This window comes from Canis lupus, chromosome X, assembly GCF_011100685.1.
Source record: "Canis lupus familiaris isolate Mischka breed German Shepherd chromosome X, alternate assembly UU_Cfam_GSD_1.0, whole genome shotgun sequence".
Lineage (NCBI taxonomy): Eukaryota > Metazoa > Chordata > Mammalia > Carnivora > Canidae > Canis > Canis lupus.
The window spans coordinates 107,630,228-107,774,406 of NC_049260.1; the positions used below are offsets into that span (position 1 = coordinate 107,630,228).

A 144,179-nucleotide genomic window follows, 5' to 3' on the forward strand; every position below is an offset into this window, starting at 1 on the left:
TGTTGACATCATGAAAGTCAAGGTAAGTTCGAGAAATACTTCCAGATTAAAGGAGACCAAAAAATAATGACAGCTAAAAGAATTTATCATCCTTGATTGCTCTTGCATCAGAAGGGAAGACTGTAATAGATGGCATTAGTGAGACAGTCAGCTAAATGTTAATATGGACCATAGAAGAGATAGGATTACATCAAGGTAAATTGCCCAATTTTGGTAATTATACTCTGGTTATGTAAGAAGCTCTTTTTGTTCTCAGGAAAATGCCAACTGAGGTGTTCAGGGTAAAGGGGCACCATAACTCTAAATTACTCTGAAGTGTTTCTTTTTTTTTAAAGATTTTATTTTCAAGTCATCTCCACCCCCAGCGTGGGGCTCAAATTCATGACCCCAAGATCAAGCGTCCCACGCTCTACCGAATGAGCCAGCCAGGTGTCCCTGCTCTTAAGTGTTTCAAAAATAAATATAAAGAGAGATGATCAGGCAAATGTGGCAAAATGTTAACAATTGCATTTTTCTTACAACTCTTCTGCAAGTTTGATGTCATTTCGAAGTCACAAGTTTTGAAAAATTCTGTAATTCTCCAGAGTACAGCCAAAGTTCTGAAAACGGCCCACCAGAGCCTGTGTGACTTGGCTTTCCAGTATGTCTCTTATTTCTCTCCCTATTGTCCCCTTAGCATGCTCTGCTCCTGGCAGACTGGCCTCAGCACTCTTTCTAGAACATCCAAACATAAATTTTATGAGGAGAGAGAGTTATATGTTTTGTTTACTGCTGACTCCCCAGCAGCATAGAATCATCAAGTGTTCCTGACTAAATGACTACTGTTGACCTTGAAAAATAAATTTATTAGGTACCATGCAGTGTTCTAAGTGCTTTACATATATTATCTCATTTATACCATAAAATAACACTAGACGTGGATACTATCATTATCCTCATCATCCTCATTCTGTAGTTGAAGAAGCTAAGGCAGTGAGATAGAAGAGAGTCTGGTTTCGGAGTCTTTTTTTACTAAATACTCTGTTGAGCTGCCTCTCTTGTAGTATAGTGTCTTTTATGGCATGTTTAAAAGCATGTACATTTATGTGATGTCTAAAACAATGTTGATAAAGCATGCCCACATATGTAGCAACTGTATGAAGTTATGATGGGAATGACAACCAGCAGGGACTCAGTTGGATGGTAGTGTTTAAGGTGGTAGGCAGACCTAATCAAAATTGCCCTTGAAAATTTCTTAGCAAGTCCTCAACACAGATGATTTTTCCCCCAGCATTGGACCCTTTCATTATTTCTATGGTTGAGACCCAAACTCAATAGCTGATTTGTGGTTGGGGGCCATGTGTATGGAAATTGTCAGAGTTTCAATTGGGCTGGTGGGATGCTCACACCGGGAAGGGAAAATGGAATGATGACAGCATGGACCTTCACCAGATTAAAGGTCTCTTGTAGTGTCAGAAACAGAGACAAAGTCTCAATATACTTAGCCATCTCTCTGTGGGAGGACAAGTAAACAAGCAGAGCCATAGGAGTTCTCTATACCTTCAAGTTTCTAGGATGGGTCATCACATCCTGTGACAATTTTTTTTCTGGTGTTTATCAACTCCTATCAGCAGTAATGACTTATTCATGTTTAACTCACATCTCCCACTACAATTTCATCCCATTTCCTATTACTCTGTAGATACAGAGAACAGATGGTCAACTTTCTCCTTCTTACCTTCCAGAGAATGGAAAATACCCATTGAAGCCCTCCCTTCTCAGGTGACATTTTTTTCCTGGCCCCAAACTTTCAGCTTCTTCATTTTTTTTGCACGTTTCATTTTTCAGTCAGTTATTTCATTTGCACTGCATTGGATTTTTTTTAAGTGAGCTCTACTCCCAATGTAGGGCTTGAACTCATGACCTCGAGATCAAGAGTCACAGGCTCCACCAACTGAGCCAGCCAGGTGCTCTGCACTACATTGGATTTTTTAAAAAAATAAACATAGTGGGTTTTTTTGTTTTTGTTTTTAAAAGTAACATATGCAAATAACGAAGATTCTAACATAACAAAAGCATATGAAGAGAAAGGTAAATTTCCCTCCCATCCAAACCCTTCTCAGTCTCCTTTTCTAGAATCAGCTTTTCTCACCAGGGTCTCTTCCCACAGAATTTTCCTAACATATCCAAGTACATATAAATATATTCTCTTCGAAATTCTTTTTCAATTCAACAAATATGCATAAAGCAGCTACTATGTGCCAGGCACTGTGCCAACTCCTGGGGCAGGGCATGAGGAGAACAAAGATGTGTTTCCCTGTCCTCAGTAAGTGCACACTTTGGTAGGGGGGAAAATGCATAGTCATGTATTCATTTATTTATCAGATATTCAGTGAGCACTCTCTATGTGCCAGGCATTGTGTGAGCCACTGAATAACATGGAGTTCCTGTCCCTCTGGAGCTCAAGTATTATGGGGATGGGGGAGGCAGACCAGTGAGTAGACTTGATGTGAAACAGAAGCCAATGTCAAGGAAATGCTAAGATGATCCTTGGCAATTGCCTCATACCCTCTTGTAAGGTGTGTGGACCATGTGGGGAGGTCACAAAAGGTCCTTGCACACAGTGGGAAGACAAAGTAGTGGTGTTCTAGCAGGAGCAGTGGCATTGGGAGTCTGAGCCAGGCTCTGGGCTAAGCCCTTTACACCTGCTGTCTCCTGTAATCTTCACAGGGACATGAGGTGAGTGCCACTAGCCACATTTTACAAATGAGGACACTGGGGAGTTCTGGAGATGTTAAGGAACTGGCCCTATGTCATACAACTGAGAACCAAAGTGTAGTCCACCCTTCTGGAAAGCCTGGGCTCTCATTCACCACACCAATAACAGTTTCTAGGCTTGGAGCTGAGTAATGGATAATTCTGAAGCATCTTCTTCCCCTTTCCCCCATGGAGAACCACTGGCCTACCTATAAGAGGTTAACTCCATTCATTATTACACTTGATCTTAGCCAAGAGGCCAAGAAGCGATACTCCGTTATTAGACTGAATTTTTCCATTTAAGGTATGAGATGGAGAGGAAAAAGCATTGGCCTGGGAACCAGGAGCTCTCAATCCTAACTTCTGGTCTGCCTCTCATAATCTCTGTGACCTTGAGCAAGTCACTGTACCCTCTGAACTCAGGGTCCTGACCTTGGAAATTCGGAGGCTGGTAGGGATCATCCCTGGATGCTTGTTGGGATTTGGTGATATTCCCATAATTCCAAAGGGCTATAATGGTGCCTTCCATGGCAAAAAATACATCCTTCCCTTGAGAATGACCCAAAACCAGTTCTATAAATCTATTTTCAAAGCAATTTGAGGAATGGACCAGCAGTGAGGGTAAATAGCTGGCTCTACCTCACTAATGGTGTGAGACGTGAACATGTTAATACTTCCTTGGCCTCTGATTTCTGCTTAAAGCTCTGAATACTATCCCCCATCCCCATTTTCTCAGTAAAGTGAAATGAGCCTTAGTTAAGTGAGCAAGTGCCGGTTTAATATATCCAATTTAATTAAAGTGATAATCAACTAGCAACTGCAGATAATCCTTAGTGAACACTGGGAAAGAGCCCTCAAATTAGTGGGTTATTGCAGATATGTAATAACCGGAGAACTTTGCTCAGGCTGATTTCATGCTCGGGAGAGCCAGCTCCATGACGTATGGCAAGCCACAGAAAGAGGATCTGCCCTAGTCAATAAGCCCCATAAAGCTAAGAGCAGAGAGGCTGGGTTGATCCAGAAAAAAAAGTGACTGAGGCATGGCCAGCAGATAATGAGCCTTCCTGCATTTTGCTCGTTCCATTTCACATCAAACATAGGGATTTGGAGACCAGATCTGGTCATTCATAAAGCAAATTCTTCTAGACCCCATGGTGACACTGGGTGGAAAGTTAAAGGAATCCAGCTCCTAGGTAAGTGTCTTTCTTCCTCCCTTCCACACTCCTTTCTACCCTACGTCTCTATTTCCTTCCTTCTCTCCTTCCTTTCTTCCTGCCTTTAACTTTTTTTAAATGATGAAAAAATATATTCATCACAAAAGAACCAAATTGCATATGATTGTAGGAGGTATAAAACAAAGGTCCTTAATCTCTACCCTTTCTTTCTCTCTTTCTCTTTTTTCCTCCTCTTCTTTCTTCTATTTTGCAAAAAAACAATTATTTATTTTTATATTTTTTAAAGATTTAATTTATTTATTCATGAGAGACACAGAGAGAGAGGCAGAGACACAGGCAGAGGAAGAAGCAGGCTCCATGCCGGGAGCCTGATGTGAGACTCTATCTCAGGACCCCAGGATCACACCCTGAGCTGAAGGCAGATAGATGCTCAACTGCTGAGCCATCCAGGTATCCCTATTTTGTAAAAATTTTAAAAGTAATGCACTTTCAGTATAAAATACTCAAACAGTACAGAATGGTATTAGCCATAGAGAAAACCTATTTAGTATGCATTCTTCCTTCTTATCTTGTCCTCTTCCTCTCTTCCTCCCTCCCTTCCTGTCTCCTTTACTTCAGTTTTAAAAATTACATAGGTAATGGATGTAATCATAAAAGAACCAAGCAGTACAGAACTGTATGGTATATAAAGGAAAGTCCTCAGTGCCCATCCCCCTTCCCCACTCACTTTTTTCATACCTGACAGGCATATAGACTTACCTAATTCCTTTTAATGGCTGCATAGTATTCTGTAGTGTGTCCTATGAGTTATTTATTGGGCACCAGGTAAGTTTCTGAAACATACATTGGAATTATTATAAAAGTTTAGGGGAAATGCAAGACAGATATAAATTGGATTGTTTGCTACTGAAAATTCCATTTTATAGATAGCAATCATATCCATTTCTATAACACTTTAGACTTTGAAAATTGCCTTTGAAATATCACCTCATTTGATCCTCTTCCATAGCAGCTCTGGGAAATAAGCAGATTATTATCTCCATTTTTACAGATAAGGAAACTGAGGCCCAGGGAAATGAAGGAACAGAAATACGGTCTCACAGCTAGTTATGGATTCTCAGTCTGGTCCTCCTACAGCACTGTAAATTTAAGCTGAATTTCATCTTGCAAGTCATAAAAGATTTAGACATCCCCGACTTCTAAGCTTATAGTTTAGAAAATCCATCCAAGTCATACAAATTCTGTTATTATTCTAATGAGAATGGCAGTAGACCACTTGGTAAATATGAAGAGCTGTATTAATGGCTGGCACTCATAGCAAGCCCAAGATTCATTTGATTTCCTAATTGGTTCTGTTACTTTAAATGTAAAGTGAGTCTATTCACTCCAAGTCGCACTTAGAAGTGGTAAGAAATACAATATGTTGCATTATCCTATAGGAAAAGAAATGTTTAAATCAGTAGTAAATCATTCAGAAGTATATTTTATTTAAAATCAGAAAAGGCTCATCAGCACCCTACTGCCAAGCTTCTGTAATACAGTTCTGTAAGATTTGTAGTTTTAACACTGTTTTGCCTGGAGAAAAGGGGATTTCCAGTGTATTTCCCAAATAAGCAGCTTTAATTACACTTTCAAAAAACTCACTTTTTTTTTTTTAGAGAGAGTGGAGGGAGGGGCAGTGGGAAAGAATCTCAGACAGACTCTCTGCTGAGTATGCAGCCTGACATGGGGCTTGATCTCACAACCCTGAGGTGAAACCAAGAGTTGGATGCTTAACCGACTGAGCCACCCAGGTGCCCCTAATTATACTTTTTATTTTATTTATAAATATTTTATTCATTTATTTGAGAGAGAGCACGAGCAGGGAAGAGGGGGAGAGGGAGAAGCAGACTTCGTGCTGAGCAGGGAGCCGGATGCAGGGCTTGATTCCAAGACCCTGAAATCATGACCTGAGCAGAAGGCAGACACTTAACCGACTGAGCCACCTAGGCACTCCCCTAATTACACTTTTTAAAGGAGAGGAGCTGGGTAAATGTAAAGCGATGATCAGGTTTCTCTAAACAGATCTGCTTTAAAAATAGAAATGATTTGATGGATTACTTTTACCAGTAAAGTCTTCTTGCATGGTGCTTTCTTCAAAATGTTTAGGATTGTTGGGGAATATAAAAAATAGTGAAAGAGAATAAAGGGGAAAGGAGAGAAAATGAGTGGGAAATATCAGTGAGGGTGACAACAAGAGAGACACCTAGCTCTGGGAAATGAACAAGGGATGGTGGAAAGGGAAGTGGGCAGGGAGTTGGGGTGACTGGGTGACAGGCACTGAGTGGGGCATTTGATGGGATGAGCACTGGGTGTTATGCTATATGTTGGCAAATTGAACTCCAATAAAAAATATATGAAAATCAATCAATCAAGGAAAGAAGTTTTAAAAAAAAGGAAAAAAATGTTTAGGATTGTTAAATTTGCAAGTTGTTGAGTAGAAGTTGTGTGCATTAAGGTTGAATTCATCCCACTTTGTAATTATGCCTGCATTCAATGTCTGTCTTCCCCTCTGGGCTAACTTGTCTCCCCAGCACTGTACTCCCAGTGTGTAACACAGGGTCTGGCACATGTAGGCACTCAGCAAAGTTTGGTTGGAAGGATATGCAAATAAATCAATCAGTGAGGTTTCAGCAAGGCTGCATAACTCAGGCAAGCTTCAATATTGTGGCCGGCGGACATGGCTTTAAGCAATTGGAAAATGCCTTGCGTTGGATGGGAAGAAGTGTGGTCACATACACTTAAAAATTGTTCTGATTCTCAGCTGGGCGTATTTCTGACTTTTGAACACAGGTTTACACAATGAAAGAATACATCAGATGTCAGAGGCTTTATGGATTGATTCTCATGTTGAGCTTTATCTTTCTCTCAGGTAAGAAAATGGATTCTTACGCTTTTTTTCAATGTCTCATATGCCATAGTTAGAAATAAACCATTTGAAAGGTTGTGAGGCTGTCTCTCTACAGCTTCCTTTTGATCATCAATATGACTGTAGGACAGGTTGAAACTTTAGTCAGTGAATCCATTCACTCAGGATTGTGTTAAGTCTTTTATTTATTTATTTATTTATTTATTTATTTATTTATCATTTATTTATTTATTTATTCATGAGGGACACAGAGAGAGAGAGAGAGAGAGAGGCAGAGACACAGGCAGAGGGAGAAGCAGGCTCCATGCAGGGAGTCTGATGCGGGACTCCATCCTGGGACTTCAGGATCACGCCCTGGGCCGAAGGCAGGCGCCAAACCGCTGAGCCACCCAGGGATCCCCAGGATTGTTGAAGTTTGATAGAAAATTGGCCTCAAGTAAACAGTAGTTTGGACTATTGTCTTTGACATTTGTTTGTTTCTTTTTTAAAAAAGATTTATTTATTCATAAGAGACACACAGAGAGAGGCAGAGACATAGGCAGAGGGAGAAGCAGGCTCCTCACTGGGAGCCTGATGCAGGACTTGATCCCGAATCCTGGGATCACGCACTGAGCCAAAGGCAGACGCTCAACTGCTGAAACACCCAGGTGTCCCTCTTTCTTTCTTTCTTTCTTTCTTTCTTTCTTTCTTTCTTTCTTTCTTTCTTTCTTTCTTTCTTCTTTCTTCTTTTTAAAACTAAGTAGACTCCACATCCAACATGGGGCTTGAACTCAGAACTGTGAGATCAAGAGTTGCATGCTCCACTAACTGACCTAGCCAAGCTCTGTTCTTAACATTTCTTTTTCTTTTTTAAGATTTTATTTATTTATTTATTTATTTATTTATTTATTTATTTATGATTTTATTTATTCATGAGAGGCACACACACACAGAGGCAGAGACACAGGCAGAGGGAGAAACAGGCTCACCGTGGGAAGCCCAATGTGGAACTCGATCCCAAGACACTGGGATCACAACCTGAGCTGAAGGCAGATGCTCAACCACTGAGCCACCCAGGTGCCCCTGTCCTTGACATTTCTTTCTTTCTTTCTTTCTTTCTTTCTTTCTTTCTTTCTTTCTTTCTTTCTTTCTTTCTTTCTTCTTTCTTTCTTTCTTTCTTTTTCTTTCTTTCTTCTTTCTTTTTAAAGATTTTATTTATTTATGAGAGACACAGAGAGCAGAGACATAGGCAAAGGGAGAGGGAGAGGCAGGCTCCTCCCAGGGATCCCAATATGGCACTCGATCCCAGGACTCTGGGATCACGCCCTGAGCCAAAGGCAGACACTCAACTGCTAAGCCACTCAGGCGTCCCGTCCTTGACATTTCTTAATGCAACTCTGAAATGTTATTTGGTAGACAATGCACACTTAATAAAAGTTTTGAGTTTTCTTTTGGGCTAGTTTCTCTCATGCAAATGCTTTATTTATTTCTTTATGAAAAATTGTATTTATTTATTTGAGAGTGAGGGAGTGCAAGCACAAGTTGGGGGGCGCAGAGGGAGAGGGACAAGCAGACTCCCTGCTGAGGAGGGAGCCTCCTGACATAGGACTTGATTCCAGGATCCTGGGATCATGACCTGAGCTGAAAGCACTTAACTGACTGAGCCACCCAGGTACTTGTCATGAAAATTCTTTATTTAAACCTCCCTGGAGGGGCACCTGCATGGCTCAATTGGTAAGCTTCAGACTCTTGATTTCAGCTCAGGTCATGATCTCAGGGTCCTGAGACCCAACCCCACATTGGGCTCTATACTCAGCAGGGAGTCACTTGAGATTCTCCCTCCCCCTTTCCCTCTACCCCTTTCCGTGCTTACAAGAGTATGCACTATCTCTCCCTCAAATAACTAAATAAATCTTTTAAAAAATAACGCTTACCAGAACATGATAATATCATCTTTCTTTTCTTTCAAGATACATATTTAATTTCATTTTTAAAAGATTTATTTATTCATAGGAGACACAGAGAGAGGCAGAGACATAGGCAGAGGGAGAAGCAGGCTCCTCAAGGGGAGCCTGATGTGGGACTTGATCCTTGATCTTGGGATCATGTCTTGAGCTGCGGGTAGACGCTCGACTGGTGAGGCACCCAGGCATCCCCATATTTTATTTTTTAAAAAAGGATTGATTTATTTATTTTGAGAGAGTGAGCACAGTGGCAGGGAGGGGCAGAGGGAGAAGGAGAGAGAAAGAATCTCAAGCAAACTCTGTGCTGAGCAGGGAGCCAGTTGCAGTGCTCAATCCCACGACCCTGAGATCACAACCTGAGCCAAAACCAAGAGTCAGATGCTCCATCAACTGTGCCATCTGGGCACCCCTAAAATATATTTTTTAAATCTAATAATTATTTTATTGTGTTACGTGGTCATTATTATTTTCTTGTGTTTGACTTTATTTTATTATGGTATCATATTGCTATATATGTATATAGCAACAGTCATAAAATAGAGATGGGGAAACTGAGGTATGCCAAAAGCTGATCACTGATTCACAGGGGCAAACAGGCATCTGTTCTTCAATGGCCCAGACCTTGTCTAGGCTCTGAGACAAGAATGAAGATAGATTCTGTCTTTGTTTCGATTCTGCAGTGAATAGATGATTAAGATAGTTCAACTGAAGTAGCTGATAATTTGGAGACTTAAGGAAAAGGTTGCCTTGGAAAACTGCAATCTCATCCATATCAAGTAAATTCAGTTGATAACATTGTTCATTTAGCACATCAGTCTTTAGCTAAAAGGTCATACATGCCAGTGAATGACAATCCCTGATGAAATAGACCTGGGATTTAATTTGAATAGCCCTCAGATTGAGAGCTAATCTTCTAGAAAAATACCAAATCATCATCACCATCAACAACAAACACTGACTGGCTTCTTGTTGTGTGCAGGGCCTGATGGGAAACCATGTTTCTCACAATAAAGCTTGAAATGGGACCTATGGGGCACAGTGGCAACTCTGTCACCTGGCCTTGACTACCTGCTAAGATGTTGATTTATCTTTCCCCTGTTTGCTTCCTCAAATGCAAGAAACTGTTTTCTTCATTTCTTTATCCAAACATCCAGCACAAGTCTTGACACACAGATTAGGCATTCAGTACACATTTGCTGATTTAATAGATTTGTTTTATTTAATAAATTGATGCAATTTAAAATTACAAATAAAAATAAATTGATGCAATTTAAAATTATAAATAAAAACTTTGAACACCTGTATGGTATCAGTATATGTGACACAGACTCTAAGTGGGTTTTTTTGAGAGCTCATGGGGCATGAAATAGAGGGATCTAAGAACAGAAGGATCTAGAAGTGTAGTGTAGTCATGAAAGAAAAAGTGGAAAAGTGTGTTATACTGGAAAATTAGAATGAGTTTGTGAGGAATGTCATTGGTCAATGGAAATTATGATAGATGTGCAGATTTGAATCCTGAAGAGTTCACTTTAAAACAGTCACAAGGTTTTACAGACTAAGTCTCAAAGCCATGGGTCAAAACAATGATTTTTCTAGGTTATCAGACAAATAATTCTAATTGTTCTTCACTCATCATTTTCTTCTAAAGGGGTGGGGAAGATTCTGTCCTTGAAACAATGGTATAACTAAGGTTTAGTCTCCTTCAGGCTTCAGATAAGTCACCAGCTTCCCAACTGTGAGAGTCGTTGTGGGATAGAGGGCTAGGGTCAACACTAGATCAGGCAGAGGGTGACTCAGATGCTCTAACTGGATGGAGCCAGAATGTGGAGCAAAACCATGTGCTTGGAAGAATATCAAGGGTCAAGAAGAAACCCAACTCTGTCGTAAGGTCTAAGAATTGAGAACAGAGCCAGCAAGAAGGGATGAGGACAGGTCAGGAAGTGAATAGGTGCAGAAGGGAGCAGGAGGTAAGGATTTTTTTAGGACTTTATTTATTCATGAGAGCCACAGAGAGAGAGAGGCATATACATAGAGGGAGAAACAGGTTCCATGCAAGGAATCTGATATGGGACTCATCCCGGGAGCCCAGGATTACGTCCTCCGCCTAAGGCAGGCACTAAACCACTAAGCCACCCAGGCATCCCAGGAGATAAGGATTGAAGCTCAAATAGCCTTCTCACTGGCCTCCCTGCCTCCACTCTTGCTCTGCTATAGCCCATTCTCAACATAGCGGCCAGAGCAATCCTTTCATGTGTCAAGTCAGATCATGTCACTCTTCTACTCAAAACCTGCTGATAAATTTCCATGACAATTAGAATACAATCCAAACTCTTTAATAAGACCTAAAAAGCAGGGGCACCTGAGTGGCTCCATGGTTGAGCATCTGCCTTTGGCTCTGGTCATTGTCCAGAGTCCTAGGATCGAGTCCTGCATTGGACTCTCAGTAGGGAGCCTACTTCTCCCTCTGCCTAGGTCTCTGCCTCTCTCTGTGGCTTTTATTAATAAATAAATAAAATCTTTAAAAAAAGACCTAAAAAGTACTGCATGATCTGGTCTTCCACTACTTCTTGAGACTCATTTCCTTTCATCCTATTCTCACTCCACTCCAGACACACTGGCTTCCTTCTTATTCCTTGTATATGCCAAGCACAGTCCTACTTTAAGGCCTTTACGTATGCTTTCATATGCTACTACTCATGTCTGGGTCACTCTTACTCCTTATCTTTGTAACTCTAGTTGTTTCTGTCTCCTAGAACTAAGTGCAAAGGACCCTCTCTCAGAGAGGTCTTCCTTAACTATCCTATCTAATATAGATATTCCCATTTACCTCATCCCTTCCATCCCATTAGGTAACTCATCAGCATATTAATTTCCTTCAGAGGGCTTTTCATAATTTTAAATTATTTTAATTCATTCATTAAAAAATATTTTATTTATTTATTTATTTGACAGAGAGATAGAGCCAGAGAGTACAAGTGAGGAGGGCCTGAGGAATGGCAGAGAGGGAGAAGCTCAGCAGGGAGCCTGATGTGGGGCTCAATCCCAGGCCCCTGAGATCATGACCTGAGCTGAAGGCAGGGGCTTAACCGACTGAGCCACCCAGGAGTCCCAGTTACTTTATTTTTTAAGGTTTTATTTTTATTTTTTTATTTTTTTATTTTATTATTTTTAAAGATTTTATTTATTTATTCATGAGAGACAGACAGAGAGAGAGAGAGAGAGAGAGAGAGAGGCAGAGACACAGGCAGAGGGAGAAGCAGGTTCCATGCAGGAAGCCAGACGTGGGACTCTATCCTGGGTCTCCAGGATCACACCCTGGGCTGAAACGGCGCTAAACCACTGAGACACCTGGGCTGCCCAGGTTTTGTTTTGTTTTGTCTTGTTTTATTTTATTTTATTTTAAAGATTTTATTTATTTATTCATGAAAGACACACAGAAAGAGAGAGAGAGGCAGAGACACAGGCAGAGGGAGAAGCAGGCTCCATGCAGGGAGCCCGATGTGGGACTTGATCCTAGGTCTCCAGGATCACGCCCTAAACCACTGAGCCACCCGGGCTGCCCAGGTTTTATTTTTAAGTCATCTCTACACTCAATGTGGAGCTCAAACTCACAACTCCAAGATCAAGAGTCCCATGCTCTACTAATTGAGCCAGCCAGGTGCCCCACAATTTGTAATTTTTATATTTACTTGTTTATTGACTACCTTTCTCTCTGGAATGTAAAGCTGACTAAGGCCAAGGACCTGGTATGAACATGAGTTTACTCTATTGCTGGACTCTAGCACTGACACATAGTTGGTGCTCAATGACCATCATTGTGGAGTAAATAAATTTTCCAGGGTGCTTCTGCTTTTATGAGTAAAGACATCCATTTTTTTTGAATGGACATGGGCCTTGGACCCAAAATTTGAAGGAACAATCACGTTACCTATGTGGAGATAATTCTTCTGCTTCCTATTCTGAGAAGAATGCCTGGCAAGCTACATATGTGGTCAATTGCCTGGGTCTTGAAGGAGGGGATGTAGTGGATAACTCAGTGACCAGTGAGACAGAAATGAAGCTCAAAGATGGATGCTTTTATAGATGCCAGATCTGGTTTATCTAAAATCATATTAGTTGGTTACTCACAAGACCAGTGGGAACTGTAGGCAGTAGGTGGCAGACAGTAACTCCAGTTCTCTGTGGCTATTCACATGATGACCACGGTGTTGTGGGTAATGGAGTTTCCCAGTATCAATCACCTATCCATTATATGACCTCAGATGGCCATGGATCTGCTAGACCAGGACTGGGTCTACAAAATTTTTCAAAGCTCCTGATCATTCATTTGCAAGGATTTGTGATATTAAGAGCCAGAAGACCCCTTGTGCAGGTATGGGTTTTGTGTACTATGGAAATGAGTGTCTGCCCACTGCCCCCCTTTTTAAAAAATATTTTATTTATGAGAGAGAGAGCAAGCATGAGTGGGGGGCAGGGGAAGAGGAAGAAGCAGAGTCTCCACTCAGCAGGGAGCCCAAAGTGGGGCTCGATCCCAGGACGCTGAGATCATGACCAAGCCAAAATCAAGATTTGGACATTTAACTGACTGAGCCACCCAGGTGCCCCTGCCCATTCCCCTTTTATGAGTGAGTGGTGACATTTCCCAGTTGAGGCAGGCATGTTGAGGTGTACCCTTGGCAGAATGCCCATCCTCAGAATGACCAGATTCTTGACAGTATAAATGTAGCCAATGCCTCTGGTGGGTCCCTTCCCTAAAACTTGCTCTGTCTTATCTCCCTCTTTTTTTTTTTTTTAGATTTTATTTATTTATTTTTAAGATTTTATTTATTCATGATAGTCGCACAGAGAGAGAGAGAGAGAGAGAGAGAGAGGCAAAGACACAGGCAGAGGGAGAAGCAGGCTCCATGCAGGGAGCCCGACGTGGAATTCGATCCCGGGTCTCCTGGATCATGCCCCAGGCCAAAGGCAGGCGCCAAACCGCTGCGCCACCCAGGGATCCCCTTATTTATTTATTCATGAGAGACACACAGAGAGAGGCAGAGACACAGGCAGAAGGACAAGCAGGCTCCATGCAGTGAGCCCAATGCCGGACTTGATCCAGGGTCCCCAGGATCACACCCTGGACTGAAGGCAGATGCTTAACCACTGAGCCACCCAGGCGTCCCTTATCTCCCTCTTCTAATAGGAGGTATTTCCAGGTGTTTAGCTGGGCCTTGAGCCTTATGCAGCATTATGAGTTGAATTGTGTCCCCCCAGATTCATCTGTGGAAGTCCTCTCCCTCAGCACCTCAGAAGGTAATCACATTTGGAAATGGGGTCATTACAAGTGTAAGTAGTTAAGGAAAGATGAGGTCAAGGTGGAATAGTGTGACCTGTAACCTGACATGACTGGTGTCCTTATAAAAGGTGAAAATGTGGACATAGCATACAAGGAGAAAGCCTTGTAGAGATAAAGGCTGAGAATGGGGAGATTCAACAGAAGCCTCAGAACACCAAATATTGCCAGTGAACCAGAAACTAGGAGAGAGGCATGGAACACATCTTTCCTTTAGAGCCCTTCGAAGGAAAAGACCCTGCCGACACTTTAATCTCAGTTCGTATATTCCAGAACTGTGGGACAATATTTGTCTGTTGTTTAACCCAACCAGTCTGGGGTACTTCATGACAGTACCTAAGCAATGAATATATGCAGACACCCCTGCTCGGTCAGGCTTTCTGAATCAGAAATCTTGAGTAAAATAGAGGAAAGCAGGTGACCTCTGGGGGGAGAAACAGTGACCAGGTCACGCCTACATTGTCCAACCATTATGAACTTCATTTGTCTGCTCTTCCTGAGATTGTTCAGGGCAGCAAATGCAGAATCTTGGTCCCCTAACCTTTGAAACACTTTAACATTGCAAGGAGAAACTTGACAGAGAGGACAGAGAAACAAATGCAGAATATATCTGATGATTACTCAGTGCTGTCTTCAGAAAATTAGAGACTTTGCTGGAAAAAAAAAAAAAAACGACATCATTTGGATTGCCTATCTCTTAGGGTTCCAAACCTTTTCCTCACTGACTTTTAAAATGAATGTATTAGGACACCTAGGAGGCTCAGTGCTTAAGCATCTGCCTTTTGCTCAGATCATGATCCTGGGGTTCTGGGATCAAGCCACACATCTGGCTCCCTGCCCAGCAGGCAGCCTGCTTTGCCTTCTCCCACTCCCCCTGCTTGTGTTCACTCTCTCTCTCTTTCTGTGTCAAATAAAGAAAAATTTTTTTTAAAAATAAAATGAATGTATTTATTACTTTTGGGGTCTGAAAGGAAGAGGAAACTTTCCCCCATTCTATGCCCAATGCTTCACTCACTCCAGAAAATAGTTATAAAGGACCCATTATGTGCCAACCATTATGCTAGGCACTGGAAACTGGCAGTAGGGGGGCCAAGACTCTGGTTAAACCACTGCCCTGAAAAATCAGAGAATATAAAAGTTGAAGCATTCTGGGAAAAACTGGCACTGTTGAATGCTCAATGAATTCAGTTCTGCTTAAAATTGTGTAAACATGGCATCACCAGGCAAAGCAGCTTGGGAACTTGGCAAAAGGCAAAATAAAATTACATATTGAGTAACCACTGTGGCAAGAGTTTTATTTTCCTATTCCCCAGGCTCTGCCAGAGATAGACCTGGAGCACAATGTTTTGCTATAGCAATCTGCTAGAGAGTTAAAAAATGTTAACTGGCAGACATAGACATCACAAGAAAAGAAATCTGCACACCAATATCCCTTATGAATATAGATGCAAAATTCTTTTTCCTTGAGGATTTAAAAATTTTTTTTTGATTTTTAAAATTTTTAAGTAATCTCTGCACTCAACATGGGACTTGAACCCACAACCCTGAGATCTAGAGTCATATGCTCCCCCAACTAAGCCTGCCAGGTGCCCCCCCAAATTTCTTTTTTTAAGTAAGCTAATATGACCAACATGGGGCTTGAACTCACAACCCTGAGATTAAGAGTTTCATGCTCGACCGACTGAGCCACTAGATGCAAAAATTATTTTTTTGATTGTTAGTTTTATTTATTTTTTAAAAATTTAAAGATTTTATTTATTTATTCATGAGAGACACAGAGAAAAGCATAGACATAGGCAGAGGGAGAAGCAGGCTCCTTGCGGGGACTCTGATGTGGGACTTGATCCCAGGACCCCAGGATCACGACCTGAGCCAAAGGCAGATGCTCAACCACTGAGCCACCCAGGTGCCCCTAGATGCAAAAATTCTTAACAAAATACTGGCAGACTGAATCCAGAAATATATTTAGAGGATTATATACTTTGAACAAGTAGAATTTATTCCACAAATGAATGCAAAGGTGGTTCAACATGTAAAAATTGATCAATTAATGTACTACATCACATTTATAGACCGAAGGGGGAAAAACCACATGATCATCTCAATTGGTGAGGGAGAAGAGTATGACAAACTTCAACATCCTTTCATGATAAAAACACTTGACACAGTAGAAATGGAAGGGAGGGCCTGGATGGCTCAGCAGTTTAGCGCTGCCTTCAGCCCAGGGCCTGATCCTGGAGACCTGAGATCGAGTCCCACGTCAGGCTTCCTGCATGGAGCCTGCTTCTCCCTCTGCCTGTGTCTCTGCCTCTTTGTGTGTGTCTCTCATGAATGAATAAATTTAAAAAAATTTTTTAAAAAGAAATGGAAGGGACCTTCTTCAGTCTGGTAAGAGCATCTATGAAAAACCCACAGTAAACATCATTCTTAATGGTGAAAAACTGAAAGCTTTCCCCTAAGATCAGGCATGAGACCAGAACACCCATATTCACCACTTGCATTCAACATTATATTGGAAGTTCTAGCCAGAGTGCTTGGGCAAAAAGAAGATATAAAAGGCATCCAAACTAGAAAGAAAAAGTATACTATCTCTATTTGTAGATGATATGATCTTACATATAGAACATCCTAAAGAATCCCCTTGATAAAGATATTTAAGTTAATAAATACATTTGGCAAAGTTGTAAGATACAAGATCAATACAACAATTAGTGGCATTTCTATGCACTGGCAACAAACAATCTGAAATAAAGTTAAGAAAACAATTTCATTTACAATAACCTTTAAAAGAATAAAATACCTAGGAATAAATTTAACCAAGTAGTTGAAAGACGTCTACACTCAAATTACCAACATTGCTGACAGAAATTAAAGAAGACCTAAGTAAATGGAAAAGATCCTGTGTTCACGGGTTTAATAAAAGATAACAATTTTAATATTAAAATGTCAATATTCCTCCAAAGAGATCTACAGATTCAAATGCAAACCATATCAAAATCCAATGGCTTTCTTTACAGATATGGAAAGGGTGATGTGCAATTCATATGGAATTGCAAGGGTCCCTGAATAGCCAAAATAATCTTGAAAAAGAACAAAGTTGGAGAAATCACATGTCTAGATTTCAAAGCTTACTACAAAGCTATAATAATCAAAACTGTGTTATTGGCATAGGGATAGATGTAGATTAATGGGACAGAATTGAGAGTCCAGAAAGAAACTCATGCATATATGTATGGCCAATTAATTTTCCACAAGGGTGCCAAGAACGTTCCATGGGAAGAAATAGTCTCTTCAACAAATGGTGCTGGCCCAACTGGACGTGTAAATACATATCCATGTACACATGTATACATGCATATACATGTAAACACATAAAAAGAATGAAGTTGGACTCCCTCTTTATACCACGTACAAAAATTAAGTAAAAATCAATGAAATATAAAGAACTAAATATAAGAACTACATCTATAGAAATGAGAAGAAAGCACAGACACATGCTAACTCTGGGAAACGAACTAGGGGTGGTAGGGGAGGAGGGCGGGGGGTGGGAGTGATTGGGTGACGGGCACTGGGGGTTATTCTGTATGTTGGTAAATTGAACACCAATAAAAAAATTAAAAAAAATAAAAAATAAAAAATAAAAATAAAAATAAAAGAATAAGCAGCAAAAGAACAAATAGATCAATTGGGTTTTATCAAAATTAAAGATGTGTGCATCAAAAGACACCATCAAGACAGTGAAAAAGCAGCCTAGAGAATGGGAGAAAGTATTTTCAGTTCACATGTCTTATAAGGTCCTAGTATCTAGAATATATAAAGAGTGTTTACAACTCAACAACAAAAACATGAACAACACTATTTATTTATTTATTTATTTATTTATTTATTTATTTATTTATTTTTTAAAAGATTTTATTTATTTATTCATGAGAGACACACAGAGAGAGTCAGAGACAGAGACAGAGGGAGAAGCAGGCTCCTCACAGGGAGCCCAATGTGGGACTTGATTCCCAGACCCAGGATGACACCCTGAGCCAAAGGCAGACGCTCAGGCATCCTGAGCAACACAATTTAGAAATAGGCAAAGGACTTGCTTGAATAGACATTTCTTCAAAGGAGATATGCAGATGGCCAACACGCACATGAAAAGATGTTCAATGTCATTAGTCATTAGGGAAATTCAAATCAAAACCATGATGCCATACCACTCGACACCCTCTATGATGGTTATAATAATAAGTTAACAAATGGAATACAACTGTTGGTGAAGAGATAGAGAAATTAGAATCCTTATAAACTGTTGGTGGGAATATTGAATGGCTCCTATGGAAAACAGTGGCTGTTACTCAGTAAGTGAAATACAGAATTACTAAATGACCTGTCCTAGATATATACCCCAAAGAAGTGAAAGTATGTTCAAACAAAACAAATAGCACAAATGTCCACAGCAGCACTGTTTGTAATAGCCAAAAGGTAGAGAAAAACTAAATGTCCATTAACAGATCAGTCAGTAAACAAAATATAGTCTATCCACACAATGGAATATCATCCAGCCATTAAAAATAATGATGTACTGGGGTGGCTGGATGGCTCAGTTGGTAAAGCATGCAACTCTTGATCTCAAGGTTGTTAGTTTGAGTCCCATGTTGGTTATAGAGGTTACTTAAAAATAAGATCTTAAAAAAATAATGTACTGATGCGTGCTAAAACATGGATGAATTTGGAAACATTATGTGAAGTGAATGAAACTAGAAACAAAAGGTTACTTGTAAGTTTCCATTTATATGAAATGTCTAGAATACTCAAATCCATACAGACAGAAAGTAGATTAGTGGTTGCCGGTGGGAGGGTGGGGGGAAGGGCCGCTGCTGCTTAATGAATATGGTGCTTCCTTTTGGGATGATGAAAATGTTTTGGAACTAGATAATGGTGATGGTCATACACCATCATGAATCTACTAAATTCCACTGAATTGTATACCTTAAAATGATTAAAATGGTGAATTTTGTGTTATGTGAACTTTCTCAGTGCAAATCAAATGGTGCCTGGCACTCTGAGGGCTGTAGCATAGCCATTTGAATGAGGCTTATAAGTTTTTCCTAACATAGAAAACACTTATGTCATCACGTTAAGTGATTAAAGCAGGGTACCAAATTTTCCATACAATATGGTCTCAGCCACATAGAAACAAACAAAACCCATGCCCGGAAGAAAAGAAACGCCAAAGGAAATTTACCAAAATTTTGTCTATGGGTGGTAGGACTCTGGCTGACTTTGTTCTCATCTTTTTACTTTTCCAATATTTTCCTTTTTTAAAAAAATCATGTACAGTATCACTTTTATAATGGAAGAAACACTTTTTTTTAAAGCGAGGACAACAATAAATGTAATTTAAAATAAAAGGAAGCAGGATAGAGGCAAGGAGACACAGAGGAGCCAAATCAAGAGAGAACACGCTTCAGGGGAGCAATCATGCAATTTGGACTTGAAAATTGCCAGGAAACAGATGGCAACGTCCAAGGAGACATCTGCAATGGATAGTTAAATCATATGCAAAGACACAAGTGGCCTTTGAAGCAGGCCCTTGAGAGGCCCAGCAGAGAACGCTGCTTGCCTGGCCAAACAGAAGGGCAAAGCCCTTGTCCTGCCTTGTCACAGCCTGGCCCCCTCTGAGCCCTGCTGGGGGCCCCCGAGGGCTGCAGCAGAGCTCAATGCAGATGTGCTTGGCTGTGTAAGGGTACAAAAGAGGTTGTGGGAGAAGAAAGAGACTTCTAATCGTGATAGTGAACATGCCAGCTGACATTTACCTGGGGCTTCACAGTTTATAAATGTTTCACATACATAACATAAATGGCAGTTGTATTACAGCCTCATCTTTCATGATGGCCCCGCCAGGAAGGTAATTAGTATTCCTATCTTAGCATGGAGGAACGAGACACAGAGAAGTGACGTGGGTTTATTTTTCATACAGTGCTCACTAAATGCCACTGTCCTAGAAGCTTTCTTGTGCACTAATTGCCCATGTTGATGCAGCTAGTAAGCTGCAGAACCAGGACTCAAAGGCAGCTTTTTGGATTCCACTACCTCACACTTCTGCTCACATCTATGTAGAAATTAGCTCTGCCCACAGAATCTCATATATGGCCACAAGTGGTTCTATCCATCCATCCATCCTTATTTTTCTGATTATAAATTTAACACAGGATTGTACAAAAAGTGCAAATATTACTGAAATAATATAGAAAGCAAAAGTCCCCCTAAATCTCACATCTAAGGATACTCATTCTTAACTGCCTGATATGTGTTCTTCTAGATTTTTTCTATGCATGCTAATGCACATATTTTTCTCTATTGATAAAAAGCAGGATAATACTATATCTACACTTATGTAACTCCCATTTCATGTAGCATCAAGCCTTGGAAATCTCTTCATGACTATATAGATCTACCTTATATGTTTTAATTGTCCATTATATAGAGGTAAGGATTGCTTAACTAGTCACTTATGGATGGACATACAGATCTTCTTCCTTTTGCTCAATTACAAACAATACTGCAATGAATATCCTTGTACTTGCATCTTTGTATACATGTAGATTTGTCTAGAATAAATTGATAAGGAATAGAATTGCTAAGTCAAAAGCATATACACAGGGCAGCCCAGGTGGCTCAATGGTTTAGTGCCGCCTTCAGCCCAGGGCGAGAACCTGGAGACCCGGGATCAAGTCCCACGTCGGGCTCCCTGCATGGAACCTGCTTCTCCCTCTGCCTGTGTCTCTGCTTCTCTCTGTGTGTCTCTCATGAATAAATAAATAAAATATTTTTTTTAAAAAAAGCATATACACAGCCATACACAATGAAAATGTTTCATAGACACTGACAGATTGCCCTTCAGAAAAAAGACTACTGGGGTGCCTGGCTGGTGCAGTCGGTGAAGCACGTGACTCTTGATCTCAGGGGTCTGAGCCCCACATTGGGTGTGGAGAAGACTAAAAAGTAAATAAATAAGGTTTTAAAAAAGAGACTGTACTAATTGGTCTTCCCACAGTGTATTAAAATGACTTGTTTCCTCACAAGCTTGTCCATGCTGGGTATTCTCCGTCTAAAATGCTATAATTTCAAAACGTAAAAATAGTATCTCATTGTAACTTGTGTTTTAAAAATAGCAAGAGGCCATCTTTTTGTATTTCTCATTTAGTAAGCTGCTTGTTTGTGTCCTTTGGCAACTGGCTTTATATTAGTGTATTACAGAGAGGAGAAACCCAGTAGACAACATGGGATTATGATACATTCTCTTTTAAGGGACAAATAAGCCCTGGAGATTGATGCTCACCATAAAACTTGTTCTTAAACGTTGTATTTTATGCTCACCATGAATCTTGCTCTTAAACATTGTATTTGACGTCATTTTGGAGGGCTGAACAGAAAAGCAGTTAGCCAACCATGATCGATATTGGGTTTCTTAGTGATTATCACCTTGTGGGGTTACCTTTTGATTTATTAGCCACATGAAAGATGATAAGATAATATAATCACATAAGCCAGGGACAGAAATAAACATTTGCTCATCTACCATGGACAGTTCAGAAATAGCTCCCTGGCAGGTGGATGGTAAGGGCTCCAGCACATGGGGGGGGGGGTTGTGCATGCACACGCATGCGTGTGTGTGGGCAGGCATGTACTTGCTTGCCTTTGAAAGATATTCAGTGGAGGAATGAGGGAGAGAATATTGTAGGGCTAGAGAATATCTAGAAGCTTGCACCTGGGGATATCTCTCAGAAGCAGGGAAGTGGTCACTTCCTGCCGGCCTTTGTAGCGTGCTGTCTGGCTATCAGTTTTATAGTGGTGGTCCCAATGTCACACCCCTAATTTAGAGGGAGGTTGGAATTCCGTTCCGTCATAAAGCTCTTTTTGGTTTGTCTTGGGTTGAACTGGCGCTGGAATTAGGCTGATGTTCAGCAGTTCTCAGATATTTGCCTAGGGGCCTTGAGTGAGGTTTGTCATGATGATTGTATCACTATTCACCAATAGCTTCCTATTTAAACAAAGGGTGTACTCAATTTAAATTTTCTTTTTTTTTAAGATTTTATTTATTCATGAGAGAGACACACACACACACACACAGAGAGGCAGAGACACAGGCAGAGGGAGAAGCAGGCCCCATGCGGGTAGCCGGATGTGGGACTCGATCCCAGGTCTCCAGGATCACGTCCTGGGCCGAAGGTGGCGCTAAACCGCTGAGCCACCCGGGCTGCCCCAATTTAAATTTTCATAGATATTGCCAAATTGCCCACCAAATGACTGTACTGATGGGCATGTTCTTCAGCAACGTTTGAGAGGGTTTTGCATGCATCATCTCACTTATTTTTCAAACAGTCTTGTATGATCAGTAGATAGGGCTATTATCTGGTATAAATTATAATATAAATAGTGATCCTCTGAGTTGTGTGTGCATACTGAAGCAGACGTTGAGGCATGGGGAGATTAAGCTACTTGATCAAAGTTACACAGCTGACGAATGTCAGAGCTGAGGTTTCAACGCAGGCTCTTTGACTTCAGAGCTGGTTACCACTGGGTCCATGGCCACCGGAATCTTTTTTTTTTATTTCAGAGAGAGAGAGAGAGAGAGAGAGAGCATGAGCAGGGGGAGGGGCAAATGGAGGGGAAACAAACCGATTCCCCGCTGGGTGGGAAGCCGATGTGGGGCTCAATCTCAGGACCCTGAGATCACGCGACCTGAACCAAAGTCAAGAGTCAGATGTTCAATCAGCTGAGCCACCCAGAAACCTGCCACCTAGAAACTCTTAAAGACATACAGCTCCCTTAGTAAGGCGTTGGAAGGAAGGAATCGGGTACACTCAGGGCAGTGCCATTCCTCCTGTTCCTTTTTTTTTTTTTTTCCATTCCTCCCGTTCCTGAGTGCAAACAGAAGCCTTGCAGCTTCACTATTGTCCAACTGGTCATCCCCCAGGTCCCTGTTGGTGCCTTCAGTGAGAAGCAGTCTCCAGAGACAGAATAAATCAAGTAATTTGGCTCAGGAAAAGGCATTGGAGAAATAAATTGCTGTTGCACCATGAATATAATAAGGCAGTTAGGTGGATGGAAATAGCTATCTTTTGATTACACAAGTGAAGATTATGTGCAGCAGATTTTAAGTCCAAGCTGCCTTTTCCTTGGCCTCCTCCCTGCCAACTAGCTACACACTTCTAACTGCCTCCCCAAACTGTCCAGCTGGTGTGTGCTCTGGGAACACTAATCTGACTTTTAATATTAGCCCAGGCAAAATATAATTAGGAAGAAACTCTTCTGCCAGAAAATGTCACATGCCAATGTCAAATAGAGATGATTTGTGTATATCCAGTATTTGGGCTTTTTTTTGTTTTGCACCAGTATTGACTCATGATAGCATTGTGTAATCCGGAATTGACTATGTGGCTAAAGAAGATGATATAAAATTGAATTTTTGTTACTGAAATTTCATTTGCTTTCTCTTTCCCCTTCTCCAAATTTGGACAGATGCACTTTCGCTAAAAGGAAAAAGACTGGATTTTTATGGAAGAGCTGACATGTACGTGAGCCTGACCAACACGATTCCTGAACTCACTCGATTCACAGCATGCATTGACCTGGTATTCGTGGATGACAAATCAAGTAATTGGATGGCCTTCTCCTATATTACCAATAATGCCTTCCTGGGCAGAGAAGACATAAACCTTGGACTTGGAGGAGACCATCAGCAGCTAATACTGCACAACTTGGGCAAGACCTTTTATATCCGTTACCACCTGACTCCGTTTCAATGGTATACAGTCTGTTTGATGTGGGATGGTGTGAAGGGCAGATTAGAGCTCTTCCTGAATACAGAAAGGATACTTGTAATGATGGATCAACCACAAAACCTGACACCTAATGGGACTCTGATTCTAGGACATTCTTTTATGAACTGGGACAGCCAGGTTGAAAGTGCACTGCCTGGCTTCACTGGCAGCTTGTACTACTTTCAACTTTGGGACCACATCGTGGAAAATGAGGAGTTTATGAAGTGTTTGGGTGGAAATGTTGTTAGTTGGGAAGAAGATGTTTGGCTCATCAACAAGATCATTCCAACTGTTGACATGAGACTGCGCTGCTGTGAGTAACTTCTGAATTGTCCTCCTTGGCAAGGGTTGTCCCTGATGTGGTCTTCTGCTCTCTACTCTGGATAACTCATTGTGGTCCAAGGCTCTGTCTTCCTCAGAGGGGCCCAAGGTTGCCAGTTTTGTCATCTGCTTTTTAATGTAGAGCAAATACCATTTTCTTTTTCTTTTCTTTCTTTTATTTTGATATGATGTAAAATTTGCAGAAAAATTACAACAGGACAAGGAACTTCTACATGTTTTTACCTGGGTTCACCGACTGTTACATTTTCCCTGCATTTTAGTAGTCTTCCTCTCTCTCTCTTTCCTCCTCCCTACACACACAGACACACACACACACACACACACACACACACACACACACACACACATATATATAGAGTAAGTTGTGGGCATAATGTCTCGTTACCCCTACATATCTCAGTGAGTATTTCCTTAGAATAAGGACATTCTCTTACTGTAGTATAATCCCGGGGTCCTGGGATCAAGTCCCGCATCGGGCTCCCTGTTCAGCAGGGAGTCTGCTTCTCCCTCTTCCTTTACACCCCCCCATCATGCTCTCTATCTCTCACTCTTTATCTAAAATAAATAAATAAAATCTTAAAAAATAACGAATTTCTGGGAAGGAGTGCATGGGGGAGCTCAGTCGATTAAGCGTCCTACTCTTGGTTTCAGATCAGGTCATGATCTCATGAGTCATGGGACTGTGCTCTGTGTTGAGCTCTGTGCTCATCCAGGAGTTTGCAGGAGGATTCTCTCCCTCTGCCCCTCCCCATTCACTTTCTTTCTCTTTTTCCTAGATAAATGAATCAATATTTAGAAAAGAACTAATTTCTGGGGAGGTATTTGGAAGCTATGTAAATACCCTGTTGTTATCAAACTTTCACCCAGAAGTTTTTCATCTATTGATGATACTTGCCTCAATGGCTTACACAATGGTCACAAAATGTTGATTTAAAAAAAAAAACTCCATCAGTTTTCAGCATTTATTAGTTAGTATTCTATTGCAAGGAAGAGTGTTTTCTTCTTCCACATTTACTTCTATATTCCTTCAGTTGTTTATGTGTTTATACCAGCATGAACTCATGGAGTCCTACCTTATTCCATGGGTTACAATATGTTGCTATCATTTATTCTGATGTTCAAATTGGCCCAGTTTGGGCCAGTGGGAGTCCTTCCAACTGGCTCTAGTGTCCTTTTGACACATTCACATCATTTTTTGAGTACCCCCTTACTTTTAGCATAAGATGTTATAGGTTCATCTTGTACTTTTTCTTCTTGGCACAAGAATCAACAATTTTACCAGAGAGTTCTGGTTCCTTTTAGCAAGGAATGGGATTTATAAACCAATTCATTTTTCTTTCATGAGCAATGATGATGTTAGGAACTGTTTGGGATGGAGTTCTTATAAGAAAACTGGCTCTTTGGAATGACACATGTATTTTTCTCCTTCTTTCCAATTTCAACAGGAAAATATAGGATTGGTTTTCTCTGTACAACCCTGTTCTGTCCTCAAATCCAATCTTTTCCACCCTCAGCATCAGCAGTCCTGAGCATGGGTAAAGTCAGTGATAATATCATCAAGATGGGATTTTTTTTCTCATTTCCTGAAATGTTCACTCATTCTTAGGTTTTATGGATTTGGGGGGTGGTTATCGAAAAAATGAGGGCTAGATCCATGCCTAATAGGCTCCCACAGACTATGGAGATACATTTTCACCAGCAGTCTGGGTGATGTTTGAATTAATGGCAAAGGTAGATTCCAGGGGGTTTCTGTGTTTCTTTGAGATCAGACTAATGCAAAGGAACAAGAAAGCTATTCCTTTGAGCAACTACCTAAAGGCATTTGGTTTTTCTCTTTTCTGAAGCCTTGAAAATAAAAGAGAATAGTCCTAGCTGGCTCTGATTACAAAACGGAGCTAGGGACTAGTAGGCTAAGCCTGAAAAGCTCACCCAAAGCAGTTTAAAGTAACTTTATCTTTGATCTAAAGAACCGGAAGCATGGCTCTATTAAATCCACATGCTTAGCAGTGGTCTTTGAAAACCTAATCTGGCCAGTGAATTGCCTTGGCCTTTCCTACTACTTTGCTGGTAACTAACTGATGTGTTAAAGTGCTAGACAACCCTCATTTACTTTGCTCTTTTGTACACTCTTTAAATGTACAATGTATCCTCTTGGTCTGATTGGGACCCGGTAGGCATAACACACAAATAATCCAACATGGCAAAAAGGAAAAGAAAACACAACCTAAAATGACAACCAGCAAAAGGAGTAGAAAATATTATTTTTACTGTTCAGGTTTCTTCATATGTTCGTTCTAAACCGTAGACCAGGGGTTTCTAACCTTTGGTCCAGAATGGCCTTGATCGGTGTTCAAAGCCCTTGAAATTGCATGCAACATACTAAAAATGCAAGATGGATTCTTTTCTCTGAGGACAGCGTCTACAGTTTCCATCATATTCAAAAATAATATGGTAATTGCTACCTTTTATGAAGTTCTCGCTGCATGCCAGGCATTTTATAGATGAGGAAAGAAAGGCTCCACAAGGTTAAGTAAATTGCTTAATGTCACCTATTAAATAAGCAGTGGAGCTAGGATTTGAGCAAAGATTTGTCCAGTTGCAAAGCTCATGTTCTTTGAACCCCCACACCATGCAGGACTACCTCTAGGGATCTGTGGCCCCCAAAAGATTATGACCACTGTTTTAGAAGCTTCCTTTGAAGGGATTTGCTGGTGCTAATAACCCACCTGGGGAAATTAGGCTACCAGCTGCAGTCACTGCTTGCTCACAACTGAAGGAGCTGTAACACCACAGAATTTCTTCTATCACAGTCCTAGCCTAGCCTTGTGACATCTGGGGAAAAGGGGGCAATTACATAAATAAATAGGAGTGATTACAACATGTCTAGCTTCAGCTTTTGCCTAATAAATTGGTATTTATGGTCCATAGAAGGATTATGACCTTTAAAAATAAATTTTAATGAGCACATTGCTAGGTTACAAATCTCAATAAAACTATTTACACGTAAATTATATATGTATATATTTATATATTCATGAGAACAAGGCTTTTGGGGAACATTTGCTGAAAACCATGAACCCTACCTGGATTTAATAAACAAGTATTCACTATAGTTGGAGATGTCTCAGGAATATTTAAGCAACACAGTGATAAATAATAACAACAGCAAAGTTACCAGTCATTAGTAATTTAGTTTTGGAGTTGTTTTTAAGCATCTTTTCTTTATTTTTACAACTTACAAATGCAGGGGGTGCCTGGCTGGCTCAGTCAGTGGAGCATGTGACTCTTGATCTCAGGGTTGTAAATTTGGTGTACGCATTGGGTGTGGAGATTACTTGAAGACAAAATCTTTAGGGCCTCCTGGCTAGCTCAGTCAGTGGAGCATGTGACTCTTGATTTCAGGGTCATGTATTCAATCCTTAAGTTGGGTGTAGAGCCTACCTAAAAGAAAAAAAATCTTTTAAAATATATTTTATTTACTTATTTGAGATAGAGAGTGCTCACCACTTTGGGGAGGGGCACAGGGAGCTTGAGAAGGACAAGCAAACTCCCTGCTGAATGGGGAGACCTATATAGGGCTCTATCCCAGGATCCTGAGATCATGACCTGGGCCAAACACAGATGCTTAACCAACTGAGCCACCCAGGTGCCCCTTCAAAAAATAAAATCTTGGGGATCCCTGGGTGGCTCAGCGGTTTAGCGCCTGCCTTTGGCCCAGGGCACGATCCTGGAGTCCCGGGATTGAGTCCCACGTTGGGCTCCCGGCATGGAGCCTGCTTCTCCCTCCTCCTGTGTCTCTGTCTCTCTCTCTCTCTCATGAATCAATCAATCAATCAATCAATCAATCTTAAAAAAAATCTTAAAAAAATTCCAAGTGCAATACATCATGGTTGTTTATTATACAGAGTTTACTAGAATATAAAATCAAGGGCACCCCGGGTGGCTCGGCGGTTTAGCGCCACCTTCAGCCCAGGGTGATCCTGGAGACCTGGAATCGAGTCCCGTGTCGGGCTCCCTGCATGGAGCCTGCTTCTCCCTCTGCCTGTGCCTCTGCCTCTCTGCCTCTCTCTCTCTGTGTCTCTCATGACTAAATAAAATCTTAAAAAAATAAATTGATTTATCATTTTTGTTATTTTGTTACTCTATTCATTAAAATGGATTTTTTAAAGTAAAAATAATAGATATGCTGGTAAAAATTCAAGCAATGCTTAAAGATATAAATTAAAAGTAAAAGCCTCCTTTCTCATCCAATCTCTTACCCTAAGCACCTCTCCATAAAAGTGATGATTGTTAACAATTTCTTATGTATCGTTGCAGGAACAATTTAAAACTTGGGTTTACGTGAAAATAGTCTTTGTTTTTCTTTTTCAAAGTTGGGATCATCATTACACACAAAGTCTTTTTTTTATTCATCTAATAATATATTTTTGAGGCATTCTCATATCAGAAAGTACAGAAAATAGAACTTCCTGATTATTATTTATTATAATCTTATAATTTATTCAGTGAGCTCCCTTTGAAGGATATTTAAGTTGTTTCCAGGTTTTAGCTGCATCAAAAGTCTACAGTATTTTGAAAATAAATGAATGGTGACAAGAATTTCTTGAAGTGACCATTAGGGACTGATCAATCACAAGCTAAAATTCCTCTCTAGGTATGTTGAGCATAATTGCCTAATCTTAGCTCAGACACATGATCCAACAAAGGATTTGTTCTGACTTATGGATATATGAAGACGAAGTCTTCCTAAAGATATGCAGGTGAAATGACTCCTAGTTATGCATTTGAGAAATCCCCTTTGGAAAGAATGAAATGACATGAACTGAGTCCATCCTGGGAAATCTGCACTGTATCAAAACCCAGGTCCCTGTATCTGTGGAGCTATTGATTTGCTAAGATTTATTAATTGATCTCATGCTCCAGCTGCTTTGGATTACTTTATGAACTAACCATTCTTCAAATATGGAGAGATTGATTATATAGTTTATGCACTTTCTAAGGCCTTTGTTTGGCCCACTAGGAAGCCCTCCAAGCAATTATCAGCTCTGATAGGAAAGGTTCCATAACGATGAGCTCTACTAGGTAAAAGGTAATTTGGTTTGGCCCTTGTATGTAATTCTCTGTGCTATCCTCGTTTTTTTATCACAAAAGATAAGCAGGAGCAGTTTGTAGTTTGCTCGAACCTCCTTATTTGTATTCCTCTGCATGGGGTGACATTCTCCTATAGATTCAGAGATGGAAGCTCTAGCCTGTCTCTCTTCCTATCTCAGAATTCATTTTTCATGTCCTTGCCTGGAAACAGAATACAGACACCATTTTGAAAAATATATATATTTTTTCTCATCATCTTAAAGATACTCATTTCATATTTTTTCTGCCCCACAGGCAAATCTGTCTGTAGCAGTTTCTGGTCACTATTATCTCTAACAAATCTAATAAACACACTCTGTTATATTTCCAAAGGTCGTGATTGAGAGAAAAAAACAGATGCAATATGTAGGCTAGGAAAACACAAAGATTTAATATGAGGTGATATACCCAAATCACAGGCAGAATTTGGTACCTTAGCAAATGTTCTACTTAATATTCTGTTGGCAGGTACATCTGAAACAAAATGCCTCATAAATATTCAGCTACTCTATACCTCTGTTCTCCAGCTCCCAATGATTACAATAATACAATTTTGTCTAGAGTGAAGGAGCAAATGGCAATTAAGCCCACAGGCCCCTGTGAATTAGCATGGATTATCCCCACTTTAAAATACAGAGATAGCAAAGCTCATGCAAATCATTTGTGCAAATGATCACGTGTTCACAAATGGGAACAGAATGAATGTGGCAAAACATGTTTGCAAGTCCTTCAAAGATGGAGGCCAGACTCTATAGTTTCTGTGGTCCCTCCAGTAGGGATGGACATTCAGTTATCACTCAACTACTTTCATGATGTGGGCTTTTGCACTTGCCTATTTTTTAATTGAGATCATTGTAGATTCACATGTGGCTAGAGATCCCTGTACAATTTGTCCAGTTTCCTCCAAGACTAACATTTCACAAAACTATAGTATAGCTATCAGAATATTGATATTGATACAACTCACCAATCTTATTCAGATTTACTTGTACTTATTTGTATGTGTGTATTAAATTCTATATAATTCTATCACCTGTATATAATTCTATATACCTGTATATATAATTCTATCACCTATATATAATTCTATCACCTGTATCGATTTGTGCATCTACCTCCACAGTCAAGGAAGTGAACACTTTCAATACTTTTCCCTCCTGGGGATCCCTGGGTGGCGCAGCGGTTTAGCGCCTGCCTGTGGCCCAGGGCGCGATCCTGGAGACCCAGGATCGAATCCCATGTCGGGCTCCCGGTGCATGGAGCCTGCTTCTCCATCTGCCTGTGTCTCTGCCTCTCTCTCTCTCTCTCTCACTGTGTGCCTATCATAAATAAATAAAATTAAAAAAAAATACTTTTCCCTCCTGTTGCCCTTTATAAACACAAGCACCTCCCCCTGCTCTTTCTCTCCACTTCCCTTTGCTCCCCACATCTCTAACTCTTGACGACCACTAATCTGTCTGCCATTTCTAAAAGTCTGTTATTTCAAAAATGTTAGTAAATGGAATTAGATGGTATGTAATCTTTTGGCATTGACTTTTTTTCTTTTCACTCAGCATCATTCCCTTAAGATTCATCCAAGTTGTATGTATCCATAGTTTGTCCTTTTCCATTGCTGAGTAGGGTTCCATGGTATGGATGAACCACAGTTTGTTTAGACATTCACTTGTCAAAGGACATTTGGATTGATTCCAATTTGGGGCTATATCCACTCCCTCTCCCTAAAAGAAACCCACATTATGTTATGAATCTTTGTGTATAGGTTTTGGTATAGACAGAAATCTTCATTTCTCTGGGATAAAGACCCAGGAATGCAATTGCTGAGCTGTATGGTAGTTGCATTTAGTTTTATATGAAACTGTCAGGCTGTGGTTGTACCTTCTTATATTCCCATTAGCAACAGATGAGTGATCCAGTTTCTCTCCATCCTTGCCAGCATTTTATGTTGCCACTACTTTTTATTTTAGTCTTTCTGGTAAGTATGTAGTGCTGTTTCATTATGGTTTTCATTTGCATTTCCTTGGTGCCTAATGACATTGAACATCTTTTTCGTTCTTTTTTTTAAGATTTTATTTATTTGACAGAGAGAGAGATGGAACACAAGTAGGCAGAGTGGCAGGCTGAGGGAGAGGGAGAAGCAGACTCCCCATGGAGAAGGGAGCCCAATGTAGGGCTCGATCCCAGGACCCTGTGATCATGACCTAAGCTGAAAGCAGATGTTTAATGGATTGAGCCACCCAGGTGCCCCTGAATATCTTTTCCTATGATTATTTTGCCATCTGTACATCGTCTTCAGTAAACTGTCTATTCATGTTTTTGCCCTCTTTTTTTTTTAATTGCATTTGTTTTACTGTTGAGTCTTGAGAGCTCTTTATATATTCTAGTCCTTAGTTGGATATATGTTTTGCAAATATTTTCTCCTAGTCTCTAGATTGCTTTTTAAAATCCTTTTCAGGGATCCCTGGGTGGCGCAGCGGTTTGGCGCCTGCCTTTGGCCCAGGGCGCGATCCTGGAGACCCGGGATCGAATCCCACGTCAGGCTCCCGGTGCATGGAGCCTGCTTCTCCCTCTGCCTGTGTCTCTGCCTCTCTCTCTCTCTCTCTGTGACTATCATAAATAAATAAAAATTAAAAAAAATAAAAAAAAATAAAATCCTTTTCAGGGATCCCTGGGTGGCGCAGCGGTTTGGCGCTTGCCTTTGGCCCAGTGTGCGATCCTGGAGACCCGGATCGAGTCCCACGTCGGGCTCCCGGTGCATGGAGCCTGCTTCTCCCTCTGCATGTGTCTCTCCTCTCTCTCTCTCTCTCTCTGTGAGACTATCATAAATAAATAAAAATAAAAAAAAATAAAAATAAAAAAATAAAAAAAATAAAATCCTTTTCACATGGGCTTTCATGGAACAAAATCTTTTAGTTTTGGTAAAGTCCAATTTATCAGTTTTTCTTTTTGTGGATCATGCTTTTGGTGTCAAGTCGAAGAACTCTTTGTTTAGTGCTAATTTTGTACCCTCTAACCATATTGAACTCACTTTTAAGTTTCAAGAGGTTGGTTTTTTTTAGATTACTTGGGATTTTCTACATGGACAATCATGTAATCTGCAATGATTTGAAGAATTTTTTTTATTAAGTAAACTCTACCCCCAATGTGGGACTTGAATTCACAACCCTGAAATCAAGAGTTCCACTCTCTATTGACTGAGCCAGCCTGGCGCCCTTCCAATGACTTTTATTTCTTTTCCTTTCCTGCTGGAATGCCTCTAACTTCCAGTACTATGTTGACTAAAAGTGGTGAGAGTGGGCATTCTTGCCTTGTTCCCGGTCTTGGAAGGAAGACATTCAGTCTTTACCATTATGGTTGATTTTTTTGCTCTTTTTAAAAGATTTAGTTATTTATTTGAGAGAGAGAGGGAGAGCAAAAGGGGGAGGGGCAGAGAGAGAGGGAGAGAGAGAATCTTAAGTAGACTTCCCACTGAGTGCAGAGCTTAACTCACGGCTTGAACTCACAACCCTGAGATCATGACCTGAGCTGAAATCGAGTCATTTAACCGACTGAGCCACACAGGCATCCCTGGTTGATTTTAAACGTAGGTTTCTTGGTGATGATCTTTATAAATTGACATAAATATCCCATGTTCCTAACTTGCTAAGGGATTTTATCATGGATGTACATGGGATTTTTTTAAAAAAAGATTTTATTTATTTATTCATGAGAGACAGAGAAAGAGAGGCAACATAGACAGAGGGAGAAGCAGGCCCCTCACAGGGAGCCTGATGTGGGACTCCATCCTGGATCCCAGAATCATGCCCTGAGCTGAAGGCAGATGCTCAATGGCTGAGCCACCCAGGCATCCCTGTACTTGGGATTTTTGTCAAGTGCTTTTTCTGTATCAGTTGAACGTGTTTCCTAACCCATGTAATTAATTGCCAGGCTTGGGGTTTGAAAAAAATCTTCAATTCCTATAAATCTTGGTTAAAAAGATACAGACACTTAATTGGGTTGGCTTCATTTGAGATATGAATGATTCTTCAAGGCAGATATTGTTTTAGTGTATGGCTGTAATTTGGGATCCTCATTGGGTTTCGATGCCTAGGCTTGCAAGAGCACCTTCACATTTTGGTTTATCACCGTGATACTCTCCTCTAGGGTTTATGTCTCATTATGTTGGATGATTACTTATTCTTGAGCTGTTCAGCACTTGCAGAACTTGGCTTTTATTATCTAAGTTTGTCTTTCCTTGTTTTTTTAGGTAGAGTCTCTTCTTTCTCCTAGGTTTTTGGTGGTTCTGTGTAAATTGAGGGCATGCACTTATGGGTACTAGATAATTAAAACACTGGCACAGACAGAACATGAGAGACTCTTTGGGAAACAAACAAGGGGTGGTGGAAAGGGAGGTGGGTGGGGGGTGGGGGTGACTGGGTGACGGGCACTGAGGGGGGCACTTGATGGGATGAGCACTGGGCGTTATGCTATATGTTGGCAAATTGAACTCTAATTTAAAAATGAATAAAAATAAAAACAAAATTAAAAAATCAAAAATAAAACACTGGCACACACTGTCTTATGTCTCTACATGTTTTATCTTTGGAAATCTCATCCTGTCAACACTGTACCTCTCTGGGCCTAGTCTCTAAATGAAAGGATTGAATACAATCTCCAAAACTTAGTTCTATGATTCTGTGATTTTGACTAAAAAAACGTGAGTCTTTATTAATAAAGATGTTAGAGGAAAAACTTGGTACAGTAATCCCTCTGGAAAAAACCTCTCATCTGAAAGATTCAAAGGGAGGTTTGCTGAAGTAGAGAAATCCAAGCTTTGGGTTAAAGTGAGGCAATGTAAGTTGCATTATTTTCTAAGAAATACTTGGTACTTAAAATACTACCTGCTTGGCAATTTTGTTCAACTCATTTATTTTTCCTTTTCTAAGCTTTTAAAAAAGATTTTATTTGGGATCCCTGGGTGGCGCAGCGGTTTAGCGCCTGCCTTTGGCCCAGGGCGCGATCCTGGAGACCCGGGATCGAATCCCACGTCAGGCTCCCGGTGCATGGAGCCTGCTTCTCCCTCTGCCTGTGTCTCTGCCTCTCTCTCTCTCTCACTGTGTGCCTATCATAAATAAATAAAAATTAAAAAAAAAGATTTATTTATTTATTTATTTATTTATTATTTATTTATTTATTTATTTTACAGAGAGAGAGAGAGAGAATGGGAGGAGGGACAGAGGGGGGAGAAGGAGAGAATCTCAAGCAAACTGTCTTGAGTGTGGAGCCTGATGAGAGGCTGGATCTCATGACCCTGAAATCATGACTTGAGCTGAAACCAAGAGTCAAATGTTTAACCAACTGAGCCACCCAGGCACCCCTTAAGATTTTATTTCATTTTTTAATATTTTTTTTATTTACTCATGAGAGACACAGAGAGAGACAGAGGCAGAGACACAGGCAGAGGGAGAAGCAGGCTCCATGCAGGGAGCCCTATGTAGGACTCAATCCTGGGACTCCAGGATCATGCCCTGGGCCGAAGGCAGTTGCCAAACTGCTGAGCCACCCAGAGATCCCAAGATTTTATTTTTAAGTAATCTCTACACCTAATGTGGGGCTTGAACTCAGAACCCTGAAATCAAGAGTCCCGCACTTCCCTAAGACAGCCATGTGTCCCTCCTTTCCTAAGTTTTATGCTTCTTTTTGAGATGGTTACTGGAAATGTTAATAACAATTAACATCCACAACTCAGCCATCTTTAGATACAAATACCATACCTAACTCCCAACCTCTGTGTTCTGAATTTCCAGTTACTCATTAGGACTCCTGTAATAGTGCTCTTTGAATATTGTATTAAATAAAATAACTTGGACTTTTATGGCACTTGGTATTTTATTGTTTTCCAAAAATTAAGTGCAGTTCCATCATGAATCTTTTGTAAAGGAGTGGGAATTATTGTATTCTTGGAGAGTGATTTAGGCTCTGGGATGCCATACTCCTCAAATGTGGCATAAGTGACCCTTTAACAGGTTTGCTAAGCCAGTTGGCTGTGTAAAGCCATCTGTAAAAATGGAAACTAAAATCCTGACAATTCTCCCTCTACTTGTAGTTTTGAAGGTAGAAAGCTTGAAACAAATTTTGTGCTGCAGAAATATAGCAGTTTCTTGATAAGGCCTAACAGAATGTGAACCTCTGTTGACACTATATTGTAAAATTCAGTGGAGGAGTACTTCTTATATAACTTTGACTTTTCCCCTTACACACATGTGTTGTGACTTTATGCATGTGTGACTTTCATTAACTCTATCTGTACAGTCAGTTGCAGGCTTCTGGGTGTCATTAATCCCACTTGCTAATGGCTGCAAAATCCTAAAGAACATCCTACATACATCTCAGAATTTCTATATATGCAAATTAAAAGTAATTCTAATGCTCACGACAGTGAAACAAGTTAGTAGATTGTCTACCACCATAATTATTTTTACATCTTAAGTAATAGGCTTCTCGGGTGGATAAATTCAAAATGTTAATTTCCCAGTGGTAAATATGCATGATTTCATTCTGGGTGATCTGCCCTGGAGAAAAACTATGACTCAGTCTTGAATTTTACTCTGCACAATTTTCACTTGGATGTTCTATCACCCCAAATTCCACTTATCCAAGTCAGAAGTGCATGTTTTTCTCCTGAGAGAGGCCACCTTCCTAATTTTCCTATTTCCTATGAGTATCACTGCTATTCTTCCAGTCGTCCAAGAGCAAAATTTGAGTCTTCTGAGATTTCTCTGTCTTCTTCATCTTGTAAGCTTCTTTGTTATCATAACCTGTCAATTCTTCCTTTAGGAATCCCCACACTACTCTTATTTCATTCCAAGCTCTCATCATCCACTTATTCAGTCAGCCTGCACATATTTACTGGACATATACTGTGTGCCAGGCCCTATGCTAGGCACTAAGGATACACTGGTTATCAAAGAAAGGTGGGATCCCTGTGCATCCGGCATAGTGGGGAAGACAGACAGTAATAAACATACACCAATGTAAACCTGCAGCTGTGACAACTACTATGAAGAAGAGGTATGGGGTGTCCAAAGAGCCTAGAATACATTGGTTTTGCCCAATCATGGAAGCTAAGGAAGGTAGCAGGCTTCTCTGAGGAAGCAATCCATGAGCTGAGATCTAAAGGATGAGGAGAAGTTAATCAGATGAAAAGGGACAGGAAGAACATTCCAAGTACAGGTAACAGTGTAGGTAGTGGTCTTGTGGTAAGAAAGTGAATGCCAAGTACTAGAGGACTGAAATGAGGATGGAGGGCTGAAGCCCAAAAAACAAGGCAGAAACCTCACACAAAGTGAGGCCTGACAGATGGGTAGGGACCAAACAGTTCATAGCTTTATAAGCTCTACTAAGAAACACATACTTTTTTATCCTGGAGTAATGGAAGGCCACTAAAGGGAGCTAAGTTTGTGTGTGTGTGTGTGTGTGTGTGCGCGCGCGCGTGTGTGTGACATGATCAAATTTGCATTTTGAAAAGATCATCCTGATTGAATTGTGGAACAGATTGGAAGAGGAGCCAAGAGCAGAGGCAGAGAGTTCAGTTGGGAGGCTAACGCAGAGTCCAGGTAAGAAACTGATGATGATTTGGTGAGGGCGGTAAGTGATCAAGATGGAGAGAAACAGATGCAGTCAAGAGCTGTTTGGGAGATAAGAGTCATAGGACAAAATTATGGGTTGGCTATGGCGGGTGAGACAGAAAAGGAAGGAGGTTGAGGGAGAGGGTTTTGGCTTGCATAATTGAATGTGTGATGATGCCATTCACTGAGTGAGAGCACTGAAAGAGTACCCAGTTTGGAGAGAAGACAATGAGTTCAAATTGGGGCATATTGAGTTTGAGGAGTTAATGAGATATCCAAGAGATGTCAAGTAAGCAATTGTGGAACTCAGAATAAGAGATCTGATCTAGAGATGTAACTTTGACATTCATCTGCATACAGGTGTAACTCAAATATGGAGGGGTGTGCAGGAACCATAGGGTAAGAAGAGAAGAGGTTCTGGGACCAAGCATTGAGGAACTCTAATATTTAATGACTGGGTTAAACAGGATGGGTCTGCAAAGAGGAAAAAAAAGAGTGGCCAGAGGAGTAGGAGTAGGAGAAAGCCCAAGAGTGGGCTATGTCGTGGAAATCAATGGAAAGAGTTATTTTAAGAAGGATGGAGTGGTCAACATTGTCAAAGCCTGTTGAGAGGTCAAGTAAGACAAAGACTGAAAAAGTATCCATAGTATATGTCCTCATGGAGGCCATTGGTGACATTAGTGGGTGCTGTGCAGTGGAATGATGACAAAACCCAGACTAGTGTGGATTTAAGAATGGGGCTGAGGAAGGTGGAGACAGTGGATGTGATGGGAAGGAGGGAGATAGGGCGTGCCTGAAGAGATGTGGGACTCTTATTTTTTATTGTAAGAGACTGGAAGATGTTTAAATCAGGAAGGAAAGGCCCTTAGGGAAAAGAGAGATAATTATTGGTGAGGGATAACTGAGGTGGTAGCACAGCTAAGTTTCTGATAACTTCAATTGTTTTTTCCTGTGAAGTAAGGGGCACAATTCCTTAATAAACATGTGGGGGCAGAGTTCGATAATGAGAAGGTTTTAAATAGTTACTGCAGAGAGTAGTAGCAAAAATTGACCAGAGAAAAGTAGTGTGATGGCTGGGCAGTATGAAAGGCTTATTTGGGGTTGGGGATCACGAATTTATAGACATATGTGTGACTGTGTCCAGCAGTGCTTGACTGCTCAAGTGCAGGTGTGGAGGTGATGGAAAGTTGGGTTGGCACAGAGTTGGTGGGAGGGAGGTGAGGAGGAGGAGTCTACCGGCCTCCTAAAAAATCTTCTTGATCTGAGTGTCTTCCCATTCCTACCCATCCTGTACACAAAATTCATTTTTTTTTCCGAGAGAGAGAGAGAAAGCATGCGAGTGGGGTTGGAAAGGGCATAGGAGAGAGAGAGGGAGAGAGAGAGAGAGAGATAATCCTAAGCAAGCTTCATGCCCAGTGTAGAGCCCAATGTGGGGCTTAATCTCATGATTCAGAGCATGAGTGGAGCCAAAATCAGGAGTTGGACACTTAACCAACTGAGCCACGCAGGCACCCCTGAAATGGATGTCCTTCTATTTGTTACATAATGAGGGCATTTTGAGAACCATATTGAGATTTTAGAAAGTAGAAAATCATCTTAAGAAAAACCAAGTAATCAAGTGGCTTGATTATATCTGATACTTATCACCTCTTAAAAACATGAGAAAAAATTATAGAGCTCTTTCTAACAGAATTGTCTCTGATTTCTAAAGCCAAATCCAAAGTAACACATACTTTCTAATTTTCCAGTTGTTTCTGAAAATATAACAATTCAAGAAATGAGTACAACTCTTTCACAACAAATAGATTTGACAACTCCATCCCAAGTTACTGGACTAAAACCACAAGAAACTATAAACTCTTCTACAGTGTTTAAAAGCATGCCTGTATTTGCAGCTGATTATACAGCCATATCATATTCCAACACAACATCTCCACCTCTGGAAGCAATAACTGCACCGAAATTTTTAAAAACACCTGTAACTGAGACAACCAGATTCACAGCAGACATTTTGTCTACTTCAGCAGCCATCACTCTGCCTACCAAAAGTACCTCCATAGGCACTACTACCAATTCCATGAAAGTAACTAAACCTCCATCTTCAGACAGCACAAGAACGACAAAAATGGCTGAAGCCATTGCTACTGAGACCTTGCATCCGACTACAGCTGCTAATTTTCTATACACATCTGGACTTAGCAAGAATTCAATTATATCCAAAACTTCAGTGACTGAGTCTCAGTCGACCATTATGAAGACATCTTTATTCTCATCTGCTGAGTTGACATCCATATCTCCAACATCTTGGCTCAAACACAAATCCACAGGTATTGAGGCACTTTCTATCTCCACAGCTAGACAGGAGTTTCTTGCCTCTACAGCTGCTGGAACATTACCTTGGTCCACAGTGGAACATACTTCAGCTACAACCACTCATGTTGGGACTGCATTAGCATTCATACCTGAGTCTGTGCACATCTCCACAGTTGCTCCAGAAGGTTCAGTATTTCCTAGAAATCAGACAGCATCCACGTTGGCAACAACCAACATGGAAATAGCATCTCCAGTTCATTCAAAAACGCTCCCAACCAGGCCTATTGAGATGATGCCTGTGCTAAGAACAACTGAAACAAAATTGACATCTACAAATTTCCAAGAAGTCTCTTCACCCAGGATGGAGGATACAGTATCTACCTCCATACCAAAAAAGGCCTCTTCTGTGGCCCTTTCTTTCAGGACATCAACCCCATTCACTGGAACTCTGAGTTTACAGCCAGTTATTGATGCTGAGACTACACATACAGCCTTGACTCTTGGGGTCACACTTGCCCCCATGGCAACTGACACTCTGCTTCCCCCCATAATACCTAGGCCCATATATACCCAGAATACACCCACAGGTGGTGGAAACATGCTTCCTTTGAATTCCACTAGATCAGCTTCCACATTCAAGGCCTCTGAGTCTGGTCCCACATCAATAACTGATGATGGTACTCATCTGTTCTCCACCATTGAAACTACACAGACTTCCAGGCCAGATCAGACCCTGTTGACATCAGCATTCCATGCTTCTAATACAGGACATTCATCCACTACTAGCACTCCTATTATCCCACCAGAAGCCCCCTCAGAAAGCAAGGCTACCACTATCACTGGTGCTAGTATTACTGCTGGCACTACTACAGACAGATACGCAAAACCTGCATCCAAATTGACTACTTTGTGGTATGCTAATTTCTCCACAATTTTGGGAACCACATCTATAACCCAACAGCCTGAGTTTAAACTTACCACTTTACAACTAAAACCTACCCCTCTGTCCATAGCAGCTGAAAGTGAACTTCCTTCAACGCTAAGGGAGACGTTTGTTCCACCAGTAGGTGTAATATCTACCCTTGCTAACATTGAACCAAATGTTTCTACTGAAGAGAGTGCTTCTGAGACCACAGTAATAGAGACAAATGGCACAGTTGCATTTGGAGAGACAATAGCCCCTGTCCCAGAGTCCGCAACAACACAAAGGTGCAGTCATCCTGTGATAAGGATAGAAACAACTTCCCATTACCTTGAGGGAAAATCAACTATAGCGGTGACAACTGAGCTTTCCCCATTTGCAACAATGCTGGAAGCAACAGATGAATCTGCGCAAATGGTAACAGCTTCTGTCACCGCTTCCCCTTTTCCTGACATTGAAAAGTTGACCACCCTGTTGGATAATAAAACTACAACTACTGAGGTGAGAGGAAGTTGGCTTTCTACAAAATTGATGACAACCACATCTAAGAACTCCTACGATGGAACCACAGAAATCTTTAATTCCACTCACACCCACACAGCACATTGGACTTCAGAGGCTCCACCTGTGGGAGATCCAACTCCATCTCCCATTTTTGGGAGCACACAGACATTCCCTGAACTCCTGGGAACTTCTACCACAAGGATATTGGGGACCAGTTTTGCCACTGTCCTTACAGACATGATAGCCATGTCCTTGTCTGCTGGTGTCTCACCTCCACAGCCTACAGCTACCCATTCCTCAGCAACCCCTGCACCATCAGCTACAGTGACCACAACATCGGTGTCACCGTTGGATCAGACTGCTTCCACAACCAGGAATACCGTGCCTACCCACAGACACTCGATTCACACCACTTCAGAAGCCACAGTGTTCTCTGTCAGGATGACACCCACAACAGTTCCTTCTCTGACAGATACTCCGGTCCTCTCGTGGAGACCTCCCACTCCTGTGGCAACTATGGCTGAGACCACCTTTCTCTTCCCTTCGGCTGACACAGTAACCCCATTTACACCCACTCTTGTCTGCTCTAAATCTCTCCCCGACAGCATTCCTGTTGTGTCCTCCACCCATGTGACCTCAACTATGTTTACACCAGTAGCAACCCAACCCATGTCTCAAAGGGAGGAGACTTCTACCCATGCTCTTAGCCTTCCATACACTCTCAACAGCAGTGGAGATATTGTTAGCTTGGCTACTAGCACCATAGAAACTTCTGTTGTTGATGAAACCATGCCCTCACATACCTCTACCAATAAGCTTACAGTAGATGGTCACATTTCTCAATCTTCAACACGTCTTGGAAACATACTGGTCCCCACTCTATTAGTGACTGATGTTTCTACCTTATCTTCTGACAAAGAGCAGATGACCATATCCTTGGGAAACACCTCTAGAACTGTGGAGGTGACAGAAATGTCCCCATCAGAGAATCCTTTTATTTCAGACTCCCAGAGTATTTCATCCTTGGAAATGACACATTCAGGATTTGCTGAGACCACAACAATTTCCAGTCGCCAAACACATTCACCTTCAGAGTTTCCACTTGCCACTTCACCTGACAGGATTTCAGCTTCATCTCCCATTTCTGGAACCACACAGACTATACCTACCTCTATCTTAAGTCACTCAGTAAATGCTCACAATCCAGAAATGTCTACCAGTCTTGGGAAAACAGCCCTCCCTTCACAAGCTCTGACAATCACCACACTTTTGTCTCCTGAAAAAGAAAGCATCGGTACACTTTCAGTATATACTCCCAGAACTGAGAAAATGATAGTAAGTGCCACCTCTGTGACTCACCTTTTCTCATACCACCAGGATACCTCATTTGTAGACACTGTAACTTCCAGGACAACCAGAATATCCAATCCTGTAAATGTCAACACAACTCTTTCATACTTGCTTTCCCCAAAAACTCAAACTAAGATTTCAGTTGCCTCTTCCATTTCTGAAAGTATGCAGACCTCCCCTGAGTCCTTGTCTCTTTCCACAACTGGACAGTCTCATGCCGATTTTACAATTGTCTTTACTGATGGGATCACTATAGTCCTTTCTACTCCAAATGCACCTACAGCACTTCTTGAGAAAACCCCTGTGGCAACACACACTCTTATTGACCAGGTGTCCTCACTGCCAGTTAGCGTCCCTGCTGTCAGCTCCAAAAGAGTTTCTGCCACTCCCACAATACTAATAACTAAATATTCTAAAACAGCACACCCAGACTGTTTGAAAAGTCCCTCCATAGCCACTTCTGGGCCTGTGTCTGAGATGCCTTCAATGTCAGTTAATGGCTCTGCTTTCTCACCTCCTGCTGTTTCTATTGACACTTCCACAACAGTTGGCTCATTCTCTTCGTTATTGTCTTCAACTACCCCTAGGACTACTATGGCCCTACAGACATCTACATTGGATGTTGCACCTGGGCCTACTTCAAAAAGGACATTGTTTTCCTCTACTTCCATTACTTCAGAAATGACAGAGGTGTCCTCCAGGATCACACCTACATCCTTTTCCTCTCTGACACAGTCAACTTTTCCCTCTGTGAAAACCATTCCAACCACTGTTACAGTGGGGACAGTGACTCCATCCATAGGCACCACTGCCTCCTCTCTACTCAGTTCTAAGAACACTGGAGCTATTTCTTCCATTTCAAAGACCACATTTTCACCATTTCAATCAACAACTCAACAGTTGTCACAAAGAGATGAGACTACAACTCTGGGCATGTTATCTGGGACTGCTAATGGCTCCTTATCTCCTGTGAGCAGTAGTATAGAAACCGCTCTCACAAATACTTATTCCAGAACTGCTGCCCTTGAAAGTGTGCTTTCATCTACTCCATCAGATAATCTCCATACTTCATTGAATATTGAAGTTTCTCCATCTTTGACTAGCTCTAAGAACATTCCTGGACCCACAAAAAGTGTCAAAGCCACCACTTACCTTTCTTTAAATACAGAAAAGATGACTTCCTTGTCAGAAAATTCTTCAGCAGCTGAACTAACAAAAGGTGCTACATCTGTGGATACCCCTGTTTCATATCCTCTATGGACTCCATCCATTGCAACTCCACCCTCTTTGACATCGTTTCTTTTTTCACCTCATAGTACTGAAGCCAAGTTCTCTACTCCGGAGACTTTTCTTCTTCTTACATCCCAAATGGCTGAATTTCCAGTTCTGGGCACAAGAATCACATCTAGTAACACCAAATCTCTGCTTATGACTTCCTGGGACACACCCACAGCTAAAGGTTCTCAATTTCCAATTTCTGCCACTACTCGTATACCTACACCCCACAAGATGGAAACAGAGACTCCATACCTTGTTCCTGGGTCTTTGTTGACATTCACAGCCTCTCAGACTGGTCTTGTATCTGAAGATGTTATGGCAAAATCATCAATTTCCATGCCAGGAAGTCTTCCTACCTTGGGGATGTCTGACAGCCCTTCATCATCAATATCTTCAAGATCTATTCCTATCACGTTGGCTGACATTAAGCCCACTTTTGAGAAGACAGCTACATCTGTAACTCCTGGGACCAGACTCACACTGAATCCTTCTGGTGCCACTTCAGGATCTATGCTTTCAGAGGCTACCAGTTCACCCATACTGGCTTGGATTTTATCTACGCTCCCTTTGGGTCCTCCACTGGTGACTGTATCCAATAGTCCTCACATAACTTCTATGGTAGAAGTGTCAAAGTCCACATTTCTGACTTCTGACACTACACCAATGCACTCATTCACTAACTTTACAACACTACCCTTTGCTGCCATAAGCACAGCACTCACCAAAACCACTCCTGCACCTACAGTGGGCAGTATCACTGCTGGCTTCCCAATTTCTCTCCCTATGTCTATAAAAATCACAGATGCCAGTACATACATTTCCAAATTCACTGAGGCATCTTCCAGAACCATTGTGACTGCCAACTCCAGGACTGTGTCTCAACCTCTACCCTTTAGCAGAATGAGTAGGCTGCCTCCTGCAACTGACCACACCCTATCTATTAGTTCCACATTTCTGCCTAGCCCCACAGTAACATCTGCATGGAGTAAAATCTCACCTGCATCAGCATCCCCTACTTTAGTTCTTCCTAAGCCCATGCTGGACTCCCTTCCAAATATAACCGCCAGTACACTTACTGCTACCACAGCCTCATTTCCACTCACATCCACTGGAGTAACACATCCTTCTACAGCAACTGTGTCTTCACTACTTTCTTCCTCTTCTGAGACAACCTGGCTGGACTCCACATCTTCTTTTCTATCTATGGAAACATCAACTTCACTTATTGCCACTAAGTCTACAGGTATGTTCCACAACATGTGCAGTTAATCACTAACAGAATGCATGCACAACAGGTCATGTGTTCTCTAAGGCGGCCAGTTCTCTGAAGGCAGAAAAGGATAAAGGATACAGATGTTTCTTATCTCCTTCAGACAGTGGGGTCCAGTGGATACCTTGTCCAAACAGAATTCTCTAACCATCTTGCTTGGCTTTGCTTTATTGAAATATAATGCAAATATATCTTTTCATTCAACATGACATTTCTTAACACCCTTTCCATCCACTTTGTTCCTGATGCTCTGTCTCTGGCAATGTGAACATGGACCAGGAACTTCACCCTCTCCCAGTAGAGAATGATATGGCATAGCAGCAAACACCAGGAGATACTCTAGCCTGCCTTTTTTGAATTCCTCTTATACAGGCCTCAGCTTCTCCAGTCACCACTTCTTGCCAGCTTAGAATGCTGATCCATAGCCAGGGAGTATTTGGCTTCCATTTAACTCAAATACTGGATATCCCTTCAACTTTTAATGTTCCCAAGTTGAAATCTGATAGGATAGACAAGAGAAAGAGGAAAAGAGAGAAAAACTTGAAGCAGAAAAAAAGGCACAGGAAAAAAAAGGCACAGGAAGAAGTAAATATTTTCTGAGGGTGATCTTGTGAGATATTGTTCAGCTTGACTGTTAAATGGACTGGAAATGTGTTGGCTAATGAAAATTGAGGATTTGGGGGATTTGCAGAATGTCCATCAACTGTGTAGCAATCAGGAAACTGCCCAAATAATTAAAGCAAAAATGTAATGGTACATCTGTTTTGCTTTTGGATATGGAGCCAAAAGTGCTGGTTCTTGACCTTGGAGTTAAATTAAGCAAAATTTAAGAATGAGACTTCATTGTTAGTCTCTTTAAAATGACAAGCAATTTTGACCAAAATTATGGAAGTTAAGTTTCTTGGACTAAGTGAATGAAATTAATCTCATTTTTAATTTCAGTTTCCTTCTACAATATTGAAATGAGCTTCTCTGTGCTTGATGAAGAGCCAAGGATCCCTATTATCAGTGTTGTAAATGAATTTGCAGAAAATTGGGTAAAATAATCTTTTAAATATTTATGGTACATATAAAATATGTGAAGATATATATATATATATGATATGTATATATATATTTAATATGAACTGAGTAGGTTAAAACTAGGCTTTACTTTCTTCTACCCATTACACATTCCACAGCTAATTGGTTTTGACTTTTTTGCCACAAATTTATCTACTCTGTAACACCATAAGGATGTATGTGGTCTCTCTTTCACAGTGCCAATGCTGAAAGCTTTTATGGGATGTTATTATTTTAATTTGTTTAGAACTGTACATTTCCCTCCACTGACACAAATGCTGGGCCTTTGCCAAATTTTCCTATTTGGAGAAAGTAGGAGAACAGTGATAACAAAGTCTATACTATTGTATTTACAAATGTTTGTTTCCTGCATTTTAAATTATTTCTCTCCTACACAAGAAATGTTTTATTTATCTTTACTTCTTTTTGATAATAAGAGTAATACATACTTTCTGTAAAAATTTAGACACTGAAATCTGAGACCCAGAAAGTAAATGTTTTCTCTAATACTATTCCTTGTATTGACTCCTCTTCACAGTCTGAGTTATATTCATTCAGATTTTTTCCTATGCCTGCAATAATACTGATTCATGTATGTTATTTTACAAAAATAACTGGAATCATATAATTATACCATTCTGCAACTTGCTTTTTCTCACTTAACTGTATATCTTTTTTTTTTAGATTTTATTTATTTATTCATGAGAGACACACAGAGAGAGAGGCAGAGACACAGGCAGAGGGAGAAGCAGAATCCATGCAGGAGCCTGATGTGGGACTCGATCCCAGGTCTCCAGGATCACACCCTGGGCTGAAGGTGGCGCTAAACCGCTGGGCCACCGGGGCTGCCCTAATCGTATATCTTTGAGCATATTCATGCTGCAAATACTGACCTACCTCATATCCTTTAACAGATACAGAGGATTTCACTAGATGATTGTAATGTAGTATTTGTTTTTTTATTTTTTATTTTTTTAATAATAAATTTATTTTTTATTGGTGTTCAATTTGCCAACATACAGAAGTATTTGTTTTTTTTTTTTTTTTAGATCCAGCCATTCATTGGTGGACATCTGGATTGCTTTTATTTTTTTTTCTCTATTTGGAAACAATGCTGACAATAATACCCTTGCAATAAATATTGGAGGCACTTGAGTTTTTCTATAGAATAAATACCCAGAACTGGAATTGCTAGATCAAAAGACAAGAGCATTTCTTTTTTTTTTTTTTTTTTTTTTTTTTGACAAGAGCATTTCACATTTTAAAAGCTAGAGCTAAGTGGCCTCCCAGACAGGTGATGTCAATTTGCATCCCACCAACAGTAAATGATCATGTCTGTTTCCTCTCTTTCCCCACCAGCATTTCTTTGCAAGTATATATGACATGATTATAAGTGCTTGAAAATAGGCAGGTATATTTGTCCACTAGGGCTGCCATAACAAAATACAATGCACTGAGGAGCTTAAATAACAGACGTTTCTTTTCTCACAGTTCTGAAGGTTGGAAGTCCAAGATCAAGATGTCGGCAGGGTTGATTTCTCCTGAGATCTCTCTCCTTTGCTTGCAGATGGTCACTTTCTCATTGTGTCCTCACATACCATACACACACACACACACACACACACACACACACACACACACAGATTGGGGGGGGAGAGATCTTGGGGTCTCTTCCTCTTCTTATAGGAACACCGGTCCTATCTGATTAGAGCTCCACCCTATGACCATATTTAGCCTGATTGTCTCTTTTAAAGGCCCTAATTCCAAATATAATCACATTAGGGGGTTTGGGCCTCAACATGTGAATTTGGCGGGGGACACAATCCAGCCCCAAAATTGAAAAACTGACTGGAGCAGATGGAAATGTTGAACTAACCAAAATAATAAATTCAACTTAATGATGACATTGTCTCAGGTAACTTTCCTGGGTTAGAACAGAGGAGAGAAAATACTAAAACTGATATGTTTTGTCTTTTACAGTTGAATTCTATATTTCAGGACAGTGAATTTGCTGTTGCTAATCTGGTTATTAAAATTAAAAGCAGGTATGTGAGTGTCATCTATTGTGAGTGGAAGGCAGTTTGAGGGCATTCTGGTTTTTTTTTTCTGTCTGAGATTTAGGGACTGCATTTTGAGTTGCATCTTCCCTTCTGAGTATAGATTCTCTTTAGAATAAGGAAGAAATTTCTGTTATCTCTGTAGGGTGTAAAGCCAGTGGGAGAACAAAACAGAAGAAAATAAATGGACGAAACGGTGGAATTGGATTTAGTTACCTTTAATGCCCCTCTTAGCTTTAAAATGCTATGATTCTGTGACTTTAGGGGAAAAAGCATGCCTTAAAGGATGAAGGTTAGGAATGGCCAATGGTGAAGATTTATAAGACCCTTTATTTTCCGATAATGCACTTTCATTAGGAGTTAGAAATTCCAAAGGGAACTTGAAATGTTTAAAGTGAGGAATGCTGACTAGTCTAAGACTTGCCTGGGGCACAAATTTGGAGAGGTGATTGCAGTGCAACTGGCAGGAATTGAGTAGTATCCAGGAGTCATGACAAAGAGAACTGCCTTTCCCTACCCTGTCCAAGAACTCTGGTTTATACCTCTAGATTTGTTGCCACATATTTACTAAGAGGGTAGGATTCTACTCCACATATTGTTTTAAAGCCTTCTTTTCTTGCTTTAAAGTACATCATGTACATCTTTTCAGGCCAATATGTACAGATTTAGCTTATTCGTTTTAATGACTGCATGGGATTCTTTTGCATGGGTGTGCCACAATGTATATATCCAATTACCTAGAGAGGGACATTTCAGTTATTTCCACTCTTGCACATATATTTGTATGTACCCTTACTGTACTGTTATGGGATAGATTCCTGGAAGTGGGGTTGCTTAGTCAAATACTTACTACCATTTTGGTATGCAGATAATGACGAGGCTCTTTTGAAGTGTCTCCTTAAAGCCTTAGTATTTGAATTCCAAGCTGGGGGAATTCTTGTTCTTCCTCACAGTTGTCTTTCTCCTGAGCTTTTGTACTAATGTATTTGGCACCATTTTTTTATGCTTTTGATACAGAGGCACTTCTGAGGGAAAAATAACCATGGACCAAACTGTAGTAAGTAATTTTCAAAATGAATCTACCTGTGACTCCTTCAATACCTGAGTAGATGTAAGTAAAATAGTGCTTCTCCCAAGTGTACATCGAGCAAAGCTCAATTGTGGTCATTGAGGGTCAAATTACATTACTTTCTTTGGCATCTGCACAAGAACCCAGTAAGAAAACCATCTTCTGCTTTTCTGAACTCCCTGCAGGGCAGTTTTTTGAGGTACATTTTGTGGGCTATGGGAGTGTGGAGTGACTTGGAGATTATAAATTGCAAATGGAATTTCTTGGTTGTAGACATCTTGGACAAAAGCCTGGTTCTCCCAAGAATGACACAACTGTTTGCAAGACTGACATTCACATAATAAATCTACCATTTATCTGTATAGATTTGAAATCAGAGTGTGATAAAACTATCTCCCATCATTCTTGCCCCAATACTCAGTACTTATTCCAGTGCCTCAAAGCTTTACTGTGATAGACTCTGAAAGGATCAATAAGCACAGACTTAGTAAGGTATTTAAATATGAGATAAATATTTTGATTTCACAAAGTACAATCAAGCCTACAGTGCCTTCCAAATAATCTGCCAGCATTTAAAATGCTTTCTATAAAGAACTGAGTCTTAATTTCTTAATTTAACACATTATAGATAACTTGACCTAAGTCCTCTCAAATAAATAGGTGTAAAATGCCTTTTGGTGACAACGTGGTCCCCAGAATCAGGATGCCCGGATTATAATCCCTGTTCCTCCACTTCCTGACTGGGAAACCTTGGGCAACCTAATTAAACACTCTGTGCCTCAGTTTTCTCACCTGTAGAATGAGGATGACAATATTACCATTCCTCATAGGGCTGTTGGAAAGATGGGATGGGATGATTTATGTCAAGTACTTAACACAGGAACATAGTAAATGCTTGATAGTGTTTACTATTATCATCATCATGTTAGGGTCCAGATCCAGAAAGCTCAGATTCTGCTCCCAGTTCTGTGACTTGCCAGTTGTGTGATACTAGGCAGATCATTTAACTTCTCTGAGACTTAGCTTCATCATCTAGGAAATGGGGTGATAAACCCTGCATTGCCCACACTACAGGGGTAATATAAGGACTAGGTGCATTGATTTTTTAGGGTGATTTGCAAATGGCAATGAGTTACATAAATGTAAAGCATAATTATGATTGCTATTGTTAACAATAAGCCCTGTACTCAAATGTGATGTTTGTTTAAAGATTTCAGTGACCATGTACTTTTGTTTTGCATTATTTTGGAACAGAGAGAAGGGCAAGGAATGGCTACAATTTCCCATGTACTATCCAGGTAGGAGCTGAGTTTATTCATAGCTGGTACATTTAGTTCTGATTTTCCTTCCATTTAATTCTGTATTTTCAGCCTGTCGGTCAGAGTTGTCAGAAGGAGATCAAAGTACCTGGTGGTTATTTTACAGATGCTGTAATTGGGCTTTTGCCTTCAAGAAATAAGTTGTTTCAGTTGGTCATGGTGCAGCCTAGCAGCCTGCCTCCTGCTTCTTTGTAGTGAAGAGAAGATGGGGTTCAAAGTGGCCATAATTTGGGGATGGGGAATAAAGTGTTGTCATCCAAAAAGTCCACGAAATACTGAGCAGGGAAGTGGAAAAACAACACGGCAAGGAACCTTGGTCCTGTTCAGACCCATGGTCTGGCTCCTCCTAGAATGCTGGCTATTGTTGCCCTGCTTGGTGCAACTCAGAGGGGCTCACGGGAAGGTCACTGATATGTTCAGGGTTCTAAGAGTAAAGAGTCTGTTGCAGGAAAGGGAGAGGTTTAAAAGTGAGGAGTCCTCTTTAGATTGGCAAAATGAGAGCTGGGAAGAGATGGGCTCCATATGGAAGGGTGGGGCGACAGGGACTCTACTGACCCTGAATCAGTGGAGAGGGAGGCATGACTTAGATTGGACAAAGAGAAATTTTCAGTTAACACAGCTGTAGGAAACGTAGGAAATGTGTGCTTCCAAAAGAAGTATTGGCAAAAACAAATGGGGAAAAGGTCTAGGTAAGCTTGTGACTCTTTTTTTTAAGATTTTATTTATTTGAGAGAGAAAGAAAGCATGAGCAGGGGGAGTGGCAAAGGGAGAGGGAGAAGCAGGCTCCCTGCTTAGTGGGGAGCCCGAAGCAGGGCTTGATCCCAGGATCCTGACCTGAGCCAGTCAGCTACTTAACCAACTGAACCGCCCAGGTGTCCCTAAGATTTGAATCTTAAAAATGCTCCATAATGGAAAAGCAGAGAAAATTAGAATGTCTGAGGACCTTGCTCCAGCAGTTAAGGTCAAGCACAGCCCTATTTTTTCTCAATGTATCCTTTAGTGGACAGAATACTCTAGGGATATACTAGGTATTTGTGACCTTCGCTAAGGAATGGGGACCTTAATAGCACTACTCATAAGGCTGTTGTGTAGGTAACATGAGTCAAAACACAGGGAGCGAGAGTGCTACAAATGTTAGCTACTATCACTACCATTATCTCCATTATTATTCTATTATAGAAATAGGCCTTCTGCAGAACACATCTTTAGAGACTAATTGAGCATGTGCCATTTGCCTTCTTGCAGTAATGATGGATAAATTGGAGACCAGAAGGATAAAAGGTTTTCTCCGAAGTAATAAATCCTGAGTACTCCATCTTCTCTATTAATTAGCACAAGCTCCTAGAGAACAAATGGCTAGTTCATTTTATTTCATTTTAGTTTGCTTTTTTAAAGATTTATTTATTTATTTATTTGAGTGGGGGAGGAGCAGAGGGATTGTGCAGACTCCCCACTGAGTGCAGAGCCTGAAAGTCGGGATTGATCCCAGGACCCTGAGATCCTGACCTGAGCCAAAACTAAGAGCCTGGCTTAACTGACTGAGCCACGTAGGTGCCCCAAGTTGATTTTATTATAATGCAAATGTTGCTGACCTTTTGAAAATGCGTTTTGAGTTGTTTTTTTGCATTTGAAAATTTATCAGAAGATTTCAATATGTTGTCTTCCATCATTTCTTAAGATTTGCCACTTAATAGATGTAAAATGTTTGCTATTTATGGACTCTCAATTTAGTCATCTGTGTAGAATTTCAGCACCACAGGCCAAGTGGCACTCTGTTGACTCACTGCAACATGGTTCTTTTCTGCTCTGCTCTTTAGCTATGTTTGTCGGGCTATCCTAAAGGCCAGCTCTTCTTTAGCAGCCATCGAATTGATGAGCAGGATCAAAAGTAAAATACATGACAACCTCACACATGGAAACTTCACCCAAGGTCAACTAACGTTATTAGTGAAATCTGAACACGTTGTGGAAAAACTAGGTAATTTTGGGGGAGGTAGTATTCCATACACATTCACTCCCATCATTATAAAGGTCATAATGCATGCATAGTAATACATTCTGAGTTCTGACGGGGGGGGGGGGGGGGGGGGGGGGGGGGTAGGAATTGTCTTCATGTTTCTTTCCACACTGTCAGTGCTCTGTTGCCCTGACAACCTTCCTACCCGTAAGAGCTGATGAAAACTATGGAGGGGTTACCAGAGACAATTGGTCAGCTCTGGCTATCAGCAGTGGCCAGTCTATCAACAGAGTGGGAGGATTGTCTCTCTCGCATAAATACTCAGAGGCCTGGGGAGCTTCCTCATTCCACACGATAGTTGTCCAATAGATGCTTGTTAATTTATTGATTGATATAGCCAGGCTATTCATCCAGTAAAGTGATCTGGGAACAGTCCAGAATTTGTCTCACGGGCATTTCTTTCCTTTAATGGTAAAGAGGAAGGCTATTAGACCACTCCAATCTCCTTGCCCATGGCTGCCAGCTCTCTTACTTTTCCCCAGTGGACTGCAGGAAAAACATCAGGCTAACCCAGATAACACACAGAGGCATTAGAACACACAATCCTTGGCAACAAACTGATTAGGTAGCAGAGGGCAGGCTGTGATCGCAAGTGACAGTGAGATGGGAGGCAGAGAAACATAGAAGCCACAGGCAGAGCCCACCTTGCAAATGGCTTTGATGGCTGTCCTCAGAGGAAGCTGACATGGCCAGACTAGGCTGGCTGGGCCACTTCTCCTGGCCACTCTGTCAATACCTGAAGGAAAGATTTCCGGAATCAGGGTCACAAACCCAGTGGGTGGTCAGTAGAACCTGGAAACTTACAACACACACTTAGCCCAGGTCACTTCTCCCTTAGTGACACTTGGCAGCAAAACCTTGCCCTTGGCACACCACCAGCAGAGCAGAGCTCTTGTGTCTAATATTGGCAATGGCAGATATATTGGGTTTACTAAAACCAAATCCACCCCAGAGTCCATTAGGAAGGGAGGAACTACCCAGAAGGAGAAGTCAGCCCTTGGTTTCCTGTCACTAACAGTGGATACCTCAGAAGGAGGGCAGTTGGCAGGTTGAGGACTAGATTTTTTGTGTGTGGCCTGAATTTTTTTCATGCAAATGTAACATTTTAATTTAATTTTATTTATTTAAAAGATTTTATTTATTCATTCATGAGAGACAGAGAGAGAGAGAGGCAGAGACACAGGCAGAGAGAGAAGCAGGCTCCACGCAGGGAGCCTGATGTGGGACTCAATTCCAGGACTCCAGGATCACACCCTGAGTCGAAGGCAGAAGCTCAACCACTGAGTCACCCAGGTGTCCCAAATGTAGCATTTTAAAAAACCAAGACAAAAAAACTGTCCTGTCAACTTGTGATTTTAATGAAAAGGGCTAAGTGTGAGTTTTTCCCAGGAGGCTTATTTTATTTTATTATATTTTAAAACATTTTATTTATTTACTTGAGAGAGCAAGCACAAGCAGTGGGGAGGGGCAGAGGGAGAGGGAGCAGACTCTCCACTGAGCAGGGAGCCCAATGAGGGGCTGGATCCTAGGACCCTGGAATCATGACCTGAATGGAAGGCCAATGCTCAACCTACTGAACCACCCAGGCGCCCCCTGGGAGGCTTTCTTCTTTTATTTTAAGGCAATATTTCATGTATTTTCAGTGAAGCCTGGTTTAAATGGCCTGGTAGAAAAAGTTTCCTCTTTTATTTGCTGGTGTTTACTTGTGTTTCTCTGTAGAGCCGGGAAAGTGTGAAGCCCAGGAGACAGTCTCTAAATACAAAGGAACCTATAAATGGCTCTTAACCAACCCTACTGAGACAGCCCAAACTAGATGCATAAAAAACAGGAATGGAAATGCTACTAGAATCTGGTACGTATTGGCCAAGTTCTAATTGCTGGTTCAGAGACTCAAAGATCTACTTAATTGGGGCCATGCTTCTGTCATTTGTCTGAGTGGGCTCCCGCCTTCCCCTCTACTCCATCCTGCCTTCTTTCACCCTTTGGACTGACTTAAGTATGCGCAGGTAACATAAGAGCATTCTAGAAAAATATTTAGCAGAAGACAAAAGAGAAAAAGTAATCTACAATCCCGCCACCTGAATAAAGCTGGCTTTAGGTTGGCAGAATTTTTTCATCTCTCTGTTCCCTGTGCGCCTTTAAGTTTTATGGAATTTTATGTAGCAGTAATCACCATCCTCATCTCAATAATGTGATTTACCTTTTCACTCAATAGTTGATCAAACATTTTCTATGTTTTATGTTCTTCTTCTTAATGACCATTTTGAAAAATTGCCGCAGAATCTACCTCATTGATGGGCCATAATAATTTACTAAATCACCCTTCTATTGTTGCCTTATCATTTTCCTTCTTTAAATCATCAGTCTCTCTTCTCTGACTCTCTGCTGTTAATGGTTTATACCATTAACTTAAGTAGGCAGACCAGAAGGGCAGCAGGTTTTGACAGAGGCTTAAAAGCTCTCTGTTGGAAGGCAATATCTTGGACTGGGTCCTACTCTTTTCATACATCTAATCAGTCAGCAAATCATGCTGGTTTTGTGATCACAATCAGAGCTCACATGTAGCTTTTCCTTTCCATCCCCACTGCCACGACCCCAGTGCAGACTCTTACTCTTATCCCTTGTCTACTATTAGAGCAGTCTCCTCGCCTTCCCCCTGCTCTGGTTCCATGTTGCCCCAAGTGTTAAGTCCAAATTCTAAAATACAGTGCTCAAGACCTGCAAGCTCCCTTTTTACCATGCATACCGGCCAAAAAGGGCCATTTGCTATTCTGGACTCTAATGGGTGCCTCCTTGTGTCTCTTTCTCTGCTTGTGCTATTTGCTCTGCTTCAGGGCAGGGGAGCCTTTCTTCATCTCTGTTCTTTTTCTTTAAGATTTTATTTATTTATGAGAGACACAGAGAGAGGGAGAGAAGCAGAGACACAGGCAGAGGGAGAAGCAGGCTCCATGCAAGGAGCCCGACACAGGATTCGATCCCGGGAATGCAGGATCACACCCTGGGTTGAAGGCAGGCGCCAAACTGCTGAGCCACCCAGGGATCCCTCTGTCTCTGTTCTTTTAGCATCCAGCTTGGCTCAAAAGTTGCAAATAAGTTCTCTTTGCTTGGTGGTTTAATAGATTCAGTTCTGTTGATACAGGGTTTCATCTTCTACCTTGCCTAATAAATGTAGTTACATTTACAGACTGGAACAACAAAGTTTCGAGAAGCTACTTCAGAGACCAGACCCTACCCTATCTCAGCCCAGAGGCTGGGAGTGGGCAGAGGGGAGGCATGCCAAAGCTACATGGTGTCCCTTCTTTGTTTACATTAAGACTATTCTGGCCTCATTCTCCAATGAGAAGGCTTTTTGTGCCTCTCTCCTCTCTTTTTCAGCTCAATCAATATGAATACTGGCAAATCTCAGTGGGAAAAACCAAAGTTGAAACAATGCAAACTGCTTCAAGGACTTCCTGATAAGATCATGGATCTTGCTAACATTACTATCAGTGATGGTAAGACTGTTCTGTACATGCTAATGAAATAATGGAACCTTGGTTAGTTCGTCTGCTTGACCTGAGACGAGAGGGTACAGGCAAGCCTCATGGTAGGAAAATCTACCTTACAATGATCCGATTTCAGAAACTAGGTACTTAATGTTGGTGGGAGTGGGGCATGCTAAGTTGGGACCATCAGTGTTTTTTGCTTTCTAGTGTTTTTTTGTTATATAATTTTTGGCTAATTATTTTTCATTTAAAAACCGTTTTTAAAAATATTTTATTTATTTATCCATGTAAGACTCTATCCCAGGACCCCAAGATCATGACCTGAGCCGAGGGCAGGTGCTCAACCACTGGGCCACCCAGGTGGCCCTAAAACAGTTTTAATAGGGGTTGCCTGAGTGCATCTGATGCTTGGTTTCAGCTCAGGTCATGATCTCAGGGTGGTGAGAGAGAACCCATCTCGGGCTCCATGCCCAGCAGAGAGTCTGCTTAAGATTCTCTTTCTCTTTCTCCCTCTCCCTTAGCTCCTCTACCTGCTCACTTGCACACACACTCTCTCTCTTAAATAATAAATAAATCTTTACAAAAACAGTTTTGGGGTGCCTGGGTGGCTCAGTACGTTAAGCGTCTGTCTCTTGGTTTTGGCTCAGGTCACGATCTCAGGGTTGTGAGATTGAGCCCCAAGTGGGGCTCTGAGCTTCGTGTGGAGTCTGCTGAAGGTTCTCTCCCTCTCCTCCTGCCCCTCCCTCCTTCTGTCTCTCAAATAAATAAATAAATAAATAAATAAATAAATAAATAATCTATTTTAAAAACCAAAACTATTTTTATTTTTTAGAAGATTTTTATTTATTTATTCCTGAGAGACAAAGAGAGAAGCAGAGACAGAGACAGAGAGAGAAGTAGGTTCCTCACAGGGAGCCCGATGTGGGACTTGATCCCCCGACTGGGATCACTCCCTGAGCCAAAGGTGGATGCTCAAACCGCTGAGCCACCCAGGCATCCTTCAAAACTATTTTAATAGGTAATTCTTCACATAGTTCAATGTTGCAAAACCAAAAAGGCTATACAGTGAAACATCTTCCTATTGCTGACACCAGGCATTTAATAAATATCCAAAGAAATATTTCATGTATCTATGAGGAAATTTACACATACGCACACCATATGTATGCATATACATATACATGTATATTCTTCCTCCCTCTTAGTACACAAAGTGGAGCTTGGCATCCATTGTACTCTGCACCTTGCTTTTTGTTAACAATATATTGCAGAAATTATCATTTTAGTATATAAAGAGCTTCCTCATGCTTTCTATCACTGCATTATATTATACTGCATGGATATGCCACAATTTATTTCTTTAACCTATTTCCTGTGGGTGGGCGTTTAAGCTATTAATAACATTTTATTCTTACAAAACTACTGTAATGGATATTGTACATATGTCATTTTGCAAAAGTGGGTTATACTTGAAACATAAATTCCTAAAAGTAGAATTGCTGGGTCAGTCATACTTTGATGGCGTCAAAATGCTCTCTGTAATGCTTGCACTAGTTCATACTCCCACTTGCAAGGTATGAAAGCACCTGTCTCCGGATACCTTCATCAACACAGTATGCTATCAGATTTTTGGATCTTTGCTGATTTGATAAGTAGAAATTGATATCTCATTGCATTTTAAAAATTTTTATGAAGATATTCACATATCAAAATTTTACCCACTTAACGGGTATAATTCCATGGTTTTTAGCATATTCTCTAGACTGTTAGCAACAGTCACTGCTAATTCCAGAACATTTTGATCACTCCAAAAAGAAACCCCATACACATTAGCAGGCACTCTCATTACCCCCTCCCTGCAGTCCCTGGAAACCTCTAATCCACTTTCTTTCTTCTTTTAATTTTATTTTATTGTAGTGAGAACACTTACCATGAGATCTATCCTCTTGACAAATTCTTAAAGTACAATGTTGTAAGGCTGACCTCCAGAACTTATTCATCTTGTTTAACTGAAACTTTATGCCTGTTGATTAGCAACTCCCCATTTCTCCTCTGCCAGCTCCCGGCAACCATGGTTCAACTCTATGCTTCTGGGAGTTTGACTGTGTTAGATTCCCCATATAAATGAGATCATGCAATATTTGTCTTTCTGTGTCTGGCTTATTTCACTTAGCATAGTGTCTCCAGGTACATCCATGTTGTCCCAAGTGGCAGGATTTCCTCCTTTCTGAAGGTGAATGATATTCCAATGTGTGTGTATGTGTGTGACATTTTCTTTATCTCTAGATGGAAACTTACATTATTTCCATATCTTGACTATTGTGTATAATGTTGTAATGAACACGTGAGTGCAGATATCTCTTTGAGACAGTGATTTTAGTTCCTCTGAATATACATACACAAGTGAGATTACTGGATCATGTGGTAGTTCCATTTATAATTTGTGAGGCACTTCCATACTGTCTTCCATAATGGCTGCACCAATTTACATTCTCACACACAGTGTACCAGGATACCCTTTTCTCCACACTCTTGACAATAATGTGTTATCTCTTGCTTTCTAATAATAGTCATCCTGACAGTTGTGAAGTGATATCTCATTGTGTTTTTAATTTTTATTTTATTTTTAAAAGAGTTTATTTATTTATTCATGAGAGACAGAGAGAGAGAGAGGGAGAGGCAGAGATACAGGCAGAAAGAAGCAGGCTCCATGCAGGGAGCCCAACGTGGGACTCGATTCCAGGTCTCCAGGATCACGTCCTGGGCTGAAGGCGGCACTAAACCGCTGAGCCACTCGGGCCGCCCTCATTGTGTTTTTTAATAAAGATTTTACTTATTGGGGGATCCCTGGATGGCTCAGCAGTTTAGTGCCTGCCTTCGGCCCAGGGCGTGATCCTGGAGTCCCAGGATCGAGTCCCATGTCGGGCTCCCTGCATGGAGCCTGCTTCTTCCTCTGCCTGTGTCTCTGCCTCTCTCTCTCTCTCTCATTCTCTCATGAATAAATAAATAAAATCTTTTTTAAAAAAAGATTTTATTTATTTATTTGAGAGAGAGTGAGAGAAAGAGAGAACACGAGGAGGGAGAGGGAGAGGGCTAAAGGAGAGGGAGAAGCAGACTCCCCACTGAGCAGGGAGCCTGATACAGGGCTCAATTCCAGGATGCTGGGATCATGATCTGAGCTGAAAGCAGACACTTCACCGACTGAGCCACCCAGGCACCCCAAAATTTTATTTATTTTTTGAGATAGAGAGAGAGTGAGAGAGAGCACAAGCAGGGGGCAGAAGGAGAGGAAGAAACAAGCTCCTCACTAAGCAGGGAGCCCAACATGGGGCCCAATCTCAGAACCCCAGGATCATGACCTGAGCTGAAGGCAGATGCTTAACCCACTGAGCCACCCAGGCATTCGTCTGCTCTCTTATTGAAGATCAGTTGATGGTATATTATGGATTTGTTTCTGGCTTCTCTATTCTGTTCCATTGTTTTATAGGTCTGTCTTTAAAAAAAAAAGATTTTATTTATTCATGAGAGAGAGAGAGGCAGAGACACAGGCAGAAGGAGAAGCAGGCTCTATACAGGGAACCTGACATGGGACTCGATCCCAGGTCTCCCAGGATCATGCCCTGGGCTGAAGGCAGTGCTAAACCGTTGAGCCACCCAGGCTGCCTTGTCTGTCTTTATACCAGTACTATGCTGTTTTGATTACTGTAGCTTTGTATTTATCTTGATATCGAGGAGTTTGATGTCTTTGTTTGAATTTCTCAAGATTGATTTGACTATTTGGTTTGTGCATGTGTATGTTTGTGGTTCCATATGAATTTCAGAATTGCCTTTTCTATTTCTACAAAAGATACCATTGTCTGGACTAGTTCAGTGAAGCCTGTTGTCCCTGAAGTGTATATCTTCTGATGCTTCTCCTTAGAAGATGCAGCTTTGGGCTTGTGAGCATTCTCCCTGGATGCCAGGGATGACTGTGGTTCTAGCTAGGTTCTCTCTGTTTTTGGATCTCTCTGCTAAGCTTCTGGATGGTGCACCTGTCTCAGTATCACACCCAGCTGTTAGCCTCCTAATTGCTAGTTTATGGCTCTGGGTTTTTTTTAGAGACTTTATTTATTCATGAGAGACACACAGAGAGAGGCAGAGACATAGGCAGAAGGAGAAGCAGGCTCCCTGTGGGAAGCCTGATGCAGGACTTGATCCTAGGATCCTGGGATCCACCCAGGTGTCTTGATGGCTCTGTTGTTTTTGACAAAGCCCTGGGGCATAAGTTGCTCCAGAATCTGATCCCATTATAGCCCATCCCTTTGGCAGGGACAGAATATTGCCAGTCTTTGAGGCTTTCTCTCACCCTTTGCTGTGAAAAAAATATCTGTCCTAAGGGGCAAGACCTTGGGAGATAGTGGGGTAATGAATGTTTCCTTCAAAAGATGCTCCACCTGGGTTTTCCCTGTGGAACAGGGGCTGTGTGTGAGTGTGAGGGGGATGGGGACTAATTGCTGGCAGTCAGCTGCTGCCACTGCCCAGTATGGATCTTCCATAGACTGGAGTCAGAAATATGGGAACTTCCAATGCTCACTGGCCCTCATAATCCACTGAGAATAGTTCTTCTACCCCAGGGACCTGGGGGAGATGGTAACTACCACTCAGCTGCCTAGCCCAATGGAGCGATTTTTTCCACCAGGCAGAGCTCTGGGAGACGGCCACAGTTCCTAGCTCAAATGCTATGGTCTCCCACTGTACTGACCAAGTTTCCAGAGATTTTATTGATTAAATACATCTCAATTGGTTGTAAGATCTCTAATCAACCTCCAGAGACTTTGTGGGGCTTTTTTAGATTATTTATTAATTTATTCATGAGAGAGAGAGAGAGAGAGAGAGGAAGAGACACAGGCAGAGGGAGAAGCAGGCTCCATGCAGGGAGCCCGACGGGGGACTTGATCCCGGGTCTCCAGGACCATGCCCTGGGCTGAAGGCGGCGCTAAACCACTGAGCCACCTGGGCTGCCCACCTCCAGAGACTTTGAATGATTGTCTTTGCTAATTTTGACCAGTGTAATAGATATAGCGCTTCGTGAACTTTCCCCCAACCTCCCCTTGCAGTCCTATTCTTAAAGTACTGCCCTTCCTTATCAGTGTTTTGAAAGCGTACGTAAGTTTCCCTCATCGGATTTCAGTCTGTACATATCTTGTCAGGCATAGCTCTATCGTGTGAAGCAACGCCCCTCCCCCCCGCCCGCCATACGACTAGTTGAAAAGTGAGGCGCAGGCATTCCAGTGCCTTGCAGGACAGGGAATTGCCTTGAGGCAGTGAACTCCTCGGACTTGTCTTCCTTGCAGAAGATGGAAATTTGAGATCCTTGCCAAGGAATATGTAGAAGAATTAGAAAAGTAAGCACAGGTCTAGATGGTTTCTAGGTCTGAAATCATGAGTCAGGACACTAGGGAGGGTTGCAACGTGAAGTGAGTGCACAACAAATTAGAGAGGTCTGTGTTTTGTGCTGACCTCCCTCCTCTGAGCGACACATTTTTCCTAGACACGATAATAGAATTTTCTCCATAGGAGAAAAAGTTAAACAACCATAACAATAGGAGGAGCATGGCACTGGGTTAGGATTTTTAGAAAATTAACTGTCAAAAGTCACTTAATTTAAAAAAATCTGCAGAGGATGAGAACAGTCGTGTGGTGGCTGTAATGTACATAACTAAAAAATAAGTGATCAGATTTATTCACTTTGGAGGAATGCTTCTCCTTGTAAGTTAGGAAGTTAATGAAAAATGAGTACAATGTCAGAGAAAGAAAATGCATTCACGTTGTAACAAGTTTTCTTTAGCTTTCAATCTTGCTGACAAGCATTAGATATCTTGGTTGGAGAAAAACTTGTCAGTTTCCCAGTTAATGCCCATTTCATGTAGCTCCTTAATATCACAGAGTTCAAAAAGGTATCTTATTTCAAAGGTCTGTGGATTCTTTGCCCAGTTTTTGTGACCTTCAAAATATTTAAGATGCATCACACTCTGATGAAGCTGTCTGGAGCTTTCCACAAAGCTGTCTCTTGTGTGTGTCCATCCCGCCGCTGGGGTAAGACTGCATGGTGGAGAGAGAACGATGTAATTCCAAGGAAGACAGGGAGAACTGGGAAGCACAGCTGTTCCAACCCTGTGGAGAAAAGGGACAAAGGCACAGATGCTGTAGTAGAAAGTGATATTTAAAAACGCCAGCTTTGGAATCAAAGAGCCCTGAGTTAGAACCTCTGTGTCATAATTTCTTATCTGTATAAAGGGAATAATATTAGTACCCATCACACAAGGCTATCGTGATGATTAAATTGGAGAATGTATGTATAATGTCTTGGGGTATCTTGTCTCCAAAATGCCCACCATCAATTCATTCCCTCCCTGACAATTAGAAGTTGAATCAGGGCTGCCTTGTGACTACTTAGCCCAGTAGAATTTGGCAGTGGTGACACTGTGCCAATTTTGGGACTAACTTTTAAGGGGACTGGAAATTTCTGCTTCCTTTCTCTTGTATGCTCTCATTTGGGATTCTTCCTCTCAGAAGCCAGACACCATGCTATAAGAAGCCTCAACAGTGGTGTGCTAGAAAATAGTTAACAACCATCTCTGCCAAAAAAGGTAATTGTGCTCCATTTGTTGATTTCCTTGGTGTAATATCCCCCTGATGGCTGAATATAAACTACAACATGCAATTACTGAGCATGAAGTTGGTAAGAGATACACAGGTACCATAGATATAAATAATTACCAAAGCATAGATTATTAAAATATAGCGGAATTATTAGGAAGTGATTATTCTTGAGTATCACCATTGTTTACCATAAAATTTATTTAATTAAAAGTTGATATAATTTAATTTTCAATAATGGTTGTGTTTAACAACCAGCTCACAAAATTCCTGAAAATTTACAATTTGTTCTGACAAGTTGATAGCAGCTGGTTCCAGTATACCACAGGCTGGATCCAGCATACCACTGAGCCTAAGCCACTGGGAGAGGCCATGTGTCAGGAACAGCCTCAATTGACCCTCAAAGGACAACAGCCTCAACTGACTGGTCCATGGGCATCAACTGCCAGCCATATGAATGAGCTGTCTCAGACTTCCAGCCCAGTCTAGTCTTCAGATGACTCTTATTCCAGCTACCATCTGATTGCAACCAGATGAGAGACTGTAAATCAGAACCACTCAGCTGAAACTGGTCAACACACAGAATCATGAGGGATAATAATGAATTCTTGTTTGAAGTTGTGATGTTTTGGGGTGGTTTGTTACACAGCTGTAGACAACTGCAATACTGACTCATAGAAATTAATAAATAACAGATAGTATTATTGTTTTGATTGCTGCAATTATTGGCAGATTAATTGAAACTACTTGAAGCAATGGGGGGGTCTATTTATTTTACAGCAAATAAGGGAGGATTGTTTTTACTGCTTTTGCTTGAGGACTTAAAATTTTTACACAATGAGTAATTTGTCCTGAATTTGACTTAAAAAACATATAACTCTACAATTACTTTTCACAATATAGTTAGTCTCCCATTGGCCTGTTGTTTACTTTCCTCCTGAGACAGCAAGGACTGCATGAAATAAAGTCACACCACTGAGGCCCAAAGAATACTCCAGGTGGGCAGCTCTGGCTCTCCGATTTACAGGAAAGCCTGAAAATTTAATGAGAGTGATAGAAAGATCTGTGAATGAGAATGCTACATTTTTCTTCCATTCCCTGTCTTATTGTTTTCTGTTTCTTTAACTGACCAGAAGATAGATGTAACAAGGACAAAATATTAATTTAGACGTAATTACAACCTTGTTCAACCTCCCTCTTTCTTCCATCTCAGTTCCTAGGGGAGGCCGTTGTTGGGCAGATTGAAGTAAATTGTTAAGGGGGGGAAATTCATAGAATTTCAGTTAAGATTGCTTAATTTACATTGACAAGGACAGAGAGTTGTTTGGGGGGGAGAGAAGGGAGAGAGAAAAAGGAAGATGTTTATGGTAATTTTTTTTTATTTTGGTAATTTATTTTGTTTTCTCAAATAGACTTGGTTATTTGTTATTTGTTTTTGGGGTTTTTTTTTAAAGATTTTATTTATGTATTCATGAGAGACACAGAGAGAGAGAAAGGCAGAGACATAAGCAGAGGGAAAAGCAGGCTCCATGCTGGAGGCCTGATGTGGGACTCGATCCTGGATTCGGGATCATGCCCTGAGCCAAAGGCAGATGCTCAACCACTGAGCCACCCAGGTGTCCCCAGACTTGGTTATTTGTAATGTAATCTGGGTTAAGTGTGTTATGAGTATAATCTCTCTCTGGACTTTTTCTCAATGCATTGTTATTTCTCTATTATTTTCCATTGTATTTTGATTACTGGACTTAAGTGTGAATGCTTTAAGCTAAGAGGGCACCACAAGGAGCTTAGCTTTATATCGCTTATATTGAACTAGAATCTAACTTGTGTTGTATTAATTTAACAAATACTAGCACTATGGTTATGACAAACAGTTCTTTTGTTTTAGAGATGCATACTAAAGTATTTATGGATGAAATTATATGTCTGGGATTTGCTTTAAAATATTCTGGGGTTGGGGGAAGGTGGGTGAGAGTGTAGATAAAATAAGATTAGCTCTTCATTGACACTTGTTGAAGCTAGGTGATTCATAGGTACATGGGGACTCATTATACTATTCTTTCTACTTTTGTGCATGTTTGAAAATTTCCATAATAAAAAGTGAAGAAAAAAGTGGGCGAGTTAATATCTATTGTTCTTACTCTCTCTAAAAAAATCTAAATTAAGATGCTCTTTATTATATGTGGTCCATATTTGCTTTTTTTCCCCGTGGTTGCTGGTTCTTGACAGACAAATATCATCACCACCCTTGATTATGAAAACACAGACTGAGTGTTTGCTGATATTTTAGTACAGGTGGGATCTACTTAACTCAATCCAATACTCAAAAGTCTTAACTTAATTAGAATCTAATTGCAAGATGATCTTCAGTGACAAAAAGGTTTCCCTGGTGTATTTTAAAAAGGATTTAATGAATAAAAACTTGACTTATGTGCTATTTTCTGGGACTTGCCTATTGTAGAAATTGAAGTCCAGCATTTTTTTACTGTAAATTTTGCTGCCTGGGTAGATATTTGCATTTGACTGTCTTTACTTTTTAAAGGGAAGGAAGTAGACCAGCATGGCCTCAAACTAAGTATAATGCAGGTTTTCTATTACAATTTTCTTTCCCCAGAGAATGCAGATGATGTTGCAGAGCACATTTTAAATTTAATAAATGAATCCCCTCTTCTGGATGAAGAAGAAACAAAGATTATTGTTTCTAAAGTATCTGATGTTTCACAATGTAATGAGATAAGTATGAATCTAACCCAGGTTATATTACAAATAATCAATGCTATTTTGGGAAAGCAAAACAATTCAGCATCTGATCTGCATGAAGTAAGAAATGAGTAAGTACTAATACTTTGATAAAATAAGTTATTTCATAACATGTATAATATTTGTTATTCATTCCTTTGCATACAGTCCACCAAATTTTCAAGGTCAGGTGGCTATGCATAGAAAGCTGAGTTATTACAATGCAATGAGGTCATCCACTCAAATCTCAATTGTGAAGAATGCATCACAAAATTCTTTTTTTTAAGATTTTATTTATTTATTCATGAGAGACACACACAGAGGGAGAGGCAGAGACACAGGCAGAGGGAGAAGCAGGCTCCATGCCGGGAGCCCGATGTGGGACTCGATCCCGGGACTCCAGGATCACGCCCTGGGCCAAAGGCAGGTGCTAAACCGCTGAGCCACCCAGGGATCCCTGGTCCCCCAATTTCTATAAAATGCATCCACCCCGTGCTCAAGCAAAAAGCTTGGGAATAGTAAGTCACCTCATAGCCAACCAAAAACCAAGTCTTGTAGGAGACATTGGATGTGATATTTTTAATCCCTGGAATATTCCTGGAACCCATCTACTTGTGTCCATCCCCACCATCACCACCACCCTAGTCCCCAGCCTCATACCTCTCAGCTGACCTACAGTAACCTCATAATTGGGCTCCTTCCCCTCTATGGTTGCTTCTCTATGGTCTTTCTTCTATATGGCAGCCAGAAGGATCTTTTAATGCACATATCAGATCATGTCATTCCTTTGCTTTTAAAGCCCCTCAGTGGTTTCTGTTACACATAGAATAAAATCCAAATTTCTTGGCCTATGGGGCCATGCAGGATCTGGCTTTATATATAACAATGTCATTTAATCTTGAGAACCACCTTGTGAGAGGAGTGCTAGTAGTACCTCCAGCTTGCAGGTGAAGAAACTGAAGCTCAACCACGTTATTTTATTGGCCCACGCAGTTAGAAATTAGAGGAGCTAAGATTTAGACCTCAGGTTGGCTGACTCCAAAGCCAGTGCTCTTATTTAATAATTCATAAACAATATAAAGACAGTGAATAAACCTAAAGGAAAAGTCTTACATTGAGGAAATCTCATAAGGAGAATGGGTTTTATATTAAAGCAGTAGGAGTGCTCTTTTCTCCCTGCGGTTCCTTGCAGAATTCTGAGGATAATTGAGCGTGCTGGTCACAAGATGGAGTTTTCTGGGAGGACAGCTAATCTGATGGTAGCCAGGCTGGCACTGGCCGTCCTGCGGGTGGACCACACATTTGAAGGCATGGCCTTCAGCATTCACTCTTATGAAGAAGGCACAGACCCTGAGGTGAGTCCAGCCCAGGGAACTGAGAACAAATCAGGCAAGCACTATTGCAAAACTTCTTTGGGAGAGAGAGGAGATACTTTTTAAAGATTTTAGTCTTCAAGGGACCCCTATGAAAATACAAATATCCCAGAGTAGATTCAGATAGAACCTTTTTTTTTTTTTTTTTTTAAGATAGAACCTTTAGTAGGCTAACACTTTGGTTTGAATGGTGTCCACAAGGTGTGCAATGACACCACCTTTGGCTCTATGACCCAAAATCATCTCACGTTACTTTATTATTAGCTACCATTTCTGGAGTACTTATTATATGTTGGAGCACTGAGCTATGGTCTGTACAGATAAGGAGATAGAGCAGTCAAGTAACATGCTCAAGGACACATAGCCTAATGGCTGAGCCAAGATTCAACCTATGCCTGGCTTTAAAGTCTGGGCCCTTTCCATCACACCACAATCCCCACAGCTACTACCTCCACTGGCAACCACTGTTCTGATATTTTCCACCATAGTTTTGCCTGTTCTAGAACTTTGTATAAATGGAATTATATAATATGTACTGTCTCATATAAGATTGCTTTCATGCAGCATTCTTTTGTTTCTATAGTTTATTCTTTTTTATTGCTGAATAAAATTCCATTGTATGGATTTACCAAAGATTATTTGTCTAGTCTCCTGTTGATGGCCATGGGGTTGTTTCCAGTTTTTGGCTATCATGAGCAATAAATACTGCATTGAACATTCATATAAACGTCTCTATGTGGATATATATTTTCATATATCTTGAGTAAATACCTAGGAATGGGATTGCTGTCTCATAAGATATAAGTTTAAATCTGTAAGAACCTTTCAGGTTGTTTTCTAAAGTGGATTGTGGAGTGATTTTTCTTTTTAAAAAAATCAAAGTATAGGATGCCTGGGTGGCTCAGTTGGTTAAGTATCTGCCTTTGGCTTGGGTCATGGTCCCAGGGTCTAGCATCAAGTCTCACGTTGGGCTCTCTGCTCAGTGGGGAACCTGCTTCTCCTTCTCCCTCTGCCTGCCACTCTGCCTGCTTATGCTCTATCTCTCTGTCAAATAAATAAATAAATAAATAAATAAATAAATAAATAAATATCTTTTAAAAATTAAAAAAAGGGATCCCTGGGTGGCGCAGCAGTTTGGCGCCTGCCTTTGGCCCAGGGCGCGATCCTGGAGACCTGGGATCGAATCCCACATCAGGCTCCCGGTGCATGGAGCCTGCTTCTCCCTCTGCCTGTGTCTCTGCCTCTCTCTCTCTCTCTGTGACTATCATAAATAAATTTAAAAAATTTAGAAAAAAAATAAATAAAAAAATAAAAATTAAAAAAATAAAATCAAAGTACAGTTGACACACAGTGCTGCATTAGTTTGATTTTTCTTTTCTTTTTTTTTTAGTTTGATTTTTCATTTTTGTATTAACCATTTGGGTATTTTCTTCAGTGATATATCTGTTAAAATCTTTTGCCCACTTTTAAATTGGATTGTTTGTCTTCTTATTGAGTTGTAGGTATTTTTTTTTATATTCTGGATACAAGGCATTTATCAGATATATGTTTTGAAAGTATTTTCTCTGTGACTTGCCTATTCATTTCTCAGTGTTATCTTTTTTGTTTTGGGAGACAGGGGGGTGGGTTGGGGCAGAGAGAGAAGGTGAGAATCTCAAGCAGACTCCATGCTGAGTGCAGAGCCCAACATAGAGCTCCACTTCCTGACCCTGAGATCATGATCTGAGGTGATGTCATGAATTGGATGCTTAACAGACTGAGCCACCCAGGCACGCCTTCAGTGGTGTCTTTCGATGAGCATAAGTTTTACCATTGATGGGGTATAATTTATCAGTTCTTTCTTTTATAAACAATCTGTGACTTGTCTAAGAAATCTTTGCCTACTAGCAGGTCATGAAAATATTCTATGCTTTCCTTTAAAAATCTATGGTTTCAGCTTTAATGGTTAGGGCTATAAACTTAATTGAATTAAATTTTATGTATGATGTGAGGAGATATAGTGTAGCATATGGTTTCAAGTTCATTTTGTTCCATATAGATACCCACTTATTCCAGCACCATTTATTCAAGACCTTTGTTTCCCAATTGGCTTGCTTTGGTGACAAAAAATCAAATACCCATGCAGATGTAGGTCTGTTTCTGAACTTTCTACTCTGTTCCATTAATTTTTTTGTAGTTGCTTATGCCATTATCATACTGTCCTGATTACTGTAGTCTTGAAATCAGGTAGTGTGAGCCCTTCAACTTTGTTCTTTTTCAATATAGCTTTGGTTATTGTAGGCCTTTCCTGTGTCCGTAATAATTTTCAAATGTGCTTATCAATGTGTGCAAAAAAGAAACATGTGAAGAGTGATTGGGGTTGAGTTGAAGCTATTGATCAATTTGGGGAGAATTGATTTCTTAGGAATATTAAGTCTTCTCATCCAGGAACATTTATTTAGGTTGATTTTAATTTCTCTTAGCAATATTTTGTACTTTATTTATTTATTTATTTATTATTTTAAGTTTTAATTTTCATTCTAGCTCATTAGCATACAGTGTTATATTAGTTTCAGGTGGACAATAATGTGATCTAGCACTTCCATACATCACCTGGTGCTCATCACAAGTGTACTTACTCCTAGATGATAGAGATAGACATAGATATAGAATATCAATTTTATTTTTATATTCTTGCTGCAAACAATTGTAAAATTAAATTAACAAAAATTCCATTTGCAGCAACATCAGAAAACATAAAATATTTAGGAATAAATTTATGTATTTATATCTAACATGGAGCCCAATGTGGAGCTTGGACCCATCACCATGAGATTGAGACCTGAGCTGAGATCAAGAGTTGGACAGTTAACTGAGCCACTCAGGTGTCCCTATGTTTTGTAGTTTTAAGCAGAATAGTATCAAAATGTTTTATAGTTTAAGTGGAGTAGTATCACATGTATTTTGTTAAATATGAAAATAAAGTTGATATTCTATGTCTCTATCACCTAATTTTGGATCCTATGAATTTGGTAGTTGTAGCAGTTGTTTTAGAGATTTCTTAGGACATTCTATGTAATATTATCTGGCAATAGAGACAGTTTAATGTCTTTCTTATTTTTATTCCTTTCATTTCTTTTTTTTGGCCTTTTTGATATTAGTGTTTCCCAAAAAATGCTGAATTGAAGTAGTTAAATTAACATCCTTGTCTTGTTCTTGATATCACAGAAAAAGTATTCACTATTTTACCATTACTGTGATGTTAGGCATGATTTTTGTTTTGTTTTGTTTTTAGATGCCCTTTATTTGATTGAGGAAGTTACCTTCTGTTCCTAGTTTGCTGAAAGGTTTTATTGTGAATGGTTGTCAAATTTTGTCAAATTTTTTCTGTATCTCTTGAAGCAATCATTTGGCTTCTCTCCTTTATCCTTCTAATATGGTGAATTACATTGATTTTAGGATGTTAAGCCAATCTTGCATTTCTGGGAGAAAACCTACAGGTCATGATGAATTATCTGAATTATCGTGTTTGTATAATGCTATTTTCAACCTGCTTATATTTTAAGTATTTTTACACTTATGCTCATGAAGGTTGTTGGCCTGGATTTTTTCTAATTTTATCAGGCTTTAGATGAGGGTTGTGCCAACTTTAAAAGTGAGTTAAGAAATGGTCACTGTTCTACTTTTGGAAAGCATCTGTGTGACACTGGTTTTATTCCTTTATCAGAAGCTTGATAGGGTTCACTAGGAAACTCTCTGGGTCTGGAATTTCTTTGTGGGAAGTATTTTGATAGCAAACCCAATTAATTTAATGGATGTAGAGCCATTCAGGTGTTCTGATTCATCTTGTGTCTGTTTTGGTTAATTATATTTTTCTAATGCTTTATTTGATCTAACTTGCCAAGCTCGTTGACAATAGTTGTTCATAATAGTTCCTAATTATTTCTTAACGTCTATAGGATTTATAGGGGTGGTCAGCAAAGGGTTTCTGTAAAAGGTCGTAAATAATTCAGGCTTTGTATGTCACAGGTGGTTTCTGTCTGGTGAAAATCTTTTTAAAAAGATTCTATTTATTTATTCACTAGAGACACACACCACACATACACAGAGGCAAAGACACAGGCAGAGGGAGAAGCAGGCTCCATGCGGGGACTCAATCCCAGGTCTCCAGGATCACGCTCTGGGCTGAAGGTGGCACTAAACCACTGAGCCACCCAGGCTGCCCGATTTCTTCATATTTAAAGTGCACTTCTTATAGATAGCATAGAGTTTGTGTTTCACTTTTTAATCCATCCTGAAAATCTCTGCCTTTGAATTGGAGTATATAAGTTCTTTAACATTTAATTTATTTTTTGATCTGGTTGGATTTAGGACTACCATTTTATTTTATTTTCTACTTGTCCTTTTGGTTTTTGTTCCTCTTTCCCTGATGACTTTTGGTTTATTTTAATATTTGTTACAATTGAATTTTGATTTTTATTGACTCTTTGATTTTATCTATTTGCATTATTTTCTTGATGGTTGCTCTAGAGATTACGATTTGTGTCCTAATATTTTTGCAGTCTACTTAGAGGCAACATTGCATCAATTCATGTAAAACACAAAAACTTTGGCCATACATATCCATTCACACCCTCTATATTTTATGTTATAGTTGTCATATATATTATATCTAAGATTAGAAACCCCATAAGATGATGTTATCATTATTATTTTAAAGAGCCTTATGAAATTGAAATAAAAAGCTTATCTTTTATATTTATGTAGATATTTATAACTTTTAATGATCTTCATTCTTATCTAAAGGTCAGAGTTCCATCTGGTAATATTTCCCTTCAACCTGAAGAGATTTATTTAGCATTTCTCATAGTACAGGTCTGATGGTGATGAATTTTCTTAGTTTTCATGTATCTGAGAATATCTTTCTTTTCCTTTTTTAAACGGTTTATTTACTTATTTTAGAAAGAGAGAAAGAGAGAGAGAGAGAGAGAGCACAAGCAGGGGGAAGGGCAAAGGGAGAGGGAGATGCAGATTCCCCACAGAGCATGGAGCCTGATGCAGAGCTCAGTCCCACCACCCTGAGATCATGACCTGAGCCAAAATCAAGAGTCAGATGCTTAACTGACTGAGTCATCCAGGCGCTCCTCTCTGATTGCTTTCAATCTTTTCTTTGTTTCTTTGCAGTTCAGTATTATGCGTGTAGGTGTGTTTTTCTTTGCATTTATCCTGCTTGAGGTTTGTGAGATTCTTGAATCTGTAAATTTACATCCTTTATCAAATTTGGGGAAATTTCCATCATTATTTCTTTAAATATTGCTTCTTTACCATTCCTTCTCTCCTCTCTTTTTGGGACCCTAATTACATGCATATAAGATTTTTGGACGTTACCCCACAGGTTCCTGGGGCTATGTTCATGCTTTTAATCATTTTACTAATTCTTTTGCTGATAGTATAACATCTATTGATTTCTCTTCAAGTCCACTGACATCTGTCATCTTCATGTTACACTTGGACCCATTCAGTGGAACTAAAAATTTTTGATACTGTATTTTTGGTTCTAGAATTTCCATTTTGTCCCTTTTTTGCTTGCTTCTCTGCTGTTATTTCCTCTTTTGACATTAATTGCAAGCATATTTTCTTTTAAATACCTGAGCATGGTTCCACTAGCTGCTTAAAAATCCTTGTATGCAGATTTCAACATCTGGGTCATGGATCTGGATATTGTGAAGGTTATGTTGTGGGGATTCTGGATTCTACTATTTTCTTCAGAAAACTATTGGCTTTTGTTACACCAGGCAAATGACTCTGTTGGAATTGGACTATGGATTCCATCTCTGGGATGGTAGCTTAAAGCTCAGTTAAGTTCCTTTATCCTTAGTTGGAGTCTGTCCTGTACATTGGTGGTTCAGAGGCCAGGCAGATTTTCTTTTCTTTTCTTTTCTTTCTTTTCTTTTCTTTTCTTTTCTTTTCTTTTCTTTTCTTTTCTTTTCTTTCTTCTTTTCTTTTCTTTCTTTTCTTTTTTATTTATTTATTCATGAGTGACAGAAAGAGGCAGAGACATAGGCCAAGGGAGAAGCAGGCCCCATGCAGGGAGCCCGATGTGGGACTCGATCCCAGGTCTCCAGAATCACGCCCTGGGCTGAAGGCGGTGCTAAACTGCTGAGCCACCCAGGCTGCCAGGCAGATTTTCTACTAAGAATTTTGGTTCCTCCTGATGGGACATCTGGGTGGCTCAGTCGGTTAAGCATCGACTTTAGCTCAGGTCATGATTTCCAGATCTTGGGATGGAGCACATTCTCTCTCAAATAAATTAATTTTTTAAAAAAAGAAAGAATTTTGGCTCCTCCTCTATAGCTTTCTCTTTTCCACAATTTCCTGTCCACCTCCCCCCACCCCCACCATCACTGCCCTGGCTTTCTAGTGACATGCTGTGGTTACCTGACCTTTGTTTTATGGTTATTCATGCCACTAAGACTACAGGTTTTCTATCAGAGTTTTCAGTGTTCTTCACAACATTAGTTTCACCTTGCTATCAGGTTAAGAGTTGTAAAAACAGGTAACTCACCTTGTAATGTTATCTTTTCCCAAGTGTCTAGTCTTGTCCAGAATTGGCCTGCTTTTGTTCATTTTCTAATGCTTTTGAGTTGTGGTTATTTTCTGTAGTTGTTATAGGTAGGAGGGTCAAGTCCATTCAGAGTTACTCAGTCATGCTGGAGGCAGATGTTGGGTTCCCATTGTAGTTTGGTTACATGTGGGGTTTTCTATTATAGACTTAGGGGGAGAAGCAAGTCAACCAACCCCAATCACATTCTCAGTACCGAACTGCTTGCACGTTGAATCTAAATCATAACTTCTCCATGGTACTTCATTGCCTTAGCAGAGTTTATTTGTGCTGGCAGAAGAGCCATATGGCTTTGGGATTCACAAATAATTTTTAGAAATATTATAAACTCTCATCTCCTCTACCTCTACAGCTAGCTAGATAGTTCCTTGATAGGCCACATGGATAATGGGGAAAATGGAGGCCCAACTTACATATATCTTTGTTCAACTACATCCCAACTGTGTGACCCTAGACAAGTCACTTAACCTCTCTGAGCCACCATTTCCTGATATCATAATGAAACATACATTTCAGAGCTAATAGAGGGATTAAATGAGTGAATACATGTAAGGGTGCCCATATACCCTGAGAGAGTTCAGGTCCCAGTTTAAAGGCCCCCATTCACTTTCAAAAATGTTCTAGTGCTTATAAAATACTATTCTCAATCAAATCAACAAATTTTCCTACTAGTGAGCCTCTAACAGAATTCCTAAGGCCTTACTGCCTTGTTTCCTGCCTTACTTTTCTTTTTTTTAACGATTTTATTTATTCATGAGAGACACAGAGAGAGGCAGAGACATAGGCAGAGAGAAAAGCAGCTTCTCTGTGGGGAGCCTGATATAGGACTCAATCCCAGGACTCTGGGATCATGCTCTGAGCCAAAGGCAGATATTCAACTGCTGAGCCACCCAGGCATCCCACCCTGCCTTATTTTTCAACAAAAGCATTGCCCCATAAAATATGGGCCAATGCCTAATGCTATTGTATTGGTTTTTTGTTCCTTTTCTTTCCTCTCAGAGGTGTATGGGTGAAGGAGGACTGCTTTCAAAGACTGGCCTTTATTTCTGAAAATCATGGCAAATCATGTGACTTGTCATTTCCCTTTCCACCTCTATGCATGCCCAGATGCAAGTAGACCAGAAGGAGAGAAAGTCAGGGATAAGTTTAGGAAGAAAAAGGAGTGTGTGTGTGTGTGTGTGTGTACATGTGCACCCTGGTCACATCTTGTCTTATGATCTGAGTGAGCATGTACCTGTGTGTGTGTGCATAAAAGGTGTGGCATACCTTGTGGAACTACTTCCCAGCCTTCAGCTTTCCAGCGTGATGCTCTGAGGTTGCAGCTGGGGCTGGGGTGGGAGGTAGGGAGGGCTCCAGGCTCATGGGTGATTATTCCAGTTACTATTTCTCGGCTTGCCTTGGCAGATTTACCTGGGTGAAGTCCCTCCGGGAAGGGTTTTGGCTTCCATCTATCTGCCTCAATCACTGAGGGAGAGAATTCCTCTTAGCAGCTTGCAGACCATCTTGTTTAATTTTTTTGGCCAAACTTCACTGTTTAAGGTAAGTTCTTGCCTCTGGTGACTGCCATGAGCTGACATGTTGTGACTCATTGTAATTATGAGCTCTTGCTATTTTCATGATGTTCTGTTTATTTTAGAATATGCTCTCTGATTTATTCTGCAAGTCTCCTGGCACAACCTCTGGCCCTCAACATGATTCAACGTCTTCTTTAATGATGTTCTGCCGTTTTTAATTTTCACAGCTTCTCAGCTTTGCGACGGACCTTAAAGATCATGTGGTGACCAAATAGAGGCCTTAAGATGTTTTAAAACCAGAAAAGGACAGCAAGTTCTCCTGATGAGTGTTGTTTCAACTTCTTGGTGCTTTCCTCCTGAATCTTCCCTGGCTCCTCCAAGCCTTCATCCCCTCTCTTTTGTGCCAATTCATTCGAAGCTGAGTGGTGTCCAGTAGGACACTTGCCCTCCAGCATTTGTTGCTCTTTCCCACCATTTCCACAGAACCTTCTCCAAGGCCTCTGGTCCTCACCCATTGTTAAAACAAAGAGGCAGTATGATGTGGTGGCTATAAGCATGGATTCTGGGGCCAGACTGGCTGAATTTAAAGCTGGCTATGCCATAGTCTACCTGTGTGACCTTGGGCAGGTTACTCAGCCTCTATGGGCCTTCATTTCCTCCTATGTAGAATAGGTTAATAGTAGTACCTCACTGGGCTGTTGAAGAATGAAAGGAGTTAATACATATAAAGTGCTTAGAACATTGCCTAGCATGTAATAAGCACCAGGTACCTGTTTGCATTACTATTATTATTTGCTTATTTGGGGGCTCTGCCTAATAAAAGATTCATTTATTCGGCCCACTCTGTCCCATCTAGCTGTGGGGAAGACAGCAGTCAGAGCTAGCATGAAATGGTCGATGATCACTATTAATTGTTAAGGTTCACAGTTTATTATCTCATTTACTTATGAGAAACCTTGACTCAGAGAGTGCTGTGGTCTGAATGTCTGTGTCCCTCAGAATTCATGCATTGACACCCTAACCCTCAAGATGATGGTATTAGGAGGTGGAGGCTTTGGGAGGAGATGAGGTCATTCGAGTGGAGCCATCATAATGGGATGAGTGCCCTTATGCAAGAGGCCCCAGACAGCTTGCTTGACTTTTCCTCCATGTGAGGACATGGCAAGAAGATGCCATCTATGAATCAGAAAGCAAACCTTCACCAGAACCTGACCATGTAGGCACTCTGATCTTGGACTTCCAACCCTCAGAGCTGTGACAAATTTCTGTTACTTATAAGCCACTCAAGATGATTTTTTGTTCTAACAGCTCGAGTGAACTAAGACAAAGAAGCTAAGTGATTTTGCTCAAGGCTATACAGCTAGGAAGTGGCATAACCAGTAATCAAATCAAAGCTGTCTGACTCCATAGTTCAAGTATCTAAGAGGTCCATACATTAACAGCTATGTGTGTTTTCATTTTCTAGAGAGGCTATCCAAAGGAAGGAATTTATAATGGTCAAATATTCAGTTATTGCAGGGAGATTGCAAAGGGCCAACTTAAATATGCCACATACCACCTCAAATATAATACATTGTTTCCAGTTATATCTGCAGGATGTTTTTTTTTTCTCCTGGAGTTCCCTAGTGGCTCCCCTTTCTATGTACATTATATTTGTTCCTGTGGGTTTAGCTTAAATCCCACCCAGAAAGCCTGCCTGGAGTTCATGAGCCCCTGCTTTCATCCCCACCCCCTGCTTGCATTCTTGTCTTACATTTCCACCTAGTTTCTAGTCTGGTTTCCCTAAGTAGATTGTGGTGGATGTCATGGGTCAGGCATGTTTTATTTTCATGGCACAGGTACCTGACGTGTTTTCAGTAGATACATATTTATTAAGCCTTGTACTTAAGTGAAAATAAATTGGTTATAACTGGGACAAGACAGTGAACAAAAATTTTAACAAAAATTAAGAATGTGGTTCATAGCACTCTGACCCTTTTGGTAAACTTGAAATTTCTCTGTATCATCTGGCATGACATTATTTTTGTCTTAATTTCTCTCTTTTCTTTAGAAGGCTGTGCTGTCTCATAGAATAAAAGATAAACTTGTTTTGCATAGATTTCACACCTAATAAGTAATTTTTATTCACTAACATTTTCCATTGAAGGGGATTAAAGATATTTGCCAAAATTAGCCTACGGACGTCATAGTGCCAGATAATGGATTAGAAGTAGCCTGCCATCACATTCAGAACGGGAAGGGCCCTTGTAGCTCATAGTTACCAGTGAAGATATTGAGACTCAGAAAGGGGAAGGGACTTGCTAGAGGTGACACAATTTATTTATTCAGTCATACAGTTATTACTCAGGCAGCAAATACTTATCAAAATCCTGCTATGTGTCCTGTGTGGTGCTGGGTGATGGGGGTATAACAGTGAACAAGACAGACATAGTGTGGGCCCCTCATGTAACTTACAGTCTGGTGGAGGAGAACAGAAACCCACATATCCTAACTTTGAAGGGCATGACCTGAGCTTGGGTCCTGTGCCACTGATTGTTGGGGAGGGAATACTTATAAGTGATGCCATCCTCTAACTACCTTTTCCCCTAAGTCCCAAGTCTCATAGCCTTGCTTTCATGCTGCATCTTCCAACATCTTTTGATCAAAATCTTAACTGCTATCGCAACATACTACTTTAAAAAGTGTTGATAAGGGGCACCTGGCTGGTTTGGTCAGTGGAGTGTGCAACCCTTGATCTCAAGATTGTGAGTTCCAGTGCCACCTTGGGTGTAGAGATTGCTTAAAAACAAAATCTTTAAGAAAAAGTTGTTGATAAGACACCATTACTGGAAAACGCATACCTCCTCCTCCACCAGTGGCAGTTCTCTAGGAGAAGGACAAAGCATTAAGCAAGTACAACATGGCATAGGGGCTCTGGGAGCATAGACGAGGGCACCCATTCTTGTCTGGGAGGTCAGGAAAGGCCTAGAGAGGTGTCTGCTGAAACCCAAGGTTGAGTAGAAGCTAGGAGATGAAAAGGGGCAAGGATGGAGGAGTGCTTCAGGCAAAGGGAACAGCTTCTCTAAAAGGTCCAGAAGCAAAACAGGTAAAACTTGAGCCTTGAGCCAAAGAGTAGAAGAGTGAGAAATGACATAGCTCCTTTTTCTGCATGGCCGCCATTTTGTAAGAAAACCAGAAGACAGATTAAGTCCTGGGTGGCTGTGTGTTTCCCCTCTTTTGGCATTTCCACTCCAGAAAACTGTTATCTCTTAGACTAAGTTGAAAGGTTTGTTAGATATCACCTGGTCCACTTTTCTTCCCGTTGTCAGTGTACCAGAGAGAGGAAGAGACTTTCAAGGAACAAGAGGGCTTGGGCTAGCACTTGGTCTTTTGATAGTCAGCCAGGGCCCTTGCCACCATATTGTGTTGTAGATCCACCTCTGCATGAGGCTACCACAGGGAAAATGCTCTGGGAAGGCAGTATTGAACAAACAGGCTGGTTTTAGATAAACAGAGCTGGTCAAGAACAGGAAGTAAGTAGCTTCCTAGTGGAGCCCCAGGCTGTGTTCACAATTACCCAGTTCTCAGTGGCTTCAGGACTCAGGAATATGGGTACTTGGCATCTCCTGAAAGTGGCCCGGCAGGCTCTCCAAGGGACATCATCTGGGCTCACCTCATCTAGGCTTTCTTGGCAAGTCCTCAGAGGACTTTCTTCCCATCCCTCCTGTCTTCACCTATTGCCTCTTCATGTGTGCCCCAGCAGAGGCAGTCTCCCAGCTGCCTCGCACCCCCTGGGGCCTTGGCCTGTAGCACTTTGGCTCTGTGAATTAGCAAGGTCCACATCCCAACAGCCACATTCTTTCTTTTTTCTTTTTTTTTAATAAAATAATTTTTATTGGTGTTCAATTTACCAACATACAGAATAACACCCATTGCTTATCCCGTCAAGTGTCCCCCTCAGTGCCCGTCACCCACTCACCCCCACCCCGCCCTCCTCCCCTTCCACCACCCCTAGTTCGTTTCCCAGAGTTAGGAGTCTTTATGTTCTGTCTCCCTTTCTGATATTTCCCACACATTTCTTCTCCCTTCCCTTCTATTCTTTTTTTTTTTTTTTTTTTTTCCTTCTATTCTTTTTCACTATTATTTATATTCCCCAAATGAATGAGAACATACACTGTTTGTCCTTCTCCAACAGCCACATTCTACTTGATCTCCTTTGAATCAACATTTATTAGGCATCCCTGCCCCATCATGCACTAGCTGTTTGATCTTTGTCCGAGCCTTACAGCCTCCCCGACCCTTGGTTTATTCGGAAAATGTCTATATTGTTTCAGGGAGGACTGAAGATAGTGCATGTGGAAATCATTTAACAATGTAACTGGCTCATTTTGGGTGTAAGACAAAGTATGTGCTGTATGTCAGGCCATGCAGGGGACATGAGGCCACAAATGCCTCTGCTCTGACCTCACAATTCATGGTCCCCTAGGGAGGAGATGATGGTCCTCAGGAACCTATTTCAAGATGGATGTTTATCAACCTGCTTCCACCTTCAGGGAGGATGAAATGGGGTGGCTTAGAACTAACCCACGATGAATTTATGTTTCTTATGAGGAGGGGCCTCTTACAAGTAAGTAAGGATAGTTTGAGGTTAGAACTAAGGTAAATTGTGAAATGTCAGGGTTCAGGGTTACGAAAGTAGGGGATAGTTTTACTTTGTTGTAGTGTGCTCCTGAGTAGCAAGTAACGACCAAGTTGTAGCAACAAAGGCTACAACTGGGTACATATATGGTTGTAGGGCTGGGATTAGTGCATTGTTCTAGCTTGGTAGAATTGAGACCTTATGTGAAGACAGGAGGTAAGCCAAATGGCCTCTAAAAACTTCTTCTCAGGGGCTCCTGGCTGGCTCAGTCAGTAGAGCACGCAACCCCTGATCTCAGGGTCATGAGTTTGAGCCCTACGCTGGGTGTGGAGTTTACTTAAAAAGAAATAAAATCTTAAAAATAAATACAAATAACATTTCTTCTCAGCTTGTGATTTGATTTTCCATATTTCTGTACTTCCTGCCATACATTAGTAATTCTGAACTGATTATTGACATGCAAGGAATTGGAAATTTAGGATTTGAACTCCTCTTCCTTATGTTTCATCCACAGACCAGAAATGTCACAAAAGCATTAAGCACCTTCGTTGTGAGTGCCAGCATTTCAGATACATCCATTCAAAACTTGGCTGAGCCAGTGGTAATCACTCTGCAGCATGTTGAAGGAAACCAGGTAACATACCCATTTTCATCTCAGAACAGGAAGGCCTCTGAACTCCTCCTTGAACTTCCTGTTAAAAATAAGGGGCTAGTTAACAGATGTGATTCCAAGACTTGAAGAAGATTGTCCCATTCTAGGCAGTAGAGGTGTGTTGTAGTTGAGACCTTCTAGAAATAATGCCATTGCTTCAAGGGGTAACTAATGGTGGGCTTCTAGCACTGTTACAGATTGGCACAGGAGTGACTAGGGCAGGTGGGTCTTTTGGTTGTCCCATCACACTAAGTGATATTTAAATTCCATTTGTTTTTGAGTGAGGCAAACAATTTAAAATAATTGAACATTTTGATCCTTTTGAATTGCCACAAAGAACATTAAAATATGTATTAATTATCACCAAAGAATTAAAACCATAGTCATATGGCATAACATACGGTATATATTACTAAATGATCAAATTTAGCTGTAATATAAGAATGAACTACTATTCCATTATTTGATGTTAATGTATGTCCAGTGTGAAGTCTTAATAGCTTCCTTCATTCCCAATATAAAAGACCATATGGTACAGCATATTTTTCACAGGTCTTAATTCTAGGAGGGAAGAAGGAAGAGTGTGAGAGGGATGTAAGAAAAAACATGTTAGAAAATGAATGAAACATGTTAGATGGCTAAGATCTCTCAGTTCCAGCAAGGGCCTTGGCTTTCCAAGCATATCCCCCAACAACCAATTTCTCATGCTTCCAGTTCCCTGGAGGTTGTAGGAGCTGGTGAGGCCCCAGGAATGCTCACTAGGCCTAGTGAGCAAGCAGCTCAACTTTGCATCCATAAGGCCGGATCTCAGCTGTGAGCCCCAAATACCAAAGTTCTGCAAAGAACACCTGCCTACATTGGACCTGCATGGACCATCCACAGCCTCCTTCTGGGCTTTACACCAAGAGGGTGTGGCAAATTCCAATGTTGCCAAATATTTATGTGTGTGTGTGTGTGTGTATACATTTAGTTTTATTGTAACAAAGCAACTTATACACCTTTTTAAAAAGATTCCATTTATTTGACAGAGAGAAAGCAAGAGAGCACAGGCAGGGCGGGGGGCAGAGGGAAAAGGATAAGCAGGTTCCTCACTGAGCAGGGACCTGATGCAGGACTCCAGGACCCTGGGATCATGACTTGAGCCACCTAGGCACCCCAACGTGTATATTTTTAACATTTAAAACAGAATCAAGTGGACCTGGGTGGTTCAAGTCGTTTAAGCATCTGCCTTCGGCTCAGGTCATGATCTCAGGGTCCTGGGATCGAGCCCCACCTTGGGGTCCCTGTTCAAGGGGGGAGTCTGCTTCTCCCTCTGCCTCTGCCCCTCTCCCTGTTCATGCTCTCTCTCTCAAATAAATAAATAAAATCTTAAAAACAAACACACAAAAACCCTGAGCATCATCTTTCCTTTCCAGTGAAATAAAATTTAGGAATAAATAGGAACAAAGTTACAATAGAGAATGTCAATTCCAAATATGATCGCACAGGTACTGCTGATTCTCCCATCGAGTGGCAGGGCTCAAATCACCATTAGGAGAGAATTTTATTTTAAAAGTGTCTTCTTGGGATCCCTGGTGGCGCAGCGGTTTGGCGCCTGCCTTTGGCCCAGGGCGTGATCCTGGAGACCCGGGATCGAATCCCACATCGGGCTCCCGGTGCATGGAGCCTGCTTCTCCCTCTGCCTGTGTCTCTGCCTCTCTCTCTCTCTCTCTCTGTAACTATCATAAATAAATAAAAATTTAAAAAAATAAAAAATAAAAAAAAATAAAAGTGTCTTCTTAAACTGCAAAGATGTCCATTAAACATCACAATTAAACATGCCAAAAGAGAAGCCATCTTGTCAAAATGCCCACTTGACCCACCCAAACATCTCAAATCCACCCTTTGCTGACCTTCTATAACCCCATTTAAAAAAATATTTAATTTATTTATTCATGAGAGACACAGAGATAGAGGCAGAGACATAGGCAGAGGGAGAAGCAGGCTCCACATGAGGACCCTGATGCAGGACTCGATCCCAGGACCCCGGGATCATGACCTGAGCCAAAGGCAGATGCTCAACCACTGAGCCACCCAAGAGCCCCCCAGAACCCCATTTTTAAGTTTTTTTCTTTTCCTTAACCAAGAGAAAGTAGACAGATGCATGTTGGTTAGTGCTAACTGTCCATATTCACATAGAGATGCAGTGTAATCTCTGAGCCTGATATCCAGAGAAAGGAGAAAAACTAAAACTCTATGCACTACTGCACAGTAGCCTTGCACCCTCCAGCTTTCAGCAGAGCTAAGGGAGCAGAAGAGTTCCTTTTTTCCCCCCACAGAGTACAGTGGTATTGATTCCAGAAAGTTCTTGTTGAGACAGGAAGGAATAAAAATGAATTTGGAACAGAAAGGGTAGAGATTCTTTTCCCACTGCATCCTGCTCTGGACATTTCCCCCCAAAATAAGTTGAGAACCTTGGTATAGAGGGAGAGAAAAGAGACTTGAGAAAACAGAGCGAATGAGCACAAAAAGAGGGGAGAAAAAGACTGCAACTTGCTGCCAAGGACTGTAGAACATTTAAAAAGGAAGTTTGAAATTCATTGGTGTTCCATTACTCAGCTTCTCCTTCCTCTTCAGTATCTTTCAATCCTTTTTCATTATCTTCTCCTTCCCCCCTTCATCGTCCATATGGGGAACCAAGTTGTAGGGTCAGGGATTTGGCCAAATAACATCTTTGATGACCTCTGCTGGTTCATTTGCACCTGCATCAGAATGGTCAGGAAACCAGGTGAAGAAGCTCTCTGGTTCCTCCTGCTGTCTCTTCCTGCTGGCTCTATTCTGCATTTGCCTTGAATGTTTCATCAAATCCTTTCTGGATTTCCATTTGATTTCACTGGGTTTGGAAGATGAATCACCACTCTTGTTCGGATGAAATTCTTTGGAGAAAACTTTATTTTTGAAGTACGGGTTTTCATCAAAATAAAAATCTATTCTGTAACCTGAGTTAATAGCTTCAAATTCTGTTTCTTCAACTCTTGCCAAAGAACACAGCGTCTCTTCATCCTCCTCCCCAAGCAGTGCAGACACTTGTGGATGGTTGACGAGTGTTGTTACCCCAAAATCTGGGATTTGGGCCATCAGTTCTGACCTCTTCTGAAAAAAAAAAAAAAAAGGTTGGTGGAGTGTGTTGTATTTCTGTTCTACTTTCAAAATCTCCTCACTGACTTGTTCATTAAGTCTATTTCATTTTGTGCTTCATCCATATGTTCAATCACTTCTTGCTGCTCTTTTCTTCCTTTCAGCAAGAGCTGAGAGGTCAACATCTCCCTGGCTTAGAGGCAGGAGGCAGACTCTGTTTCTTTGAGTCAGGAGTAAAGATGGACATTTGGGGGCCATGCTGTGAGGAAAATCCACAGAAGGGAAGATGTACTTCTGGAAGAAGCTCCAATTACTTTGATGTTACCAAATATTTAATTAATTAATTAATTTGTTTTTTATTTATTTTTAAGATTTTATTTATTTATTTGAGAGAGAGAGACAGTATGAGCATGAAGGACGGTGGGAGGGGGGCAGCCCTGGTGGCTTAGTGGTTGGGCAGCCCTGGTGGCTTAGCGGTTTGGCATCGCCTTCAGCCCAGGGCGTGATCCTGGAGACCTGGGATTGAGTCCCACATCAGGCTTCCTGCATGGGGCCTGCTTCTCCCTCTGCCTCTCTTTCTCTCTGTGTCTCTTGTGAATAAATAAATAAATAAATAAAATCTTTTTTTAATAAAAAGGAGGGTGGGAAGGAAAGACAGAGGGAGAACCAGACTCCCTGCTGAGCAGGAAGCCCGATGCGGGGCTGGATCCCAGGACTCTGGGAGTATGACTTGGGCCAAAGGCAGACAACCAACTGAGCCACCCAGGTGCCCCTGTTACCAAATATTTTAAAGAACACATAGTGGACTGCCATGCAGTAACAGGGTGTTTTCTCACTTATAAACCCCAAATCACTTGGATTAATCTTAAAATCAGCTCGCAAATGGTGTGTGCTGTGTGTGTGTGTGTGTGTGTGTGTGTCTGCTGTTTGTAAAAACATTGAGAAGAAAACACTTGTGTGTAGTTGTCATTGTGTGGTCATGGTCACAAGGAGAGGCATTTACCTCTGATTTTTCTTTTTTCTAGAGTTATGATCAAGTACACTGTGCCTTTTGGGATTTTGGGAGTAAGAGTAAGTATTTCTTTTAGCAAGCTTTGTGTTCAGTTTTCAATGATACTTTGCCCCTCCCCATTTTCCTAGTACATATCAAGAATAAGGTAATTTGGAAGACCCAGTGCAGAGTAGCCTTGAGCTGTTTGAAGCAAGTTGAGAAATGAACACCAGGCATTTCATCTGTGTTTTCCCATGGAGATTTGCAACATCTACTATCTTTTTCCTTTTTTCCCTCATCTCTTCTAGACTGACTGTGTGATCTTGTAAACGACTACATTTACTTTCTTGGGGACCCAAATTTTTTGAGGGGATAAGACTTCCTGGTTGGTCTCAAAGGGCCCTTCCTGCTTGGTTAAGTATGAGTCTTTGGGGACAGCAAGAGAAGAGGTTAGGGACAGGGATTGCTGACTGGGTTCCTCTTAGGTTTGCCTTCTCCATTGGAATATCCAGGGATATTGCCAAATTTCAAAGTATTCCCACCTAGAATCCCTGGAATGCCAGGAGTGGCTATGTGCCCCTCTGCCTGGGAACTTTTCCCTTTCCAGTATCCTCGAAATTCTGGGAGGAAAAGGAACTTATCCTTCTCTTTGACTCCCTGGGATGTAGAACTACTACTCTTTCCCTACAACAGAGAGATAGCATGCCCTTTTCTGGTCCTCTCCAAGTCTCCCAGGATAAGATTACTGTAAAATGATGAGCCTTGTCACTTGACAGCCTCAATAAATTGATTCACCTGCTCATCAATGTCAGTGGCCAGATTTCCCAAGTCACCCTTTGCCCCCACCATCTGTCCATGGATCCAGAACCTCTGGAATCTATGGAGTTATCCTGGGTGGACCAATTTTGACCACATTCATCCACCTGCTTTATGATAACTTCTCTAGTCTAGTGCTACCCTGGAGATTCTATTCTAGATGTGGTCTAAAATCTAAGGTCTACAGGTTACAGGGAGATATGAAAGTTGGTTTTAGAATCCTGAACAAATGCAGGAGAGAGAAACTAGGCAAGTGTCAAGTAAACAAGAGACTTTAATTGGCCCTAAGGAATGACAGACAGACCATGATCTGGCTTGAACTAGTTGTTTCAGATGTTTATTCCAGGGCCACCAAGTGGGTCCAAATGTCAGCCTATATTCCATAGTTTATGTCCTTCAGAAAGTTCTAGATCCACCTGTTCTTATTTGTGCTGCTTAAGAAAATAATCCTCACCCTGTCACTTCAGCATGGTGGCAGGACTATTGTTCATGATTAGAGTCTGTCGTACACTTGATCTTAGCCAAAAGGCTGAGAAGTGATGATTAGAGTCTGTCCTAATCTTAGAAGGAATCTGTAGAATTTCCCCATGCAGGAACAGGAAGTGAGAGCTACAGAAGGTATGCCATGCACAAAGTCCCCAAAAAGTCAATTTCACCTATTAGGCTTAATTTTATTTCAATGTTCAACTATACTTCTATCTTGCTCTCTTAACAAAGCATACTAATTATAACACACGCTCGGAAGGTGCATATAATGAAAAGTTAAACATTTCTGAGAAAAACAAAATTGCTTTAAAATTCCCTTCTGTCTCCTGCAGATGGGCAAGGTGGATGGAATTCATCAGGCTGTAAAGTAAAGGAAACAAATGAAAATCACACAATCTGTCAGTGTGACCACCTCACCCATTTTGGAGTCTTATTGGTAAGTTGTCCCTTAACCATTCCTTGATAGAATTTGGGCAAATTTTATTAGATTACAGACCAGAAATACATGCATGAACTGTTGTGGAAAAGTGGCATGTGAGCAGGAAACAGCTCCTTCTTTGTTCATCCAACGTAGAGCAGATTGAAATAAATATTTATTTTTCTCCTTATAAAAGTAATTCTTACTCCTCAAAATTCAAACATTACAGAAAAGGTCCCTATAATCCCCCACCCAAGAGATCGCTGTCTTTAACACCTTTATGTAAATTCTTTCACATTCTTTTCCTATATGTATATTAATACATGAATATGTTTTTGTTTTATAAAAACGAGATCAAATTATTCACACCGTTTACCAGTTGCTTTGCACTAACAATGTAATGGGACACCTTTCAGGCAAATACATATCCATCTACTTCAATTTTCAAAATACCTTTATAGAATTCTCTTGTGTGGATTTAACACAATGAATTTAACCAATCCCCTATACGCAGGCATTTTAGTTGTTATTGTTTTTCTCCATTATGAACAATGCTGTAATACACATTTTTTTTCATGACTCTTCTAACACTGGTGTAACTATTTCTGTAGGATAAATTAATGGAAGCAGAGTTTCTGGGTCAAAGAGTATGGTCACTAAATATTTTAATTGTCAGATTGCAGTGTAAGAAAGATATATTTTTAAAATTCTTGCAGTACTTAACCAAACAAGAGTCAGATCATCAATTCTCGTATTCAGGCTTAGAGCTTCATTCATTGTTAGTTAACTCTTCCATCTCTTTAGTGGTCTATAGCCTTCCCTAACACGAGGAGTTGCTGAGTTTTCCTTCAAAATTGCTCTCAAAGGGGCACCTGGCTGAAGAACACTTCAGTCAGAACACCTGACTCTTGATCTTGGGGTCAGGAGTTCAAGCTCCATGTTGGGCACAAGGTTTACTTAGAAAGAAAGAAAGAAAGAAAATGGCTTTCAAATGTGTTACTTCTTTTCTACCTCTCTCCAAGTACTTTCTTAGTTGTCTTGAGTTACTTTAATATATATACTCTATACTGTCATCTGAATGTGTTGTGCACAAGTTGTTTCTCCTACTCATGGTAAGCTTGGCATTGTTGATATTCTGAACCAAATAATTTTTTGTTGTAGGGGACTGTTCTGTGCATTACAGGATGTTTAGCAGCATCCCCGGCCTCTCTACCCACTAGATGCCAGTAGCACCTTCCCCAGTAGTGACAACCAAAAATGTCTCCAGACAGTACCAATGTCCCAGGGGGAGACATTGCCTCCAGTTGAGAACTACCAGGGTAGACCAGTGCTTCTTAGCCTTTTAGAATTCATGAATCTCTATAACTATCTGAGGAAAGCTATAGACCTTCTCCCCAGAACAATGCACACAAATATTCAAATGATTTTGTATCCCATTTCAGGTCTTTTATGGTCCACAGGTTAAGAAATTTGGGGATTATGTAATCTCTAAGGTCCATTTTGTCTCTTAATTTTATGAAAGTTATTTAAGACCTAAGGAAAAGGAAAAAAATTTTGATGTTCTGTGAAGTGTTTTAGGACGCTTAGTTCAAATAATAATTCACTCTGCATCCCAAATTCACATCTATTAGTTTGGTTATATTTTAAGTGTGGAACATGTTAATGACAATAAAGCCAAGGACTAAATGTTCTTCTAGTGCTGTTGATGGCTCTCCATGACCTGTACACAGTAAGTTGCACTAGGCATATTCAACAAACAATATACAGTCTTACTGTATATTCATCTGCATAGTCTGGCTTTAAAAGACCTATAGCAGAGATGTTATATATATCCTGAGGACCTCCTATAGTGAGCCCTGGAAGTGTTTTACCATGAACTTGTCTGGCAAATGTATAAAATACCACATTTGCATTTCCTAGGATTTATCCAGGTCTGCAGTGGATGCAGTGAATGAACAGATATTAGTGCTTATAACATACATTGGATGTGGAATCTCCTCCATTTTCCTGGGAGTTGCAATGGTGACATACATAGCTTTTCAGTAAGTTGATAAAGTCTTGCTCTGAGTAGGTTTAATTCGGTTTGATGGATGCTGTTGTCATTGTAACCTGTTAATTTAATAAAATGCTCTTATTCATCACAATAGGAAGAGGTCAAATCCATTAGATTATGAAGTGGACAGATTAAAAAAGAAACAACCAAGGCTCCTCTAAAAAAGAGAGAGAAAAAAAGACAGAGACTGTAATTGGATTTTTTAAAAGTGAGAGGGTTGTGGTATGGTAAGATTTCTCTAATGGGATACAAAACACTAACATAAATGAAAAAGTTGATAAATTAAACTTCATTGAAATAAAAAACTTTTTTCTCCAAAAGACACAATTAAGGTAGTGAAAAGGCAAACCATAAATTGGGAGAAGATAATTTCAATGCATATATCTGACAAAGGACTTTTATGCATATATATATATATATATATATACATATACATACACATACATATACACATACAAATGAAAAAGATAGACAATAAAATTAAAATTAGGCAAAGAATTTGAAAGGGATCTCACAAAAGAGGATATTCATGCCTAACCCTAATCCTTACCCAAATGGCTAATAACCATACAATAATGTTTGCAACATCATTACTTATCAGAGAAATCCTAATGAAAACCACAGTTAAATGTCTATGAACCTATCAGAATGGCTAAAATAAAAAATATTGACAAGAACAAGTGCCAACAAGGGTGTGGAACAACTGGAACACTTATACATTGGTGGTGGGAATGTAAAATAGCACAAATGCTTGAGAAATTTCTTTGGCAATACCTACCGAAGGTAGGTACATATCTAGCTATTGATTCAGAAATTTCACTATTAGACCAATACATATCTGGCTATTAACCCAGGAATTTCACTATTAGAGAGAAATGAGTACATGTGTCCACTGAAACATATATAACAAGAATATTCACAGCAGGTTCATTCATAATGGCTCCAATTTGGGAACAACCCCAATGTATATTAACAGTTGACTGGATGAATAAATTGTGGTATACTCATAAAATGGAATGCTTTGCAGCAGTAAAAAAGAATGGACTACTCCTGTACAGTGCAGAACATAACATCTAAATCACATAGATGTAGAATTGAACAAAAAGAAAGTCAGAAAAAGAGGAGAGCATACTGCATCGTTCCACTTATACAGAGTTCTAGGTACAGGCCAAACTAAATCTATGAGGACAAAAGCTAGAATATTGGTTACTTCTGTGTGTGTTAGCGAGGGGAGGTTATTGAATTGGGAAAAGATTGAAGGGGCCTTCTGAGATTCGAAAATATTCCCGCTAGAGAAGATATTGGCAAATGACATATCTGATAAAGGGTTAGTACCCAAGATATATAGAAACCTGGGGCACTGGCCTGGCTCAGTCGATGGAACACACGACTCTTGATCTCAGGGTCATGAGTTTGAGCCCCAGGTTGGAGGTAGAGATTGCTAAAAAAAATTAATAAATAAACTTTTTAAAAGTGTACAATTCAATAGTTTAAAAATGCATGTAAAAAGGTGATGAAACTCAACACCCCCAAAATCAGATAATCCAATTAAAAATGGGTAGAAGACATGAGCGGACATTTCTCTGAAGAAGATATATAGGTGGCCAACAGATACACAAAAAGATGCTCAACATCACTCATCATTGGGGAACTGCAAAGCAAAACTTCAATGAGCTATCACCTCACATCTGTCAGAATGACTAAAATCAAAAACACAAGAAACAAGTAGATCCAGCCCTGAGTCTGCTGAAGGAGTGATGACATAATGGTGGTGTCCAGAAAACTCTTTCCTTTCTTTTCCCCAAAATTAAAAAAGAAAAGGAAAAAGAAAAAAGGATGCTGCTTAGCTCAGAGAGGCTACTATTATTCCTGTTAGTGAAGGTCACTGTATTTAGGATACTCTGACTCCACCTGGAAAAAGGGTAGGGAGCTCAAAAAATCCAGTACATGTAAGATAGAAGGAGTAAGTTAATTTTATTTTTTTTATTTTTATTTTTTTAGGAGTAAGTTAATTTTAATAGGCACTTCTTTGATTTTGTAAAAAAGATTTATTTATTTATTTATTTATTTATTTTAAGCGGGGGGGGGGGGGGGAAGGATCAGAGTGGGGAGGGAGAGAGAATCCTCAATCAGACTCCCTACTGTGTAGAGTCTTACTTGGAGCTCAATCTCATGACCTCAGCCAAAATCCACAGTCAGCTGCTTAACTGACTGAGCCATCCGGGTGCCCCTAGGCACTTCTTTTTTTCCTCCACTTATTAGGCAGATAAGATGTGGCAATGTTTGATTAAAACCAGAGACCCTGGGCAGCCCTGGTGACACAGCGGTTTGGCGCCGCCTGCGGCCTGAGGTGTGATCCTGGGGACCCGGGATGGAGTCCCATGTCGGGCTCCCTGCATGGAGCCTGCTTCTCCCTCTGCCTGTGTCTCTGCCTCTCTCTCTCTCTGTGTCTATGAATGAATAAATAAAATCTTAAAAAAAAAAAAAAACAGAGACCCTGCCTACCTCAACGCTATGCCTTTTCTTTTAGCAAACTTCGAAAAGATCATCCTTCCAAAATCCTGATCAACCTGTGCACAGCACTACTGATGTTAAACCTGACCTTTCTGGTCAATTCCTGGTCATCGTCATTTCAGAAAGCTGGACTGTGTGTCACAGCTGCCATGGCCCTTCATTACTTCCTGCTCGTTTCCTTGACTTGGATGGGCCTGGAGGCGGTCCACATGTATTTGTCTCTTGTCAGAGTCTTCAACATATATGTCCCCAATTATATACTTAAATTTTGTCTAGTTGGTTGGGGTAAGTATATCTGCTGTCCTTGATGTCTCTGTTTTGAGCCTGTGTGCATTTCTAATTCCAGCTTCATTAGACACATTATTCAGAACCAAATTCTGTTATTATCATCAGTAAGGAATTAAGGATTGCCTCACTGGTGTTTGGGTGTGCATCTCTTTTTCTGCTTCTATTGCTCTATGAATTCAACTTTTAAACTCTATGGTGAGGAATGGGTCCACGAATATTTATTGAGCAGCTGCTTGTGTACTGTGTTAAACGCAAGTACTACTGGAAGGAACCGGTCAGATTTTATCCTTCCCTCTACAGAAGTTAGAACCCCAACAAATACTTAGTAGTATCACAGCCAATACTTACGTGTATGGTAGTACTTATGTAGTAGCACTTACAAGTGCCAAACACTGCTCTAAGTGCTCTGTGTACTTATTCAGCACTCACAATGTCTCTATGAGGAAGATTTCATCATTAATCCCATTTAATGGTGAGGACACTGAGGCAGAGAGATTGGGTAATTTGCCAAAATGCACATAGCTAGTAATGGCCCACCTGGGATTTGAACCAGAGATTTGGCTCCATAGTTTGGGCATGTGACCTCTGCGATATGGCCATATTGTTGAAGGGACAGGGAAAGGACTTGCAAGGTGTGAAGGGGTGCTGGGTCAGACGCCCTGATACCCACCACACCTCATGGTGGTCACTGTCACTGCTCCCTGATGGAAGAAGCCAGGAATGGAACCCAGCACAAAAATTTCCTCATTTAAAGGTTATTTCATTGGTTTGCTGTCCTGTATTTCTAACTTGGTCAGCTCAGCGCCTCCCTGCCCCCCCTTGCCTATTCAAAACAGATTTTGAGTTCAGAGAATGTGTTGGATATACAGGAGGTGCACATGAAAGGGGACACATAGGATCCATCTGAGGATAGATTTTATCTTCCACTGCCTTTGTGAAGACAATAGCTTCCCAATTAGCTACTCATCCTTTTAATGAGTTCATTAACATAGCACATGCTTTCCCTGGATCCACAGTCAGTGCTATTATCCAATGCTAATGTGGGGAGCAGAGACAGGCAAACACCAAGCAGAGCATAATCTAAAACTGTTTCAGCACACTTTACAATCCATCAGAAACACAGAGCCCAAAGCAATCAGTACACTCCTCCTGTGCCTGGCAGCCCTCCTCTCAAGTCAACCGGGAGATTGAAAAATGTTGTGGAAGAGGCTTCATGAATAATCCCCAAAGCAGATAACCCACATATGGCTAACTGGAAAGGGGCTGTAGATAACACTCCATGCTGGCTTTCCTTCCCTCTTCTCATCTCTCTTACTTGACTTCCTTCTCAGACTCCTCCTCCTTCACTCTCTCCTTAAACAGTGGTGTTCCCCAGGGCTTCCTTCTTGTTTCTTGGATAATCTCATTCTACACACACTGGCTGGGGTGTCAAGTACACACTACAGCCAAGGCCAACCTGACTGGCTCCACTGGTCAGGATGCTACAAGCCGCTTTCAGGTTCACTTGATTTACTTACGGAGATGGTGAATGGAAGAGTAACTAGAGGCGCCAGCTCCCAAGTCCTTGTCCCACACAATATAAAAGAACGACACCCAAACAAAGGGAACAGATAGCTGAGGGTTGAGGGATTCCCTGCTGCTGAAGAGCCTGTTCTAAGCCAAGGCTGTGCATTTTCGTATTCCGAAGCTCTGTTCTGAGGGGGGCAAGGTGCAAAGCCCCACACCTCCTCGGAACCTGGGAGGGATGAGAACCTGCCTCCTGACGGCCTCCTGGAGGAGATGGAAAGGCGAGTAGGGGACAGCCTCAGAGTACCCCTCACACGCCCGCAGTCTTCTCCAACTCTTGTGGGATCCTGGGACATTCTGTCCAAGTTCAGATCAGATTCTGGGCAAGCCTTTACCTGCTCTGCCTAGGTGGCTACCTGCAAGGTCACCAGGGAGCCACTGCAGAGCTTTCCAGCTATAGGCACTTTCGGAGCATTTAAATATTAAACAAATGCAATCAACTGCAAGGAAAACAAACTTAGCATCTCTTTATGTTTGAAGTTCTGTCTTCCTAATGCCAAAGCAACCTGTGGAAAAGGTTTTACTCCTGTATTTAAATCCCCATCCAAAGCAGTAGATTGGTCCACATTTTTTTAACAACCAGTAGGGACCTTTTTGTTTATTAATCAATAATTTATTAATTTGTTAATTACCAAAGTATAAACGCAGCTTGGGGACTGCCTCACAGCTTCCACTGTAAATGTGATACCTCACTCCATCCCTCCTTTCTGGCCTCCAACAGATTAAAGCAATTTTTTTTAAATTGAAGTCTAGTTAATACTCAATGTTATGTTAGTTTCAGGTGTACAACATAGTGATTGGACAAGTCTATACTGTGCTCATCACAGTGAGCAGCCACCTGTCCCCATAGAGCCCTATTGCAATGCCATTCATGACATTCCCTATGCCGTTCTTTTCATCCTCATGACTTATTCCATTAACTGGAAGCCTATAACTTCCACACCCCTTCACCCATGTCCCCCCCCACCATCATCTCCCTCCTCTCACCACAACCATTAGTTTGTTCTTTGTATTTATGAGTCTGTTCCTGTTTTTTTTTCCAACAGGTATTCTTGTAAATATCTACATCATGCTAGGCACTGTGCTAAGTGTGTGATATACAGATCAAAAGGAACTGTCCTATTTACAGGACAGCAGAGGATTTTTCAAGGACTTGGCACTCTGGGGTTTAGAACAGCCTCGCAAAGCATCTTATGAAACCCCTAAAAAGTGTGCAGGTGCAATGCTCTTAGTTTAGGAGAAATACATTGGTTAGAAATAAGGAAATCATTTAAGTTTTGCAAATGTACATGAAACTGGATTTTTTAAATCCTGTGTCTATACTCATATCACGTTTGACCACTTTGACTAAACTGATTGCTTTATTATAGTCTGGCTGAATTGACTGGTCGTTAACTGGTCGATCTAGTCAAAATGTCAAACTAGTAACAAGTGTGGAAACAGCCCCCCTGTCAGAAAGCACTGAAGGCTACAGCTGATGGCCTGTGCCCTTCCTCCAAGTTGACCTAGACAAAAAGATCCTAGGAACTAAGGAGAAAAAATTGGCAGCCCATCATCTGGAAAGAAATGCTTGATGCAAACCTGTATTCCGATGAACTAGATATTTCTATTGCCAAGTTGATTTTTTGGCACTTGAGTTATTTTTAATAATCAGTGGGCGTTGTATTGGAGCCTTTGGCATGCTGTTTAGTTTAGCAGATTGGAGCATTCCTAGAAATGTTTAACTTGGAAAAATTCACAAACATTTTGCAAACAATGGTATTTTGATGCCCGCACATCTGTGGCTCATTAAAACAGCGTCTTGGTGTATCAGGGCCCACAGTCAATGATCAGGACCTCTCCTGCTTCCTAATGGGACTCCTTTGGCTTGTTTCCCCACTCTAGGAATCCCAGGGGTCATGGTGGCAATCACACTCAGTGTGAAAAAAGATCTGTATGGAACGCTGAGCTCAACGACTCCATTGTAAGTACTGGCATCTCTGCTTCTCAGGTGGTGATGCTCTTGACCATCAGAGGCTGCGGAATGGGGGGGGAAGAGGTTGTTCCTGACCTGCAGCTTGGTCTTGGCGACCACTCAAGGGGACACTTAGACTCACTGTTTTTGGCCTAAACACAGTCATGGGCGCACTCATTAGGTACCTTGGCTCTGTGTGACCTTGGACAACTTACTTTACCTCTTCCTTCCATTTCCTACCCTGGAAAATGGGACAATAATGTTTGCTCTCAATGTAGTATGCAAATTAAAATGACATCACATATATAAAGTGCTCAGCATGTGGCCTGTTCCATGGTAAGGGCTACATAACTGGCAGTGATTATGATTAGAAAGCTTGCAGGATGTGGGAGGAGTTGTAGTGATCACTGTAAGGAAATATGGAGGCAGTTGGAAGACATTTTCTAGCTGTCAACAACCATCTCCCCTGAAAGACTCCACTGCTTTCCTTTGTAAATTGGTTCAGCTTTGTTGTCCTGTTGTTTTTCTTTTCTTCTTTTTCTCTTATCTCCTTTTTATTCTTTTTAAAACATTTTTTATTTTTATTTGAGTACAGTTGACACACAATGTTACATTAGCTATGGTTGTCCAACTTAGTGATTGGACAAGTTTATAAGTTATGCCCTGCTTACCATCTTTTGTTTTCTTCCCAATGTATAAGCCCATCTCTGTGGTTCTCTCATCCACAGCCACAGAGAAGTAGCCATTTGCCTTTCCAGAACCTTCTTTTATAGGCATGTAGCTATTTACCATATAGTCCTTTAGACTGCATGCTTTCCTTTCACGCTTCTGATTATTTTTTTACTTTGTTAGATTCATTCTCTTTATTGTTGCCTCTAAAGCTGGGTTGTTTTTTTAACTACAGATTTCCTCTCCTACTGGACTAGAATCAAATGTAGGAGGTCTCACATACAGCCCCCCAGACTCCTCCATCTTTTACATTGAGATGACAGTTTCTGGGGTGTCAAAATTATAATTATAATTATTGTTAGCCTTTCTTTCTCTCCATTTTCTCTTCCCTTGCTTCTCATCTCCTCCTCCATCCTTGCTCCTCGCCTGTTCTGTGACTTAAAGGGCCCCCAGTGTCTATCTATTGGTGATTCTACTTCAAGATCAAAAGCAAAACCAGAACAGAACCAACTCCACTCCTCCTGAAAAGAGCCCTTTCATATGTGAATTGGTTAAGTAAGAGGCAGAGTGCTGTAAAAGCTTTTTTTTTTTTATAATTATATTTTGAAGAAGTAATACATGCACGTGGTACAAAATTCAAACACACAAAAGGGTAGAGGATGAAAAGTAAGCCCCGCTCCCAACCCCCAGCCATGCCATCTCTCTTTCTTGATGAAATTATTACCAACAATCAGACTTGTATAGATATTCTCCTGTACACTCTGTCATCCACATGGTAGCTATACACTGTTTGGCACTTAATAATGTGTCTTAGAGATGATTCTGTATCCAAACATATAGTGCTGCCCCTTTTAAAATGTCTTCTATAGCCTCCTTTAAGGTTTAAGATGATATTCAGGAAATACTAAGTATTAGACTATTAGGGAAATTAAAGATTTTTAAAAAAATTTATTCATGAGAGACACACAGAGAGAGGCAGAGACATGGACAGAGGGAGAAGCAGGCTCACTTTTTGGGAGCCCCATGTGGGACTTGATCCCAGGACCCTGGGATCATGACCTGAGCCAAAGGCAGACACTCAACCACTGAGCCACCTAGGCATCCCTATTAGGGAAATTAAATGCTTTTTTTCCTCACTCCCTCCCAACATACACACAAACCACACACAAACTCACAAACATGAAAGTATCCACACCAATATAAACAATATGATCACAAGGACTTTTCCTTGTTCTGGAAAAGAGGTCTCAGCTAATTGACACACAGTTAAATTAGTTAAGCTTGTCCATGTTCAAAACTCAGAGGTAATGCCCCTGATAATTGGAAATGCTATTAGATGAAGTATTTGTTCATATAAATCATCACATATTTCTTCTTTAATAGAAACAGTAGAGCCATTAAGAGTCCAGTGGTCAGTGTTGCCTTTTGTCTTCCAAACTTGAGGCTGCAGAGGGAGTTTTAAAATATACATCATTAACATTGATGATCTCTTCATCGTTTGATATAGCATTCAGGAAAGCCAGTCATTGCTCATGTCCTTTTACTGTGATATTTATCATGCAAAGCAGAATTCATCTTGCAAACAAAAGCTCAGGTGTAAAGTGGTGGGGTGGGGTAGGGGGAGAGCCACTTTGGAGTAAAATACATAATTTGTTCTTATGCTGTTGAGGAACAGAATAGCCTCCTAGGGAATTGGACGGAGAAGTTTCTGCATTTCCTCTAGGATTTCTGGTATTAGAAAGAACCCTGGACTGAGGCTCAGGAGATTGGGGTTCGAGCCCCACTCTGCCCCTAATGAGTGTGAGTGAACTCTTGTCAAGACAGCGCCTCTCTTGGGGCACCTGGGGGGCTCAGATGGCTAAGCATCTGCCTTTGGCTCAGGTCATGATCCCGGGGTCCTGGGATTGAGCCCCATGTCCACGTGGGGCTCCCTGCTCAGTGGGGAGTCTGCTTCTTCCTCTCTCTCTGCCCTTCCCACTGCTTCTCTCTCTCTCTCTCTCTCTCTCTCTCTCTCTCTCTCTCTCTCTCATAAATACATTTTAAAAATCTTTTAAAAAAAAGACAGTGCCTCTCTCTAGGAACAGGTGCTCTCAGGTGAACTAAAACTGACAAGGTGATCTTGAGTGTCTGACTGAAAACTATAAGTTTGTGTTTATCTATCTCACAATGGCCTTCTCTTCTTTGTCTCTTACAGTTGTTGGATTAAAGATGATTCTATCTTTTACACCTCAGTTGTGGCTTATTTTTGCCTCATATTTCTAATGAATCTCTCCATGTTCTGCACTGTTCTTGCTCAACTGAATTCCATGAACTCCCAAAGCCGCAGGACCCGGCGGAAGATGATCCTGCATGACCTTAAAGGCACAACGAGCCTGACATTCTTACTTGGCCTCACCTGGGGGTTTGCTTTTTTTGCCTGGGGACCTGTGAGGATCTTTTTCTTATATCTTTTTGCCATTTTCAACACGTTGCAAGGTAACTTCTGCTTCTTTGTACTTCCTGTGGCTAGTCAAACCACCACGAAAGCTTTGCTGCTTTGGAAAATAATCTTACCTTTTGGGGATTGAGAGGAGGGAAAGATACTCCAAGAGGCCTCTACTATCAATGGATTGACAGGCAGCCATTGGAAATATTACCCAGATATTAGGACTTCATTAAATGAGCTCACTCTTACTTTGGGATATATAGAAAAGCCCAGAGAGTTAACTCAACTCCAGTTAGTTGGCAATATTTGTATCAAACACTGACTGGTGATTCTACAGTATTCATTGAATCACCACATTGTGCTCGTAAGTGTACAGATATGCACTTACGTTGACATTCTGAAATGCGCAATCCAGTCGAACACAATAATTACTGGACAGTAGAAACACTAAACTTTTGACCCCCTAGACTTTGGCTACATCAGACAGAGATCCAAATATTTTGGGAAGGAGCCAGGCTAGGAAATTGGAGAGTCATAAAGAAATGAAGATGAAGAGTAAAGAGCAGTGGGTCAAGGCAAGAGGCCAAGGTTCTAGTCTTGGTTTTGCTACAAATTGACCTTGGAAGAGTCACCACAACTGATTGGATTAGATGATCATAAACTAATGTCTCTATAGCTCTTTAATTTAATCCCCATTTTCTGGTGAAAGAAGGAAATGATAGTAATGTGGTAGGCAATTGATTGGTAGGCCAAAGATGTCATGAGAAGTAAAAGAGAAGGGTCCAGTTAATATACCTCTGACTAATTGTTGATGTTCATTTTAATCTGACTTTGCCTATTACAAATCTTCAGAGGAAGAGACATGCAGAATGATTTCCTGAGAGTCTCAAACTCTGTTCCGTGTTCTTCTTGTCCTCAAATTTGGCCTAGTTCATTCGAGCCACAGGGGCAGCTATGAGTGAACTTGGGTAGTGCATCGAATCAGGGCCTCCCTTAGTACTCCAAACCATTTACCCACTCAATAAACCTCTTTACCAGACTCCAGTCCACTGGTGATCCATAGGATGCCCCAGCAAGAGAAGAGTTCTATGGTCAAAGAAGTTTGGGAAATGCAGCAAACTGTATTCCCCCATTCTTAAAATGGCACAATACATATCATCGTGGTAAAAGCTCTGAGAAATTCTGCTGGGGGAGGAAAAAACCTTTAAAAATTTATTTGAACCTCGTATTTTAAAAACTTCAGAGCACTTTGTTGTATGGTTATTAACCCCTGAGGAATCTTGGGGAATGTGAATTGGTATGTAGTTATTCGATGCCAGACATTTGCAAGGTGCTGCAGGGAGATGGGGGAACAATCTAGAATAAGGCACAATTTTTGCTCTCATGTCAAGAAACCATCTTATTTTAGAGCAATGAGGTGTATCAGCTGAAACTTTTGCCCCACCAGATACTTCCAAGCATGTTCTGATTGGAATGCTTAAAGACCAAATGCCAGGGAGTAGGATGTGTGCAGAAGTGAATTGGAACCAGATGCCCAGGCAGACTTCTTCCTTAGCAATAAGTTCATTCACTAATTCTGAGAAGAAACACACTCGCCCTCTGGAAAGAGGGGCTAACAGGGAAGCTGACAAAAGAACAAGAAAGCAAAGCTGTTTTAGAACTTACAAAGGAAGAAGGAATGTCTTCAAAACAACAAGTGCTCCATTCCTGTGGTGGAAAGGGGAAGTAGTATCTAAGCAAGAGGCCTCCATGGCTTAGAAGCAGAATCCAGCTGGGGATCTCCTGAGGAATAAGCCCAAAGTCCCACAGATCCAGCATCAACAGAGCCAAGCTGTCTCTGTCTGTCAGATACGCTTTATGTCAACCAAGCACCAAGCATTTTTAGTTCCTCATCCTGCCTTACAAGATAGAATGTGCCATCTTACAGAGAGGGGGTTTGCAGAGCCTTGAGTTTCAAACTCAACTCACACACATACACACACACACACGTGCATGCACACTCAGAGCAGGAATGCAATGAAACAAGTGAACAAATTAGCCATTTAAAAGACAGATAGCAAGTTTGCAATTTTGGCTGAAGGAGGTTGCCCTATGGTCAGATGTGAAAAAAATCTGTGCAGGGAAGGAGGGATGCACAAATAAAAATGCAGGTGACAAAAACCTGACATCTTCCCTCATGCCTATGTTCTAGTGAGTAAGCAAATCAATCTGTTATTGGAAAGAAAAGGGAAAGCTGACAGGCAGAGAAGGAGAGCTGGCAGGCAGCTCATTGGAATTCACATAATAACCTTTAAGTCTGAGAACAAAATAAACTCCATGCAGGAAATCAGAACGGTAATAGGTGCTTGTTGTCACTGTTGCCCCTTGTTCCTGCTGAAGCTGGAGGAGTTTTACATGCTCCAAGACTGGGGTTTGCTCTCACCAGGTTGCTGCACCACCTTCCAGGTGGTTGCTGCTCCGAAAGAGTGAGTGCTGCTCGATTCATCACCACAGTTGTTTGGTTACACGGAGATAAAGCCCTCGGGGGAGTTAGTGAGACATGTCATTCCATTTAGCCTCCAGATTGCTGCCTCCCACCTAGAATCAGAGAGTCTCAGGGCTGGGGCTGGGGACCCAAGATCTTTCAATCCAACTTTCCATCAAGTGACAGAAAGTCACATGCCTCTACCTGAAACTTTCCAGAGACAGAGAGCTCACCATTCTATAAAGCAGAGCATTCAACTTCTCTCTTTTTTAAATTGAAATATATTTGACATTTAACATTGTGCAAATTTAAGGCGTACAACATGTTGATTTGATACACTGATGTATTGTAATATCATAATTTATAATCGGCTCTGCATCTCCGGATCACCCTTTCCTGAGGGTAGAATGTATAGGGCAGTGGTTAAGACCTTGTAACTTATAATCGGCTCTGCATCTTATCCGGATCACCCTTTCCTGAGGGTAGAATGTATAGTGCAGTGTTTAAGACCTTGAGCTTGGGATCCCTGGGTGGTGCCGTGGTTTGGCGCCTGCCTTTGGCCCAGGGCGCGATCCTGGAGACCCTGGATCAAATCCCACGTCGGGCTCCCGGCATGGAGCCTGCTTCTCCCTCTGCCTGTGTCTCTGCCCCCCACCTCTCTCTCTGTGACTATCATGAATAAATAAATAAAACCTTTATAAAAAAAAAAAGACCTTGAGCTTCCCAGCTGGACTGCCTATGTTTGGTTGACACTGGCACCTCAATATTAACCCTGTGACTTGGTCAGATTTATTAGACTTCTTGGACTCTGAGGTCTCTTATCTATAAAAATGAGACTAATATCACAATGCCTATGATATAGTCATTACTTAGTAAACACTAGCTGCAATATGTTACCATGTGGTAGTTCTGTGGCTCCCCTCCCCGCCATTGCTCCTGGTTCTAACCTGGCCACCACACAGAACAAGCCTAATTTGTCCTTTTCATGACGGGCCTTTCAGATCTGCAACTATAGCTACCATATCTCCTCACCTTGTGTTCCCACTCCAAGTCTTCTCTATGCTTGAATACTTCTATTTGTCATCATCACTTTAAAACCAAGCCTCCCAAACTGAATATGGTGCTGGTAGGAGAAAGAGCCAAACTGGGGCAGGATGGCAGGAGACTCTCACCTGCCTCAACCAAGATTCTTGACTTCCATGAATGCCCTAGCTGAAGTGAGCTTTGGGGGCATTTACTAATGACTTGTGCTCAACTAGCAATGAGTTAGGACCACTCTGATCCATTACTAATCATTCACTTCAGCACAACTGGCCAGTAAGGAGGCAAGCTGAACCTTGTATAAAGAACAAAGGGTTGAAAACTGCACTTGGGCCAAAAGAAAGATTTTGAGGCCCAAAAAGATAATATGAAGGTTGCAGAAAACTGTGAGAGTTTGTGTCTCAAGTGCCTTGGAATTCAAGTCAATAAACATCTGTTGGGCTGCTACACATAGAACTGGAGGCAAAGGGAAAAGTGATATGAAGATGAAAAGACTTTACAGTTGGGTGGAGAGATGGGCAACACACGGAGACCGTGGCCACAAAAAGCAAGTTGTATAAGAAACAGAGTGCTATCGGAGCTCAGAAGTGGGAAAAATGAATTTCAGTTTGAGGTACCTAGAAAGGCTTTGTTAATGGGAGTTATTTCTGCCAATTCCACCCTCAAACTTCAGGAGATCCAGTTGGCCCTCCAGAGCATTTGTCATCAGGAAAACCTCAAGTCCTACTTTTTTCTCCCAAGGAGATATTTTATTTTATTTATTTATTTATTTTTTATTTTTTTTATTTTTATTTTTTTAATTTATTTTTTATTGGTGTTAAATTTACCAACATACAGAATAACCCCCAGTGTCCGTCACCCATTCACTCCCATCCCCCGCCCTCCTCCCCTTCTACCACCCCTAGTTCGTTTCCCAGAGTTAGCAGTCTTTACGTTCTGTCTCCCTTTCTGATATTTCCCACACATTTCTTCTCCCTTCCCTTGTATTCCCTTTCACTATTATTTATATTCCCCAAATGAATGAGACCATATAATGTTTGTCCTTCTCCGATTGACTTACTTCACTCAGCATAATACCCTCCAATTCCATCCATCTTGAAGCAAATGGTGGGTATTTGTCATTTCTAATAGCTGAGTAATATTTTAAAGGGTGGGAATGAGAAATGGCCAGCACTGCTGGTGGATACCCTTAGCCCTTCTCTATTCCACTTTCAGGACAAAATCAAGGCTGGCAGTGGGAAATGAAGGTACCAAATTTATGGATTCCACACAGTGTAATTGTGCCAAAGAGTATGTGTATTAGTTTTTTAATGCTGTGTAACAAATTACTCCTAAAGTTTAGCAGCCTAAAGCAACAACACTTATTATCATACCCAGTTACTAAGGGTTGGGAATTCAGGAGCAACTAAGCTGGGTGGTTCTGGCTCAGGTACTCTTTTTTTTTTAATTGGGCTCTATGTCAGAGCCCAATACAAGGCTTGATCTCAAGACCCTGAGATCAAGACCCGACCTGAGATCAAGAGTCAGATGCTTCACTGACTGAGCTGCCCAGGTGCCCCCTGGCTCTGAGACTCTTATGAAGTTGCAGTCAAGCTGTCAGCCAAGGCTGTACTCATGTAGAGACTTGACTGGTTCTGGAGAATTCATTTCCAGGAAGCCTCACTCACGTGGCTGTGGACTGGAAGCCTCACTTCCTCACCATGTCAGCCTCTCCACGGGGCTGCAGGGTGTCGTCAAGCTATAACACTTGGATTCCTTTGGAGGGAGTAATCAGAGATAGAGAGAAGCCACAATGTCTTTTATTACCTATTCTTGGAAGTGACATGCCATCACTTCTGCCATATTCTATTGATACAGTGTAGGAGGAGATGACACAAGGATACAAATGTCAAGATGTAGGGATCATTGAGAGCCATCTGAGAAGTAGACTACCATTGCAGGGCTGCTCTCTCAAACTTTAGGATAGACAGTAGCCCAGGGGGGAAACTATGGTTGATATGAAGTCTTGATACATACCTTCTTATCATCACTGCCTTTGAGAGGGAAGCTAGAAAGATGAACTCAGAAAACCATAATGGCCCTGAGGTTCCTTAGGAGGAGTATCTATGGTAATAAGAGTAGACCTGGGTCTGGGCATTGGTGACCACTGGCAAAAGAAGCTGAAACACACTGACCTTCTTTTGACTTAGGATTCCTCATTTTCATGTTTTACTGCGTAATGAAGGAGAGTGTGCGGGAGCAGTGGCAGATACACTTCTGTTGCGGGTGGTTACGACTGGATAACTCTTCTGGTAAGATGCCAGTTTGGGTAAGGTTTTGAATTTTAGAGGTTTCACACAATTGATCTGATTAACTTGTCTCCTGACTTGAGTTCAGAGAGCATTGGTATCAAAGTGGAGGCTGTTTCCACGTCATGAAAATGATTTGTACTTCTGTGCTGAGATGAATGAAGTCAAGTGAGGAATGTGACTTGGGCCATATTTTAACTTAGTGAAGCTTCTCTTTTGGCCCAGATTCCTTGGATTGCTTGTCCTGGCTGTCACCTCAATCTCAACTCAATTAAAAAGAATGTTGATTGAGTGCCCTACTGTGTTTCAGGCCCTGGGTCACAGGGGCTTTCTGGCCTATAGCCAATAGTGGGTTGAATGGATATGGGAAGCAAGGAGCAATAGTGGAGAAGCCTTACAGGATGGAGCGATGGATCATCCTGCACAGCAGGAGATGTGGTGAACCCCGGTGCTGCCTCTGAGAATATCTACAGTCCAGGCAAATTGATTTTCTATGTGTCAAAAGGCTCTTCCATACAATTCAGAGGGCTTCTCTCAGCCTCAATGCAAAGCCCAGTCTGTTTCTTCTAGGGAAGGCAAATGTTTGAACTTGAAGATTTTATAAGTAGCACAGAAATCTCCCTCCTTTATGCTATAAGTAGCACAGAGATCTCCCTCCTTTATGCTGGGAATGTCAATAACCTGCTGGTTCCTGTGCCAGGCTCTAATGAGAGCAGGCATCTTTGGTAAATGAATTAGCTCTGCCTGTATCACACATCACAGTATGAATCTACTTTTCACAACTTCATAGATAAACTGACTCCTTGAGGTACCTAGAACAGATGCTCTGTGCATTAAGGTTATTTTTTAATAGGATTATTGAGGTAAAATTTATACATCATACAATTCTCCCATGTTAAGTGTAGAATGTGATGGGTTTTATGGTTTTAACTTTTCTGGTGTCATTTCAGACAGGGACAGCAGGTGTGGGCTACATGTTGGGTATAAACAAGAGAGATTGAAGAAAACCTTCCAGAAGAAATTGTTGACACCATCCCTCAAGTCAACTATGACGAGTTCCACTTTGAAATCTTTAGGCTCTGCACAATGCACTCTTTCGGAAATATGCTTCCCAAATGGTGAGCAAAAAGCTACATTGTCTACATTTACATTCCAGAAATATTGAATTAATGTGAGGCCACATACATGGTCTTGGGAAATCCTTCCTCCTCAAAACTAAAAGCACATGTGCATGTATATACCTGGGCTCATTCCTGGCTGAGAGCGTGCATATAGAAGAACCTAGTGAACTTAGTATGTGCAAACCTGGTGGGTTATTAGACTCGGGCAGGAGGGAAGAGACTAAAGGTCAAAACAAATTCATGTGTAATTCAAAACAGTTGTCAGAGATGGTTAAACCCAGAAGGAACCTTAGACAATGTCTAGTGTGATCTTGTTTTCCAGAGGAGGAACCTTAAATGAGGAAAGGAAAATGCCTTATGGCCACTCACTCACCATCAGCAGCAGAACTAGGGCCAGAACTCAGGTTTCCTGGCTCTCAGGCTAGCGCACATCACACACCACCAAGAGCACCAAATGTGCTGCACGACACTATTAGAGGCTCAGCTTCTTCCACAGGAAGCCAGATTTTTAGGTACAGAGGCAGTTGTGGAGGTGGAGGTGGGTGTTGGGAGGGAAAAATGTAGGGAAAGGATTGATCTAAAGGCCCGAAGTGAAGAGAAAGACAAAGGGAACAAGGACTTAGGAACTCAGACTTATGTTGTGATGCCTCTGTGTTGTGTACTTCTAGTTGGACAATGGTGCAGTGACCTTTGGTTGCCTTTCTTAAGGACCAAAGTAGATTCCAGTTCACACATCTAGAACACCTTTGGTGGCCTGACTGTAGTCATTCTCACACTTTCTCATTGCCGGTGGTAGAATTGCCTTATCAGCTTGTATTTTACATCATGTTGATTCCACACAGCAGTTATATTTCCAAGGGCTGTGGCCAATCTGGAATCAGCATGGTGAGTAAAAAAAAAATAAAGGCAACAAGGAACACCTGGCAGCTTGATTGGCAGAGCATGGGACTCTTGATCTCAAGGTCATGAGTTCAAGCCCCATTTTGTGTGTAGAGATTACTTAAATGATAAAAAATAATAATAAATAAATATTCTTAAAAATGAGGGTTCAAGTCCTTTGGTTCAAGTCCCATCTCTGTCACTAACTCTGTGACCTAGGGCACATCACTCCCCTACACGAAGCTGCATTATCTCTACCTTCAACATGAGGATGCTAGGATGGATGGTTAATCTCCAAAGTGCCTACCAGCTTCAGGACTGTGTGGGGCAGCATTGTTTCCTAGTTTAGGCTTGATTGGCCTATGTGCAGTCTCAGGCTCCTTCTCTGTATGGGGAAGTTGGTGCATATGGAAAGACTCATTCCATGCCCACAAGCGTCTATCACTCTGGCCAGCTAACTTGCAGATATGCTCTGCTGCTCATATGGAGGCACTGGGGAGCCATAGCATATAACAGAGGGCAGGAGTTGTGGAAGCTGCTTAGTAGAGAATAGTTGAAGCTGATAGGGAACTAGTTTTGCACAAGGGTTAATTAGTATTGGCTCTCCTGCTGTCCCTGAGGGATATTGTTTCATTAGCAAATATATGGCTTGAATGTACGTGTCTTTCCTCAGGGGGGAGATGGTAGCCCCCTGTGCCCAGGATTTTAGGGTTGTTTTTAATATTATGCCCAGGATTTTTAAAAAAGATTTTATTTATTTATTCATGAGAGACACAGAGAGAGAGAGAGAGAGAGGCAGAAACACAGGCAGAAGGAGAAGCAGGCTCCATGCAGGGAGCCCAATGTGGGACTCAATCCCAGGACTAGATCCTGGGACTCCAAGATCACACCCTGAGCCGAAGGCAGACTCCCAACAGCTGAGCCACCCAGGTGTCCCCATGCCCAGTATTTTAATGTTGTTGTACCAAGCAATAGATCCAGAGAGCTGAGGGGCCTGAAGTTGTGACCAAGACCTGGCTGGTGGGGCAGGTAGTCTAGCCTCTTGGGCCACAGGTTCTAAATCTGCTGTCTGGATGTTGCCAACAGACAGTCAGAGCCAGGCAGCTTAATTTCTATTAGCATAGAGTGAAGCTGTGCCTTCTGTACCACTGGGCACTCTCAGGCTTTAGAAACAGCTAAGGCTTCTGAGCAAGAATATCTGATTCACAGGGGCTGTGGATATGTGTGTGTCACCAGTTTGTGTGGTCCCTTCCTGAAGGCATTCAACATTTGTCCATGAATATCCTTCCCTAGGTCAAGGTTACTATGAATAACACAGCCTGTTATTAACAATGCGGGAAGAACATATGCACTTGTAATTGCCTAAACGGTGCTGTCAGGATGAATGAATTTACTCTGGATCTGTAGAAACTACCCAAGGAAAACACCACAACCTTTACTTCCTAATTCCTCTTATTCACTCCTTCTTTTGGTAAAAATTATCTGATGCTTCTACTATCTTTGAAGTCCCCAGTGCCACTGCTGAGAATGTCCTTTTTCTTTCTTTAACGCAGGTGACTTTGATGAAGATCCCTACTGTTTCTCTCCCTTGAGTTGCGAAGTTGTGCCTAATTATGTGAGAAGAATATTACCTGTGGAAGTCAAGATGAATTCCACTCACAAACAGAGATTTCTTGAATAATTCCCAGCAGAGATACCCACCTCCCCCCAGCTCCAGATTAGGGAAAATGTTGAGTTTGTGAAGCCATCTGCTCCAACTTTGTATTCTAAATATTATTTTGGAAGGAGCATAGTGAAATAGCATTTAGTGGATATTAAAGTCAGAAGATTTCTCCTATTCTTTGTTATAGCTGTTTCTTTCTTTTTCCAGATGAGATTTGAGCTTATGGTTATAATATATTATGGGACGCATGTCTACAGTACTGGAGATTTTGTTTCAAAAATTCTAAATGTCCCTATCCTGAAAGAAAAGGATCAAGTTCAGGGTCCTCACTGCACTGCGAATGAAATAATATAAGGCTGCCAAAGTTTTCGGATATCCAGTGGGCTTGACACCCACAGGGGAAGTAGAAAGAGTCACAAGGTCATACCTTCTGGAAAAAAAAAAATACCCTGTTGGCCTGTCATGACAAAGCATCTGAAATCCCCATTATTCAAGTCACTCTTTGATTGAATCCCCTTGTTGACATGTAAACATGTTTTGTGAAAAGGGTGGCTCATCATTCCATAGACACCAGTGAACTCCTTAGTGGGGATGAATTTCTTAGCCAAGACAGTCCCTGAGGGGACAGCAAGCAGGGTTCTGAGGAATGTGACAGAACAAGAGCTGTTTGAAGCTGGTGGTTCTCCTTAGGGAGGAAAGGACAAGTCAGGGTGAACTGGACAGTGCCGGGATAGAAGTGAAAAAGAGTTACCCAGAGGCAACAGAGTGAGCGCTGAGGATGAATTCTGCCTGCTTTTTGCTCTGTGGGTAAGCATAGTGTGTGGCCTTCTTAATCCTTTCCCAAATATTGCTACTGAGCCTTCCTAGCCAGGCAGGTTGCTCACATTTGGCCTTGGGTAGCAAGAAGTATGGAGAAGAACATTTTGGAAAGATACACAAGCAACTGATTATCAGTGGTTGCCTTCAGGAAGGGGAACTGGGTATCTGGGAAGAAGGGAGACATACTTTTCACTCTCTACCTCTTGATATCTTTGAATATTGTATTGAGAGAATATATTAATCTGTATACAATAAATGAATGAATACATACATAAATATGGAAACTGGACCTTTCCAATGAGAAAGAAAAGTGAACTCTTTGGTTTCAACACCATAAATCAAATCCTCCATAATCCTTGGGAATACATATGGTACCGCTAGTGGGCTGGGGCAACAGCAGAGCTAGGTTCAAATCCCAGCTTTGTCACTTCTTAGAGTTGAGACTCAGGGAAATAACGTAATAGTACATTCATTATAAAGTTCAAATGAGACTTACATGAAGTCTACGCATTTTCTAACACAGTGAAACACAGTACATCTTAACCACTTTCTCTTTATAACGCACATCCACTTACCTCTCACCCTTTCATGGCCCACCGGCCGCATCTCCCCATTGGATGCGGTATCACATTGGATCCTGTAAGCAAGAGTTAATGCTGACTACGAAATAGACCAGAGAACTGGCGCCAGGCACTGGTATGAAGCTCCTAGACTCCCCTTTGTCCCCTCTACCATCTGAAGTAACATTAAAAAAAAGGTAGGCAGGCCCTTAGGCCTCCAGATACCTGCCTCAGAGTCCGTTCCCTTGCCTACGAAATTTTGTTTTTGAGGTAATCTCACAACCATTGTTATCTGTGGGTCTATATGTGTACTTTTTTGTTAAAGAAGGTGAGTGTGTGAGTGTGCATATGTGTGTGAAAGGACTAACATAAATAATGAACAAATTGTGTCTTGAATTTGGAAAATGTCTTTGAACTGACAATATTTTCACCTTCATTTGAAAACAAATTTAGGGACAGGACTTCAATATAATGAACAGATCTAAAAATATATACATTCTGCAAATGCTTTGACTTGGAGAATCATTTTGGCTGTGAAAGTGCCCATGACTGTTCTGCTCCTGCTGGAGTGATGAATATACAGCCTGTCTCTAATGACCTGACATGCTGTCAAGAACAGAAACATTATTTCATAGAAAAGTTCATGATTCCTGTCATGACTCCTCCTACTAATTAGTAAAGCATGGGTTTTCCACAAATTAGACAATTTGAAATTCTAGGGGAAACACTGATTAAGCGTCCTTTGGGCATCCTTTGGTTTGCTGTTCCTGGGCCCACAAAATGGCTGACGTTGTGTGAAGGCAGGCCCGCATGATTATAGAAAAGAGACCCTAGAACCTTTGTGCTGCTTTCAATCAACAATCCACCCCCAAGTATTCATTGAGCCATAATATGGAGAGAAAGATTCAGACATGTCATCCATAGGTCACTACCTCCAGCAGCTTACCATCCACTTGAGGAGACCAGATACACACACTAGAATAGACAATGATCGAAGTAGGGAGGATACAGTGGAAGAGTAGTGCTTCACAGACAGGAACTGATGCAGTGTTTAGTCAAGCTGAAGGTGAGTGTCAGGTTTAATCCGATTGGTAGTGAAATGGAATAGAGAGGTCAGGCAAAAGTTGGTCAAAACAGGCTTTTAATGGGACGCGCTCTTGGGCAAGGTTCCGCAGCCCACAGCGGAGGAAGAGAGCGGGAAAGTCTTGGGCTGGGGGAAGTCATGCCCAGGCAAACCGAAGGGGGTTGGTTATAAAGAGTTTTCACTGCTGGGGATTTACCCCAAAGATACAGATGCAATGAAACGCCGGGACACCTGCACCCCGATGTTTCTAGCAGCAATGTCCACAATAGCCAAACTGTGGAAGGAGCCTCGGTGTCCATCGAAAGATGAATGGATAAAGATGTGGTCTATGTATACAATGGAATATTATTCAGCCATTAGAAATGACAAATACCCACCATTTGCTTCGACGTGGATGGACCTGGAGGGTATTATGTTGAGTGAAATGAGTCAATCGGAGAAGGACAAACATTATATGGTCTCATTCATTTGGGGAATATAAATAATAGTGAAAGGGAATAGAAGGGAAGGGAGAAGAAATGGGTAGGAAATATCAGAAAGGGAGACAGAACATGAAGACTCCTAACTCTGGGAAATGAACTAGGGGTGGTGGAAGGGGAGGAGGGCGTGGAGTGGGGGGTGAATGGGTGACGGGCACTGAGGGGGGCACTTGACGGGATGAGCACTGGGTGTTATGCTATACGTTGGCAAATTGAACACCAATAAAAATAAATAAATAAATTGTACATTGAAAAAAAGAGTTTTCAGCGGGAAGATGGGGACAGGACGGCATTATGATTAGGGCAAGGGTTACAGGTCTTGTAAACTAAGTTAGGGTAGGGTGGCAAGGCGGCATTGGTGGGAAGATGGGGGTGGGGCGGCAAGGCGGCATTATTGGGAGGTTGCCAGCCTAGGGTGGCCGTTTTGAGGTTCCCAGTCTCGCCAGCCCAACATGGAGTATTCTAGGTTTGGAAGGGGGCAGCTTTGGTAAGGCAGGATCTCATTTCTCAATATCACAGGCAAATGCTCTGTATGAAGTAGGAGCCAGAAAATCTACAAAAGCCCTTTGGAGTTTCAGGGTATGGGCTCTGTCTTCTCATTCTCTGCTGTGTCTTAGACACCCTGTGGGCAAGCCCAAAAATGCTAAACAGCACTAAACTTTATCTGGACCAAGTTTGAGGAAGCTCCTGCCTGGTACTTGAATCTTTACTTGTTTTGTCAGAAGTCCCAAAGGTGATGGTGACCATGTGTGATGGTCCAGATGGTCTGCCTCCCCTGAACCCAGAAATATGGGACGGTTGTTGGTTGGAAGGGTAAGAGGAGGTAAGACTTGTATCTTTGACGGCTCAAGCCTATGCTTAATCGATGTCTTTCTGATCCTGACCCTCAAGTATTTAGGGGACATGATGAGTTTGAAGCAACGGAGAAAAGACCTAGTTATACTTCTGTTGATTAGACAAAACAAAGAGATGGATTAAATTCATTCTTAGAATATCTGACACCATACATATTCATCATATGCATGGATAAATGAATGAATGGTCTACATGACAGAATATATGAAAGCAATAGCTGACTTCCTTATCTAGGGTTTCTTTTTTTAAGATTTTATTTATTTATTCATGAGAGACACACAGAGAGAGGCCGAGACATAGGCAAAGGGAGGAGCAGGCTCCCTGAGGGGATCCTAATGTAGGACTCGATCCCAGGACCCTGGGATCACAACCTGAGCCAAAGGCAGACACTCAACCACTGAGCCACTCACGTGACCCTTATCTAGGATTTCTTTTTTTTTTTTTTAATATTTCTTAAAGATTTATTTATTTGTTCATGAGAGACACACAGAGAGATAGAGGCAGAGACATTGGCAGGGAGAGAAGCAGGCTCACCACAGGGAGCCTAATGAGGGACTAGATCCCAGATCCCGGGATCACGCCCTGAGCCAAAGGCAGATGCTCAACCGCTGAGCCACCTAGGCATCCCTAGGGTTTTTTTATCTTAGTGCTAAGTAAACCTATGTTACCCACTCATACATGAGCTTCATGAGGGCAGAATCCTTGTCTGCCTTGTCAATTACTATACAGTCAGTGCTTGGCACAATGTTTCATTAAAGGTTCTTTGGTGGCCAGAAACAAACAAAATGTCTTTAAATTGACAATATTGTCAGTTCTGGTTACCCAAGGGGAAGAGAATTGGTGGAAAGAGTTGGGGAACTCATATAATTTATGGGAAGGTTAAAGAACAGGGCTTGAAAAAAAGAGGTCTACAAATCAGGAACCATACAGGTAGCTTCCTAGCCAACAAACATCTTGTAAGGGCATCAAACCTGAGAAAAATAAAGTAATTTCTTCTATCCTCATGTTGTCAGTTTAAGATTCAGAGTCTCACGAGACTGCTTCTGATCAGCTGAGCTTAAATTTTATGCTGTACTAAGCAGTCAGATGAGAAATGTGGCAGAAGAAACCTTCAGGGAGACTTTTGGTTTTACATACATTCTTTTTAAAAAATATATTTTATGTATTTATTTATTCATGAGAGAGAGAGAGAGAAACAGGTTCCATGCAGGGAGCCTGATGTGGGACTTGATCCCCGGTCTCCAGGATCATGCCCTGGGCCTAAGGCAGACACTTAACTGCTGAGCCACCCAGGCGTCCCAAGCCTCCTGGTCTTGATAGTGGTAGGATAGGAGCTTGGATTTACTATCCCACCAAGAACACCCCCAGCGGGAGAAAAGTCATTCTGCAAAAAAAATGAGGATGCTGTTAAGAATGTACTAGTAGGTGGCAGAGGGGGGAATTGCACATTTGCTCACTATGCACAATACAGGACTGAATGTATTTTGTTTGAGTGAATGGCTCATTCAGTCACATACTTCTTCAATGAGGGTACAACAATGCTTGGAAGAGGAGATTCTGCCCCCCTAATCCCGGCCATGCCTCATTCATGTATTCTCTTGTTTTTTAAAGGCTAAGGTATATCAGGACATGTTGAGAGTTCAAAGTAAGCATCCCAGAATGATGGAGAAGAGTGCTGTTATAAATGGTGACTTTAAGAGATCTTAGGTACACAGGTTGACCTTACTCTGAGGAAAATCAATATATAAAACCGAGCTTGGTTGTCTATGTTGTTGCCACATCTCTCCAGAAGACTTCACAACTCATTACATTCCTCAGTAAAGCTGCTTCACTCTATCGCTCTCTAAAATTTCCCCCATATATCTGAAAATATATTGTGATCCCAACTTCTAGGATCCTTCGGCTCTGATTAGGGAGGGCTTGGTTGTCTGAAAAGGAAATGAGAAGGAATCCTGCTTCCATTCTCCAGCTCACCATACTATTGGCAGGGTATTCTCAAAGTGAGGTTCATAGAAAAGGGGGAGGCATATGGCACTCAGGGCCCTGCACTGGAGAACTCTGGTGCGAATATTAAAAAAAAAGACCCAGGGGCATCCCGGGTGGCTCAGCGGTTTAGCGCTGCCTTCAGCCCAGGGCGTGATCCTGGAGACCCGGGATGGAGTCCCACATTGGGCTCCCTGCATGGAGCCTGCTTCTCCCTCTGCCTGTGTCTCTGCCTCTCTCTCTGTATCTCTCTGTGTCTCTCATGGATAAATAAATAAAATCTTAAAAAAAAAAAGACCCAGAAGACATGAGTAAGTGGTAACTTCAAATATTGAGAAAATTCATCTCATCTAAATATATAAGAAAACTACAGATGTTTCCTTAACATATGCAATCCTATGCAAATAGTTATGTAAATTAAACAAAAACTTGGGACTGGCAAATTCCCAAGTTTCCAAGATTTACTTATTTTAACCTAGTATTCATCATAAAAATGAGGTTGAGGATTTTTGCTTACACCCCATACATAACACTTAGATGTGGGGAACAGGCAAGAGTGAAGGATATGCTCCATTAACAGGGTGGAGGCACTCATGTCGGGACAGGCTGGATAGATGGTTATATGGATGAATGGATGGATAAAATGGAAGGGTAGATGGATAGACAGACAGACAAGTAGATAGATACACAGGTAGATGGATGTCATTCTTGCCTTTAAAATGTTAGCCAACTCATCCATCATGCTTGGTTGTAGGCAGCAATGGGACTAGAAATGGAAATGAATCTGAGTTGCAGTGAATTTTGATGAAGGCCTAGTTCATGCAAGAAAGATTTTAAAAATTACTCAGCCCACAAATTCCCAGAGGAATGGAAAACTTTAGAAACAGTTACAGGGGAAGAATGAAGACCTAGTGTAACAGGCTCCATCCAATCTTCATACACTGGCCCTTTTGGGAGTAGAGACAGAGGGGGATACTTTGTGGGTCAGACTTCCCCAGCCAGCATCATCTGGGTCTTTCATGGACTGAAGAAATGAGTTTGTGGAAGACTCACAGTGAGCTGGCTCAGATTCTAGCTGTCTTCCATCCAGAAAATATTCTTCCCAAGTCCTCTCCCCACCCTTTATTGATTGCAGATGGTAGTGTACAAGGCATACTCTTCTGCACCTTGACTTTTTTGTTATTGTTTTTGTCGTGTCACATTCAACAATACATCAGGACACAAAGAGCTTCCTTTTTTCAAAGGCTGCATTGTATTCCATGGTATGGCTATACCGTAACTTTTCAAAGCAGGTTCCCTAAAAATGGTTTCCAAACTTCTGCTCTTTCAAATAAATGCTGCAACACATCACCTTATACATGTGGGGAAAAAAAAAACAGAAATCAGGTTGTGGACCAGAGGTTGGGGGGAATATTTCCTAATATGAGGGCCAGTAGCTATGTAGTTAATGAGTGGTAAAAGGGGATCCCTCTCTGCCTCCTTTCAACCCCAGTCCAGAAGTGACAGTGAGTAAAGGTTTAAGGAAGGTCTGACATTCTTTTTACCCATTATCGTACCACGTATAGAATGTTGGGCATTACAGGCACTTCCTCTACGCCCAGCTCTATGCCATAGAAGATAGAACAGTGAATAAGCCACAGTTCTACCCATAACAAACTGGGACCATCTTTAGGGTAATGACACATCCACACCTGTAACAATTTGTCCACAGTGACATATGTTAACTCTTCAAATTGTGTGATAGAGACCTTTAGGCATAATACACAGTAGCCACTTAATTATGAATTCAATTCCACAAATACTTATTGAGCATCTGCCCTGATAGATACCAAACAAGATAGACACAGTTCCTATAATCATTCGGGGAGACAGAAAGTGAAGTATGCATCACAATCCAGTGTGTGATACTCTCATTCACTATGAGTGGGGGTTCCAATTTACACAGCTCGTGGGACAACAAACAGGTGTGACATCTTTGGAAAACTATTTTGTAGCTTCTAATAAAAAGTTAAACACACTCTGAGCCAGCCATTTCACTCCTAGGAAAATGTAAACATAAGTCCACCAAAAGACTTGCTCACAAAGGTTTGCAGCCACTTTATTCATAACAGCCAAGAAAGTAGAAACAACTTAAATTACTCACCAAAAAGTGAAGGGAGAGACAAACTGGGATGCTCATCCAATAGAGTACTATGTAACAGTAACAAAAGAATGGACACTGGATACACATAACCACATGGATAAATATAAACTATATGTCAAGTCACAGAAGCCAGACACAACAGGGAATATAGTGCGTGATTTTATATATAAGCAAAAATAACTGATAATTATGGAAGTCAGGACAGTGGTGATCTCTAGGGGAGGGATATGTGCTGGGACGGCATAAAAGGGAACTTCTGGGGTGCTTAGAAATGGTGGATATCTTGATCTACATGGTGGTCACACAGGTATATACACTTAGAGAAGTCCATCCAGTTCCACAGTTTAAAAAGTGCGCTTTATGCATTTACTGTGCATATGCTCTGTCTCAGTTGAAAAGTGAGAAGAAAAAAGCCACACACTTTTTTTGAGGGTACTTTTGCAGTATCCATACAAATGGGTGTACATCCAAAAGTATGTACATATACTTGCCCCAGAAATCCCATTTCTAACATTCTATCCAGCACAGGAATACAAAGATTAATGGACAAAGGTTTTTCTCAGTTTTATTTATTTTTCTATATGTTCATCTTTTTTAAAAATTGAATGTAATTAGCATATGATGTTACATGAGTTTCAGGTATGCAACATAGTGATTTAACAATTCTATGTATTATATTATTCAGTGCTCACCATGATAAGTATAGTCCCCATCTGTCACTATACAATGATATTGCAATATTATTGACCGTCTTCCCTCTGCTGTACTTTCCATCTCCATGACTTATTAATTCTATAACTGGAAGTTTGTACCTCTTAATCCCCTTTATCTACTTTTGTCCATGGGCAAAGCCATTCACTGAAACCCTGAAATGGTAAGAACTGGGAATAAACTAAAGTCCAGCAATATCATAATAGGTAAATAAATGTGGCATACATAATCTGGGATGCAGCTGGTAAAAAGAATAAATTATATCGAGCAGTCTCGGGGGCGCAGTGGTTTAGCCTGCCTGCAGCCCGGGGTGTGATCCTGGAGACCCGGGATCGAGTCCTACATCGGACTCCCTGCATGGAGCCTGCTTCTCCCTCTGCCTGTGTCTCTGCCTCTCTCTCTGTGTGTAAATTATATCAATATGAATAAAAATATAAAGATATCCACGATATATTTTTATGCTAAAAAGCAAGTTGGGGATCCCTGGGTGGCGCAGCGGTTTGGCGCCTGCCTTTGGCCCAGGGCGCGATCCTGGAGACCCGGGATCGAATCCCACATCGGGCTCCCGGTGCATGGAGCCTGCTTCTCCCTCTGCCTGTGTCTCTGCCTCTCTCTCTCTCTCTCTCTCTCTCTGTGACTATCATAAATAAATAAAAATTAAAAAAAAAATTAAAAAAAAAAAATAAAATAAAAAGCAAGTTGCCAAACAGCACATATAGTATAATAAAGTACGTGTACAAACAAAAACTGTGTGTGAATGCTATCCATATACATGCAGCAAGATAAGTGTATAAAGGCACATACCTCCTTGTCAATAGAGGCTTACCTCTGGGGAGAGTAAGTGGTGAGGGCTTTCACTTCTTAGTTTAAATACTTATGTACTGTTTTCATTTTTATAACAAGCTTCTATATCTCTTGTAATTTACACTTTTGGTAATGATTGCAATATATACAGTGCTATGAGTTTCCCTGGCTTGGGAAATCAAATGGCTGACGATGCCATTCACTCACTAAGATAATAATAGTGAGGTGATTGAAGGGGGGGGGAGTTGGTGAGAAGGATGATGAATTCAGTCTCAGACATCTGGTTTTGAGATGCAGATGTCTGGAAGGCAGGTGATGGGGCAGAGGGGAGCGATCAGGGTGGAGATCGAGATTCAGTGATATGGATGGCAATCAAAGCCCAGAAATGAAGAACATCAAGGAGCAGACAGAAATGGATCAACCTGCAAAGCATACCTTGAAGGAATGGCTAGACAGGTAGGAAGAAAATCAAGAGTATGGTGTCATGCAAGCCAAGGAAAGAGAAGTTCATGATGGACACAGTACTCAATGGTGACAAATGTTGATGCAAATGGACATACAATAAGCAGAGAAATGTGTGTTCTGGATTTAGTGACAAGAGAGCTTTGGTGACATCTAGGAGGTTGTGTGAGTTTGGGGGCAAATATAGCTCTTTCAATAAATTTAGTTGCTAAGTTGCAGGAGTTAGTGGTAGAGATGATGGTCACTGGAAGGGACTGAGGTTGAGAAAGATTTTTTTTTTTTAGAAAGATTTTTTAATATGATGCTTAAAAGATTTTATTTTTGGGCAGCCCTGGTGACTCAGCGGTTTAGCGCCGCCTTCAGCCCAGGGTGTGATCCTGGAGACCCGGGATCGAGTCCCACGTCGGGTTCCCTGCATGGAGCCTGCTTCTCCCTCTGCCTGTGTCTCTGCCTCTCTCTCTCTCTCTCTCTCTCTCTCTCTCTCTCTCTCTGTGTGTGTGTGTGTCTCATGAATAAATAAACAAAAATCTTTAAATAAAAAAAAGAATTTATTTTTAAGTCATCTCTACACCCAATGTGGGGCTCAAACTCATCCCTGAGATTAAGAGTTGGAAGCTTTACTGACTGAGCCAGCCAGGTGCCCTGAGAGAGATTTTTTAAATGTAGTCTTAAAATCAGAAAGACTTGAACACATTGACATGGTGATGGGAAGTAGCTAGTAGAAGTGTAGAGACTGAAATATTGAGGAAGACAGGGTGTGATTTAGCCACTAGAGCAAGGAAGGAGGGGATGGGATCTATAGGAAGGAAGGAAGGAAGGAAGGAAGGAAGGAAGGAAGGAAGGAAGGAAGGAAGGAAGGAAGGAAGGAAGGAAGGAAGGAAGATGGTGGGTGCTGATGCAGGCAAACCGATAGAGTTGGTAAAAGGAATCCAAGGGCGCTCTCATCTGATAGCTACTATTTTCTCCACAAAGTAGGAGGTGATAGAACCTGCTGAGAGTGTGGGGAGAAGTGATAAGATGGAGAACAGGAGGAAGCGCTGAGAGAAACAGAAGAATCTGTAGGCCTCCTTAAAGCTCCACTTGCAGTGAAGGACCATGGTCTGCGTCCTTTGTGGGATCATGGGAGGCCATCTCCTGGGAGTAAGGATAGAGGTAGAGAGTCTAACCAATGTCAAAATCTCTGACAAACTAGATTGATAGATTCAGTGCGGAAAACCTAATCCCATAGCTTCTTGGCACTGCAAGACCCTCAATTCTATTTACTTCCCTAGCTGAAGCATTTGCATGTCATTCCAGTCACCCAAAGGAGGTCCTACCAGAAGCAGTTTGCCATTCTGGTCACAGCTCAGAAGTGGCCCCTTTCCTATTCACTTCCACACCTACAATTCTGTTCTAAATTGGAAAGTTTCTTATTGCAACATTATTTATGGTGACAGGAAGTCAGAGGCAATCTGGTATTCATCACCAAGAGAGTAGAGAGGAAAAATGTGGTTAGATGCATACTCTGGAGTAGTTTTCAGCATTTAGAAACAGGGGATTCGATGTCCATAGAGCAACATGCCTAGGCTTTTAAAACATCATGCTGGGTAAAACAAAAAAAATAGCAAGAGACAGAATAATATATATAGCAATATCATTTACAGAAGTTAAAAAGCCATTTACTGAAAGTGAGAATACATACTCTGTAAGAACACACACAAACAAAAATAGAGTAATTAAGCAGAAGAGAAACGTTTCCAGTGAGGGAGAGGAGAGAATGTAAATGGGGTCTCGGGGATGACAGGCAATAATAAATAAATAAAACCAAATACCAAAGATGATAAATTTGTCACGAGCTGGGTTTGATTTACTCCACCCTCTGCACCTAAGCCATTAACTAAATGCAGAGATACAGAAACAAACGCCTAGCCTCTCAGAAGACTTTGTTTCAAGCAACACCTTTATCTCCAAACCAGAATAACAGGCTCCCCCAGGAGAGGGAGCTGGAGAAGAGTGTGCAGGTCATGTAGGGCTCCCCTCCCCTCACCATTTATTTTATGGATGGGGACACTGAGTCCCCAAGAAGAGAAATGACCAGGCCAAAGCCACACCCTCAGCTGCAAAACTTAGACTAGATCCAGGCCTCCTGAGCCCAGTGCTCCCTTCTACTGACCATATGTATCCACTCAGGAGAATTTTCCTGTGTTTGGCTGTTGTTGTTTGTTTCTTCAATGAATTCAACTCCATCCTGTCATTTCTACTTCCCTCATGTTTTTCTTAAGTTTAAAAATAAAAGCAGGAAAAAAGCATTCTGCCCTGACCTGTCAACATAGAGCCAGTGAAACCTAGCTGATTGCACTAATTCTCAACTATTTATTTTTTAATTTATGGTATACTATTGAATACTAGGATTTTTGACAGCATGCTTCAAGGGGTTTCAAAAGTGTACTAAGCAAGTCAGTAATAATGACAATGCAATCCCTTCTGCTTTATAACAATGCCTCACGGGGCCTGAGGAAGCATAATGATGTTTATCGATGTGCTTCTCAACACATGTCAACCTTGGGTCACAGTTTGAGTAGAACAGTTCTCTGTCCTTGCCACTCTTACTTATATACCCAGGAGATAAGTAAACATGAAAGCTTTCTGGAGACCTAGGTGATGCTTTTCTGCAACAGTTGTTTAATGCTGTTTGATGTTGCCCTATGCATCTTCCTCCTTGCAACAAATTGAATTCCAGTTCATTCTATATTGCTTGACCTACTCAACTCAATGTCCTTTAGGATAGCCATCATCATAACATTTCGTATGCTCAATTGTAGCAAAACTACGTTCCTTTCTTGGCACACAAGAAGGGTTCAGGGCACACCTGCTGAGAGCCACTATTCTAGGCAGCAATGGGATATAGTGGAATAGAGTCCTCAAGGGCATAAGCTTTAGTATCAGAGACTCCAGAATTTAGATATGAGACCTATCACCATGTAACCAACCTTAGGCAAGATACTTAAGGTTTTTAATTTGAGCCAACAAACATTAATGGGTCTGCGATATGCAAGGTACTATTCCAGGTCCTTGGGGGTATGGTAGCAAACCAAACAGATGAAAACTCCTGCCCTCACGGAGCAGACTTTGTAGTAGGGGGAAGTAGGCAACAAACAATTAACACACTAAGTAAGTAAATTATGTGATGTGGTAGAAGGTGGTGTCGTGGGCTAAAGGAAAAGGTGAGAAGGATGTTTGGGCATTGGGTTGCTGAAGAGAGGGTGCAGGTGGCAGCTTTATTAAGTGGGGTGACCAGGGTAGGTCTTACTGAGAAGGTGACATCTGAACAAAGAGAAAAGGGAATTAGCCACATGGCTACCTGTGGTGAGGAGAGGTATTCCTGGCAAGATCAAGGAACAAGGAGGTAGCAGCAAGAAATGGTTGAATTCTGGATATATTTTAAAGATGGATCCATTACGATTTCAGGACAGATTGGTTATGGTGATTAAGAAAAAGAAAGCTACCAAGAATGACCCAAGGTTTTTGGCCTGGACAATGAGAATGGAGATACTGCCTACATCTGATAAAGGGTATAGTTTGGAGCAGGTTTTTCTTTTTTCTTACATTTTCATCATGGGAAAAGGTCAGGGGCAGTGTTTCAGACACACTGAGAAGTCTATTGGAAATCCTAGTGGAGACAATGTTGAGTAGGAAGTTGGATACACAAGTTCAAGTGGGAAGTCAGGGCGAAAGATAAAAATGGGAGTCATTGGTATAGAGGTGACTTTGAGACTAGATTAGAACACCTTAGAAGTGAGTGGAAATAAGAGAAGAGTCCCAGGGACTGAGTCCTGAGGCCCCACAGCATGGAGAAGTCAGAAGAGGGACCCTAATGGTAAAGGAGACTAAAGAGTGTCAGAGATATTGGAAGAAAACCAAGACAGTGTGGAAAGAGACTGCAACAAGGAGTGAGTGATCCAACATCTCAAATGCTGCTGATAGATCAAGAAAAGACTCTGACTGAGAACTGGCCCCTGGGCTGGCAATGCGAAGGCTATTGGTGACTTACCTAGTAGGTTTTATGGAGTAGTGGAGGCAAGAACCTAATTGGAGTGGCTCAAAGAAAAACAGTGGAGACAGAGAATAGAGACAGCTCTTTAACTCTTCAAATGTGCTGTGAATAGGAACAAAGAAATGGGTGGTAGCTGGCAGACGAAGCCCTAACTTTCTCCTCTATCAAACAGGATTCATCATCTTGCCTATCTCTCAGTGTTTTTTTTTTAAGATTATTTATTTATTTATTTATTTGAGAAGAGAGCAGAGCAAATGAGAGAGAACATGAGGAAGAGGGTGCAGGGGGAGAAGCAAACTCTCCACTGAGCAAGGAGCCTGATGCAGGGCTCAATCCAGGGACCCTGGGATCATGACCTGAGCCAAAGGCAGATGCTTAACCCACTGAACCATCCAGGCACCCCTCTCTCAATGTTATCAAAAAAAATTAAGAGATTCAACAGAAAGATTTTGTGTACTGAAACAATACATGTAACATGCCTGTCACATAGCAGGTACTCAATAAATGGCAGCTACTATCTTTACATTTTTTATACTAGAATCGAAAGCATGCTCTGATACCTTTTTACATAATACAGACTTTAATGTCTTAGACTCATGTCTTAGATAAGTCACTGTGTGAGGGAAACAAACAAACACAAATCTCAGAATAAGTTTTGCTGTAGTGCACATCAAACCGCATCTCTCAAGATGACCTCCAAAGAACACATCTGCTGAGTTTTCATCACATTTGTGTTCCCTAGGATATCGTAATTATATGTAACTACCAAAGGCCTAAGAAAAAGGCTTCTTTTGAAAACACAATCTTCTCTCAAAATGGGACAAGCCTCTCTATTAGCCAGCATGTCTCTTGAGTATCACAAGGCCATAAGGTTGCCTCCTTTTTTTCCTGTATATACAATATTTTTCCTCTCTCATCCCCTAATTGCCAAGTTAAGTGCCAGAGAAGTAAACTGACATCTGAGACTTTTTTTTCTGTCCAAGCCGATGCTCCCTCTAAACCTTTTTTTTAAAGATGGTGAACAAACATTACATAAGCTATGGGTTATGAAGATTGTGCAGTCCTGAAGAGAAGTGAGTTGTGAAAGAAAACACAACTGAAAACAAAGTGAACCTGATGAGTACGAATGGGTACACAGAATAGTGAGGGTGCCGTATGTTCATTAGGCATAACTGGCGAGCAGTTGCATGAGTGATTTGAATTAGTTATTCTTTGATACAGCCAAGTCTGATTGCACGTTTCCTCTGTTAATTTTCCAGGCACTAATATTTCTATCGATGATGAGGATGTATTCCAAAACACCACATTCTATTGTGTTGTGTTTATTTGTGAATTCCTTCCTGTTTCTTTTTTTTAAGATTTTATTTATTTATTCATAAAAACACACAGAGGGAAGCAGAGACATAGGCAGAGGGAGAAGCAGGCTCCCTGTGGGGAGCTTGACATAGTACTCCATCCCAGGACCCTGGGATCATGACCTGAGCCAAAGGCAGATGTTCAACCACTGAGCCACCCTGGTGCCCCAATTCCTTCCTGTTTCAAATAGAAGGAGTTCTTCCTTTCTAACACACACCCTCCCATTACCCTCTCAGCGACCTACCTCTTGTGATGCAAGTCTGTCTCTCTCTGCTCACAGGGCCCAAAGCGTGGGCACACTAAACATCCTTCCCCAGATCCTGGCTCCTTGTCCTGTCACTGCTCCCTCTTCTTTCTGCCAACACCAAACCCCTCACAGTCCCCACTCTTCCTTCCCCTGCGACCCAGCTCCATGGTCCCCTGCACCACTGAAATTGTTCTCGCAAAGATCATGGGGTACCTATGAACTGATTGGCCAATCTGATGACTCCCTCTCAGCCTCTATCCTCTCCAATCTCTCCCATCATTCCAAACCAGTGACGACCCCTCCATGCTGACATATCATACTCCCTCAGCTTCCTTGACAACTATTCAATCCTGGCTTTCTCTCAGCTTTTCCCAGGGCCCTCTCCTTCTTCTCATTCTCTTGCTTTGTGTATTCTCCCTGGGAGAGAGACTTCACCTCCAAGGCTTTTCTTATAGGCAAGAGGATTGTATTTTTCATGTCTGTATCTGCAGCCCAAAGCTCTCTACTGAAGTCCAGCCCAATATTTCCAACTTTTCTTGGACACCTGTACCTAAATGACTCATAGATACCTCAAACTCGATGTGTTCACGTCCAAACTCATTAGCTTCATCCCCTCTGCCCCAGCTGGGAGTCCATCTCTGGTGGCTCCAACATTTGGCTGCCCACATCTAATTTGTTCCATAGTTCTGAAATGACTCCGGATTCCTTACTCCCTCCCCTCTTCTTCTCCAGGTATCATTGATGAATTCAGGGTCTCCACATCTTTTCCCCTCGAAGTCCCTCCTGCCCCTCCCAGCCGGCCCCCAAATCTGCTGACTGCAACCGCACTGAACTACATGGCCTTCCCCCAATGTCTGATCATCTTTTACGTTAAGGAGCAGAGTCTAACTTACTTATATTTCTGAAATGTATTTCTTATATTGTAGAAAACGCCATCTGTGTTCAACCTACAGTATATGCAGGCTCCAAGCCAATTATGCTACATTACTGAATATTCAGTACAAGGAGGCCCCCCGACTGGTGGGCTGCAATGTGCGCGTTGTGCTAACAGGGCCTGGAGGAGCTCCTTTGGGTCCCTGGCTCCTCGGCCTGGGACAGCCTCCCTCCGCTCCTCCCCGGAAGTATTATGCAGATCATTAAAAGGGAGACTAATGGCTGGACTTCACTCAGGGGACTCCTGCTTTGTTCTGTGCAATGGAGGTGTGTAAAAAGAAAATGCCCATTCTCTCACCCAGAGCAAAAATGGAACCCTGCAGCGAGCTGGAAAAAGCAGGTCTAATTCCTGACAGCGGCCTTTCCCAGCGCCCTCCACTCAACCCATTTGGAGAGAATGGATCTGATTGCGGTTCGCTCAGCTCATTGTTCAGGAGTATTCAGATTTAACAAAGGTGTATTTTAAAAATGTCTTTGTCTCATTGTTACATTTTTTCTTTCAGATGAGAGATCCTGGCATCCTACAGTATTTCTTAGACTTTTCCCTCATTTCTCCAGGCATCACCCAAATGCAGATCTTAATTACCTCATTCCTGGGCAATTATAAGGTCTCTCCACAGCCCACGTTTGCATGGCTCCTCCCCACCCCCCAAGCCAGATACTCATTCAGCTGGCCTGCGGGTTAACAAGCCCTAAATTGAGTTAACAGCAACATTGACCACCCACCTTCGCCCCAGCACTATGCCTGGATTTTGGGGAAGGAGAGTGAACAATCCCCAAACCAAGTGCTCACAAAAAGGTCTACAGGTCAGCAGGGGCCTTGGACACCTCTGCCTAGAGAGATACCCTTCTCTGTCTGAGCAACCTAAGGTTTCAACACCCACCTTGAAGATCACAGGCAGAGGTGTTTGCTGCCCATCCGTGCCCCCACCCCCAGCGCTTTTTGTACACTTCATTGGGGGTGTTCGTTGCATTGGATTGGACATTCTCTCTTATCTTGAGATAGTGACCTCCTCGAGAACTGGGACTATGAGACGTACAGGGCTTAGTGCACCCAAGATGGCTCTAGCAGGGTGACGAGACCAGTAAAAGCTAATGCTGAACAGAGTTGCAAGCCAAATGTCGGAGGGCCAGGGGCTTTTCTTTCCTGAGCACCCTCTTCTGCAGCCGGACTAACCTGCCTGCCATTCCCTGTACAATCACTTCTTCACCCGTCAGCAACTCGCAGAAATCCTGTTCCTGGCCTACCTCCTGTCTATCTGTGGCCCAGAGCTTCCCGTACTTGCATGGGCACATAGGTCAGCTAGGGATCTTATTACAGCTCAGGCTGGCAGTCTGGAAAGATCTAGAAGGGGCACCTGAGAGTCTGCATCTCTAACAAGCTCCCAGGCGAACCCTATGCTGTTAGCCCAAGGATCCCACTTTGAGCAGTGAAGACTTAGCTTGCATTCCCTATCTTCAGGCCTTCTTGTCATTGGAATCAGGACTGCCAGGTACCATCAGGTAGAGATGCCTGCTACCAAGTTAGCCAGCTAAGGAGGATGGTGAGGGTTAAAATCTGAACCCTGCTCACCAAGCCCTGCACCCTGGTACTGGTCACATGTGTTGGAAGGAAAGGGCACTTTTACCCTTTGTCTCTGCCACCCGCAAAGCCTCAGGAAGCTCCTCGCACCCCCGGGACCGCACCCACCAGAAGCAAGCACCTTTTCTCTAATTCATACAAAGGTGCCATATAGTCTAGCCGCCTTGGCCATGGGTGATAGCCCAGCCCGCTGCGCTCTTTGTCCTTCGCTCCCTTCCGACCCATCACTCAGGTTGATGATTCTGTGTACAATTGGATTTTGCTCTGCCACTGTCATGTGTGCCCTGCATTTGTTGATATGAAGGGAGCAGCAGGATGTAAAAGAGCACTGTACTCTTCATCACAGGACATGACCTCCAGCCCTGGCTCCTTTTTTACTCACTTCATGACTTCAGGCAGGACGCATAAACCCTCTGAGCCTTGGTTCCTCACTTATCAAATGAGGATTGGCAAGACCTGCTGTACTGGCTTCTCTGGCTTATTGTGAGGATCAAAAGTGATAACCTAGGGGAAAGCCCTTTGTAAATTGTAAGGTTCTGTACAAATGTTAAGGATTATTACGAAGGGGTTAGGTGGCATATCTTTAAATCCCTTTGTAATTCTCTCTGGCTCGGAAGAATGGTGCCCTGCCTGAGGTGGCTTCAGAGCCCACGACTGGTTGACGAGCTACAGGAGCGAGTCCTCTCCACATTCTTTCTAAAGCAGCACAGCTTACCTCGGTGAATAGCACGGCATGCCAACTTCGGAAGGAAGTGTAACTCGACTCCATTGGCTGGCAGAGTGGGCAAGAGGACAATGTCTGTAACACAAACACAGTGGCACGGGGAACAGGCAGTAGAGAGACACCAAAGTAAAGACACCAAGTTCCGAAGAAATTTTCTTTTTTAAATTTGGAGGGTTGACTCACCTGTTTATATGCTAAAAAGAACCCCCTTATTTTGATTTCGGAATACTTTCTTTCCTAGTAGTCAAACTTATTATGGAATAAAACATTTTGATAATTGCTTTTTAATATGATGAAAGGTTGGAACCTTTTCCAATGACAAGGAAATGAGAGAATATAATGGAATGATGTCTTGTAATTTTTATAACTTCCAAATAGCAAATGAGAGAGTCGTTCATTTATTCACTGAAGTTTCCTTCCAGAATCACAGAAGTACTCCTACACAGCAATTAGGAGGGGGAGATGAGTGTTTAAGCATTAGCTGTAACTTGTCTTTCTGGGGAGGAGGGGATTAGGTTTAAGTTGTTGGCAATGGGGAAAGTTAATTAAGAAATAGAAAATTTCAGTTATTACTGCCCTGTTTCTGCAAAGGTTTTCTTAATTGAGAAGTGAAATAAACCATCACTGTAATTCTCAAGAATTTGTTTTTAAAAAGGAAGCCAAGGTAAATAATCGAAACGTTTGTATTTTAAATATTAATCTTTGCTTTAGAAATATGGTTCTTCGTGGGTATGTTTCTTATCTACCACTTGTCAAAGTCCATGGCTGGGCAGGTCAGTGGGTGGGAAGCGTGAAGCTGGCAATGTTCGATCCCCCATCCCACCCTGAGGTCATAGCCAACCCTGTGGGTATGCATCACAGCTCACAAAGGGTGCTGGCCACGGTCAGGGAGGGCTTCGAAAAGAGCCGTCCTCCTTCTGAGAGACAACTCATGGAGTTGATGATTCTCAGTGCCATGTTTTTAGACAAGGAGAGATTTGTAGCCATTATGAATTATTGTGGTGGTAACTTCCTACAGTCCCTGCCCCATTCCTCCTCTCCTGAAGGAGTTGCTGATGTTTCCTTCTATCTTTCCTCTAACTGATCTGGATATATATTTTCTGGATGTGTGTGTCTGTTTCTGTGTCTGTGTCTGTGTCTGTGTCTGTGTCTGTCTCACACACACACACACGCACACACAGTAAGCCCCTTCAACTCCTCTTTAGAAGTTGGTTTAAATGAAGTTGGTTTGGAAGTTAGGTTTAAAACCAGCTGACTCACTCAACAGCATATCCCAGCGGGCAAAGGTTACTTCATCTTCCTTGAGTCTTTATTTCTTTTTGACACTTCTCTTCTTCATCTCTACTTGCCATTTGTTTTCTCACCTATGTATGCTGCCAGTTAGCTCTGAGAAAGGAATAACAAAAATTTAATGGAAAGGGCAATGTGTGTTCGTATCCTGTGTATCCGAGCTGAAACTAGTGTGCTTCTGTCAAGAATGAAAAAGCAGAAAATGGGATTTGGAAGATGGATTTTTATTTCTTACTGTTAAACTAGGAGATTAGTTGTTACAACAAAATCACTCACTTGCTGTCTTCTTCAGCAACGTCCTAATTTTATATTTGCCCTGATTTAAATATACATGACTTTCAAGCTACAACAAATTCTTTTGGGAAACAAGATGTGTGCAAATAAAACAGGTTTTTGTTGAGCAGGGGTCGGGGGGAGTTGGTCTTATCTGCTGTTTTAGAGATTTACGTGCCACAGTTTGCCTCTATCATTCATTCATTAGCCCATCATTCAGATCCATTCATTCATTCATTCATTAAACATCGAGCAATAGCTTCACTTCACACAAAGATAAATAGGACAAGATAAAAAATCCCTGTCCTCAAGGAACGGGGTATAAGGGAGAAACAAAAGTGCCCTCATAGTGTGGGATTGGGTGAGACAGATCTGGATTTGGATTCAGGCTCTGCCACATATTAGTCCCATGAACTCAACTCATTTCATCTCTTGGAGCTTTAATGTCTCCTCCTCTAATATGGAGTCAATAAGTAGCACTCACCTCATAGGAGATGTGGAGATGAAATAGGACAATGCACATGAGGCATTCCACGCAGTGCCAATACAAAATGCCTATTCAGTAAGTATTTGTCATTGTCGTTGTTATTGTGATCATTGTCATTTCGTTATGCTTTTTCTGATATCTACATTCTCAATTCTATTCTTAAAGTGTTATCCCCAAGGTGACCAGTATTAGGATGGCTGAAGACCAAGTAGTTCTGAGATCTCACAGATTGAAGTAAGTATAAAGGTCATTGGTCATCTCTACTTAGAAGTTCTGTACTATAGGGGTGCCTGGGGGGCTCAGTAGGTTACGAGTTGGACTCTAAGTTTCTGCTCAGGTCGTGAACTCAGGGTTGTGAGATGGAGCCCCACATCAGGCTCTGTGCTCAGTGGGGAGTTTGCTTGAGATTATTTCCATTTGCCCCTCCCCCTGCTCTCACACACACACTCTCTCCCTCTCTCTCTCTAAAATAAATAAATAAATCTATTTTTAAAAGTTTAGTACTGTAACTGACATCAGTTAGACAACAACCATTGACCATCACATTCCCATGAATTTATCTGATATTATCCCCAAGAGATGATCCAGGAGTGATGGATGCCCAAAGATATCAGTAACATGTCCCCAAACTTCCTCCACCCCTTGTATACCTAAAAAGCTCTGCACCAGGTATTGTATGTAAGTGATGAATACTGAATTCTACTCCAGAAACCAATATTGCACTGTATGTTAACTAAAATTTAAATAAATAAATAAATAAAAAGCTCAGAAGAAAATATTGTAGACTTAAACAGGAAATGCCTATTACATTGGCCAGAGTTACTTTAATAATCTCTTAAGGCTCCATAGTTTCAAGGGAGCTGTCACTATACCCCTGGATTTCTGCACAGAAGTCTGATACTCGGGGTGCCTGGGTGGCTTAGTCAGTTAAGCATCTGCCTTGGGCTCAGGTGATGATCCCAGCATCCTGGGATCAAGCCCCATGTTAGGCTCTTTGCTCAGCAGGGAGCCTGCTTCTCCCCTTCCCTCTCCCCCGCCCCAACCCGTGTGCTCTCCCTTGCTCTCTCTCAAGTAAATAAATGAAATCTTTAAAAAAAAAGTTTTGATACTCTCTTGTACTTTCATCTAATAGCACTGGCAATGACTTTTGTTGGACATGATTGCTCCTCTGTCTTTTTTTTTCTTTTTGAGAGAGAGGGAGAGCAGGGGTAGAGGGGCAGAGGGAAAGAGAGAGAGAAAATCTGAAGCAGGCTCCATGCCCAGTGCAGAGCATAACACGGGCTTGATCTCAGGACCCTGAGATCATGATCTGAGCCAAAATCAAGAGTCATACACTTAACCCACTGAGCCACCCAGGGGCCCTATTCCTTTGTCTTAAGGAAGACAATGTGGCCCAGGTAATTGGTCCTTTGATAAAATTACAGAAACTTTTACTTGAAAATATCAGTTTTTAAAATCCCAAGCCACTGCTAATGGATCAGAGTAGAGGGCCACACTTATTTAGAGTGATTATCTAATCATATCTGAGTTGTTTAGAAAGCTTTGCAAACTAATGGACTAAATGTACTAACTCATAACTATTTTTTTTTGCCAACTGACTATGTTCCTTAAAATTTCCTCAAGTAAATAATGATTGCAAAGCGACTAATGTTCTCTTCTATTTATTAGTAGTGCTGGGCAAGTAGTGAAAAGCTCTTTTGCAAGTCAGAGGCAGACACAGATTTTGCCTCTCCTTCACTCGTCAATATCTTGAAAAGCACCAGATAGAAAATATGTAGTAGTCATGACTATCTTCCACTGCATCTAGCATACCAAAGCTATGCTACTCTGCTTCCCAGTGGGAGAAGAGATGTCTCTTCTCTTTTGGTTCTGTTGTTACACCCTATCGAAGGGGAAATTAAAATGGAGATGTTAAGCCCTAATGCCTTCCAAGAGCTCTCATTGACACGTAGATGGTCCCTAAAGCCATGGGACCAAATAATATCACCTGGTCAGAGAGTGTGCATAGACAAAGAGGGCCTAGGTCCAAACTCTAAGGAATCATGACATTCAGAGGTCAGATAGACAAGAAGAAGCCTACAAAGGACACTGAGAAAGAATGACCAGTAAGGTAGGAGGAAAAGCAGAAAGTATGATATGACTCATAGACATCATGAATGGAGAGAATTTCAAGGAGTAGTCAATGGTCTTGCATGCTGCTGTCAGGTCAAGTACTTTGAGGACTCTAAAGTGTTCATTGAATTTGGGAACACAAAGATTGTTGACAAAATTATTCAAGGCTGTCTCAATGGCATAATGAGATGGGTGGGCTGAGTATGGGTAATGAGATGGGCTGAGTAATGGTTGGGTGGTCAGGAATTGGAGATAGCACATGTGAAGACAACTCTAAAGGACTTCTGCCATGAAAGGAAGCAGGAAAATCTTGGAAGGGATGTGGAGTTATATGATTTTTCTAAGAAGGGAGATAATAGAGTATGTTCAAATGCTGAATGGGAATGTGCTACTAGAGATGGAGTGAGTGGGTGGGAAGAGTTGGGATTCAGGTCACAAGTGGTGAGTTTAGTCTTTTTTTTTAGGAAGAGGGAGATGTCTTTCATCATATCAAGAGGAAGGAGAGTCAGTTGCAGACGAGAATCATGGATTTGGTGATGAGAAGACTCATTCATTCAATGAACACATACCACGCATTGTTTGGGGCTATATCTGAGGATACTGAGAAATAGGCAAAGTCCCCACTCTCATAGCATGGAGTTTTCATTCCAAGGGAGAAGACATATAATAAAGAATTTAAAACACATCATATGTAATAGAATTTCAGAAACAGAAGCATTATGAAGAGCCATAAAATAGGGCAAAGGGTTAGTGGGTAGTTGTGTGCATGGGGAAATGAAGTGGTTATTTTTTCAAGGGTATCCACAGAAGGCCTCTCTGAGGAGCAGAGACCTATAAGAATATGAGGGAAGAATGTCTCGGGATGGCTTCAATTATCTCAATGAAATACAAAGTGAGGTCACCAGCTTAGAATAAGGAGCGTAGGAGGGTTGAGGAAAGAGAGGAGAAGATATGATATAATATGATATAATTATTCTGGAGAGTCTGAAAATTAATTTACCAGGGAAATGTACCAGGATTACCTGATAGGCTTAAGTGACATTCGGTCTTTGTGATCATGACTTGAAAGTGAAGGCAGGCATCCCAATTCTGTGATTATGTCCAGAAATATTTAGTGGCTCAAGTGCTGAGTTCAATCAGAGTTGGGGCTTTGCCAGATGAACACTACAGTGGAGTGGAGGGGTGAGAGAGAGAGAGAGAGAGAGAGAGAGAAAGGGAGAGAGAGAGAGAGAGAGAACGAGACCCAGGGGTTGTTAAGTTGTAAAGAAGAGATTATAATAATGGTTCGTGGAACCTGAGCAGAAGAAGAGAGGTTGAGAGAAAGCTAAGAATTGAGAGGAAAGGCAATGGAGCAGCGGATTACAGGTCTCCATGAGGTCAAAGAATGTAGGCATGTCTGAGTCCTTACTTAGATTCAAACCTGAATGACCTTCCCTACACGTACATCCCACTGACAGAGCCAAATCCTAGCATCTACCCAGCCAATTGAATCCCTTGTGCAACAATAGATTAAGACATCTGTACAATGGAATGTTTTAAAGTCACTGGATACTTTTATAGCCTTTAGCTTTATTTTAGCTAGAGACCTACAAGTATTAAAGACCTCCTAAAGTCCACTAAGGATAAAATTTATTCAGGTTTTGTAAACATCATTTCTTAATGTCCCACCAAACCTGAGGACATTCACAAAATTGGGCTCTGAGACCTTGTACAGTTTTGCCACTGAAACTGCAGGACTACCAGTTCTCTGCTTTGCAGTACACTCTGTAATTCCTCTGGGATTGGGGCTGGAAAGCCTTTGATTGAGACCACTTTGGGTCACAATGTATTCTTTGATGACTTCAAACTCAAGACCCAAATCACCACAAGTATTTTCTCTTGTTTGCTTGCTTCTTACTCTCTCTTTTCTCTTAGCATAACCCCCCTGTCATCCTGGGGCATGACCCCACTCTACCAGAGGTGAGGACACTCTTTGCCTTCCTGCTTTAGCTCAGAATTTTAATCCTAATGAGGGGGACTGTCCATCTCTGAATCCCTTTTGTGATTTCCCTCAAGAGGCCAGGGGTCATTATAGATAGGAATCCTTAAAAAAAAAAAGGAATCCTTGTGTTCTGGCTGGTCAACTCAGAGTTTCTGATGTGACTCTGCAGATTATTTGCTTCACTTTTAAAAAATGATCAGAGCACCAAGAGATTCTTTTTAAGCCAGTTCACTATAACTGTATGTTAGCCAGTTAATTTGTTATGAAGTCCTGACAAGGAAGATAGCATAACATGAGCTAGCATGTGAACTCTTCAAGAAGATAGATCTGGACTCTGCCACTAACTAGCTATGACCTCTGCTAAGTACCTAGCCTCTCCAAGTCTAGTTTCTCATCTATACAATAAGCCTCATGACTGCTGTAAAGATTAAAAGGGATAATCCATGTAAATGACATAGCACAATGTCAGTGGTCTACCAGCTTTTGTCAGAATCATTATTGCACTCTGCTAGAATGTGAGCACCACAAGAGCAGGGCTTTCTGTTTTGTTCACTGCTGTATCCCCAATGACTTAAACAGTTTGGTACATAGTAGAGACTCATTAATTGTTCACTGAATAGATAATGTGTATCTTATACTGTCCTTTTTCATTGCAACAGTGTTATGTACATGTAAATGTCTCTTAAAACTAAGAATCCTCAAATACTACAGCTATAAGCACCTGAGCGATCAAGACCACAGTTTCATCTTACAGATGAGGAAAGTGAGGCTCAGGGAGATGGAGTAGGTTGTCCGAAGTCAGAGAATCAGTTAAAGGCAGTACCAATGGGGAAGAGCCCAGACCTCAAAGCCAGAGGACGTGAGTTCAAATCCTTACTCCCATTTACTAGCTGTGTGATTTGAACAAGTTGCTTCACTTCTCTGCACCTCAGTTTCCCTATGTGTGAAGTGGGGGTGCACAGGGAATATAGTTTATAATATTGTAATAACATTATTTGTTGACAGGTGGGAACTACACTTATCATGGGGAGCCCTGAGAAATGTATAACATTGTTGAATTGCTACGCTGCATGCCTGAAACTAATATAATATCATATGTGAATTAAACTTCAATTTTTATTTTTATTTTTTATTTTTTTAAGATTTATTTATTTATTTATTCATGAGAATACACAGAGAGGAGAGAGAGAAGCAGAGACACAGGCAGAGGGAGAAGCAGGCTCCATGCAGGGAGTCCAACGTGGGACTCGATCCCGGGACTGTGGGATCACGCCCTGGGCTGCAGGCGGCGCTAAACCGCTGAGCCACCGAGGCTGCCCTAAACTTCAATTTTTAAAAAGCCCCTAATGCATAGAGCTTTTACGAGCATTGGATGAGTTGATACATGTGCCTGGCATATAACACATGCTGTATGAATTAGCTGCAGAGCTAGGAGCCTCCCCACTTTCAGTCCAAGGTGCTTCCCAGTACATTGGTCTGTTGAGTTCGGTATATCTCAGCTGGAATGAGTGACATTTTCCAGGTTTCTAGAAAGTATGTAATTGCTTCCGTGAGGGGCAGAACAGATGAGTCTGCCTCAGATCTCCATCCTATGTCTGGTGGCTCTTCGTTGTAACATTTAGATTCCAAATGCAGCATTGTTTACCTTGTCATCGGGAAGGAGAATATGTACTTCCCTTGGTGCTGAAAGTAGCTCTTGTACAAACACTTCGCAGGATCTTCATCATCTTTGAATTCCTAGTGTCTGGCACATAGTGGAGTTCAGGTAAACATTAGTTATTTGTTGAGGGCATGTACCCTCCTCTGGATCCTTAGTTACATGAACATGCAGAAATATCAGGAATTAGGAAAGTTTTTCTGTAAAGGGCCAGATAATACATATTTTAGGCTTGTGAGCCACACAATCTCTGTCACAGCCACTCAGCTCTGCTGAAATGAAAACATTTGAAATGAAACTGAAAACAGCCGCGGACATAAATAAACGGATGTGTCTACATTCCCATGAAACTTTACTTACAAAGACAAGTGACATGCCCAGGCATGCATCACAGTTTGCCCACTTCTGGTTTATAGTGTGGCAAGAAACTGAAACAAAATTAACAAGGCACCAATCAGTGTGGGAGCCAAGAGTGCAGAGGTTCAAACTTAGTGCTTATGTATTCTTTCAGGTTCCTGTACTTGATTCTTTTTGAGTGTCCATAGTTGGAGACCACATGATTTAGGGCATAGTTGGTCAATGGCTCAAAGGCATAATAAAGCACTCCTGGTGAATCCTGCTTGCTCTCTGCCCTTACTTCTACCCCAAAACCTACACAATAAAGTCTCTACTCTTGCTTTTTAAAATGTGGCAGAAAACAACAGGGAGGAGGTACTTATCCATTCATGTGACAACCAACTGAATATCTTTCCTATGGTGACAATTATGGGAACTTAGAGCAGGAAGCTGAAAGGATGACAAAATGCACCATCCATGCTCTCATAGAGCACACTAACTAGTAGGGAAGGCGGCCCAGCAAACTGGAAGCAACACTTACGATGGGGTGTGATATTGTTAGTGTCTTTGGAAAGCAGTGGTGAGTCCTAGAGTTTTAAAATCATGTAGTATATTATTTGGATACTGGAGACATACACTGGACCTCAAGGAAGTTCAGATATAGTAGCCAGCATAAGTAAAATTAATCACTATTATTACAGTTAATTTTTATTTTTATTTTATTTATTTATTTGAGAGAGAGGGAGAGGGAGACAGAGTGGGGAAAGGGGCAGACCGAGAGAATCTCAAGCAGACTCTCCACTCAGCGTGGAGCTGCCCCGTGGGGCTCCATCTCACCACCCTGAGATCATGACCTGAGTTGAAATCAAGAGTTGGTCGCTCAACCAACTGAGCCGCCCAGGCGCCCCAACAGTTAATTTTATATGTGTATAGATGTGCTTTAAATTAAATGCCATCCCTAGAAACAATACACTCAGAGAATAAAGAATTTTTCTCATTTCATTAGCTTATGCAGAAGTCATTAATGATACCAATTTCTTTGATATTTGTCTGGAAGGATGACAAACCAAATAGACGTGGGGAGGGACAGAGTCCTTCATTCTCCTGTGATCAATACTAGGCTGCACAGAACAGGATGCAGAAAATAAGGGAGAAATATTGCTCATTATAAATATGTCATAATTAAACCCTATCTGATGTATTTGGCACAGGAGAATAATTGGAAATTCTATTTATGGTCCTATTTACACTTCTATTGTCAAAATTAATGATTCACTATAAGTGAGAGGTTTTGCCTAAATTCATCAGTGCTGAGACTAAATGAAAAGGTGTTTATATTTCCACAAATCTTGATTTTCATTGCAAAGCCCCAGACTCAATTTTTATCTGCTAACATTTTTGTCCAATAGTCTACACTCTTTCCTAAATTAACAAATCCTTACCCTTTGGGCAGCCCGGATGGCTCAGCAGTTTAGCGCCGCCTTTGGCCCAGGGCCTGATCCTGGAGACCCGGGATCGAGTCCCACGTCAGACTCCCTGCATGGAGCCTGCTTCTCCCTCTGCCTGTGTCTCTGCTTCTCTCTCTCTCTCATGAATAAATAAATAAAATCTTTAAAAAAAAGAATAAAAAAAGTCCTTACCCTTCAAAATAGACATTTTTAATGGGTTTCATTAACTACTGAATAGATAGAAATGTATGCCATAAGCATAAGGAATGGCAAACAACCCCCGAAAGTATCCACACACATTTAAAGAATTAAATTTAGTTTCGCGAACTAGGGGTGGTGGAAGGGGAGGAGGGCGGGGGGTGGGGGTGAATGGGTGACGGGCACTGAGGGGGGGCATTTGACGGGATGAGCACTGGGTGTTATTCTGTATGTTGGTAAATTGAACACCAATAAAAAAAAAATTTACTTTAAAAAAATAATAAATTTAGTTTCGTACAAGTAATGCATCACATGGAACAAATTCCAAATTTATGAAAGATTATATGAGAAAATTCTACCATTTTTCCTGCCCCTGGTCTGTAAAACACTCCCTTACTCTTCTTAATGGCTGCCTAATATTTTATTGTATGGATTTAACATCATTTATTTAACCTGCCAACTGCTTATTTATATTTTGGTCATTTCGAATATTTTGCTGTTATAAAAAATGCTGCAGTGATTAGCCTTGTATGTAAATTATTGAACACATACATGAGTATATCTGTAGAATAAACTTCTAGAAATGGAGGTGTTGAGTCAAAAGGGATGAGTATTTTTATATAGAGAAAATTTATACTTCCACCGACAATGCATGCGAGTGCTTGTCTCCCCAGACCCTTGTCAATGAAATGTGCCACTAAGCTTTGTCAGTGTTATAGATGAAAATGGTATCATTGTGAAATTTAAATTTGCATTTGTCTTATTATTACTGAAGCTGAACACATTTTCGTATGTCAATAGCCATGTGTATTTGCTCTTCTGTGAACTACTCATTCACCTGCGCCTATTTTTCTGTAAGGCTAGTTGGTCTTCTTCCTATTCACTTGTTAAAGCTATTCCTTTAGGGAAATCTGCTCTTTATCTAATATTAACCCCCCGGCCCCCCAGTTTGTCTTTTGATTTTGTTTAGGTGGTTTTTACCATGTAGAAATTCCGTCTTATTGTATAGTCAAATGCATTACTTTTCTTTTGTGTTTTGGGTATTCTGGCATATTTAGATAGATCTTCTTTACTTTAAGAGTGAAACACTGTGTTGAGCACCTTGTGGGATACAAAGATGAAAGACAAAATGCATCCTTCCCTCCAAAGAGCTTGTGGCATAGTGCGGAAGAGAGGTATGCTTAAAAATATGGGAGTGGGTGTGTGTGAAGAGAACGATGTGTAGGGGCAGGGGTGAGGATTAATGTAGGTTGAGTGTAGACCTACTTAGCCTTTCTTGGCCTCCATATCAGGTCACTGATGTTCTTTATTGAGCAATGATCAGCAAGCTTTAGATGTAAAGGATCAGATAGGAAATATTTTCAGCTTTACAACTACTCAGTTTCGCCTGAACAATGGGAGTCTATGTTCCAATGTGACTTTATGGAAGGACACTGAAATTGAATTTCATGTAATTGTCATGTGTTATGAAGTAGGATTCTTTTTAAAAAAAATTTTTTTCCAAACATTAAAAAATATTTTAAAAAAACCACTCTCAGCTTGAGGGCCATACAAAAACAGAGGGCAAGCCAGATTAGACCCATAGGTCATAGTTTGCCAACCCCTGATGTAAAGGAACCATTGTGAAATTCTATCCTGGGAGCAAAGTTAATTTTAGAGAAACCTATCAATTATTGAAAGCCTCACAAATAACTCTAAATTCATCACTTTATTTTTAAGTTTTGCAAAAGGAATCTGGAAGTGGTGAATGGGAAAGCACTGAATATGTGACCCTCTGCTGCTCAGCTAAACACTGCTTCAAGGTAGAGAGAATGGAGTTCTTTGAATCAAATTCACTGATTCCTTCTGTTAAACTGCCTTTCACCTAATATTTCTGTCAGAGAATCTAGAAACTATGGTGATTGATGCCATAGAAACACAGCGAGCGAGCAGGGTGATGAGCTTGTGAATTGCAGCATGGCTGAGAGGCAAAAAGCTTTTTAGCTGCCAAGCTAGAGGTAAGGTAATAGAACAAAATGCAATGCAGCTAGCATGCAGCGAGCTTCACTGTTTACAGAGCACTTTTCACATATATCATCACAGTTAATTTTACTCAAAATGCACAATAATCCTGTGTGGTAGGCATTTTTATTATTTTACCAGTAAGGATTGGACTTTTCTTCTGGCACTTATTCAGGACCAGAGAGATGCCCCTCAATGCTAAGGGTAAGATCACAGTTAGCAAATAATAGTGATGAAGATGATGATAGGAAAAATACGCTGGTCACTGGGTGTTGGCTATGTTCCAGACACGGAGCTAGGCACTTGACACATGAGGCCTCATTTTGGTCTCCTAACTGCCCAACTACAGAGTCATTATAGCATTGCATTTTTAATCACAAGCTTTGGAATTAGATAGACCTAGATTCAAGGCTTAGTTCTGCTGATTATAACTCTGTGATCTGGGGCAAGTTACTGAACTTCTCTGATTTACAGTTTCCTAATCTATAAAAGGCAGGTGACATGCTATCTACTTCTTTGTCCAGCTTTGGGATAGATCAAATGGGATGAGTGTGAAATGCTTAGCATAGTGGCTCATCCATACTAAGTGCTCAGTAAATCCTTATTATTACCACTTGGAGCTTATAACACCTCTGATCACCCTGCTAAATATGATTACGATACTTTAATAGAATCCACACACCTAGCATGCAGGCCTTAAATATATATATATACTTTGAAGTAATTATATACTCATAGGAAGTTGCAAAAAGAGTAGAAAGAGCTGCATACCGTGCACCCAGATTCCCCCAATGGTGACATCTTATCTACCTGTAGTATAATATCAAAATCAGAAAATTGACATTGGTGTAATACTGTTAACTAGATTAAAGACTTGATTCAGTTTTCACAATTTTTATTTTTATTTTTTTAGACAGAGAGAGAGAGAGGACGTGCCTGTGAGCAGTGGGGGGAGGGGCAGAGGTGGAGGGAAAGAGATTCTTAGGCAGGTCCCATGTTAGGCGTGGAGCTGGACTTGAGGCTTGATCTCACAACCCTGAGATCATGACCTGAGCTGAAATCAAAAGTCGGATGCTTAACTGACTGAGCCACCCAGTCGCCCCAGTTTTCAGAATTTTTAAACCTGCATTCACTTATGTGTGCATATTACCCCAAGTATGGATTCCTGCCCACTCCTACAAAGATGCAGAACTGTTTCCATTACTATAAAATAATTCCCTGATGCTTCCTCTGTGGATTTGCATCTAACCCCCATCCTTTGTCCCGTGGCAACCATTAGTCTCTTCTCCATCTCTAAAGTTCTGTCATTTCAAAATGTTATATAAATGGAATCAGATAGCATATACCCTTTTGAGATTTTTTTTCACTAAACATAAAATACCATTGAGGTCCATCCAAGTTGTGTGTATCAATAATAGTTCATTTCTTTTTATTGCTGTATGCCACTGTGCGGATGTACTAGAATTTGTGCAACCATCACCCACTGAAGAATGTTTAAACATTTCCAATATTTGACTATTACAAGTAAAGCTGCTATGAATAATAGTGCACACTTTTTTTGTGTGTAGATAGAAGTTTCCATTTATTTATGCCCAGAAGTGTGATTGCTGGGTCATATGGTTTAAGTGTCTGTTCAAATTTATGAGAAACTTGGGTGCCTGGGTGGCTCAGTAGGTTAAGCATCTGCTTTCGGCTCCGGTCATGATCCCAGGGTCCTGGGATTGAGCCCCACATCAGGCTCCTCACTCTACAGAGAGCATGCTTCTCCTTCTCCTTCTGTTCTCTCTCTCTCTCTCTCTCTCTCTCACTCTCTCTCTCTCTCTCTCCCTCCCTCCCTCTCTCTATCAAATAAATAAATAAAATCTTAAAAATAAATAAATACATTTATGAGAAACTGACAAACTGTTCTCCAGAGTGTCTGTACCATTTTACATTCCCACCAGCAGTGCATGAGTGGTCCAATTTCTCCACATCTTCACCAGCATTTAGCACTGTGACTATTTTTTATTTTAGCTGTTCTAATAGGTGTGTAGTGATCATTCCTTTTGGTTTTAACCTTCATTTCCCAGGTGGCTAGTAGTATTCAACATTTTTTCCTGCATTTATTTGCCAGACATGTCTCTTCTTTGGTGAAATGTCTGTTGATGTCTTTTGCCCATTTTATAACTGGATGCATTGCATTTTTACTGTTGAGTTTTGAAAGTTCTTTATATACCATGATTATAAGCCCTTCATTGAATATATGGTTTATGTCATCGACTTAATTGTATTCCCCAAAAAGATATGTTCAAGTTTTAAGCCCCAACACCTATAAATGTGACCTTATTTGAAAGTAGGGTCTTTGCAGATATAATCAAGTTAAAATGAGGTCATATTGGATTAGGATGGGTGTCCAATAAGAGGGGGAAATTTGGGCACAGACACATAAGGAGAAGACCATGTGACAAAGGAAGCTGGGATTGGAGCAATATGTCTACAGCCAAGGAGTGCCAAGGAGTGCCAGCAAGCACCAGAAGTCAGGAAGAGGCAAAGAAGGATCCTTCAGAGAAAGTTGCTGACACCTCTGTCCTGGACTTCTAGCCTCCAAAACTGTGACATGATAAATTTCTGCTGTTTTAAGCCACCAAGTCTGCAGTGATTTGTTATGGCAACCTTAGTAAACGAATCCAGTTTGTAAATATTTTCTCCAGTCTTTATCCGGTCTTTTCACTCTCTTGACAGGGTCTTTCCAGAGAAAAGGTTTAATTTTGAGGAAGTCCAACTTTCTAAGTTTTTCCTTTTCTAGATCATGCTTTTATCATTATGTCTCAAACTCTTGGCCTATTATTCCTAGACCCCAAAGATTTTTCTCCTATACTTTCTTCTAAAAATGTTTAAAGGATCTTATGTTTTTATTTAAATCTATTATTCACTTTGAATTAATTTTTGAATGTGACATGGGGTTTACATTGAGGTCCATTTTGGTTTTGTATACAGACTTCCCATTGGTCTAGCACCATTTGTTGAAAATGCTATCCTTTCCCCTTTTGGATTGCTTTTGCATCTTCATAAAAATATATATTTTTTAATATATATATATAAATATATATATATCATATATATATATATATATCAATTGGTCATATTGGAGTTTGTCTACTCTAGGATCCTTATTTGGTTCCAATGATCTATGTGTCTCTTTCTTTGTCAATACCATGCAGTCTTGTTACTGTGGCTATAAGTCTTAATATTAGGTAGAATGATTCCTTCCATTTTAGTCTTTTTCAGAACTAATTTAACTATTCTAGTTTCTTTGCCTTTCCACATATATTTCTGAAATAATCTTGTCTATATGTACAAAACATCTTGCTGGGACTTTGATAAGAAATGCATTAAGTAGGGTGCCTGGGTGGCTCAGTTGGTTAAGTGTCCAACTCTTGTTCTTGGCTCAGGTCTTGATCTCAGGGTTGTGAGCTCCACCCTGGATATGGAACCTATATAAAAGAAAAAGAGGAAATGTATTAAACCTATAGCCCAACTAGGGGGAGAATTTACATTTTTATTACGTTGTTTTCCAATCCATGAACAAGATATGTTTATTTATTTAAGCCTTTGATTTCTTATATCAGCACTTTATAATTTTCAGCATAGAGATCCTATACACATTTTGTTAGATTTACATCTAAGTATTGCCTTTCTTTGGGGTGATTAAAAATGGTATTATATTTTAAATTTAATTCCACATGTATGTTGCTACCACATAAGGATGTGAAGGAATCTTGCGTGTTGATCTCATATCCTGCAACCTTACTAACTCAATAATCTTACAAGCTTTCTTCATTAATTCCTTGGTATTTTGTATACACTCTGACCCAAGTAGTTTTTCAATAATCAATATGCAAGCTTGCACAGATCTAGTGGCACATATTCAAGGAGGAAGTATCAGAACTATTGATAGACCAGCTCAGAGTCATAATTCTACCTCCTCTTCACTCAAGTCTTCTGAGGGAGGCAGCACACATGAGAATTCTTTGTTGCAATAACTTATTTTAAAGTAACAGTAGCTCTCTAATAGAAAGACAAGAGACCTGCCTCTCATGTATGCATTTCTAAACTAGAATATGTCTTAGCAGATAAGCTCAATTCCATTGATCAGCATGGGAGCCATGTTCATTTCATTCATTCATTCATTCATTCATTTGTTCAATAAATAATTACTGAGAACCTGCTCTGTGTAAGTCACCAGAATAGATGCTGTGGACTCAGAAATAAACAAGATATTCTCAAATGCATTTGCCAAGCAACATCTTGAGCTCAAAGTAGAAATTTTTTTAAAAAGGATGTTTTGCTGCTTCTAATTTCCTGAAGATTGAATTATTCATTCAATTAACCAGTGGGTTCCCAAAGTATCTTATGAGATGGCATTTCAACTGGGAAAAGCATGAGAAAAAACACTGTGGGTATCATTCTATTGACACAATGCTATACCTCACAACAAAAGGAAGGAAAAGGGAACACCCAGTGGTTTGATACATGTGGTCACTTACCATCCCCCTACTCCTACTTTTGAAGGTTCTGGCTCATATCCAGGGCCTTCAGGGCTCCCTTCTTCCTAGGCTATAATAATCTGACCCCTCGCTGTAGCGGTAGCAATATCTTCAGGCCCTAACATTGTTTTCAACCCTTGCTGCACTTTAGGAATCACTGTGAGATTTTTAAAAATACAGATGCTAAGGACCCAAAGCAGATCAATTGATTCAGAGCTTCTGGGGCTGGGGCCTAGGCATAGGTATCTCTTACATGCTCCCCCAGATGATTCTGGGTCATAGTGAGAACTAAGAATCACTGTAAACCCAGTCCAACCTGCTGATCATTGTGGCGTAATTCTCATCTTTGTGGACCAAATTGTATAACTAGATTTTGTTAAGGTTCTACTTACTACCTGCCAGGCACTGTAGTAAATCCTTTACACACACTGTTACTTTGTTTTATCCTCACAAAGTGTTTGACTCAAGAGGTAGCTTAAGGGACTGGGGTATTTTAGCCTTCTTCCCCCACTCCCATCATATTCCTGAAAACAACTCTGAATAAATTCTCCTGGGTGTGCCTCTTTTCCAGGGTCCCTCCTGCTAGCAGGTGGGCTTTACATACTTAGCTAGACATGGCAAACCAGCACCACGTATGTTCAAAGATACTTCCAAGAGTCCTGGCAGGGTGAAGCAAATGTCATGGATGAACTGGCAGGAAAATGGAGTTGAGCTTAGTTAAGTAGTCACTCCTAGAAAATGACATTTGACCAAACCATTTACATCTGTCACGTCAGAAACTGTCAGAAGCCCTAGGTGTACTCCCTTCACCCAATAAGTCCCTTATAAGACAAACTGCCCTGATTCTTTTAATCTTTCCCCCAATCTCTGCCCCACACCACAATGAGTACCCAGCATTATTCAAAAATCCTGTAGGTAAGATCCTGTGTGTGTGTGTGTGTGTGTGTGTGTGTGTGTGTGTGTCTTGAAGACCAGGCACTTACTCTCTTTTCCTCTGCCTGAACATCACAGAGCCTTCTAACCAGTGGGTCTTCTTACCCAGCAACAGGCAAAAGCGAGAGGAATCCCTAGGTGCAGGGGAGGGCAGGGATCACCCAGGAGAAAAGGCCCATGGGAATTAAGGGCATCTCGTGTGAAATCTTAGTTATCTTGTTAACAGTTTTGGTTTGGCAGTGTGTCCATCAGGCTATGCGCAAGGCCAATTCTAAGATGTACTGTTCTTCCAAGATGGTTTGTACTGAGATTTAGTAGTTGGCAAAGCCCAAATTTCTAAGTTTCCAGTGCCAGTGAGTGTGCTGGAGGTCCTACAGTTTTGGCCCTGGAAGCCCTTATTAGTTCCTTCTTGTTCAAAAGGCTTCTTTTGCACTTGAATTGGGTGGGACTGAAGTATTGGGACAGCCTCATGACCACCTGTAATTCTGATCCCTCAAGGGGTCCTTGTTATAGCAGCTGCTTGTCCCGTTAGGGGCAAGCAAACACACTTTGTAATTTGAGGAAGCACTCCCAAGAAAGAGTTGTAAGGTATCTATACCCGAGGGGGCCTTTTCCAGACTAAGGTGGTATTTCTGCCTTCTAGATGTTCCTCAGAATGGTAGATCTATTGGACCGTACTGATTCTGCTCAACAGTGGTCTGCCTTCTTCTAATGAGGTTGAGAGACTAAGGACACTAGTACTGAGTACTGCCCTGGTGGGGTGGGGTGGGCTCTCTATCAGGCCAGGAAAACCCCACGTAGGAGATAGATAGATAGATAGGGTTCCCCTTTAGAGACTATTGGATTCTAGACGAGGCCCTTCCCTTGACTTTTTTTTCTTTTCTCTCTCTTGTTTTTTTTCTTTTTATTTTTATTTCAAAGTAATCCTAAACTTGTCTATTGTCATTCTTGGACTGCTCATCTGGCCTGGCCTTTCCATCAGGCCTGAAGTAAAGAAAACACAGATGTTTGCATTAAACAGTTCCAAGTATCTCCTGCTTCTGATAGTGTCTGGGTCTTCCTGCTCCCACAGTGGCTCTCTGGTGCTGCTCCTCAGACCCTCCCAGCTCAGGGCAGCTAAAGCACACCCAAGAAGTCAACACATACCAGGCCTTCCAAGACTTTCCACAACCCCCCACCCACCCACCCAACAGCCAACTTTTGCACCAAGTCTAGGAATAGAGAATGTTCCTGAAAAAGCCAGACGAAGAAGGTCCTCTTTAAAGCACCAAAGCCCCACCCACCTGTAGGAAGTCCTGCTCTGGGGTGAGGTGACCAGACCACCAAGCTACACAGCCAACAAGAGCTAAGGCAGGCTGCACATGCTGCCTTATACCAGAGGAAGTGAGCTGCTCCCCTGGAGGGGGTCCTCTGGTCCCCAGCCAAGGCACCAAAGCCCAATCCTGGGCCTCAGCCTGCTGTTCTAGGAGAGCCAAACTCACAGACCTGAAGAGAAAGGAAGGAAGGCAGAGAGGGAAGGAGAGTGGCAGGAAGGGAGGGAAGAGGAAGGAAGGAGAGAGAGGTCAGCCAGGGGGCCTGAGGTGCTGTCTTCCATCAGATGCAGTCAATGGGGACCGAGGGGCCTGCTCTCTGAGAA

The 144,179-nt window shown here is 41.3% G+C and overlaps 1 protein-coding gene and 1 pseudogene across 1 annotated transcript; one reads left to right on the forward strand and one right to left on the reverse strand.

The window, feature by feature from the left end:
* The first annotated feature begins 3,765 nt into the window (after positions 1-3,765).
* On the forward strand, positions 3,766-107,489 carry ADGRG4 (adhesion G protein-coupled receptor G4). Its single transcript, XM_038588425.1, has 24 exons — positions 3,766-3,929; positions 6,744-6,822; positions 23,614-24,228; positions 38,740-44,601; positions 45,571-45,665; positions 47,671-47,735; positions 48,765-48,804; positions 50,071-50,114; positions 51,953-52,113; positions 53,872-54,004; positions 55,528-55,646; positions 64,891-65,107; positions 66,208-66,370; positions 74,394-74,528; positions 79,636-79,755; positions 83,916-83,961; positions 85,516-85,619; positions 87,522-87,643; positions 90,185-90,453; positions 93,907-93,985; positions 96,840-97,120; positions 102,765-102,866; positions 103,814-103,981; positions 106,417-107,489. The coding sequence occupies exons 2-24, from the start codon at positions 6,753-6,755 to the stop codon at positions 106,542-106,544; spliced, it is 9,138 nt and encodes a 3,045-aa protein (XP_038444353.1). The 5' UTR covers positions 3,766-3,929; positions 6,744-6,752; the 3' UTR covers positions 106,545-107,489.
* On the reverse strand, positions 82,259-83,075 carry LOC102155716 (annotated as a pseudogene).
* Positions 107,490-144,179: the final 36,690 nt, after the last annotated feature.

Coding starts and splice junctions, on each gene's coding strand:
- ADGRG4 (XM_038588425.1), top strand. CDS start 6,753: ATGAAAGAATACATCAGATGTCAGAGGCTTTATGGATTGATTCTCATG. Junction 52,114..53,871: donor ACACGTTGTGGAAAAACTAG/GTAATTTTGGGG, acceptor GTTTCTCTGTAG/AGCCGGGAAAGTGTGAAGCC. Junction 65,108..66,207: donor CTGCATGAAGTAAGAAATGA/GTAAGTACTAAT, acceptor GGTTCCTTGCAG/AATTCTGAGGATAATTGAGC.